This window comes from Coregonus lavaretus (assembly GCF_964263955.1).
Source record: "Coregonus lavaretus genome assembly, chromosome: 9".
NCBI classification, from domain to species: domain Eukaryota; kingdom Metazoa; phylum Chordata; class Actinopteri; order Salmoniformes; family Salmonidae; genus Coregonus; species Coregonus lavaretus.
In genome coordinates, this window is record NC_139996.1 from 5,715,913 (window position 1) to 5,860,091 (window position 144,179).

At 44.8% G+C, this 144,179-nt stretch overlaps 1 protein-coding gene across 2 annotated transcripts; it reads right to left on the reverse strand.

Moving 5' to 3' along the window:
* Nucleotides 1-2,579: 2,579 nt before the first annotated feature.
* Nucleotides 2,580-90,720, reverse strand: LOC311134656 (tumor protein p53-inducible protein 11-like). 2 transcript variants are annotated; one of them, XM_084168401.1, is made up of 8 exons: nucleotides 90,614-90,720; nucleotides 71,016-71,135; nucleotides 27,172-27,311; nucleotides 10,061-10,119; nucleotides 9,858-9,906; nucleotides 7,848-7,944; nucleotides 6,505-6,606; nucleotides 2,582-2,794 (listed from the first exon to the last, which is right to left on the reverse strand). In XM_084168401.1, the coding sequence occupies exons 3-8, from the start codon at nucleotides 27,298-27,300 to the stop codon at nucleotides 2,658-2,660; spliced, it is 573 nt and encodes a 190-aa protein (XP_084024527.1). In that variant the 5' UTR covers nucleotides 27,301-27,311; nucleotides 71,016-71,135; nucleotides 90,614-90,720; the 3' UTR covers nucleotides 2,582-2,657. The 2 variants fall into 2 exon arrangements, with proteins under 2 accessions (XP_084024528.1, XP_084024527.1); XM_084168402.1 differs by lacking the exon at nucleotides 71,016-71,135 and having other exon boundaries at nucleotides 2,580-2,794; nucleotides 90,614-90,708.
* Nucleotides 90,721-144,179: the final 53,459 nt, after the last annotated feature.

Below are 144,179 nucleotides of genomic sequence, written 5' to 3' on the forward strand. Positions count from 1 at the left end.
GGCATTAAACGTGCACAGTAAAGATGAAGCAAATGTAATTTCTCTACATAACGATGTTGACATTATGCCTAACCATGAACACACAAAAACAGAGATCTGTAACCAGATGGCTGTAAGGTCAAATTAAATGTTGTGTGTCACATGCTTTGTAAACAACAGGTGTAGACTAACAGTGAAATGCTTACTTAATCTACCCGTTATTTACGAAGCATGTGACAAATAACATTTGATTAGCCTACACACTGTCCAAGTTAAATGTTTCCATAAATACTAAATATTTCAGTGTAATTATACAGCAGGCTGACAGTATAAATATATTGGTGTGGCAAGTGACAATTAGGGTTTTGAATGTTCTATATCTTGAAAACTTGTATCAACAGTGGACTAATGAAACAAATGCCAAAATATCATTTCTGAGTGGAATTGACCTTCAAGTCAAACCTCTTGACAGAAACTTGATGAATTAAAAGGTCATCATCCCTGTAAAATGTCTATTCCCGATGCGCTTCATATTGTAAGCTCACTCTCAATATCATGTTAGGGGATGAGGCATCTCTATCATGTATGTGTCCTCTATACCCATTGGACAGAATGAAAAGATGACCTATGACCTCCCTCAGTGTTCTGACCCAGCATTAAGAACAGGCAGAATAATAAAGATGCTGATCCAGTGGATCCTCACTTAATACCAATCTGTCTGCTCGACAATGGTTTCACCATGAGCCAGCATTTCAGATCAACTTTCAGTTTTAGATACAAAGGCAGCAGGTCTGATCATAGAAACAGAGTAACGTCGAACTTGAAAGGGAATGTCTGTTCTAGTAATTCCTTTTGAATGAGTCTGATGATATTTTACTGTACCGCTCAGCCTTAAAAAAAAAAACAGAGCGTCTTATACCTATAGCTGACATTCTGCTGGTTAAATGAACAGCTGACAGAAACAGATATACAGGTTTCACCTTAGTGCACAGGAGGAGTAAACACATACCCAACCAACCAACACCATAAAAATTCAGCAAAATCTTTAAAACCCTAAGTAGCAAACTCTTGGTCCTTGAGAATACAGTGTATTAAAAATGAAAACTACCGAAAAAGATCAGAGCACACTCAACACTGGATTTTGAACAACAAAAAACAAACAAATTCAAATGACTGTACATACTAATACACCATAGTGTTTCAAGTTACTCTGTACATCTTTGACCCATCCCCCAAAAAAAGCAACCCATTTCCTATACAGTGCACTACTTTTGATCAGGGCCCATACGGCTCTGGTCAGAGGTCGTGCACTGTATAGGGAACAGGGTGTTACTTGGGACGTACCCACTAAAGTCACGTGACTGGGAGGTAACGTACAAGAAAAACATTACTTCAAATGACTACACACTTGTTACACAAAACCACCCTACACACAATTAGCGTACAGTATTTGGAGGAGGACAACAATCTCTCAGTTCACTTTCACAATCAGACCTTTTCTCGTGTCCACACAGAGAACAGATGAGACCACCAGACCACCATGTGTTAACTGTTGGGGTTATTACAAACATCTGGAGTCTAATATACAGTAGTATGTGGCTGGATGCACCAAGCCCCTCCCACATCACAGCCCACATCCCTGGTAGGTCCCTCCCACATCACAACCACATCCCTGATAAACCCCTCCCACATCACAACCCTGATCAGAAAGGTGCAACATTACAGAACGTTCAGATATAAATGTAATGTATAGATCTGGCATGTAGAACTGTGAATGTCAGCTCTACACATTACATTTCTAACTGCAACATTGTGAACATTTCGCTTCACTCAATAAACCCCATCTCCATCAGGAAGTCCATATCTGGAAGCACCCACCTCTCCCCCAGACACGTTAACTCAGGCCGACCCTGTGGGCCGCCCTCCACTCAGATCTTCTTGGGAGTCCTCTCCCTTCCCCTCTCCCATTCCCTCAGACACCCTAACTCAGCCCAGCCCCACCCTGTGGACCTCCATCCCCTCCCCTCCCTCCTCTCAGATCTTCTTGGGTCGTCTTCTCCCCTCCCTCCCCTCAGATCTTCTTGGGTCGTCCCCTCCCCTCCCTCCTCTCAGATCTTCTTGGGTCGTCCCCTCCCCTCCCTCCTCTCAGATCTTCTTGGGTCATCCCCTCCCCCCCTCCTCTCAGATCTTCTTGGGTCGTCTTCTCCCCTCCATCCCCTCAGATCTTCTTGGGTCGTCCTCTCCTCTCCCCTCCTCTCCTCTCAGATCTTCTTGGGTCGTCCCCTCTCCCCTCCTCTCAGATCTTCTTGGGTTGTCCCCTCCCCTCCCTCCTCTCAAATCTTCTTGGGTCGTCCCCTCCCCTCCCTCCTCTCAAATCTTCTTGGGTCGTCCCCTCCCCTCTCAGATCTTCTTGGGTCGTCCCCTCCCCTCCCTCCCCTCAGATTTTCTTGGGTCGTCCCCTCCCCTCCCTCCCTCCCCTCTCAGATCTTCTTGGGTCGTCCCCTCCCCTCCCTCCCCTCAGATCTTCTTGGGTCGTCCCCTCCCCTCCCCTCCTCTCAGATCTTCTTGGGTCGTCCCCTCCCCTCCCTCCTCTCAGATCTTCTTGGGTCGTCCCCTCCCCTCCTCTCCTCTCCCCTCAGATCTTCTTGGGTCGTCCCCTCCCCTCCTCTCCCCTCCCCTCAGATCTTCTTGGGTCGTCCCCTCCCCAGGTGATAGTAGTAGAACAGAGTGACCAGGAGGAAGAGCACCCGGCTGAGGAGGAGGAGGATGGCAGCGTTGGGCAACGAGCCCATCTCCACCAGGGTGACCGACGTCACTGGAACAAGACAGGGTTGAGACAACAGTAAAACATATGTCTTTGGTCGTCCCACCCTGTCTCTCTGCCTCCCTCGCTCTCTCTCAATCTCTCCCTCGCTCTCTCTCTCTCATCCCTCTCTCAATCCCTCTCCCTCCCTCCCTCTCCCTCTCCCCCTCCCCCATAAAGAGACTGACTGACTGACTGATTGATTGATTGATTGATTGATAGATAATGGACGACACTCAGTCATGGAGATGTAATCCCTCATCTTTAATAACAATGAAGAGTGATGAGACTTTTCAACACTGGCAGCTGATCCAGACTCCAAACTGTGCTACTGCATCTCCAACACTAGAGGGAGCTGGTAGCGCATCCACAATCAAGATGGTGGGCAGATTGGATAGCATGAAATACATTTACATTTTAGTCATTTAGCAGACGCTCTTATCCAGAGCGACTTACAATTAGTGCATACATTTATTTATTTTTTCCCCGTGCGAATCGAACCCACAACCCTGGTGTTGCAAGCGCCATGCTCTACCAACTGAGCTACACGGGGCCCTAAAATACAGCAGTAAGGTTCATTGAATAATAATATATACAGTCGTGGCCAAAAATATTGCCACCCTTGCAGTTTTTTCAAGTAACTCACAATGTTCCCTAAAAACAAGTTGAAATTGACCAAAGTATTTGGTCTCCACAATTCTTTATTTCACTTTTAATATCACAGAACCTTCTGTTTTTAATTCAGAACTTAATATATCCATTTAAATCAGAAAATAAACAGAAATGGCATTGATAAAAGTATTGACACCCCAGACTTAATATTTGGTAGCACATCCTTTGGTCAAAATAACTGCAATCAAGCGCTTCCTATAGCCATCGATGAGCTTCCTGCACCTCTGTATTGGCAGTTTGGCCCACTCCTCTTGTGCAAACTGCTCAAGTTCTCCCAGATTTTAAGGGTTCCTTCTCCCAACTGCTGTTTTCAGATCTCTCCACGTTTTTAATGGGATTTAGATCTGGACTCATTGCTGGCCACTTCAGAACAGTCCAGGATTTTGTCTTGAACCATTTCTGGGTGCTTTTTGAAGTGTGTTTGGGGTCATTGTCCTGCTGGAAGACCCATGACCTTCAACGGAGACCCAGCTTTCCGACACTCGGTCTGACACTGCACACCAAAATGCCTTGGTATTCTCCTGATTTCATGATGCCATGCAGACATCACTGAACCGCTGCCATGTTTGAATGTGGGGAAGGTGTTGTTTTCTTTGAAGGCTTCATTTTGTTTTCCGTAAACAGAGATAAGTGTGCTTAACCAAAAAGCACCAATTTGGTCTCATCTGTCCACAGGACATTCTCCCAGAAGGATGTTGGCATGTTCAGGTGTGTTTTGGCAAATTGCAGTCGGGCTCTCTCATGTCTCTCTCTCTCAGCAGTGGGGTCCTCCTGGGTCTCCTACCATTTATCCCCCTTTCATTGAGTTGGCGACGGATGGTGTGAGTTGAAACTGTCGTACCTTGTGTCTGAAGGTTAGCTTGAATCTGTGAGGCAGTTGATCGAGGTGCTTTCTCCACCATTTCGAACAATCCTCCGCTCCATCAAGTTCTCTTGCGGCCACGTCCAGGGAGGTTGGCTACAGTGGCATGGGCCTTAAACGTCTTTATAACATTACGTACGGCGGAAACAGGAAGATCAAGGTCTCTGAAGATGGACTTGTAGCCTTGAGATTGTCCATACTTGGCTACAATCTTGTGTCTGACCTCTTCAGATAATTCTCTGGTTTTCTTTCTTTTCCCCATGCTCATTGTGGGACACACAGTGACACAAAACAGGAGAATGACTCCTTTTCTCTATTCGAACTGGTTGAATGAGGGATTTTTATATTGCAGGCACCTGCAACTCAGCACAGGTGAGTTCAATTCCAAAGTAAAAGGAGAATCACCTGCTTGAAATCAAATTATTTCTAACTACTTCTAGAAGGTGCCAATAATATTGTCCTGGCCATTTTACGATTATTCAGAGAGACAGAATAACAACAAAAACATTATTCAGAGAGACAGAATAACAACAAAAAAATCCAGAAGAACGCATGGCAAAATTTTTATAAATTGATTTGCATTTTAATGAGGGAAATAAGTATTTGACCCCCTCTCAATCAGAAAGATTTCTGGATCCCAGGTGTCTTTTATACAGGTAACGAGCTGAGATTAGGAGCACACTCTTAAAGGGAGTGCTCCTAATCTCAGCTTGTTACCAGTATAAAAGACACCTGTCCACAGAAGCAATCAATCAATCAGATTCCAAACTCTCCACCATGGCCAAGACCAAAGAGCTCTCCAAGGATGTCAGGGACAAGATTGTAGACCTACACAAGGCTGGAATGGGCTACAAGACCATCGCCAAGCAGTTTGGTGAGAAGGTGACAACAGTTGGTGTGATTATTCGCAAATGGAAGAAACACAAAAGAACTGTCAATCTCCCTCAGCCTGGGGCTCCATGCAAGATCTCACCTCGTGGAGTTGCAATGATCATGAGAACGGTGAGGAATCAGCCCAGAACTACACGGGAGGATCTTGTCAATGATCTCAAGGCAGCTGGGACCATAGTCACCAAGAAAACAATTGGTGACACACTACGCCGTGAAGGACTGAAATCCTGCAGCGCCCGCAAGGTCCCCCTGCTCAAGAAAGCACATATACATGCCCGTCTGAAGTTTGCCTATGAACATCTGAATGATTCAGAGGAGAACTTGGTGAAAGTGTGGTCAGATGAGACCAAAATCGAGCTCTTTGGCATCAACTCAACTCACCGTGTTTGGAGGAGGAGGAATGCTGCCTATGACCCCAAGAACACCATCCCCACCGTCAAACATAGAGGTGGAAACATTATGCTTTGGGGGTGTTTTTCTGCTAAGGGGACAGGACAACTTCACCGCATCAAAGGGACGATGGACGGGCCATGTACCGTCAAATCTTGGGTGAGAACCTCCTTCCCTCAGCCAGGGCATTGAAAATGGGTCGTGGATGGGTATTCCAGCATGACAATGACCCAAAACACACGGCCAAGGCAACAAAGGAGTGGCTCAAGAAGAAGCACATTAAGGTCCTGGAGTGGCCTAGCCAGTCTCCAGACCTTAATCCCATAGAAAATCTGTGGAGGGAGCTGAAGGTTCAAGTTGCCAAACGTCAGCCTCGAAACCTTAATGACTTGGAGATGATCTGCAAAGAGGAGTGGGACAAAATCCCTCCTGAGATGTGTGCAAACCTGGTGGCCAACTACAAGATCGTCTGACCTCGGTGATTGCCAACAAGGGTTTTGCCACCAAGTACTAAGTCATGTTTTGCAGAGGGGTCAAATACTTATTTCCCTCATTAAAATGCAAATCAATTTATAACATGTTTTACATGCATTTTTCTGGATTTTTGTTGTTGTTATTCTGTGTCTCACTGTTCAAATAAACCTACCATTAAAATTATAGACTGATCATGTCTTTGTCAGTGGGCAAACGTACAAAATCAGCAGGGGATCAAATACTTTTTTCCCTCACTGTACATATGTGGATACCAAAATATTTTTTGAATTTCAACAGTTTTCTGGAAGATATTGTGCATTATTTGAAAAAAAGTGCAAGGGTGGCAATATTTTTGGCCACGTCTGTAATAGGTGTGCAGCATAACCATGAACTGATATATTAAATACCAATATGAAGGAAGATGTGATCTCACCTAAAAACTGGACAGAAAAGTAGCATGCTTCACTGAGCAGAGTCCATTGAATGATGACCTTCTCTTGCGTATACACTCCATTCCACAAGATGAGGGACAGACCTGGAGGGGTCAGAGGTCATAGGTTATAGTTTAGTCCATTGAATGATGACCTTCTCTTGTGTGTACAGCCCATTCCACAAGATGAGGGACAGAACAGTGGGAGGAAACACCATGGGTCAGAGGTTAGGGGTCAAAGAGGTCACGGGAGAGGGGCCAAAGGTATGAAGACATTCCTATTCCAAATGTAAATAAAGCTGTAGGAACTCCACAAAAATGTACCCCATCTTCCTTCACTGGGCATTCTTCCTAATTCTTGTGTGTCTACATAAGCTATTTACAAAAACCTAATTTCTGGGCTCAAATCATAATGTTATCACCCATAATCTAGATAGTCAGGTCCAGGGACGGACTACCGCATTTGGGGTCCCGACCTCCAGGGTGTCTAATTTACTGCAATTCTACACTTTTTGCCATGGGAGATTGGGTTGTGGGCCTCCTAGAGAGAGCTCTCCATAACGATCTTAGTATTCCCAGGTTAACTTCAATATTTGTCCATAATGACCTTAGTATTCCCAGGTTCCAACAGTGAGATTTATGTTCATCTCACAGTAGACTTGTTATGTAAATCTTAGCGATCTCTCTCTCCCTCCTTCTGTCTATGGAGTCACAGTCACCTCAACCTTTTAAGAGAAACAGACCTAGATTCACTTTTGAGACAATTCCATTAGTTATACGGTGCCAGGCAAGCTCAATTATTCACAACTAAAGTATTTGAAAGAAAACAAATACTATTTGAACCCAGGACTGAACAGGACCACCGCCAACCCAACATTAAATGACTGACTGACTCACCAAACCTGACTGGCATGTTTCAAATTAATGCCATTATAATAATCAATTATCATCTCCAATCCAATTTCTGTGGCATGGAGGACAGAGGTCAGAGGACAACGGGGAGATGTCAGAGGGCAACGGGGAGATGTCAGAGGGGAGAATTTGTTGACAGATGCACCTGAAGGCCTCGATAGATGATGCATGAAGCATCCAAATACAGGGACATGTGGGAGGGACAGAGATGACACTAATATAGTGGCATGAATAGAGAACATCACAAGGAAGGGGAGGGAGGGAGGGAGGGAGGGAGGGAGGGAGGGAGGGTGTGACTTTGTGTTACAGTGTATATGTACCATATGCAGATGACATCCCAAGGAAGGAGCAGTGTGTGCGTACAGTATGTATGTATGTATGTATGTATGTATGTATGTGTGTATGTGTGTATGTATGTGTATGTGTATGCTCACTGAGCAGCGCTCCTCCATAGAGCCTGATGGAGATGCTGGGGTTGTTGATCTCTTCTTCAAACACCACCTCATAGAGCTGGTTGGGAAACACCAGGGCCTGCAGAGGAAGGAGACAACAACACTTATATACTACACAGCATGCACTATAGTGGGGGGGGGGGGGGGGGGGGGGCAGGTCCTCTCTAAATACAGTCAGGTCCTCTCTAAATACAGTCAGGTCCTCTCTAAATACAGTCAGGTCCTCTCTAAATACAGTCAGGTCCTCTCTAAATACAGTCAGTGCTTCTGAATGAAATATTACTACTACCTTTTTAAAGAGATAGTGCAGTGATGTCCCACTGAGATAGTGCAGTGATGTCCCACTGAGATAGTGCAGTGATGTCCCACTGAGATAGTGCAGTGATGTCCCACTGAGATAGTGCAGTGATGTCCCACTGAGATAGTGCAGTGATGTCCCACTGAGATAGTGCAGTGATGTCCCACTGAGATAGTGCAGTGATGTCCCACTGAGATAGTGCAGTGATGTCCCACTGAGATAGTGCAGTGATGTCCCACTGAGATAGTGCAGTGATGTCCCACTGAGATAGTGCAGTGATGTCCCACTGAGATAGTGCAGTGATGTCCCACTGAGATAGTGCAGTGATGTCCCACTGAGATAGTGCAGTGATGTCCCACTGAGATAGTGCAGTGATGTCCCACTGAGATAGTGCAGTGATGTCCCACTGAGATAGTGCAGTGATGTCCCATAGAGATAGTGTAGTGATGTCCCATAGAGATAATGCAGTGATGTCCCATAGAGATAATGCAGTGATGTCCCATAGAGATAATGCAGTGATGTCCCATAGAGATAGTGTAGTGATGTCCCATAGAGATAGTGTAGTGATGTCCCATAGAGATAGTGTAGTGACGTCCCATAGAGATAGTGTAGTGATGTCCCACTGAGATAGTGCAGTGATGTCCTATAGAGATAATGCAGTGATGTCCCATAGAGATAATGCAGTGATGTCCCATAGAGATAATGCAGTGATGTCCCATAGAGATAGTGTAGTGATGTCCCATAGAGATAATGTAGTGAGGACAGACTCTACTGTATTGGACTCTGTTCACTATAGAGAGAAAGAGTTCTCACTAACCCTAGTGAAAGTGTTTGTGTCTTTGTGGTGGTACAGTAGGGGAGAGTGGGGTAAGTTGAGCCAAAGGGGTAAGTTGAACCACCCTTGTTTCTAGGGAAACCATACACAAAATTAATCATTTGACCAAATAGTCTGTATAGGAAGAAACCACATAGAAAAAGTGGTAAGCAAGTTGGGTCCATAAAAAAAAACATTTTAAATAAGTATAATTTATTGTGGTAGCGGTTTCATGATGGTTGTATCTAAGCCAAAGTAGATCATTTAAAGATTGTGCTATACATCAGTTGGGGTTTCTATAAGATTCAATATGAGGTCATAAACCTTAGCATGAAAGTACATCCTTGTAGCTGTGTGGGCTAATATAGTCAAAATGTTTGCCTTGGGGGTAAGTCGAGCCAATGGTTGAGCCAACGTCAAGTTGAGCAAACGTAAGTGTTTTCTTCCCAGGCGTAACTCAAGTCATTATCTCTGGGATATGAAGTATCAACAGGGCCTGACCTATGTTAAAAGTGTTTTAAAAAGTACAAAAGTGTTTGTTAGGTGTTAAGCCTGTGTTAAAATATGCTTAAAATGATTAAAAGTCAAAAATTGCGATTGTGATGAACTGTGTTTGGGAAATAAAGATAGACATGGTTTTTAAAAAAGGTACTGGTAATATTTCATTCAGTACAGGACATTTGTAGGCGGCATAACTTACCCTTACATTTTTTTGGACCTGCTATGTTTTCAAAACTGTAATGTAACCATGAATTCTGAGTCTCACCTATAGTTCTAAACCGCTCCTAAAAGTTCTAAATGGCCAATATGACTCTATACATCAGAATCATCATTGCAGAAGTCTGAGCGTGGCTCGAACACAGGTCGTCAAGAGACTCACCATCAAGGCCATGACTGTGAAGGCTACCGCAGAGATGAGGATCCAGACCCTGTAAAGAGAGAGAGAGAGAGAGAGAGAGAGAGAGAGAGAGAGAGAGACAGAGAGAAAATTAGATAAGAGACTGATTTACCCAACTGCAATTAAAATAGATTGATCATCTAACAGTAAAATTAGATCACCAATTCTCTGGTGTGTTCTCTCACCTTAGACCAACAGGCTCTCGCACCTGATACTTGATGTCATTCCCCAGCATCTGACTGAGCTGTGAGGAAGGAGAGAGAATTAGAGACGAACGAGAGGATCATTATGACGTTTTCTAATTAGAGCTAGTAAAGGAGGAACCTGACAGAGATTAAGAGGAAGCAGACAACTTATTAAAAACACACACACACACAAACGGAAGCAGATACCCCATTAACAAGGTCTTGGATTAATCACAAACTATATTTAACAGAAAATCTCATTTAGCACAAATGAGCAATTAGCTCTTCATCATGGCACCCATACACACTACTCATATACACACACACACACACACACACACACCACTCATATACACACACACACACCTCATATACACACACACACACACACACACACACACACCACTCATATACACACACACACACACACACACACCACTCATATACACGCACACCACTCATATACACACACACACACACACACACACACCACTCATATACACACACACACACACCACTCATACTGTACACTGCCCTGTATGTCAGACAGGATGGAGCTTTACATTGTTAGTGCACAGGATAACCCCCGCGTCGCTACGGGATAACCCCCGCGTCGCTACGGGATAACCCCCGCGTCGCTACGGGATAACCCCTGCGTCGCTACGGGATAACCCCCGCGTCGCTACGGGATAACCCCCGCGTCGCTACGGGATAACCCCCGCGTCGCTACGGGATAACCCCCGCGTCGCTACGGGATAACCCCCGCGTCGCTACGGGATAACACCATAGGGTGCGACCTAGAAGTTTAACTCCCCACACTATATTGTTTCCCATGCTGGCTGAATAGAAGTCATTGTAGGCAGCCGTCAGTGAATTTCCTCCAGCTCGCCTCAAGGCCATTTCAATCTCCTGCAGCCAGGAGAGAGACACACACACACACACACACACACACACACACACACACACACACACACACACACCGCGCACACACACACCTTAAAAGACTGAGTCCTGCCTTCTTTACGCTGCCTTCATGTACATACAGTAACTACCTGAAATCCTCTGCACATTGATCTATCTGATACTAGTACTCCCATGACGGACCTGGTGAAAGCTATGATCCCGTATTGATGTGAATCAGTGTAGATGAAGAGGAGACAGGTTAAAAGAAGGGATGTTTAAGCCTTGAGACATGGATTGTGTATGTGTGCCATTCAGAGGGTGAATGGGCAAGACAAAATATTTAAAGTGCCTTTGAACGGGGTATGGTAGTAGGTGCCAGGCGCAAGGTTTGTGTGAAGAACTGCAACGCTGCTGGGTTTTTCACGCTCAACAGTTTCCCTGTGTGTATCAATAAATGGCCCAACACCCAAAGGACATCCAGCCAACTTGACACAGATGTGGGAAGGATTGGAGTTAACATGGGCCAGCGTTGCTGTGGAACGCTTTCGACACCTTGTAGTCCATGCCCAGACTAATTGAGGCTGTTCTGAAAGCAAAAGCGTTATGGTTTGGGGGGTGTTTCTAATGTTTTGTACACTCAGTGTATATCGCTCCATTCTTGTGTATCTTATTTTATTCCTCGTGTTACCATTTTATTTTTAAACTGCATCGTAAGCAAGCATTTCACCAGTTGTAGTCGGCTTTATTTGATTTTATTTGAGTCCTTGGAGTCCCGCACGGCCGTTTAATAGTTTAGCGCCAAGCCAAAAGACAAAACTAATTTAAATGTTGTGACCAAGTTATCAAGGCAAGTAGTGTTTCAGTAGAATGAAGGCCCCTGATCTTGGGTCTGTCCCTAATAGAACCCTATTCTCTTTATAGTGCACTACTTTAGACCACTACCTATAGGGATCTGGTCAAAAGTAGTGCACTATGTAGTGAATAGGGTGCCATTTGGAACAGAGACTTGGTATGGCCTCATTGGGCTGTATTGTTTGAAGGTGAGAAGGTGTGTTCAGAAGGTGTGTTCAGAAGGTGTGTTCAGACCTCAGTTCCATCTGGGTTTGTTTGTGTTGGTCTATTTGAGAAACTCCTGCAGCTTATGACTGAAGGAGAGAAAGTGAGAGAGAGAGAGAGAGAGAGAAAGAGTGAGAAAACAAAACCAAACGGGCCTACAGAAAGCACCAGAGAGCAACACAACACCAATAGAAAACAAAGCCAAATAATTAGGTGTGTGTGTATGTGTACAGTGTGTGTGTGTGTGTGTGTGTGTGTGTGTGTGTGTGTGTGTGTGTGTGTGTGTACAGAATTAGTTGAAGTCCTCCGCAGTCCATTCCATTCACCTAGATCTTATCAGTCCTTCACACTCCAGATCTAGAAGGAATTACTAGGTGAAAAGGAGTTGGGATGATCGCACAAACAGACCGGGTACTCAGGCTAAACCTGGAGAAATATGATCTACGCCGGTGGATAATAATCCTGGGATGAATCATTGTGGATGTTTAGGTTGCAGAATGCAGAGAGCAATCGGACGTTGACTTTTTTAACCAGACAGACCCACGGAACAGTAAAAAAAGGTCAAAAGAGCCTTTTTAGATTAGAAACATAAGTCATATCTTCTTTGACCTCAGATCTGCAAATTCTCTGTTTTTATTATCCTTACATTAGCCGTGGATGTGTCGTGGCCCAGTCACCCCGTCATAACCTAAACCATAAGAAAATGTCAACTCTCTCTCTCCCTCTCTCACCTCATCGAAGGCTAATGTATGGATAGTGTATACCAAAAAAATTTGCTTATTTGATGTTAAAAGTAGATCTTACTTCACATTGTGTTAGTGTAAAAAAAAAAAAAACATTCTTCATAGTCAGAAACAGATGATGAACTGGAGAGAGAGAGAGCGAGAGAGCGAGACCATCAAATGGATCATAAAATTCGACATACCAATTAGGATCTGGCTAAAAAAATACTTGAATCAATTATAGAACCTATTGCCCTTTATGGTCGAGAGCTTCTCTGCAGCCCACTGCTGCTTATCCAGTGAGAGAGAGAGAGCCTCAGTGAGCATAGCCTTGCTGTTGAGAGAGGCAGACCTGCCTTCATTTCGTAGGCAGACCTGCCAAATGTATGACCATATTAGAGACACACATTTCCTTCAGATTCCAAAACAAATCCAATTTCGATAAACTACCATATCTATTGGGTGAAATACCAGTGTGCTATCTAAGGCCTAAAAAGGCTCTTTGACCCTTTACTGTTCCATGGGTCTGTCTGGTTAAAAAGTCAACGTCCGATTGCTCTCTGCGTTCTGCAACCTAAAACATCCACATTGATTCATCCCAGGTTTATTATCCACCGGCGTAGATCATATTTCACCAGGGTTTAGCCTGAGTGTACGGTCTGTTTGTGCGATCAACCCATTATGTTCCTTTATTTTCCCTTCTGTACTTTAACTATTTGCACATCGTTATAACACTGTACATAGCCATAATATGACATTTGAAATGTTGTTATTCTTTTGGAACTAATATTTACTGTTCACTTTTAGTTTATTTCACTTTTGTTTATCCATTTAACTTGCTTTGGCAACGTAAACTTATGTTTCCCATGACAATAAAGCCCTTTGAATTGAGAGCATTCTAGACAGAGACAGGCAGAGACAGACAGAGACAGACAGACAGAGAAAGACAGAGACAGACAGAGACAGAGAGAGAATTAGAGACTCAGACAGATGTACAGTATGTATGTTTATTTATGTTTATTTAACTGTTGGGGTTGCACTGTACATTTCTGATTGCCGAGTGAGAGTATTAGAGACTCAGACAGAGACCATCACCAGTGAACCCTGTTCTGTTCTGGGCAGTTCGCAGCTTCAGTTTATTTTTCATTGTCCTGACAACCTCAAACCCTTCAAGTTCAAATGGGTAACATCACCTCACAGCTTCTGTCCTGTTCCCCTTTGGGCATATTGATTTTTGTCTGAAATAACAGACCTAATTTATCAACAGCCTTTTGCTCCATCCACTTACCTACCACTCTATGGGTGAACCTTGCATCCACTCCTCGCCTTCTCAAAACACATAGGAGGAGATGGTACAAGGTTCTTCCCATCACACATTCTCCTACAACTCATTTTCTAGAAGGCGGCAATGAGAGAGGCGTGTGCAACGCCAAGGAATCAAGGAAGTACAACTGAGATGCATCCGCCTAGGCACTTAATGTATGTAATACCTGGATCTAGACAGGGGGCATCATGGGAGAAGGTCACAGCACACATGGCGACCTTTAACTGTCTGCATAAAATAATGACATTAACATTTAATATGGTTGCCCAAGGCCTGTATAGAGCCTGGAGATGGCTCCAAGCAGAGAAACCCGTCAGAGCACTTGGTACCCAGACTCCCCACCATCAGAACCCCAGTGGAGGCAGAACCTAAGGGATCCTTCTCATTGACAAGCAGAAGAGGCAGAGCGACGAGATTTCATTTACAAAATATGTATATAAACTTTTCAATTTACATTACATCCTTGCCTTAGCTTTTGTTGTGGCTGGCAACATTCTTGCTCTTTAGCTCCAAATGTACCGTAAATATCAGTATCACAGTAACCACTGACTAGTAAGCTTGCAAACTATTCAAACAACGCGAGCAACTTTTCCTCCAAAACATATTAGCTACACTCTTGAATAATGCAACAATTAAAGGGTTTATTTTCTCATTCGTACACTCATTGAATGTAGCTTGCAAAACACAGCATATCAAACATGAGCTTCCCTTTCTTAAAGCTACGATGACAATTTCAGAATGTAACAGGCTGTTACTGCAATTTCCAAGTGTTTGTGTTTGCGCCCCGCAATTCGGGGTGTTCCTACATGTGCATCCATTGGTTCGAGATTGGGTCCTGCATGTGGCTTGTGTTTAAGTAGAACTTAATATTCTGTATTTCCCCTGATTGTCTATGCCATTAAAATGTGGGTCAAAAGGGAAATAAAAGTATAAAATCTGAGTTTTTCGTTTAGACTATGTCATTATTGCAGCATAATTAATGTGCAATGTTTTAGCTTAAAATGTATGTTTAATCTGTTGATGCGTTGGATAGCAGATAACAGATATACAGTGGGGAAAAAAAGTATTTAGTCAGCCACCAATTGTGCAAGTTCTCCCACTTAAAAAGATGAGAGAGGCCTGTAATTTTCATCATAGGTACACGTCAACTATGACAGACAAATTGAGAAAATAAAATCCAGAAAATCACATTGTAGGATTGTTAATGAATTTATTTGCAAATTATGGTGGAAAATAAGTATTTGGTCACCTACAAAACAAGCAAGATTTCTGGCTCTCACAGACCTGTAACTTCTTCTTTAAGAGGCTCCTCTGTCCTCCACTCGTTACCTGTATTAATGGCACCTGTTTGAACTTGTTATGAGTATAAAAGACACCTGTCCACAACCTCAAAATGTCACACTCCAAACTCCACTATGGCAAAGACCAAAGAGCTGTCAAAGGACACCAGAAACAACATTGTAGACCTGCACCAGGCTGGGAAGACTGAATCTGCAATAGGTAAGCAGCTTGGTTTGAAGAAATCAACTGTGGGAGCAATTATTAGGAAATGGAAGACATACAAGACCACTGATAATCTCCCTCGATCTGGGGCTCCACGCAAGATCTCACCCTGTGGGGTCAAAATGATCACAAGAACGGTGAGCAAAAATCCCAGAACCACACGGGGGGACCTAGTGAATGACCTGCAGAGAGCTGGGACCAAAGTAACAAAGCCTACCATCAGTAACACACTACGCCGCCAGGGACTCAAATCCTGCAGTGCAAGACGTGTCCCCCTGCTTAAGCCAGTACATGTCCAGGCCCGTCTGAAGTTTGCTAGAGTGCATTTGGATGATCCAGAAGAGGATTGGGAGAATGTCATATGGTCAGATGAAACCAAAATAGAACTTTTTGGTAAAAACTCAACTCGTCGTGTTTGGAGGACAAAGAATGCTGAGTTGCATCCAAAGAACACCATACCTACTGTGAAGCATGGGGGTGGAAACATCATGCTTTGGGGCTGTTTTTCTGCAAAGGGACCAGGACGACTGATCCGTGTAAAGGAAAAAGAATGAATGGGGCCATGTATCGTGAGATTTTGAGTGAAAACCTCCTTCCATCAGCAAGGGCATTGAAGATGAAACGTGGCTGGGTCTTTCAGCATGACAATGATCCCAAACACACCGCCCGGGCAATGAAGGAGTGGCTTCGTAAGAAGCATTTCAAGGTCCTGGAGTGGCCTAGCCAGTCTCCAGATCTCAACCCCATAGAAAATCTTTGGAGGGAGTTGAAAGTCTGTGTTGCCCAGCGACAGCCCCAAAACATCAATGCTCTAGAGGAGATCTGCATGGAGGAATGGGCCAAAATACCAGCAACAGTGTGTGAAAATCTTGTAAAGACTTACAGAAAACGTTTGACCTGTGTCATTGCCAACAAAGGGTATATAACAAAGTATTGAGAAACTTTTGTTATTGACCAAATACTTATTTTCCACCATAATTTGCAAATAAATTCATTAAAAATCCTACAATCTGATTTTCTGGAAAATGTTCTCATTTTGTCTGTCATGGTTGACGTGTACCTATGATGAAAATTACAGGCCTCTCTCATCTTTTTAAGTGGGAGAACTTGCACAATTGGTGGCTGACTAAATACTTTTTTCCCCCCACTGTACCAACCACCCCACCTCTCTCTCACATCTCTTTATCAAAGCTGGGAGGATGTAATAAATAAAGCCGCCCTCGCCGTAACGTTAACATAACTGCAGGAAAGCAGTGCTCGGCAGGCAGGGGCAAAGGACACGGTCTACCGATGTCCTAGCTAGCTAGCGGTGTTGCCCCCGCCCCTTCTTCTTCTGTGGGGTTAATCGGCGGTTGGCATCCATTACCTACTGGTCGCCCCCACCTCCCGCCTGTTTACCAGAGTCCTAACTTAAATATGGACCAATAGAAGTATGAAAAGGAGTTCCTGCAGATGCAGAAATGCCCATTATTTGTTAAAATATATATTTTTGCCTTTATTTAACCATGCAAGGCAGTTAAGAACAAACTCTTATTTACAATGACGGCCTGGCAAGAAGCAAAAGGCCTCCTGTGGGGAGGGGGGCTGGGATTAAAGGAATGCCCTGAATTGCGGTCCGCAATCACACCGGTCCGCAATCACACCCTTCTCGCAATTTCAGGTGAAAATTCAAGAAAACATGTCGTCTCAAATATAATTAAATTATCAATACATTTCAGCTGTTTAAAAAACAAAATCGCTCTGCTATTAGTATTTTTATGGTATGAATGTTGGGCTCAAAGAGACGATTCTGTTTACACTGCCCTTCTTAGAGGGGGGGGCAACTGTCGGGCACGTGTCGCGCACTACCTCGGGAGGTAGCGTTGTTCGAGACGTGAGAATTACGCAAGTTTACATTACAGTAATGTCTTTCGAGAATCGATACCTCTCCAGAATCTCTCGAAATTCTCAATGAGAATAGACCTCAAGATACAAACACACAACACACACACACAATCTAAATGGAGAAGAGAAGGCCTAAGTAGCTTCATGGCCGTCTATTTTGGGATGTTGATGATGTCCAAATCACTAAATAATAGAGGGAGGAAATGGGAAAAATAAGGAGTCCAAATTGCAGCGGAAAGGGAAAGATAAAAGAGCCTGTGTGTACAGACAGCCCTAGTCTCCACGCTCCAGCCAACCCAGACCACTGTATTTCACTGTCTAGTGAAACTGAAGCCTTTCCCCTGCCTGGCTGGCTCTGTCTGTGACAACTTTTGGAAAATCACTGGTCTTAACCTGACTGAGCTGGTAAAACTTTTAAAAGACATGCTCTGGAACTTTGGCGACTATTTTTTTTTTTAAACCTCCCACTCCCTGGATGCGTCACTGTGTAGTTCATACATGCATAATCTATGAGCAGAATTACGGTCTTACCGCAATGAGCCACGAAATCCATAGTTTGAAAACGACTGCTTTTCTGGAAGCTGTGCTGCGCCATTTTCCCCCAAATGGGTCAGCCCCCTAGCAATTCAAGTTTTAGCCAATGAGCGTCAGCCCCTCGCCATTTGAGTGATAGCTAGCAAGATGCACACACAGCAGAGCGAGAGCAATGACGTGGTGCACATATCTGCACACGCGTGACGTAGTACGCAATTTTCGGGGACCACTTTTGGCTCGTGAGCACTACTTTCAGAACTACCGGCTAAAAAGAATAGAAAAGTACCGGAGAATATCTTTAAGACAGGAGGTAGGCCTGGCTGCACACCAGAATCCTCACCTTGACAGGAGCCTCAGTGTTACCTGTGTTGTTATCTAACAGGATGACTTGATAACTTGCTTGAGAAATATATAACAAGAGTATAAACTCAAATCGCTGGCATAGGACTTAGCTGAGGAGGGGAGGAGAAGAAAGAGGAGGGGGAGAAAGAAGAGGAGGGGGGGGGAGAAAGAAGAGGAGGGGGGAGAAAGAAGAGGAGGGGAGGGGAGGAGTGGGGGGAGGGGAGGGGAGGAGGGAGGAGAAAGAGGAGGAGGAGGGAGAAAGAAGATGATGGGGAGGGGAGGAGGGGGAGAAAGAAGAGGAGGGGGGAGAAAGAAGAGGAGGGGGAGGAGAAAGAAGAGGGGGGGGGGGGGGGAGGAGAGGAGAGCTAGGACAGACAGGAAAAGGAAGAAATACACAGTAATGTGGGGAGAGAGGAGCATACGGTAATCCAAACTGTTATTGTCTAGCTTTGGCATCAATCACTCAGAGACAAAGCCAGGCTGCTTTCAGACAGATTGAGTTTAAATAATAATAAATATGACATCCACAGCCCTTGAGCTCTCTCTGTGCCATTACTACTCTCATTCACGGCTCCTCATCTCCCAGCCTTGGCAAACATACAGATGAACTTGATAACGACCATCCTAATACAACCCCAGTTGTAATGACATATCATTGTTCAGTTCATTCTGATCAAGTCAGTAGCCTACACTTACATCCTCCTGTATCGGTCTTCATGCTAGAACCATTGCACAGTATTCCCTCCAAGCACCAAAGGCTTCAGTGAGAGTGCTACAGCAGGCTAGATGTGGCTAAAGGCCTGAGGACAATCCCTGACACAAGTAATTGTTTGTTAAAAGAACACGGAAGGGCAGGAAAACAGAAAGGCAGCGGGTAACAGCCGGACGATTTCCTTCCTTTGTTTACAGGGACGAAGTGTGTGTGTGTGTGTTCGTTTGGATGTGTTGGTGTGTGTCGGTGTGCGTATGTCCTGAGACGAAACTTCCCTCCACACCAACCTCCCGCTCTCTTTTTCTAATATGATTGTGATCTCCCAGCGGTATTGTTGTCTGAGCTGAGTCTGATGAGGTACTTATGGCAACTCAACTGAAACAAAAACAACACCATTTCATATTTTTGTGTTTGCCATTCAATAGATAAAGCAATTACTTGTAATTCCAATAACATTTAATTTTCTCCTCAGGGGAGTTGGAAAATTAACGCTGCAGATGAGCAGAAAATTGCCTTCAGGAACTAATTATTTCTTATAAGTGACATTATTATACTGTATTAGCTGATAATCAGCCCGCTCCTCCGCACACTACACTGGCTTCTAGTCGAAGCTCGCATTCATTACAAGACCATGGTACTTGCCTACGGAGCAGTAAGAGGAACTGCCCCTCCTTACCTTGAGGCTATGCTGGCACCATCCCTACGGTGAAGCATGGTGGTGGCAGCATCATGCTGTGGGATGTTTTTCAGCGGCAGGGACTGGGAGACTAGTCAGGATCGAGGGAAAGATGAATAGAGCAAAGTACAGAGAGATCCTTGATGAAAACCTGCTCCAGAGCGCTCAGGACATCAGACTGGGGCGAAGGTTCACCTTCCAACAGGACAACGACCCTAAGCACACAGCCAAGACAACACAGGAGTGGCTTCGGGACAAGTCTCTGAATGTCCTTGATTTGAACCCGATCGAACATCTCTGGATAGACCTGAAAATAGCTGTGCAGCAACGCTCTCCATCCAACCTGACAGAGCTTGAGAGGATCTGCAGAGAAGAATGGGAGAAACTCCCCAAATACAGGTGTGCCAAGCTTGCAGCGTCATACCCAAGAAGACTTGAGGCTGTAATCCAATGGCACGTTGTGTTTGCTAATCCAAGTTTATCATTTTAAAAGGCTAATTGACAAACACATTAGAGTGTCTAGTTTGAGAAACAGATGCCTCACAGGTCCTCAACTGGCAGCTTCATTAAATAGTACCCGCAAAACACCAGTCTCAACGTCAACAGTGAAGAGGCGACTCCGGGATGCTGACACAGGCAGAGTTGCAAAGGAAAAATCCAGTGTCTGTGTTCTTTTGCCCATCTTACATTTACATTTTACATTTTAGTCATTTAGCAGACGCTCTTATCCAGAGCGACTTACAGGAGCAATTAGGGTTAAGTGCCTTGCTCAAGGGCACATTAACGTCATTTAGCAGACGCTCTTAGCCAGAGCGACTCACAAATTGGTGCGTTCACCCTATAGCCAGTGGGATAACCACTTTACAATTTGGGGGGGGGGGGGGGGGGGGGGGTTAGAAGGAATACTTTATCCTATCCCAGGTATTCCTTAAAGAGGTGGGGTTTCAAATGTCTCCGGAAGGTGGTGAGTGACTCCGCTGTCCTGGCGTCGTGAGGGAGCTTGTTCCACCATTGGGGTGCCAGAGCAGCGAACAGTTTTGACTGGACTGAGCGGGAGCTATGCTTCCGCAGAGGAAGGGGAGCCAGCAGGCCAGAGGTGGATGAACGCAATGCCCTCGTTTGGGTGTAGGGACTGATCAGAGCCCAAAGGTACAGAGGTGCCGTTCCCCTCACTGCTCCATAGGCAAGCACGATGGTCTTGTAGCGGATGCGAGCTTCAACTGGAAGCCAGTGGAGTGTGCGGAGGAGGGGGGTGACGTGAGAGAACTTGGGAAGGTTGAACACCAGACGGGCTGCGGCATTCTGGATGAGTTGTAGGGGTTTAATGGCACAGGCAGGGAGGCCAGCCAACAGCGAGTTGCAGTAGTCCAGGCGGGAGATGACAAGTGCCTGGATTAGGACCTGTGCCGCTTCCTGTGTAAGGCAGGGTCGTACTCTCCGAATGTTGTAGAGCATGAACCTGCAGGAGCGGGTCACCGCCTTGATGTTGGCGGAGAACGACAGGGTGTTGTCCAGGGTCACGCCTAGGCTCTTCGCACTCTGGGAGGAGGACACAGCGGAGTTGTCAACCGTGATGGCGAGATCATGGAACGGGCAGTACTTCCCCGGGAGGAAGAGCAGCTCCGTCTTGCCAGGGTTCAGCTTGAGGTGGTGATCCGTCATCCATACGGCAATTGTGGGTCTTAATCTTTTATTTTTTTATCTTTTATTTTTATTGGCCAGTCTGAGATATGGCTTTTTCTTTGCATCTCTGCCTAGAAGGTCAACATCCCGGAGTCGCCTCTTCACTGTTGACGTTGAGACGGGTGTTTTGCGGGTACTATTTAATGAAGCTGCCAGTTGAGGACCTGTGAGGCGCCTGTTTCTCAAACTAGACACTAATGTATTTGTCCTCTTGCTCAGTTGTGCACCGGGGCCTCCCACTCCTCTTACTATGCTGGTTAGAGCCAGTTTGCGCTGTTCTGTTAAGGGAGTAGTACACAGATCTTCAGTTTCTTGCCAATTTCTCGCATGGAATAGCCTTCATTTCTCAGAACCAGAATAGACTGACGAGTTTCAGAAGAAAGTTATTTGTTTCTTGCCATTTTCAGCCTGTAATCGAACCCACAATTGCTGATGCTCCAGATACACAACTAGTCTCAAGAAGACCAGTTTTATTGCTTCTTTAAAATCAGCACAACAGTTTTCAGCTGTGCTAACATAGTTGCAAAAAGGGTTTTCTAATGATCAATTAGCCTTTTAAAATTAAAAACTTGGATTAGCAAACACAACGTGGCATTGGAACACAGGACTGATTGTTGCTGATAATGGGCCTCTGTACGCCTATGTAGATATTCCATTTTTTTTATTATCAGCCGTTTCCAGCTACAATAGCCATTTACAACATTAACAATGTCTACACTGTATTTCTGATCAATTTGATGTTATTTTAATGGACAAAAAAATTGCTTTTCTTTTGGAAACAAGGACATTTCTAAGTGACCCCAAGCTTTTGAACGGTAGTGTATGTAAAGGTGATTTCCGTTTTTTATGTTTAATAAATTTGCAAAAAATGTCTAAAAACCTGTTTTTGCTTTGTCATGATGAGGTATTGTGTGTAGATTAATGAGGGGGCGGGGGGGGGGGACAATGTAATTTATTTTAGAATAAGGCTGTAACATAACAAAAATTTGGAAAAAATCAAGGGGTCTGAATACTTTCCAGATGCAGTGTACACAGTCATTGAACACTGGTCACTTTAATAATGTTTACATACTGTTTCACCCACTGTATGTGTAAGTACCTTCAGAAAGTATTCACGCCCTTTGACCTTTTCCACATTTTGTTGTATTACAGCCCGAATTAAAAATTGATTAAATTGAGATTTTTTTTTGTCACTGGGCTACCCCATAACGTCAAAGTGGATTTTTTTCTTTATTTTTTTATTAATAATTACAAATGAAAATACATTTCTTTAGTCAACCCCTTTGTTAGGGCAAGCCAAAATAAGTTCAGGAGTAAAAATGTGCTTAACACGTCACATAAGTTGCATGGGACTCACTCTGTGTTCAATAATAGTGTTTAACATGATTTTTACTACCTCATCTCTGTACCCCACACATACAGATAATTGTAAGGTCCCTCAGTTGAGCAGTGAGTTTCAAACACAGATTCAACCACAAAAGACCAAGGAGGTTTTCCAATGCCTCCCAAAAGAAGGGCAGCTATTGGTAGCAGACATTGAATATCCCTTTGAGCATGGTGAAGTTATTAATTACACTTTGGATGGCGTATCAATACACCCAGTCACTACAAAAGATACAGGCACCGTTCCTAACTCAGTTGCCAGAGAGGAAGGAAACCGCTCAGGGATTTCCCCACGGGGCCAATGGGGACTTTGAAACAGTTACGGAGTTTAATGGCTGTGATAGGAGAAAACTGAGGATGTGGGTGTGAATAAAGTGATGGAATAGTTCTTTGTCAAATCTGTGACTATTTAAAAATAGGGAGAAGTAAACAGTTACCTGTGTGAAACATGCAGAGACTCAACCAGGGACACTACATAAAGGCCAGAAGATATACATGACATGTATCTGCAGTAGGCCTACATGTCTCCCTTGTGTTTATGTAGAGGATAGCTGAGTGCTTCGCTTCCTGAGACCTACAAGTACTGTCGTCATGGATACAGAAATGGCCTTGGCTTTTCTGGGTCGGGTGATATTGACGGTGCTCCTCAAGTACTTTGTGTTACGTGCTGAGGGTTGTGAGTTTATATGTCGTGTTCACGGGCATGATTTCCACTCGGTCACAGTCAGACAGTCAATACCACCGACCCAGAAAAGCCAAGGCCATTTCTGTATCCATGACGACAGACAAGACGACAGTCAGACAGAAGACTTAGCCAGGACCACTACTCTATAGTATGGGTGAGTGACTGTGGCTGTAGGTGCAACTCCCATATGTGCCTCCATCACTAAGCCCCCTGGGTTAGAGACTAAACAACTAGTTAAGAACAGAGACTAAACAACTCGTTTTAGGCTGGGTTTCTGTACAAGCAGTTAGGCTGGGTTTCTGTATAGCACTTTGTGACATCTGCTGATGTAAAAAAAAGAGGGCTTTATAAATACATTTCATTGATTGTTAAGAACAGAGACTAAACAGCTAGTTAAGAACATCTGCATTATTCTACAGTATGTCATAGTGGAGAGAGAGAGAGTGACTATGAATGTATATGTTTCCCCTCTATCTCCAGGAGAACTGAGTGACCGTGTTGTGCATCTCCAGGAGAACTGAGTGACTGTGTTGTGCATCTCCAGGAGAACTGAGTGACTGTGTTGTGCATCTCCAGGAGAACTGAGTGACCGTGTTGTGCATCTCCAGGAGAACTGAGTGACTGTGTTGTGCATCTCCAGGAGAACTGAGTGACTGTGTTGTGCATCTCCAGGAGAACTGAGTGACTGTGTTGTGCATCTCCAGGAGAACTGAGTGACTGTGTTGTGCATCTCCAGGAGAACTGAGTGACTGTGTTGTGCATCTCCAGGAGAACTGAGTGACTGTGTTGTGCATCTCCAGGAGAACTGAGTGACTGTGTTGTGCATCTCCAGGAGAACTGAATGACTGTGTTGTGCATCTCCAGGAGAACTGAGTGACTGTGTTGTGCATCTCCAGGAGAACTGAGTGACTGTGTTGTGCATCTCCAGGAGAACTGAGTGACTGTGTTGTGCATCTCCAGGAGAACTGAGTGACTGTGTTGTGCATCTCCAGGAGAACTGAGTGACTGTGTTGTGCATCTCCAGGAGAACTGAGTGACTCAATCAATCAATCAATTTTATTTTATATAGCCCTTCGTACATCAGCTAATATCTCGAAGTGCTGTACAGAAACCCAGCCTAAAACCCCAAACAGCTAGTAATGCAGGTGTAGAAGCACGGTGGCTAGGAAAAACTCCCTAGAAAGGCCAAAACCTAGGAAGAAACCTAGAGAGGAACCAGGCTATGAGGGGTGGCCAGTCCTCTTCTGGCTGTGCCGGGTGGAGATTATAACAGAGCCATGCCAAGATGTTCAAAAATGTTCATAAGTGACAAGCATGGTCAAATAATAATCAGGAATAAATCTCAGTTGGCTTTTCATAGCCGATCATTAAGAGTTGAAAACAGCAGGTCTGGGACAGGTAGGGGACTGTGTTGTGCATCTCCAGGAGAACTGAGTGACTGTGTTGTGCATCTCCAGGAGAACTGAGTGACTGTGTTGTGCATCTCCAGGAGAACTGAGTGACTGTGTTGTGCATCTCCAGGAGAACTGAGTGACTGTGTTGTGCATCTCCAGGAGAACTGAGTGACTGTGTTGTGCATCTCCAGGAGAACTGAGTGACTGTGTTGTGCATCTCCAGGAGAACTGAGTGACTGTGTTGTGCATCTCCAGGAGAACTGAGTGACTGTGTTGTGCATCTCCAGGAGAACTGAGTGACTGTGTTGTGCATCTCCAGGAGAACTGAGTGACTGTGTTGTGCATCTCCAGGAGAACTGAGTGACTGTGTTGTGCATCTCCAGGAGAACTGAGTGACTGTGTTGTGCATCTCCAGGAGAACTGAGTGACTGTGTTGTGCATCTCCAGGAGAACTGAGTGACTGTGTTGTGCATCTCCAGGAGAACTGAGTGACTGTGTTGTGCATCTCCAGGAGAACTGAGTGACTGTGTTGTGCATCTCCAGGAGAACTGAGTGACTGTGTTGTGCATCTCCAGGAGAACTGAGTGACTGTGTTGTGCATCTACAGGAGAACTGAGTGACTGTTTTGTGCATCTCCAGGAGAACTGAGTGACCGTTTTGTGCATCTCTAATATCTGTCTCTCTCACTAAGCCTCTGTGTCAAAGACTTAAGACAGACGGATCACAGTGGCAGATGTCCTCAGCTCCATCCCTGCTAAAACCTTAACACTGGGGAGTTGCCTACTTACCAAAGCATTTACACTCAGGAGGCAGGGAGGGATGAGAGCGGGAGAGAGAAAGATGTGGATGGGGCTAACCTTTACCCCCCCCCCCCCACACACACACACACACACACAAAGCCTGCTCTGCTCGGTCTCCTTGTGTGTGATTAGTATTTCAGCTCTGAGATCAGACTGTGGTGTGTGTCTAATGCTATTTGATGAAATAAAAAAAAAGCATCATCCTGTTCTTATGAGTCCAACAAATGTGTGCTTAAACGTATCCATAAGGGCATCTCTGTCGGTGTTTACACAGGCAGCTCAATCTGGTGACCAATCACATCAGATCTTTTCAAATCAGATCTTTTTCAGAGATTGTGCAAAATACAAATTTTCAGAATTGGGCTGCCTGTGTAAACAGCCTCTGTTTCTTTTTATATGTTACATCAGTGGGTGTGTTCATGTGTTCAAGTGTGTAGGCTGGCATGTGAGAATGCATGTGTGCATGCATCATGTGTGAGGGATGGGAAGAGTGAGGAGAGAGAGGGAATGTGAGGGATGGGAAGAGTGAGGAGAGGGAGGGAACGTGAGGGATGGGAAGAGTGAGGAGAGAGAGGGAACGTGAGGGATGGGAAGAGTGAGGAGAGAGAGGGAACGTGAGGGATGGGAAGAGTGAGGAGAGAGGGAATGTGAGGGATGGGAAGAGTGAGGAGAGAGAGGGAACGTGAGAGGAGGAGAGAGACGGAACGTGAGGGATGGGAAGAGTGAGGAGAGAGAGAGAATGTGAGGGGAGGAGAGAGTGAGGAGAGAGATGGAACGTGAGGTGAGGAGAGAGATGGAACGTGAGGGGAAGGGAAGAGTGAGGAGAGAAAGAGGATCTCAGAGGACTGAGCTGAAGCATCTCAGCAGGCAGGAAAATATATATTACTGTACTTTTCTAAGTGATCCACATTCATTGGATTGTATAGAGGATTACAGTAAACACAATAGAACAAAGACAGATGGGCCAATGGATTGTGATAGGGGATGACAGTAAACAGAATAGAACAAATACAGAGATGGGTCAATGGATTGATTGCCAAGGCAATATGAAAGACAGAGTGAGAGCATGCAATCATTCAGTGCATTGTGCTGCAATAAGCAAGTAATCAAGAAACCAATATTACCTAAAACGTGAAAGCGCTATAGATTATCTTAATGAACAAATAGTTAATTAGGAATGATTACCTTCACAATAGCGTGCCAGTTTGATTGAGCTGTCATGTTGCATGGGTAATCATCAATGAATGCAGTTAAAAGAAATACAGTATCTCCATTCAGTCCACATGCACGCTACTTATTATGGATTCAACAAAGGTAGAATCTTTATCCAGTCAATGCTTGCACAAAGCCAATGATTCATTCACCATGATGAAGAATGAGCAAATGCACACCTTTTCTGTATATTTGGGAAATAAATGATACTGACCTTTGACCTATGCACCTCTCCATCCTAGTCCTCTCCTACGACCCACAGTACCTTCCTGTTCTAGTGTGTGCGCGTACTACTGACCTTTGACCTATGCACCTCTCCATCGTCGTCCTCTCCTCCGACCCCCAGTATCTTCCTGGTCTTCAGCCTGCTCACCAGATCTGACTGACTGTGTTTCTTCATCAGAGGAGGATGTGGCTTAGAGGCCATGGCCCAATAACCTGGAGCGAGAGAGCGAGACAGACTTTAGAGGCCATGGCCCAATAACCTGGAGCGAGAGAGCAAGACACACTTTAGAGGCCATCGCCCAATAACCTGGAGCGAGAGAGACACACTTTTAGCAATTATGGAGTTAATATAAAGCTCTTGGCTTGCATGGTCCTTCGACGCGGAACAATCCTGTGAAAAATCAACAAGAAAGAAGGGAGATAGAAAGAGAATGAGGGGAAAAATAGAAAGAGAATGAGGGGAGAGATAGAGAGAGAATGCGCAGAGCGAGGGAGGAGATATACAGTATGTTACATCCATACTGTATTAATAACACTACCGTAGTAACCCATTACATCCATACTGTATTAATAACACTACTGTAGTAACCCATTACATCCATACTGTATTAATAACACTACCGTAGTAACCCATTACATCCATACTGTATTAATAACACTACTGTAGTAACCCATTACATCCATACTGTATTAATACTGTAGTAACCATTACATTTATACTGTTCCAATAACACTATCATAGGGGGAGAGTACAGTATCTTATGCAACACCACTATTATGTAACATTACGTAGGACTGAGATGAGGACATGCAAACACAGGGTAACCTACAGTAGAGCTCATACACTGCAGATCCAGGCAGTCCCAACCCAGCACACTGCAGATCCAGGCAGTCCCAACCCAGCACACTGCAGATCCAGGCAGTCCCAACCCAGCACACTACAGATCCAGGCAGTCCCAACCCAGCACACTACAGATCCAGGCAGTCCCAACCCAGCACACTGCAGATCCAGGCAGTCAAATCACATTTTATTTGTCACATGCGCCGAATACAACAGGTGTAGACCTTACAGTGAAATGCTTACTTACAAGCCCTCAACACTTATTTTTCTTAACTGCATTGTTGGTTAAGTAAAAAAAAAAATATATATAAAAAAAAATAATTAAAGAGCAGCAGTAAAATAAACAGTAGCGAGGCAATATACAGGGGGTACCGGTACAGAGTCAATGTGAGGGGGCACAGGTTAGTCGAGGTAATTGATGTAATATGTACATGTTGGTAGAGGTAAAGTGACTATGCATAGATAATAAACAGAGAGTAGCAGCAGTGTAAAAAGAGGGGGTGGGGGGGACAATGCAAATAGTCCGGGTAGCCATTTGATTAGCTGTTCAGGAGTCTTATGGGTTGGGGGTAGAATCTGTTAAGAAGCCTTTTGGACCTAGACTTGACGCTCCAGTACCGCTTGCCGTGCCGTAGCAGAGAGAACAGTCTATGACTAGGGTGGCTGGAGTCTGACAATTTTTAGGGCCTTCCTCTGACACCGCCTGGTATAGAGGTCCTGGATGGCAGGAAGCTTGGCCCCAGTGATGTACTGGGCCGTACGCACTACCCTCTGTAGTGCCTTGCGGTCGGAGGCCGGGCAGTTGCCATACCAGGCGGTGATGCAACCAGTCAGGATGCGCTCGATGGTGCAGCTGTATAACTTTTGAGGATCTGAAGTCCCATGCCAAATCTTTTCAGTCTCCTGAGGGGGAATAGGCTTTGTCGTGCCCTCTTCACGACTGTCTTGGTGTGTTTGGACCATGATAGTTTGTTGGTGATGTGGACACGAAGGAACTTGAAGCTCTCAACCTGCTCCACTACAGCCCCGTCAATGAGAATGGGGGCGTGCTTGGTCCTCCTTTTCATGTAGTCCACAATCATCTCCTTTGGCTTGATCACGTTGAGGGAGAGGTTGTTATCCTGGCACCACATGGCCAGGTCTCTGACCTCCTCCCTATAGGCTGTCTCATCGTTGTCGGTGATCAGGCCTACCACTGTAGTGTCGTCGGCAAACTTAATGATGGTGTTGGAGTCGTGCTTGGCCATGCAGTCATGGGTGAATAGGGAGTACAGGATGGGACTGAGCACTCACCCCTGAGGGGCCCCCGTGTTGAGGATCATCGTGGCAGATGATCCTCAACCCATGGGGCGGTGCGCACAATTGGCCCAGCGTCGTCCAGGGTAGGGGAGGGAATGGCCGGCAGGGGATGTAGCTCAGTTGGTAGAGCATGGCGTTTGCAACGCCAGGGTTGTGGGTTCGATAAAAAAATAATGTATGCACTAACTGTAAGTCGCTCTGGATAAGAGCGTCTGCTAAATGACTAAAATGTAAATGTAAATGTAAATGTGTTGTTACCTACCCTTACCACCTGGCGGCGGCCCGTCAGGAAGTCCAGGATCCAGTTGCAGAGGGAGGTGTTTAGTCCCAGGGTCCTTAGCTTAGTGATGAGCTTTGAGAGCCCTATGGTGTTGAACGCTGAGCTGTAGTCAATGAATCGCATTCTCACGTAGGTGTTCCTTTTGTCCAGGTGGGAAAGGGCAGTGTGGACTGCAATAGAGATTGCATCATCTGTGGATCTGTTGGGGCAGTATGCAAATTGGAGTGGGTCTAGGGTTTCTGGGATAATGGTGTTGATGTGAGCCATGACCAGCCTTTCAAAGCACTTCATGGCTACAGACGTATGTGCTACGGGTCGGTAGTCATTTAGGCAGGTTACCTTAGTGTTCTTGGGCACAGGGACTGTTGTGGCTATGGAGAGTGTGATCACGCAGTTGTCCGGAACAGCTGATCCTCTCATGCATGCTTCAGTGTTGCTTGCCTCGAAGCGAGCATAGAAGTAATTTAGGTCGTCTGGTAGGCTCGTGTGACTGGGCAACTCGCTGCTGTGCTTCCCTTTGTAGTCTGTAATAGTTTGCAAGCCATGCCACATCCGACGAGCGTCGGAGCCGATGTAGTACGATTCAATCTTAGTCCTGTATTGACGCTTTGCCTGTTTGATGGTTCGTCGAAGGGCATAGCAGGATTTCTTATAAGCATGTTGCCTGTAATCCATGGCTTCTGGTTGGGGTATGTACGCACGGTCACTGTGGGGACGACGTCATCGATGCACTTATTGATGAAGCCAGTGACTGATATGGTGTACTCCTCGATGCCATCGGAAGAATCCCGGAACATATTCCAGTCTGTGCTAGCAAAACAGCATCTGCATCATCTGACCACTTCTGTATTGAGCGAGTCACTGGTGCTTCCTGCTTTAGTTTTTTTGCTTGTAAGCAGGAATCAGGAGGTTTAGAATTATGTTCAGATTTGCCAAAAATGGAGGGTGAGGGAGAGCTTTGTACGCGTCTCTGTGTGTGGAGTAAAGGTGGTCTCGAGTCCCGACCCTGTACATACAGGCAGTACCGACCCTGTACATACAGGCAGTACCGACCCTGTACATACAGGCAGTACCGACCCTGTACATACAGGCAGTACAGATCCTGTACATACAGGCAGTCCCGACCCTGTACATACAGGCAGTCCCGACCCTGTACATACAGGCAGTCCCGACCCTGTACATACAGGCAGTCCCGACCCTGTACATACAGGCAGTACCGACCCTGTACATACAGGCAGTACCGACCCTGTACATACAGGCAGTACCGATCCTGTACATACAGGCAGTCCCGACCCTGTACATACAGGCAGTACCGACCCTGTACATACAGGCAGTACCGACCCTGTACATACAGGCAGTACCGACCCTGTACACTGCAGATACAAGCAGTCCCCTGTATCGATGAGTTTTCAGTCTGTGGCTACAGTGCAGACCTGGGTTCAAGTAGTATTTTTAATATTTCAAATAGTTTGAGGGTTCGCTTTAGCCTGCTTGGAGTGCCAGATGGGCGGGGGTTGGGACTTTTGTGACTATTTCTTTGCAACAGGCAAGCTCAAATCAATCCCAGCTAAAGTATTTTAATTGATTAAAAATAGTAGTTGAAGTTGAACCCAGGTCTACAGCTTGACCTGAAGCCTGACTTGTCCTGTGGGGCTGCTGAGGAACCAATACTCAGTATATACACAGTGCATTCGGGAAAAGTAGTAGATACTGTACATCTACAGAAATAAGACGGATCGTGCTTCTGTTGTCTTTTTGAGTGTTTGTTTAATGGCGTACTGATTCCGTGAGCGTCAAGCCTCACGCAACGGCAAAAAATTTCGGATAAAGCAATTTTCACAGGATCGGCTGTTTTGAATATTTGCTAGGCTGTAATAAAGGCTTTAAATGTTTTCTTCTTTGTTAGAACAGAATGGTATTACATATAATTTATTTAGTGTTGTTTACAGCACCTCACAGCACCTGTGTCACACATAATATGCACACCGCTCTCGCTCCTATACCCTCCTTTATCTAGATCTCCTTCTTATTGTTATTACAATTATTATGATCATAACAATAAGTAAATGTCATTATCGTTAGTAGGCTTTGAATAGTAGCCTTGTATCACCACCATCAAGCTGTAGGCATAGGAGCGCATCCTGTTTAGTCTTAATACCGTAACTTACTTAGGCCTATATTTCAATATATAGGCTACAGTATCAATCATTCATTCGTTCATGCAATCACACAGCATACGAGACATTACATGTTATGAAATGTAATCAAGCATTTTAGGTTTAAAATTAAACAACAAAAGGGAGCTTTGAATAATTAGCCTAAACAATAAATAAACTGCAATTCACGAATGCATGAAACTGCTTTTAGTCTGCTGTAATAAAGGCTTTATATATAGATAATATTTTTCTTTAGAACAGACTTTGGTACACTTATTTATTTAGTGTTGTTTACACTGTTCCAAATGGTCAGAAAAATATATAATATTGTAATCTAACAGCAACTGTTTGGCAAACATAATACTCACGCAACGCTTGCGCCTATACCCTCCTTTTTCTTGATCTCCAGTAGTTTCCACAACTAAGTCAAATGTCTTCCACAGAACTGACTTCCCCTTTCCCTCCTGAGCAACCAGTAAACGTTCGCCCGTTTCGAGTTTCTTTTTCACATCCTCTGCACCCATTTTGCGGTGACGTGTTACTGTGTTCGGAGTTTGTTATAACCAATTTATTGATTATGATAGGCTATAGATCAGGCCCTATTGGTCACATGCATGCGATGTTGATATGTTTTACGTAAAGAGAGCAATGGTTGAGGGAATATACGGGATGTTTTACGTAAACAAATTTGGGATTTCGGTAACAGAACGTTTCAGTCAGAAACAAGTAAGAAACTAAATGGCTGAAAGGATGTTGCAGATTCACCACGGACAGCGCAATAATCTCTTGCTGTGCTGTGGTGCCTTTTGGCTGCAGTAGGGAGGAGAGAGAGACAACGTGCACCAGTCACACAGGCACTCACTGACGTTTATTTTTTTTTAAACAGTGTGACCATCGTGCTCTTCCTTGAGTCATTTGTGTGTCTTAATTATTTAATCAAACAGTGTACTTAAAGCATCAGACAAGCTCAGTGCATGTGTAGTCAATTTTATTCAAACACATAGGGTGTTTCTGTCTATATATGGAAAAATAAGTTTAAAACATTTCAACCAACCGATTGGTCGAAAGTACAGGACGCCTCTCGGTCGACCAAGATTTTATTCTAGTAGGACACACACACACACACACACACACACACACACACACAGGTGTGGTGGCAGGCTCAGTGGAGCCTCTCTCTGGAGGCAGAATGGTCTCTCTGTCTAGCTCGATCAGGTTCCACTGACAACACGAGAGGTGCTGGGGACAGAGAGACTGACTGGGCCCAGGGGTGGTCCTCAGGGGTGTGTCCGTGTGCGCGCATGTGCTTGTGTCAGACCGCTCCACTTATGCCAGCCTGCAGACAACGACATGGATGGTGTGACTGTGTGTGTGTGTGTGTGTGTAAGTATCCTGAAGCATAGTCCTCACTCCACACACCTGACAGGTTAACCTGCATCACTTGAAAGTAATCAGCCTCAACTCCTTCCGACTGAGGGTCTGACAGTATATTGCCCACAGCAACTCACTTCTCTTCCCCCCCCCCAATATCCGTAGCCTGGGTAATAGTCTGTATGTGCTAACATTCCACTCCTTGCCACTCCTTGATATGCAACAATTGTTTTGGCATATGACACAAATTACGGAGTGGAATGTTAAGCACAAAACAGGTCTGGAACAACCTCCACTCATTCATCACAGTGTCGTCATATGCAGTAGCTCTAACTACGAAGCCTCCACACAACAATATTCTATACACAATAATTAGTAGTCTGTCAGACTAAATGGTGGATTTATACCTCAGACTGAATTAATTTCACAGTCACGTATTCTGATTCTGAGCAGTCTGGCCTTAAGTGGTATCCTGCCGAATCTGGATTTCTTGACCTGCTACCACACTAGTATTTTCACCATCTACTGCTCTGAATGTCTAGTTGGGTCAAGTGGGGAACATTCCGAGGGGTCGGATCCTGGGTGCTGTCTTCACACGTCTATCCCCAATTTGGCCAAATTATATCAATCCAGACTTAGAATTAGAGAACAGTTTGCCCAACATGCTAATATAACCCCTATGGATCAAACATGACTCAATAAAATAAATTGATCAATCCTTAAAGATCGCCTTCCATAATCTATATCACATCTGGATTATATCACTCACACCATTTCCATGTAAAAGGACCCATGAGCACCAACATGTGAAAGCTAAGAGTCTATATTTTTGGGGAAATGAAGGCAAAGATACGTGTTTCAACCATTTTCCATCCTAAAAATTAAGAATAAGCAAAGGCTTTGATATCTGGTTACACAGATGAAAAAAAAAAGAAGGTATAAGAGATAGATCAACACACATAAATGTTGAAGTAAAGGCACTGTCAACTAATATCAACATTTATATTTCGTTTTGCAGAAATTATTTGCCTTCTGTAAGTTTAAGAAAAATTGCCTAGTATCTGGCCATTCTGTTACCAAAAACCCACATATCTTTAAGATATTTGTCTAATTTCTCTCCCTCATGGGGGAGGATTATGAAAGTTCACAGAAGTAACAAGTAAAAAGGTAGGGATAACAAATTTTGTTTTTGACTTAAGTGATTAAAACGTGTCACTCTGTTACCAAAAAAAATCGGTAACACTGACCGGAAAATCTGTAACAGAATGACTGCAATTCAATTGTCACAAACCACAGTTGCATTAGAGCACAGTACAGTACCACGCAGTAAAAGAAAAGTAAAAGTAGAGTTCAGTACAGTACACTACAGTATAGCACACGAGCAGAGTACAGTATAATATACTTTACCCGACTTTACTGTACTCTACTGTGATGTTTGGTCCCAAACCCAACCGCAGTAACGCAAATGTTATTTATTTTAGGCATATGTGACGCAGCTCGCATGCCAGCCATGGTCCCAGCAATTTTGCCAAAATACGCAAAAATTACCGTAGAAATAGGTTAAATTACCAGAGATTCTTACATGGACCATTACAATAGGCTATCTGTATTTTCTGGGCTATATCAGCGAATAGGATAGGCATAGTTTGAAGAGAGCAGATTAGGAGAGAGAGCGGACTGTCTGCGCCTTCTCTTGGGCTACGTTTTTACATTTAGCCAAACTTTTAGGAGCGGGACGACTTTCAGACGGAGACATATGGCTGATCAAATATTAATTCCCGGGCAATGTAGTAAACTATAGCCTAACCATACTTAGTAAGTTAATTTCCTTGGAAAGATAACTGCCCCGAGCTTCTCCACCCATACGTAGGCTATAAGATGACTCTATTGAAGGTGATTTTAATACTATAGGTAGGCTAACTCATACAAGGCAGGAAGACTACCGTTTCCAAATAATCAGCCTAACAATATGTTCTGTCATTCTGTTACCAACCTTTGCATCTGCACTGTTGCTCAAGTAAATGTGTTTTATTAAAAATGTTCAGTGGCAATTGTTAATAGTAGTTAATAGACTTCTGCGTATAGGTAAATGGGTTTGTTAAACTATGCAACCAATGTTTCTTTTGCTTGGCATGCATTTTAAAGTGAAAACGTGAGTCTCAGCGTCACTCTGTTACCATGGAATTGCCCAGCTACAAAGGCTCTCCACTTCTGTCTGTCTGTCTGACTGCCTGTTGACGATGAATACTCGATGCAGAGAACAGGGTTATGGATGGCTGGCTGGCTGGCTGGCTGGCTGGCTGGCTGTTGACGATGAAGACACGATGCAGAGAACAGGGTTATGGATGGCTGGCTGGCTGGCTGTTGACGATGAAGACAATGCAGTGAACAGGGTTATGGATGGCTGGCTGACTGGCTGTTGACGATGAAGACACGATGCAGAGAACAGGGTTATGGATGGCTGGCTGGCTGGCTGTTGACGATGAAGACACGATGCAGAGAATAGGGTTATGGATGGATGGCTGGCGACGATGAAGACAATGCAGAGAACAGGGTTATGGATGGATGGCTGGCTGGCTGTTGACGATGAAGACACGATGCAGAGAACAGGGTTATGGATGGATGGCTGGCTGGCTGTTGACGATGAATACTCGATGCAGAGAACAGGGTTATGGATGGATGGATGGCTGGCTGGCTGGCTGGCGACGATGAATACTCGATGCAGAGAACAGGGTTATGGATGGATGGCTGGCTGGCTGTTGACGATGTATACTCGATGCAGAGAACAGGGTTATGGATGGATGGCTGGCTGGCTGTTGACGATGAAGACACGATGCAGAGAACAGGGTTATGGATGGCTGGCTGGCTGGCTGTTGACGATGAAGACACGATGCAGAGAACAGGGTTATGGATGGATGGCTGGCTGTTATCTGCCTGTTTATCTGTCTATTGTTTGGGGGCGGACCTCATTAGAATAATAACCAAACATTCAAAAGGAAGATATTACATACTACTTTTGACCAGGGCCCATAGTCCACTATTTAGGGAATAGGGTACCATTTGAGGTGGAGACAAAGTGGCTCAATGTTCTATTGAGGAGGTTAAACCCAAAGCATTGTGGGAGACATTGCGTATCAACCCAGTTCGATGGACACAGGGTACCCATCAGTGAAAGCAACGGAGCCAGGACAGAAAAGAGACAAGGAGAAAAAGGCTGCTGTGGAATGAGGAATGAATAGATGACTGAAAGAGAGTTAATCGACCACAGAGGAGTAAAGCACAGAGACAAACGTACTGAGCCAGAAGCTAGTAATCTAGCAGCCTGGCGGTGACAGAAATGATAATAGGCACATGCACAGAGGCTGGAGGCTGAGCAGAGCTGAAACAGGTGGGAACCCTACAGAGCAGAACAGGGTGCATTCCATGATATGACGTACAACAACAGCGTAAGGACATACACTGTGACTTACACCACAGGCATTCCTTGCTAAATACTGTAACACACACACACACACACACACACACACACACCAGTGGAGGCTGCTGAGGGGAGGACAGCTCATCATAATGTCTGGAACGGAGCAAATGGAATGGCATCAAACACCTGGAAACCATTTCTTTGATGTACTTGATACCATTCCACTCATTACCACGAGCCCGTCCTCCCCACTTAAGGTGCCACCAACCTCCAGTGACACACACCTCAGTAAATATGGCATGCATACATTTCCTCTTCAATAGCATGTGTTGAGGCTTCCTGGTGTGAAATATTTTAGTGAACATAAACAGATACTGAGAGGGGAGCATTTCACTAGCTCTACCACCAAGAACAGCACCCTCGTGATAAAGGAGAGAAGGAGACAGTGGGGGAAAGGAGAGGAGGGGGAGAGAGAGAGAGAAGAGAGAGGGGAGAGAGAGAGGGAAGAGAGGAGAGAGAGAAGGAAGAGAGGGAAGAGAGAGAGGGAAGAGAGAGGAGAGATAGTTGCAGATTTGGGCACTGATAAGCGCCTAAATTGGAACGCTGTGCTCTGGCTCTGCGTGTTACAGCTCTGTCTGGGTTTTGACTGACAGACGTTCTGAACTAGAGCACCGCATGCGACAAGAGGTCCTCTGTAGCTCAGCTGGTAGAGCACGGCGCTTGTAACGCCAAGGTAGTGGGTTCGATCCCCGGGACCACCCATACATCAAAAAAAAAATATTATAATGTATGCACGCATGACTGTAAGTCGCTTTGGATAAAAGCGTATTCCATATTATTATTATTATTATTATTATTATTATTATTATTATTAAGAAGTTGCCCCCATCCCTCCTGGTAAAGGGGCAACTTTTGCACATGTGTTGTTGTCAGTGAGGGAAATGCTGTAAATTAAGAGGACTCCATGTATTTTGAAAGATGAGACATTGAGGAATATAATAAATAAATATCGCTTTGATGTCATACAAGCAGCCAAACACCCGTGAGCCCAAATGTGCACTTCACATTTCCATATCATAAAACTCATGTCATACACAGTGTCAACATTTATATCTCAGTATGTTTGATGTCCAGTTACAAGATGACATGGCGTCATACCCTGGGTTGTTCTGAACACAATGGGCCTGTGTACATTAAAAACTATTTGTGACCAACTTTTTATTTAGTTTTGTCATTTTTCTTTTTTAGGAGGGGGGTTATAGTTACAAAACTAAATCAAATAAATGCATATAAAAAGATAACCCCAACCCATTCCCCCCCCCCCCCCTTGACTAGCACCATTCATTTCTCACTGTCGATAATTCTAATGTTATAACTTCTAATAGTAACTGCGTCCATTGGTTTAAAATGGGAGCCATCTTAGAGCCAACAAACATTCCACAGCAGTGCTGCCTGCCAGCAGTAATCTTCTCTGATTGAGAAATTAAAAAGATGGAACATTGAAGAAAATTCGCCGGGGAACACGCACCTGAATGCACTCATGACTCCTTTCTACACGCACCAAAATAACACTCGGTTTCTCTGAATTGCCTCGTGAAAGGCTAACATTGTAAGATCGTATTTTATAATTTAGCTAGTCATGTTGGCAATGGAACAAGCTTTCAAAGGATGCCCACCTGACCCAGATTGCGATTTAGAATGGACTGTTTTTGGATTGCGTACACAACAGTAAATTGTGTGATGGCGGGGATGCAGGGTTTTGCTCCAAACTAAACTATAAAGTGCGCTAGTTCCTCAATAGCAAAGCTACTGTAGGAGAGCACGAAAAAACACCTTATAGTTGAGGACTCTTCTTTGAGTCATAAAAAGGGCATTGAAACGACTTAGGAAGAGTGCACACTTTGGAGAGGTGGGTGGCCACTTGGAGACACCAGTTAGTCCTCTCACTCAAACCCTTGTTATGTTTTTGTCTTATGTTGCACCTACCCCACATTTTCCAGGAATATTCTTATCATGTTACTGAATGTACGCAGATTATGTTCAGATTTCATTATCAACTAATGCTGCGAAAAGTACCGTAAATGTAGAATGTACATAAAATCAACAGTGTTATGTTTGATCCAGTCTTGTGTCAGGTGAACTGTTGTGTCCTCACCTTTGGTTTAATAATGTCCCCGTCATCTCCAAACTGTTCCCTTTCAAGTACTACAATGCTTATGAATATGCTTTTTTCATATTTCTTCTGGAAAAAAAAACATTTCAATTTAGCCCTATCCATATAGGCCAATTTCCACGAGTGTAAAGGGTTAAGCCTGCAGGGAATCCAAATCAGTTGGACTTGAACAATGACTTCCACCCCCCAATCGTCACACATCCAACCCCCTCCAATCTCAGCTCTCACCCCCCCCCCCCCCACATCCACCTCCAAATCAGCCCAGCAAAACCCTGTTGAATAACGCCCTCACCTCTTCCACTGGGAGAAAACTGTACAGGTGACAAATGACCTTCGATCTTGAAGCTACTGAAGGAGAGGACAAAGTGAAGACTCATCTCTCACCGACGACGCTGCAACCTCTTCCCTGTCTGTTAGAAACCCTAACCCAAAACTGTACAGGTGGCAAATGGTCTGTGACGGTGGACATTTCCAATCCCTGAACTATTCCGATTCTCTCGCTGACACAGGTTGCTTCCAAAAATGGAACCCCATCTCTCTATATATAGTGCACTACTGTTGACCAGAGAGACTAGAGCAGTGGCGGCTCCTGAAAAAATTCTCAGGAGGGGCAATTTTTCTGATGATTTAGGTGACCTACACACATTTTAAAAAAGATATGTCCAGCAACAACATGAAGACAGGGGCAGCATATAAGTCAATACCAGAAGCATTTATTGACTGATCTGGGGAGATGGATTCCAGTTTCTGTGACAGATTATAAATAATCTCTGATGCCTTTGTTATATTAGCTTTTGGTTGAATGTACTGTCGTAGTAAATATATAATGTTATAGCTTGGTCTGACTAAAATCTTGTGCATGACCCATTTTGTGTTGGGCGTTTGTTTTCAATCAATGCTGTTCCTATCCTATAACAATGGACAAAAGAGTCCTATCTTGTCAGCCTTGTCAGCAGGTGGCCAAGGACAACACCCACGCCATAGGTCTCTCAGTTCTTCCAACTCACGAGTTCTTGCTCTGAGGACACACACACACACACATCACTGATAACACACACACACATCATCACTGTTAAACACACACACACACACACACACACAAAAATCCCCTCTCTTTAGGCTGAACATTTGAAGACAGAGAACCCGACTCAGAGCCAATGCAACAGTGGAGGGGACCTCGCCCAACTCATCAGGACCAATCAGAAGATCAGAACTACTAGATTCAACCTACATCATTTATTGTATAAAATGTCTGCACACAATGTTTTCGGGGCTCTCTTCTCCCTAAGAGTTTGACGAACGAGTCCGTGCACGCGATTCCAGATATCTTTACCTCTGAATAAACTGCCTTTATTATACCATATCCACCCTGTCCAAAGTCTCTACTTGGTCTCAGTTCTCCAGTAAACTTGTGATTATCAACAGTACACAACGGTAACAAACAATTGGGGGAACTCACGGGGCAGATAGTAAGGTTCAATGACACAGAAAGCAGTTCAATGTCGGGGTACAGAGTCGCTCTCTTACCAGGATCGCGGTCCGCTCTGACCAGGGTGAAGCCGGCCGGCTCCACTTCTCTGTCCGGGACTCTGTCATCCAGCCAAGTCTCCCAGCTGTATTGGGATTCCGCTGCCAGCAGCGTTTTCATTATTTAGTCTGTTCGTAGCGGGTATGTACACGATCAACAAGATCAGTCCAAAACCAACCACTGGAAATCCATGGTTGGCAGAATGTTTGTAAACTAAGTCTACAAATTAAAAACATAAAATAACGCCACACTGCAGGTCACAACAGAGACGCTGCTAGCCGCCATTGTCTTAGTTACGTTCATGGTGACGTCACGTATGACGAAAGCGCGTAAGTGCAAGCCCACAGACACCCATAGAGAATGTATTGAAAGCTTTGAAATGTGAAAAAAATAGATTTTACATGACAGGCTATGAGAGACTTCTGGGCGATTTTCAACCTGACTGAAATCGCCCAAAAAACGGGCGGGGACATTTGAAGCACGACTTTAGCCTGATTTGACATTTAGTGGCTGGCAGATCAGACGTGAACACTGATAACTGCTGTTGCCGTGATATAATTGATTAGAAAAAAAATCCCTTCCTTTTCCCGTTTGGCAGTGCGTCGCCCATATCGCCCTATTGAACAAGCCGTCCCTGGACTAGAGACCCGGTCAAAAGTAGTGCACTACGTAGGAAATAGGGGTGCCCTTTCAGACCGACCCAAAAGTGAAGCTTGGATGAGCCAGAGCTTCATTAATAACATATTTCGGAGTCATTACCTCATGTGTATCTCAGCTTGTATCCCAAATAGCACCCTGTTCGCTATGTAGTGCGCTGTTTGACCAGGGCCCACAGGGAATAGGGTGCTATATGGGACGCAGCCTAAGTTCCCTGACCCAATCAGGGAGAGCAGCAAATGGGACGTGCCTCAGGTTCACTTCCCACTAATCTATACATCTAACCCCATGACCACACACACGAACACACACGCCACGCGAACGCCACACAAACACTCTTGCATATCATTCTGATTCAGAGGGGTTGGGTAGAATGAAATGCATCCCTTCAATCTCAAGACAGTTCTCCTTGACTATACCAGAGATGCGGAGGCAGTTACCTAGCAACCACCAATGGAATGCCATGGCTGCTTCTTCACTATTGAAACTCCTTTTGATAACAGAGGTATTTTCTCAGGCTGACTCGCCTGGCTGCTTTTTGTGTGTGTGTGTGTGTGTGTGTGTGTGTGTGTTCTCCTGCCTTGCTGTCAGAAGTGCTACTTTATCTTAAATTAAAACGACTTTGCGCTCTATCGAGTGGATGAGTTCCATCTACCTAGAGCTCCCCTGAATAAAGGTCTTTGAGCGGGACTACCAGCCCATCTGCCTGGTATGGCCAGAGGAGTATCCTATAAAACAATGAGTAAGACAGATAACCTTGATAATCAACCAGATTAAGAAAGCTACACTTCTGTGTTTTTGGTTATAGTGTCAATTAGACCAATCCCATTTTAAGCTTATCTGTCGAAAAATATATAGTTATTTCAAGATATTTAGGCAAGTTAGCAGTGTAATTCCTTGATGCTGCTTTGTAGTACACCCTCTTTGCTCTGTCTGAAGCGGATAAGTAGTCAGGTAGGATGTGTAAACTCATCAACTTAAAAGGGATAGTTTAACTGTTAAGAAAATGTCACTTTCTGCGTGTCTTTTAGAACAGAAACAGCATGTGTGATATTGAGTGATATTTGTTCTAGTGGTGTAGCAAACATCACCCCCCTGCTGGCCACCACCGGACTGAGGTACCAGGGGTGTATTCATTGGATTCCGTTTACTCCAAATGGAAAATGTTTTGCAATGAAAACAACGTTTTTATTGGACAAATTCAGGTAGTTCCTTCCACGTTTCATTCCTTTTGCTTCCGTCTGGTTTCGTTAGGTTCCTAGCGAATGCAACCCTGTCCTCTTGAGATATGACAAAACATTTCATTTTTCAAGTGAGCCCTGAAAAGCAAAGATATGGAATGGAACGTTAACTTTAGGGCTGACCTAGTTTTGATTAAATAAATAAATAATTGAGCTGTTTAGATAGCTAGCTAGGAGAGTGGAGAAGGCAAGGAGATCGTGAGAGAAAGCAGCATCTCATTTCAGAACTGCTGGTGACCATAGTGACCAGACATAATGCTCTGAAGGTTGGGTTGCCATATCATCAAGGCTGATTAATTTGGAAGCCATTTGAAAACAGTCACCTGACAGATTGAAAGGAGCTCAAGCTGGGATGAATAAGTCACCAATAAATGGTGACTGGATTGCAGGAATTAAAATATCACCTTTCTTGAAATGGCAGAAATAGCATATTATCAGGTAATAAAAGTGATTCATGGATATACCAAATTACCACCCTTACCCTCATCTTTCTCTTTATTGAAACACTGTGAACCTCCCATTTCATTCCTGCCTCAAATGAAATTAGGATTGAATGATAGAATAGAAATATGCTTTTAATAAAAGCTATTTAATGAAGCTGATAAAATATTATTTAATGCAAATTTCAAAAAGATAGCATTTACTTAATAGCTAAATCAATGATTTCTCTCTATGCTTTATAGCCCCCCATTCAGACTCCATATAGTATATCTACAGTAGTCATCTGGTCTCAGGTATCCCAGAAACCAGTCCTGGTAGGAATACATGAGAAACCACTATTCTAGACACCCGTCCTGGTAGGCCTCCTCTGAAAGCGGCTCTGAGATACTCAGATATGAAGATCAGGAAAGCATAATGAGCTACCAGCACTCATACAGTTGAGATGGGGCTCTTTCAATTATCAATGATTTATCTTTATGATTTATACCCCCCCCCAAATGATCAGAATTGAGATCCAATAAGAATCTGTAAAAAAAAAAAAAAAAAGAATATCCAAAAGCCTTCCCAGAAAGGGCTCCGAGATGCTCCCAGCTATAGGAATCCATAATGTCTGAGTGCTGGTGTCTTCTGAGGTCTTCCTATAGCTGGAAGCCGCTCAGAGCCCTCTGCATGGATCAGTGTTGGATGGCTATGCTATGACAGCAGTGCTCTCTTGATTGCATTGGCTTCAGTTGAGCCCAAGTACAGTCTTACTCTAATTTAACTGAAGCGGAATGCAATGGAGAGGAGAGCCCACATACAATAGAGAGAGGCAATTGCTCACATAGCATGGAGACAGTGATCCATGTAGAGTGGGGTGGGGGAGAGAGAGAGAGAGAGAGAGGGAGACATTTGAAATGTCTTTATTCTTTCGGAACTGAGTGTAATGTTTAAATGTTAATATTTGTTTATTTCACTTTTGTTTACTATCTACTTCACTTGCTTTGGCAATGTTAACATACGTTTCCCATGCCAATAAAGCCCTTAAATTGAAATTAAGAGACAGACACAGACAGACTCACTCTCTAACTACAGTACCCCCTCTCTCTTTCTACTCTCACTCTAGCTACAGTACCCCCTCTCTCTTTCTACTCTCACTCTAGCCACAGTACCCCCTCTCTCTTTCTACTCTCACTCTAGCCACAGTACCCCCTCTCTCTTTCTACTCTCACTCTAGCCACAGTACCCCCTCTCTCTTTCTACTCTCACTCTAGCCACAGTACCCCCTCTCTCTTTCTACTCTCACTCTAGCCACAGTACCCCCTCTCTCTTTCTACTCTCACTCTAGCCACAGTACCCTCTCTCTCTTTCTACTCTCACTCTAGCCACAGTACCCCCTCTCTCTTTCTACTCTCACTCTAGCCACAGTACCCCCTCTCTCTTTCTACTCTCACTCTAGGCACAGTACCCTCTCTCTCTTTCTACTCTCACTCTAACTCCAGTACCCTCTCTCTCTTTATTCCCCTCCCTACTCATTGTCTCTCTCTCTCTAATCAAGGAAGGCACTGAATATTTTCAATTAACCGAGTGTCAATCATTCCCTTGAGCATGTGTGTGTGTGTGTGTGTGTGTGTGCACGCATGTGTGTGTGTGTGACTACATGTGTTCATGGCCTGTACATGCGTGTTCAAGCTCCTACCTACACATGGGAGGTGAGCTCAGTCCACTAACTCCTACACTGAAGGGTGCGGCCCAAATGGTACCTTATTCCCTTCATAGTGCACTACTTTAGACCAGAGCCCTCGTTCGAGAGTGAGGGAGCCAGCTACTTGTATCAGAAGGTATCACTTCGCCAATCATCCCCACCACAGCTAGAGGGACTTCTGGCAGTGCTGCTCGACTGCCAAAACCAGATTAAAAGTCCCTGAATTACGACTGACTGGGCGTTTCGTCACACTAAACAGACAAACGCTCAGACACACACACACACCACACTCTCTGTAAGCCTTGCCGTCTGGTTGATGCCCACTATTGGGGGGGTGTAGCTTAGCATATTTAGCCCAGTAACAGATTTGTAAGCCGCTGGGTGTGGGTGTATTTAGCCTAGCAAAACACATTAACTTTCCAGGTTACAGAGTTAGCCGCACGGCTAATGTTTAAGCCAAAACGATTACAGGAGCAACGTGGGTTCCTGGTACATTTTTCCCAGCAGCGGCTCCTGTACTGACTGGTAGGATGGGGCCAGGCTGAGTGTCGACAAGAAACTACAGTCTCTGATGGAATTACAGAAGGCCATCCTAGGAGCCTAATTTAATTCTGGCTGGCTTTACCAGGTTCGGAGGAGCTGACTGTGTTTGGATAGCAAACTGTGTTTTTAGTAACGCCAGCCCCTGAGCCAGTGGTCTAACTTAGGTGGACTTGGGTGAAATGGCTGGTATTATTTTTTTTTTTAACTGCAGAGAGAGCACACACACAGTAAGCGCTGCAGTCACAGTCCTAGGGATTTCAATCAGAGGTGAAAACGTCCATTATCAACAGGAAGCACAGCCAGATCATGTTAAAGCTGCACAGTTCTCTGGAGAAAAAACACATCTACGTTAGCAAGATGCGAGGCAGAGGTACAGAACACTTGGGGACAGTTTCCCGGAAGTATGCCATCGAAAGTACGTTTTCAGTCCATGACTAGGCTTAATTTGTGTCTGGGAAACCGGGGCCCCTAGAAAGAAAAGAAGGTAGCTACACTATCGCTCCAGTGCAATACATGTTTTAAATAAGCAAGCTGCCTTCATCAGGATGAAGGTTCACAGTTCCACTCACCACCATCGACAGCCCTCGTACGTCCGACAGCCAGTCTTTACTAGCCTGGTCCCAGATCTGATTGTGCGGTCTTGTCATGACAACAGCCATAGGAGTTGGCTTACAGCACAAACAGATCTGGGACCAGGCTAACTCTTAACAGCCAGCTAATGTTAAAATGTTCCACAGCTCCACTCATTACCACCCCCATCAACAGGCCTTTTGTCTGACAGCTAGACTCCACTGATGATGGCGGGGTTGAGGAGGGCAGTGAAAACAGACACCGCTCTGTGTTGTGACAACTCCTTATAAACAAATGGGAAGGCAGAGGATTCCCTGTTAGAGTCTGAGCAGGTTACATACAGCACACGGTAGATCACAGAGACCAGCGCCTGGCCACTACAGCCCTACACAACACCAGAGACCGGAACAATGTGCACATGGTGTGGTGGGAAGCCAGCCGTAATCAACAGGACACAACGTTTTGAAATGCCCAGATAGAAAATCGTATATAATGCCTTTAGAAAGTATTCATACTTATCACATTTTGTTGAGTTACGGCCCGATTTCAAAATGGATTTAAATATATTTCTCACCAATCTACACACAATACCCCATAATGAGAAAGTCAAAACATGTTTATTTTATTTTTTTATGTTTGCAAATGTATTGAAAATGAAATACAGAAATAGTATTCACACCCCTTTGCTATGACACTCCAAATTGAACTCAGGTGCATCCAATTTAACTTCGATCATCCTTGAGATGTCACTACAACTTAATTAGAGTCCACCTGTGGACATGATTTAGCTAGAAACACCTGTTGACAGTGCACGTCAGAGTAGAAACTATACCACGAAGTCCAAGGAACTGTCTGTAGATATCCGAGATAGAATTGTGGAATACATCTGGGGAAGGGTATAAAACCATTTCTAGAGAGTTGAAAGTTTCCAAGAGCACACTGGTCTCCATCATTGGGACCTGTAAAAAATATGGAACTACCCAGACTGCCTAGAGCTGGCCATCCGACCAAACTGAGCAACCGGGCAAGAAGGACCTTTGGTCAGGGAGGATGACCAAGAACCCAATGACAACTCTGACAGAACTACAGAGTTCATTGGCTGAGATGGGAGAACCTGCCAGAAGGACAACAGTCTCTACAGCACTTCACCAATCTGGGCTTTATGGGAGAGCGGCCAGACGGAAGCCACTCCTGAGATAAAGGCACATGACCGCACGCTTTGAGTTTGCAAAAAAGGCACGTGAAAGACTGTGTACCACCATAGCAACGCGCACACACTGTGTTGCTCTTCCCAAAAATATCAGTCACAAGTCAGCAGGCGTTAAATGAGTAGCACCAGAGAGGAAGAGGCGACGCGAGAGGGTTTACTCCGCCCAAACTCGGTCCACGAATGAGAGGAATTTGGTCAACAACAAATGTAATTCCTAATATGCTACGAGAGGCTTATTTTGATCTAATAGAAGTTTCATAATGGTTAGGTTGTTACGAATGCACTGATATAGGTTGACACACGTGGCATTATGGCAACTTTGAAAAAAATAACTTTATATCAGAGCTCTGCCTGTTGTTTACACGCGTATCTGCCCTCTCATTGGCTAGAATGGTCCCACCTGATCTTGCCTCCTCCCGCCTGCCTTCCATCTTTAAAAGGACACGTATTTCCATTGTCAGAGCGGTCACTCGACTATCTTGTCAATATATAATAGAAAATCTTTGGTAGCACACTGAATCACTACTGCGTATTACTTCCTGTTACATGGCTGTGTTATGGCTGATGATTGGCAGAGGGAGGATTAAAAGAGAGTGTGTGTGATGTGTTTAACCGTGTGTGTTGGCAGAGGAAGAACACTGGTTTCCTTCTGCCTGTCCTCTGAACACGATTTCAGGGTCGTCACTTGGGCTTAGGGAGAGCGACAGGACTGGCGAGGGAGAGCAGGGAGCTCAGCCTGAGCCCAACAATCCCAGCTGGGTCTCTTTGCCTCCCACCTTCAAATAAAAATAATAATTTGTCACATGCACCGAATACAACAGGTGTAGACTTTACCGTGAAATGTTTACTTACGAGCCCTTTCCCAACAATGTAAAAAAAGTACGAAAATGTATAAATAAAAATATAAAATATAAACACAATAAATAACAATAATGAGGCTGTATACAAGGAGTACCGGTACCGAGTCAATGTGCGGGAGTACGAGGTAGTTGAGGTAATATGTACATGTAGGTAGGGGTAAAAGTGACTAGGCAATCAGGATATACACTGCTCAAAAAAATAAAGGGAACACTTAAACAACACAATGTAACTCCAAGTCAATCACACTTCTGTGAAATCAAAACTGTCCACTTAGGAAGCAACACTGATTGACAATACATTTCACATGCTGTTGTGCAAATGGAATAGACAACAGGTGGAAATTATAGGCAATTAGCAAGACACCCCCAATAAAGGACTGGTTTTGCAGGTGGTGACCACAGACCACTTCTCAGTTCCTATGCTTCCCGGCTAATGTTTTGGTCACTTTTGAATGCTGGCGGTGCTTTCACTCTAGTGGTAGCATGAGACGGAGTCTACAACCCACACAAGTGGCTCAGGTAGTGCAGCTCATCCAGGATGGCACATCAATGCGAGCTGTGGCAAGAAGGTTTGCTGTGTCTGTCAGCGTAGTGTCCAGAGCATGGAGGCGCTACCAGGAGACAGGCCAGTACATCAGGAGACGTGGAGGAGGCCATAGGAGGTTAACAACCCAGCAGCAGGACTGCTACCTCCGCCTTTGTGCAAGGAGGAGCAGGAGGAGCACTGCCAGAGCCCTGCAAAATGACCTCCAGCAGGCCACAAATGTGCATGTGTCTGCTCAAACGGTCAGAAACAGACTCCATGAGGGTGGTATGAGGGCCCGACGTCCACAGGTGGGGGTTGTGCTTACAGCCCAACACCGTGCAGGACGTTTGGCATTTGCCAGAGAACACGAAGATTGGCAAATTCGCCACTGGCGCCCTGTCCTCTTCACAGATGAAAGCAGGTTCACACTGAGCACATGGTGGGAAATACACATGCGGAGATAATCTGTTCACACACACCACGTCTCACAAAGACACTGCGTCTCACAAAAACACAGCGGTTGGAACCAAAAATCTCCAATTTGGACTCCAGACCAAAGGACAAATTTCCACCAGTCTAATGTCCTTTGCTCGTGTTTCTTGGCCCAAGCAGGTCTCTTCTTATTGGTGTCCTTTAGTATTGGTTTCTTAGCAGTAATTCGCCGTGAAGGCCTGATTCACACAGTCCGCTCTGAACAGTTGATGTTGAGATGTGTCTGTGACTTGAACTCTGTGAAGCATTTATTTGGGCTGCAATTTCTGAGGCTGGTAACTCTAATGAACTTATCCTCTGCAGCAGAGGTAACTCTGGGTCTTCCATTCCTGTGGCGGTCCTCATGAGACCAGTTTCAGCATAGCGCTTGATGGTTTTTGCGACTGCACTTGAAGACAAGTTCTTGAAATGTTCCAGATTGACTGAACTTCATGTGTTAAAGTAATGATGGATTGTCGTTTCTTTTTGCTTATTTGAGCTGTTCTTGCAATAATATGGACTCAAACACATTAAGAAGGAAAGAAATTCCACAAATTTACTTTTAAGAAGGCACACCTGTTAATTGAATTCCAGGTGACTACCTCATGAAGCTGGTTGAGAGAATGCCAAGAGTGTGCAAAGCTGTCATCAAGGCAAAGGGTGGCTATTTGAAGAATCTCAAATATAACATATATTTTGATTTGTTTAACACTTTTTTGGTTACTACACGATTCCATGTGTTATTTCATAGTTTTGATGTCTTCACTATTATTCTACAACGTAGAAAATAGTAAAAAAAATAAAGAAAAACCCTTGAATGAGTAGGTGTGTCCAAACTTTTGACTGGTACTGTACACATATAGTCCTTCAGCACAACGATCACATCTTACACAATCTCATCTCCAACACACACAAACACACACACACACACGTGTATTTGAGTACCTGGTATTTAAAATACTTTTTTCTGTGTAGGAGTATGTTGAAATACACAGCCCAAAACAATAACTGAGTATTTGAAGGGTTATTTGTAAAAACCAAATAGTCAACCAGATTGTATTTGAGAGTATTTTTCAGGTCTGACACACACGCGCAGGTCTCTAAGGGCTCGTTCTGTCCCGCTCTGCTGCACGTATGATTCAATTCCCAATCGAATTCCCATCAGCTTTTCCCAGTGCAAATTGGATCAGACAAGGGAAAACCCAATGGCCTACGACAACATCCGATAACAGAGTACGCCAAAACACACATACGTGCCTTTGCACAGCAACCATCTGAAGAGAAAAAGCCTTTCCAATACACTGTCCCTGACGGTCTCCCTGATATAGAAGTCCTAGGTTGCTGTGGAAATGTCAGATGTCAACCCGTTGCCTGGGTAACCATTGGTTTTGATGACATAAGAGAAGGCAGAAAGAGGATACACGTCGGAGGTGCTCAACTCCTATCAACTTCTGTAAATACACTGCTGGGTGCTATAACACAGGAGTAATGAGCAAGGCTGAAACGCATCCATCTGCACAGCAACCATCTGTAAAAGAAAAATAGCCTTCCCAATACACTCTGTCCCTGATGTAGTAGAAAAACCTGGTTGCTGTGGAAATGTCAGATGTCAACTGTTGCCCGAGGTAACCGTTGAATAACAGACACTAATGAATGGACCTAATGAAACTTTTTCATAATGAGGAATTCATATTTTTTATTCCTCCTTTTTGTTTTTATTTTTATCTTCTTTGAACGGATAAAAAAAAAGAGAAGGACAGACTGGAAAGAAAAGGTAGGGGGAGAGTGAACCAGAAAGGGTAGGGGGGGGGGGGGGGGGGGGGGGGGGGAGTGAACCAGAAAGGGTAGGGGGGGGGGGGGGGGGAGAGTGAACTAGAAAGGGTAGGGGGGGGAGAGTGAACTAGAAAGGGTATGGGGGGAGAGTGAACCAGAAAGGGCAGGGGGGGGGAGAGTGAACCAGAAAGGGCAGGGGGGGAGAGTGAACCAGAAAGGGTAGGGGGGGGGTGGAGAGTGAACCAGAAAGGGTAGGGGGGGGGTGGAGAGTGAACCAGAAAGGGTAGGGGGGGGGTGGAGAGTGAACCAGAAAAGGTAGGGGGGAGAGTGAACCAGAAAAGGTAGGGGGGGGGTGGAGAGTGAACCAGAAAGGGTAGGGGGGGGGTGGAGAGTGAACCAGAAAAGGTAGGGGGGGGGGGGGGGGGAGTGAACCAGAAAAGGTAGGGGGGGGGTGGAGAGTGAACCAGAAAAGGTAGGGGGGGGGGGGGGGGAGTGAACCAGAAAAGGTAGGGTAGGGGGGGGGGGGAGTGAACCAGAAAAGGTAGGGTAGGGGGGGGGGGAGTGAACCAGAAAAGGTAGGGGGGGGGGGGGGGGGGGGAGTGAACCAGAAAAGGTAGGGGGGAGAGTGAACCAGAAAGGGTAGGGGGGGGGTGGAGAGTGAACCAGAAAAGGTAGGGGGGGGGGGGGGGGGGGGGGGGAGTGAACCAGAAAAGGTAGGGGGGAGAGTGAACCAGAAAAGGTAGGGGGGAGAGTGAACCAGAAAAGGTAGGGGGGAGAGTGAACCAGAAAAGGTAGGGGGGAGAGAGTGAACCAGAAAAGGTAGGGGGGGGTGGGGGGGGGAGAGTGAACCAGAAAGGGCAGGGGGGAGAGAGTGAACCAGAAAGGGCAGGGGGGAGAGTGAACCAGAAAGGGTAGGGGGGGGGGGGAGAGTGAACCAGAAAAGGTAGGGGGGAGAGTGAACCAGAAAAGGTAGGGGGGAGAGAGTGAACCAGAAAAGGTAGGGGGGGGGGGGGGGGGGGGGGAGAGTGAACCAGAAAGGGCAGGGGGGAGAGAGTGAACCAGAAAGGGCAGGGGGGAGAGTGAACCAGAAAGGGTAGGGGGGGGGGGGGAGAGTGAACCAGAAAGGGTAGGGGGGGGAGAGTGAACCAGAAAGCCAGTTGATCGGATTCCAACCCACCACCTCTGGTATAATGTGTACTGAGGGTTGTGGTGTTAACCGTTAGACCACCACCTCTGGTATAATGCGTACTGAGGGTTGTGGTGTTAACCGTTAGACCACCACCTCTGGTATAATGCGTACTGAGGGTTGTGGTGTTAACCGTTAGACCACCACCTCTGGTATAATGCGTACTGAGGATTGTGGTGTTAACCGTTAGACCACCACCTCTGGTATAATGCGTACTGAGGGTTGTGGTGTTAACCGTTAGACCACCACCTCTGGTATAACGCGTACTGAGGGTTGTGGTGTTAACCGTTAGGCCACCACCTCTGGTATAATGTGTACTGAGGGTTGTGGTGTTAACCGTTAGACCACCACCTCTGGTATAATGCGTACTGAGGGTTGTGGTGTTAACCGTTAGACCACCACCTCTGGTATAATGCGTACTGAGGGTTGTGGTGTTAACCGTTAGACCACCACCTCTGGTATAATGCGTACTGAGGGTTGTGGTGTTAACCGTTAGACCACATGAGAGATGGTTTAATAATGACATAAGAGGAGGCAGATGAACTCCAGTACAGGGCAAAACACACTAAATGCACAACCCCTTTATAAAATGTAGTCGCACTCTATACAATCCCCTATACACAATGTATACTGTACAAACAGACACTAGGGCAGTACAGTACCATAGCTGGATAAGAGTAACCCTACACTAGATAAAGGACCAGTACTGTACCACTTCAGGTAACCCTACACCAGTAGACTAAGTGGGTAGAGACGCTCCCAGATAAAGACAAAGACAGATCACCTGATCGACACAAACTTTCCACACATCATGTAAAATCAAGGGCACCTGATTCACACAGCATCCGGTCTGCAACGTGTGTGAATATATACACACCCCATCCCCAATCACACCCAGCTAGCTACGTTGACATGCAACACACATACAGTATGTCAACAGCAAGTCTGAAGAGAGAGTGACTTGCTTCATGTCCATTTTGACAGGACTAAGGACCACGGGGGGGGAGGATCCTCCTCCTTCCTGTGTTTCAGCCCAAACAGGACTGAGGGCCACGGGCGGAGGAGCCCCCTCCTTCCTGTGTTTCAGCCCAAACAGGACTGAGGGCCACGGGCGGAGGAGCCCCCTCCTTCCTGTGTTTCAGCCCAAACAGGACTGAGGGCCACGGGCGGAGGAGCCCCCTCCTTCCTGTGTTTCAGCCCAAACAGGACTGAGGGCCACGGGCGGAGGAGCCCCCTCCTTCCTGTGTTTCAGCCCAAACAGGACTGAGGGCCACGGGCGGAGGAGCCCCCTCCTTCCTGTGTTTCAGCCCAAACAGGACTAAGGGCCACGGGCGGAGGAGCCCCCCTCCTTCCTGTGTTTCAGCCCAAACAGAAGTCCTAGTCTTCCATGAAGAATGAGTAATTGCAGCAGCCACAGTCTCAGACAGGATGCTGGCAGCCGGCGCCTGAGGGGGAAGAGTGTCCCACTGCCAGTCCACCACGGCAGCTTGTTGACAGCTCACGGAGCTTCTGTTCCTACTAATGCGCCTGAACAGCCAAGGCATCAAAAGCATCTTGTCCCCATGACTGCCTTGGACGGATGATCTTTTAAGTCGTGTGACGCTTGCCGCTGTGGAAAACTAAAATGTGACACTAACCCTGACCTGAAGTGTTTTTCAATGCTTTTGAGCCTGGAGTTTTCATTTGAATAAGCAGGGTACACAAAGCGAGCCTTAGGGCTATGTAGAATAGCCTTTCAAATGGTTATAACCTGAAACCTATTACTGTTCATCACATTCTTCATACAGTCCAGGTTCATAATCAACATCTTTAGGTCAAGTTATTTTAAGAAAATCAAAGAAACTAAGGGGGGAGTGAAGATTGAGCCCTGAGGTGCCCCCCCTCTCCTCCCCTCCCCTAATCACCTACCCCCACACTTCCTCGCAGTCTCATCCAATCCCTGCTTGCTGTGCGGAGGCTCTACCTGGTTGCTAGGCAGCCCGGCTGGATGACGGACAGGGTTCGATTGAGCACGCTCAGTCTGCATCACCGAGCCGGTCTTCATCAACGGGATTAATTGGCTGATAAAAGGTCAGACACACAGAATCAAGACGGCTGACTGTCGTCGCGTTTCGATCCCCAGAGGATCTGGGTCTATCATGTCTGTCACGTATCGAGTCCTGGGTTGGTCCATCGCCGCTACCAGTATTTTAGTTTGTTCTAACCACTTGTTGAAAAGCTACTGCACATCCAGGGGAGCTTCTACACTGTAATACAATGCCTTAAAAAAAAGAAATCGACAAGTTCTGTTATATGTTATCCACTGAACAGGTGTTGATTGAATAAGTATTTTTATTCTTAAAATCAATCCTCTCTTTTAATGGATTTTCCACAAGGGACCAATAAAGTGATTAAATCAACGAATCTATAAAACTTGTCTGCAGAACACAAGCCATAAATTGGCTTAGGCTCATATTTTTTGAACCTGTAATTGCCATTCCTGCCGATGTAAAAGCTTCATCATCCGAGATCTATTGAATGTATTATGCAGTCAGTATATAAACAAAAAAAAACACACACACAAGTCCCCCCAACCCACACAAAAATACCCACATCCACACATTTCCTAATGCTCTGTTCCTCTACCCATAAACCTAGTAAGGCGAGAACTGAGATGGTCTCAAACTGTATTAATGACCAATAAAATCAGTGTTTAGTGTTTGCTGTTGGTTAAGTCAGCTATTCAGCGTTAAATACTCTGGGAGATAGGGATTTCGACTGTTGACAGCACCGTGGTCATGTTCATTGAAGTTGTCCAATTAGAAACTATCGTTTCCAAATACACACTACTTTGAAACGTTTTGCTTTGCTGTTTCCTAATGAACAAGACCCAGGTTTACCATTTCACTCAGTTAACTTTCCTTACCGCAACACTATTGCTTTCTCCTAACAAAATCTGTCATTGCTGTTGTTTTCATGTTGCCCATGGCGCTCATCGGTTGTTAAAGTCATTGATTGAACTAGGGCTGGTGATGTGGCCAAAATATTTTTCACGGTATGGCAGTATTTAACAGTATTTTATGTTTATGAGTGTTACATTTTGGAAAATGTTAGTCTAGTTTTAGTCAGTCACCTTAGTCAGTGATTTTAGTCACAGTCACATGTTTTTCCATGAAATAATAAATATTTACGTTTAACTAGTCTCCCGAGTGGCGCAGTGGTCTAAGGCGCCGCATCGCAGTGCTAACTGTGCCACTAGAGATCCTGGTTCGAATCCAGGCTCTGTCGCAGCCGGCCGCGACCGGGAGACTCATGGGCGGCGCACAATTGGCCCAGTGTCGTCCAGGGTAGGGGAGGGAATGGCCGGCAGGGATGTCGCTCAGTTGATAGAGCATGGCGTTTGCAACGCCAGGGTTGTGGGTTCGTTTCCCACGGGGGGCCAGTATAAAAAATATATATATATGTATTCACTAACTGTAAGTCGCTCTGGATAAGAGCGTCTGCTAAATGACTAAAATGTAAATGTAACTTCCATCATGTGCACATTAAGATTGTAGGCTTAGTTGGACAAGGCTTTATAGCTGGCAGATATATATTGTGGCAGATTGTCACCCATGATTTACCATACTGTGTAGGCTGCAAAGTTGTGATTGGCTTTTCGGTGAGCCGGATCATTTGGCTCCGTTCATGTAGAAGAGCCCAAACGGATCTTCGTTCAAAATGCTTAAAAATAACCGAGAACCATGAAATAAATAATGCTAATATCTAATGTAAAGCCTAAAAAAGGTACCCTACCACTATGTCAGATTGTGAAATGTGCGATTCAAAACAAATTACGTGGCCAAATAATTTGATTTGCTTGGACCAGAATGACGTGCTCCCCCCCACTATTTGTTGTTTCTTCAGTGAGGATTCACCATCTTCAGAGAATGATTTTGTAACTTTCCTGCAGATAATCGTTGTTTGGAGCTCAAAAAGCAGTAGTATGCAAATCAGGGAGACAAATTAATGGCTTCTTCACAAAAGCGATTCAGTTCCCAGAGTTGTTCGTTCGTGAACAAAAACAAACGTTTATTAGTCACGTACAGTGTCTATCTATAGTGTAGGGTTACTCTTATCCAGCTATGGTACTGTACTGTTCTATAGCCGTTGTAGCAAAATGATTGTGTTAAGCCTGTCGCATGCTTCCCAGTCGAAACAGTTTGTGCATAATTTCTAACTAAAATGTTGTGACGTTTTGGTGTTCGGCAGGTTTATTTTTTTTCTGCTGTGTTTGTGCACACACAGTGTTTCCTTGAGGTCGTAGTTCGGCCCTTTGGTCGGTGATTGGTCAACACTAGGGGCGGGAACTGTCATTCAACGAGACAGAGGGCAGCAGCAGCGAGCCCCTACTGTCTGACGTACACTACTAGTTTTCATGCAAATTCTTTCACTTAAGATGTACTGCACCACCCATCTTAGCTAGATGTAAAATTGCACTAAGACCTCAGCAAAAACATCCAAATGAATTATGAATGATTCATCTTAGATTAATTTGAAAGATTGAGGAAAGGCATCTCTTGTTTCTACGGTGGGGACAAACGGTAATATTTTTAAAATAGTTTTTCAAGTGAATGTCTTTAGGGAGTATGCAAGCACAGACGTTCGCTTCACATAGCCGAGTTCTGCTAGGAGGAAATCGAACCCATATACAGTCCCAGTCAAAAGTTTGGACACACTTACTCATTCCAGGGTTTTGCTTTATTTTTACATTGTAGAATAATAGTGAAGACATCAAAACTATGAAATAACACATGGTTACTACATGGAATCATGTAGTAACCAAAAACAAACAAACCAAAATATATTTTATATTTCAGACTCTTCAAAGTAGCCACCCTTGATGACAGCTTTGCACACTCTTGGCATTCTCTAAAACCAGCTTCATGAGGTAGACACCTGAAATGCATTTCAACTAACAGGTGTGCCTTTGAGCCAATCAGTTGTGTTGTGGCAAGGTAGGGGGAGTATACAGAAGATAGCCCTATTTGGTAAAAGACCAAGTCCATATTATGGCAAGAACAGCTCAAATAAGCAAACAGAAACGACAGTCCATCATTACTTTAACACATGAAGGTCAGTCAATCTGGAACATTTGAAGAACTTTAAAAGTTTCTTCAAGTGCAGTCGCAAAAACCATCAAGCACTATGATGAAACTGGCTCTCATGAGGACTGCCACAGGAAAGGAAGACCCAGAGTTACCTCTGCTGCAGAGGATAAGTTCATTAGAGTTACCAGCCTCAGAAATTGCAGCCCAAATAAATGCTTCACAGAGTTCAAGTAACAGACACATCTCAACATAAACTGTTCAGAGGAGACTGCGTGAAATCAGGCCTTCATGGTCGAATTGCTGCAAAGAAACCACTACTAAAGGAAACCAATAATAAGAAGAGACTTGCTTGGCCCAAGAAACACGAGCAATGGACATTAGACCGGTGGAAATCTGTACTTTGGTCTGATGAGTCCAAATTTGAGATTTTTGGTTCCAACCACACATGATTCCATAGGTGTTATTTCATAGTTTTATTCTACAATGTGGAAAATAGTAAAAATAAAGAAAAACCCTGGAATTAATGAGTGAGTGTTCTAAAACTTCTGACCGGTAGTGAGTGAAAATACAGTTGAAGTCGGAAGATTACATACACTTAGGTTGGAGTCATTAAAACTTGTTTTTCAACCACTCCACAAATTTCTTGTTAACAAACTATAGTTTTGGCAAGTCGGTTAGGACATCTACTTGTGCATGACACAAGTAATTTTTCCAACAATTGTTTACATACAGATTATTTCACTGTATCACAATTCCAGTGGGTCAGAAGTTTACATACACTAAGTTGATGGTGCCTTTAAACAACTTGGAAAATTCCAGAAAATGATGTCATGGCTTTAGAAGCTTCTGATAGGCTAATTGACATCATTTGAGTCAATTGGAGGTGTACCTGTGGATGTATTTCAAGGCCTACCTTCAAACTCAGTGCCTCTTTGCTTGACATCATGAGAAAATCAAAAGAAATCAGCCAAGACCTCAAAAAAAAATGGTAGACCTCCACAAGTCTGGTTCATCCTTGGGAGCAATTTTCAAATGCCTGAAGGTACCACATTAATCTGTAAAAACAATAGTACACAAGTAAACACCATGGGACCACGCAGCCATCATACCACTCAGGAAGGAGACGCGTTCTGTGTCCTACATATGAACGTACTTTGGTGCAAAAAGTGCAAATCAATCCCAGCAAAGGACCTTGTGAAGATGCTGGAGGAAACAGGTACAAAAGTATCTATATCTACAGTAAAACGAGTCCTATATCGACATTACCTGAAAGGCCGCTCAGCAAGGAAGAAGCCACTGCTCCAAAACCGCAATAAAAGCCAGACTACGGTTTGCAACTGCATATGGGACACAAAGATAGTACTTTTTGGAGAAGTTTCCTCTGGTCTGATGAAACAAAAATATAACTGTTTGGCCATAATGACCATTGTTATGTTTGGAGGTAAAAGGGGGATGCTTGCAAGCCGAAGAACACCATCCCAACCGTGAAGCACGGGAGTGCCAGCATCATGGTGTGGGGGTGCTTTGCTGTAGGAGGGGCTGGTGCATTTCACAAAATAGATGGCATCATGAGGAAGGAAAATTATGTGGATATATTGAAGCTACATCTCAAGACATCAGTCAGGAAGTTAAAGCTTGGTCGCAAATGGGTCTTCCAAATGGACAATGACCCCAAGCATACTTCCAAAGTGGCTTAAGGACAACAAAGACAAGGTATTGGAGTGGCCATCACAAAACCCTGACCTCAATCCTATAGAAAATGTGTGGGCAGAACTGAAAAAGCGTGTGCGAGCAAAGAGGCCTACAAACCGGACTCAGTTACACCAGCTCTGTCAGGAGGAATGGGCCAAAATTCACCCAACTTAATGTGGGAAGCTTGTGGAAGGCTACCCGAAACGTTTGACCCAAGTTAAACAATTTAAAGGCAATGCTACCAAATACCAATTGAGTGTATGTAAACTTCTGACCCACTGGGAATGTGATGAAATAAATAAAAGCTGAAATAAATAATTCTCTCTACTATTATTCTGACATTTCACATTCTTAAAATAAAGTGGTGATCCTAACTGACCTAAGACAGGGAATTTTTACTAGGATTAAATGTCAGGAATTGTGAAAAACTGAGTTTAAACGTATTTGGCTAAGGTGTGTGTAAACTTCCGACTTCAACTTTATATCTAGCGCTCTCTCTCGCTCCTGCTTCTTCTTCATTTTGGAAGAAATTAATTTGTTCAAAACAGTTATTCTATTGTCTTTCCTCGCATTGACTCAACTACTCACCACAATTTATGCACTGCAGTGCTAGCTGAGGAAGCATTTTCACGCTTCATATCCAAATCATCTCAAGTAACATAATTGAGTTACACAATCCATTTTAAGATACTTTAGGATGATTTGAACATAAAGCGTGAAAATGCTAATATTAGGTACCATTGACTTGCATTGGATTTGTGCCACAAATGCTAAAAACGTGTCCATAGACTGCTTACAGAGTAAGGAAACCAATGTCATTTTGTAATTTGGGTGAACTAACCCATTGAGAAGGGGGGGCGTGGGGAGATTCTTAAAAACTAAGAAAATTCTCTAATAGCATGAACATCACCGCATTCAGAACCTGGTAATATTATATATACAGTGGGGAGAACGAGAATTTGATCCACTGCCGATTTTGCAGGTTTTCCTACTTACAAAGCATGTAGAGGTCTGTAATTTTTATCATAGGTACACGTCAACTGTGAGGGACGGAATCTAAAACAAAAATCCAGAAAATAACATTGTATGATTTTTAAGTAATTAATTTGCATTTTATTGCATGACATAAGTATTTGATACATCAGAAAAGCAGAACTTAATATTTGGTACAGAAACCTTTGTTTGCAATTACAGAGATCATACATTTCCTGTAGGTCTTGACCAGGTTTGCACACACTGCAGCAGGGATTTTGGCCCACTCCTCCATACAGACCTTCTCCAGATCCTTCAGGTTTCGGGGCTGTCGCTGGGCAATACGGACTTTCAGCTCCCTCCAAAGTTTTTCTATTGGGTTCAGGTCTGGAGACTGGCTAGGCCACTCCAGGACCTTGAGATGCTTCTTACGGAGCCACGCCTTAGTTGCCCTGGCTGTGTGTTTCGGGTCGTTGTCATGCTGGAAGACCCAGCCACGACCCATCTTCAATGCTCTTACTGAGGGAAGGAGGTTGTTGTTGGCCAAGATCTCGCGATACATGGCCCCATCCATCCTCCCCTCAATATGGTACAGTCGTCCTGTCCTCTTTGCAGAAAAGCATCCCCAAAGAATGATGTTTCAACCTCCATGCTTCACGGTTGGGATGGTGTTCTTGGGGTTGTACTCATCCTTCTTCTTCCTCCAAACACGGCGAGTGGAGTTTAGACCAAAAAGCTATATTTTTGTCTCATCAGACCACATGACCTTCTCCCATTCCTCCCCTGCATCATCCAGATGGTCATTGGCAAACTTCAGACAGGCCTGGACATGCGCTGGCTTGAGCAGAGGGACCTTGCGCGCGCTGCAGGATTTTAATCCATGACGGCGTAGTGTGTTACTAATGGTTTTCTTTGAGACTGTGGTCCCAGCGCTCTTCAGGTCATTGACCAGGTCCAGGTCCTTATCCCTGATGTCCTTACACAACTCTCTGGTCTTGGCCATTGTGGAGAGGTTGGAGTCTGTTTGATTGAGTGTGTGGACAGGTGTCTTATATACAGGTAATGAGTTCAAACAGGTGCAGTTAATACAGGTAATGAGTGGAGAACAGGAGGGCTTCTTAAAGAAAAACTAACAGGTCTGTGAGAGCCGGAATTCTTACTGGTTGGTAGGTGATCAAATACTTATGTCATGCAATAAAATGCAAATTAATTACTTAAAAATCATACAATGTGATTTTCTGGATTTGTTTTAGCTTCCGTCTCTCACAGTTGAAGTGTACCTATGATAAAAATTACAGACCTCTACATGCTTTGTAAGTAGGAAAACCTGCAAAATCGGCAGTGTATCAAATACTTGTTCTCTCCACTGTAATATATATATGAATGTTATATGAATCCTATAATAAAAAAATTGCCAATTCGACAGCAATCAATTAGCTTAATTTCTCAGAGATCAAATTATATTTAAACAAAATAATGTTGCAGGAATGCTAATCTCAGCTGTTTCTAACTACAGATGGTGGGCGTCGATATCCTCAAATCATCACATTTCGGATCCGAATCAGAGCATTGTCCGGCTTATGGTTGTGTTCTCCAGACAACTTGGAGATAACCCCATTAGTGAGGGTTATGAGACCTCGGCATTCAAATCCATCATATTCGGTGCACTTCCAGAAGGACTTATTTGCAGTCGGTCGTTCCAGTCTATAGGTGTAGCTTTAGGATATTTCTTCCCACGCACAGAGAGGATAAATTCGGGTTCCATTGCTTGTTCTGCTCCTCTGAGATGAATGAATGCTGAGGGTAGAAGTGCAAGATCTTTTTAAAAGTAGAATATTTGGATTATTAGCATATGAACGACTTGAAATTCGATTGCTAGACATTCGAAGCCATCAGTCTTTTACACTATATATACACAAAAGTATGTCGACACCCCTTCAAATTAGTGAATTCGGCTATTTGCTGACAGGTGTATAAATTCGAGCACACAGCCATGCAATCTCCATAGCCAAACATTGGCAGTAGAATGGCCTTACTGAAGAGCTCAGAGACTTTCAACGCGGCATCGTCATAGGATGCCACCTTTCCAACAAGTCAATTCATCAAATTTAGCGCGTAAAAATCATCTGTCCTCGGTTGTAACACTCACTAAGGAGTTCCAAACTACCTCTGGAAGCAACGTCAGCACAAGAACGGTTTGTTGGGAGCTTCATGAAATGGGTTTCCATGGCCGAGCAGCTGCACACAAGCCTTAGATAACGCTTGGCATTGCGCATGGTGGTCTGGAGTGATGAATCACGCTTCACCATCTGGCAGTCCGATGGACAAATCTGGGTTTGGCGGATGCCAGAAGAATGCTACCTGCCCGAATGCATAGTGCCAACTATAAAGTTTGGTGGAGGAGGAATTTGTCTAGGGTTGTTTTTCATGGTTCGGGCTAGGCCCCTTAGTTCCAGTGAAGGGAAATCTTAACGCTACAGCATACAACAACATTCTAGACCATTCTGTGCTTCCAACTTTGTGGCAACAGTTTGGACAAGGCCCTTTCCTGTTTCAACATGACAATGCCCTCGTGCACAAAGCGAGGTCCATACAGAAATGCTTTGTCGAGATCGTTGTGGAAGAACTTGACTGGCCTGCACAGAACCCTGACCTCAACCCCGTCGAACACCTTTGGGATGAATTGGAACGCCGACTGCGAGCCAGGCCTAAATCCCCCAACATCAGTGCCCGACCTCACTAATGCTCTTGTGGCTGAATGGAAGCAAGTTCCCGAAGCAAGTTCCCGAAGCAATGTCCCAACATCTAGTGGAAAGCCTTCCCAGAAGAGTGGAGGCTGTTATAGCAGCAAAGCGGGGACCAGCCCTATATTAATGCCCATGATTTTGGAATGAGATGGTCGACGAGTGTCCACATACTTTTGGTCATGTAGTGTATTTTCTGATAAACTTACACAAATTCAGTACGCTATAACCTATAGATAATTAACATGTATTTATTTTAGGCCATATAAAGAACAGCTATGCATGACATAATGAAAAGGAGCAAACAGAAACATTGTTTTCTTTAATAAAAGACTCAGAAACAAAAAACAGGCAATAGACTGTACAACTGGCTTCACATTTGTGAACCTGTACCTTCCACAAAAAATTTTGCTCTACAAAAAAAGACACGTCAGCCTGTAAGAGCTCGCTAATCAGGTTTCAGTGAGCAACACAAACGCCATCAGGGCACAGGTGAGTTTACACAGCAACAAAAGCGCTAAACACACTCTCCCGTTGAGTGTGTGTTTGTGTGTGTGTCTGCATGGTTGACCTCTGTGAATGATAAACTCGTCTCAAAATCAGGGAAAGGTTAGCCTGACAACTGACACCAAAATCTTTCCGCTGCTCTATCACTCGCTACATACATAAGTCTGAGACTGCCATCGTTGAAGTAGTTTGTGGTGACGAGGGGCGTTGTACAAATCAAAGTCATCAGCAATTCGATTTTTTCCAACCAAATCAGAGTACCAAAGCCAATAACGAATTTTCACCCTGGCTCTTGCTCAACCCTTCGGTTTCTGGACCAATCAGACGCCCCCGAATGTGTTCGGTGAAGGGAAAGGTTACAGGTGGGGAACACACACACACACACACACACGCTAAATAATAATTGCTGCACCACAGGCGAGAAATGCCATGTGTCCTTATCCAGTCAGACAGAGGTATGCTGGGAGATTTGATTGGTTTGGAATCAGCAGCAGACAGAAGGTGTCCCCTACAGACAGTAGCACCCTCAAAAGGGATCCAGAATTGCCATTTTCTTAGAGGAGACCGAACCTGTACTGAGAGGTGCTTTAGCTCAATATTAGCTGCTTTAGCTCAATATTAGCTGCTTTAGCTCAATATTAGCTGCTTTAGCTCAATATTATATTATATTAAAAGTATTTAAGAGGAATTCCAGCATTAAAAGCTGCCATATGTAACTTTTTGGGCAACCTGACCAAATTCACATGGAAATGTGTGATATAGATCTGTCATTCTCATTGAACGCAAGTCTAAGAAGCGGTAGATCTGTTCTATGTGCGCTATTTCTATGCTTCCCGTTCTTACGTCTTTCACTTTCGGTTTTGTACACCAGCTTCATACAGCTGAAAGTACAATATTTGTGGTTAAGGAAAATACTGTATATATATTTCACAGCGGTTTAGATAGTACATTGATTCTCTAAACTATACTTGCTTGTTTTATCACAAACTGAAATTAGGTGATCTATTAGAATTTAAGCAACCAGGAAATGGCGGAGCGATTTCTACATAGTGCATCTTTAAAATGTTATGGGTGAAAGAAGTGGTATTTGGTATTTTATTAGGATCCCAATTAGCGGTTGCAAAAGCAGCAGCTACTCTTCCTGGGGTCCACACAAAACATGACATAATACAGAACATTAATAGACAAGAACAGCTCAAGGACAGAACTAGATTTTAAAAATGTTTAAAGGCACACGTAGCCTACATATCAATACACACACAAACTATCTAGGTTAAATAGGGGAGAGGCGTTGTGCCGTGAGGTGTTGCTTTATCTGTTTTTTGAAACCAGGTTTGCTGTTTATTTGAGCAATATGAGATGGAACAGAGTTCCATGCAATAATGGCTCTATCTAATACTGTACGCTTTCTTGATTTTGTTCTGGATTTGGGGACTGTGAAAAGACCCCTGGTGTTATGTCTGGTGGGGTAAGAGTGTGTGTCAGAGCTGTGTGTAAGTTGACTATGCAAACAATTTGGGATTTTCAACACATTAATGTATTTAATAAAAAGATGAAGTGATGCAGTCAGAATCTCCTCAACTCTTAGCCAAGAGAGACTGGCATGCATAATATTTATATCAGCCCTCTGATTACAATGAAGAGCAACACGTGCCGCTCTGTTCTGGGCCAGCTGCAGCTTAACTAGGTCTTTCCTTGCAGCACTGGACCACACGACTGGACAATAATCAAGATTAGACTAAACTAGAGTCTGCAGGACTTGCTTTGTGGAGTGTGGTGTCAAAAAAGCAGAGCATCTCTTTATTACAGACAGACCTCTACCCATCTTTACAACCATTGAATCTATACGTTTTGACCATGACAGTTTACAATCTAAGGTAACACCAAGTAATTTAGTCTCAACTTGTTCAACAGCCACACCGTTCACGTGTGTGTGTGCGCGCTGCGGGGTTGAAGCTACGAACCCATAGGTGGGGTTGACATTCATGCATTCATGATTTATTTGAATGAAAGATAGACACAAGCACATTGAATGAACAATCTAATGTGTTGCATCACAGTGTGTGGAAAGCTTAAAGATTTGTGTTGATAACCAACCCGTCTCCTAGATCTCAGGATCTAACCATAATGCTTCCATAGTCACAAACCGCTTGATCTCCACACAGTACATACACACACACTGCATTACAACCAGGGCTCCTGGTATGTTGGAGAACAATAACAAATATTTGAGGTAATAATTATTTTCCAAGGCGCACTGGTGCTCTTAAATTAAAATTCCAGGTTGTACAGCAACATATTTAAAGGCGCAAATGCGAGTAAAATGGTGGCACTGTAGAGCCTCGATTTGAACTACTTAGTGCCAATGTGATGGCGGCTCTGGTTTGCAGGGTTGTCTCTGCTGCGTTTTAAAGCCGCAGCATTATGTAACCACAAGGGGTTTGAATGATTTGTCTCAGCAGGTGATCAGGTTGTTCGTGTCTGCATTCATCCATTCAGTCCATGGCTTCAGAATAATAGTGTTTATCTGGAACACAACAGTGATGTTAGTCCATGGCTTCAGAATAATAGTGTGTATCTGGAACACAACAGTGGTGTTAGTCCTTCAGAATAATAGTGTGTATCTGGAACACAACAGTGGTGTTAGTCCTTCAGAATAATAGTGTTTATCTGGAACACAACAGTGGTGTTAGTCCTTCAGAATAATAGTGTTTATCAGGAACACAACAGTGGTGTTAGTCCTTCAGAATAATAGTGTGTATCTGGAACACAACAGTGGTGTTAGTCCTTCAGAATAATAGTGTTTATCAGGAACACAGTCACTCAAGCCGAAGCCCTTCAAAAGTTATTCTGAATTTGTTACTTGGAAATGAATAAATAAATAAATAAATAAATAACATGTTAGATAATAGATCACAGCTCACTGCCCGTCTCAAAACACACACCTTAAGGCAGAATGAGCAATGTGTCGACGACGTCCATGAATAAAGCTTCTAGCTAACATATTTTCCCTGAAGTTGCCTACAATAAATAAGATTGGCTGTCCTTCGGTTAAAAACAACTGATCAACACGTCACACTGTTTTTACACCCAGAAATCAAACCAAGAAATTCTAGCCCTGCTGTTATTATTGAGCTGGTCAGTCAGGTCTTTTTTTTTTTTTTTGGCAGCAGACATTAGCGACGACTTGTTCGTACTTTTCCGTCCGTCTGTACGTGGCAGTTGGCTTTCACATCAGGATTGGGTCATCGGGCATCAGTTCAACGTCATTCCCCGTGCATACCAGGGGAGAGTGTGTGTCTGTGTGTCACAGGGGAGTGCGACAGGATGCCAAGTGTGTGCCAACGGTGCCTCTTGTCCTGACCATGGCTGTGAGTCAAGCCTGTGTGTGAGATTCCACCACCACTCTAGTGGTCAGCGTGTGCACACAGGGAAGGGTCATGATCAAACAGGAGAACAACAGACTGAAGGAGCTACCTGGACTTACAGGGCCTTGCAAACGTATTCATCCCCTTTGGCGTTTTTCCTAATTTTGCACATACACAAAATAGTAAAAAATGGTTTAGTGAAATAAAAAAAATCACTTGTTTCAAATAATAATTAAAAAATAAATAACGGAAAAGTGGTGTGTGCATACGTACAGTTGAAGTCGGAAGTTCACATACACCATAGCCAAATACATTTAAACTGAGTTTTTCACAATTCCTGACATTTAATACTAGCAAAAATTCCCTGTCTTAGGTCAGTTAGGATCACAACTTTATTTTAAAGAATTTGAAATGTCAGAATAATAGTAGAGAGAATGATTTATTTCAGCTTTTATTTCTTTCATCACATTCCCAGTGGGTCAGAAGTTTACATACACTCAATTAGTATTTGGTAGCATTGCCTTTAAATTGTTTAACTTGGGTCAAACGTTTTTGGGTAGCCTTCCACAAGCTTCCCACAATAAGTTGGGTGAATTTTGGCCCATTCCTCCTGACAGAGCTGGTGTAACTGAGTCAGGTTTGTAGGCCTCCTTGCTCGCACACGCTTTTTCAATTCTGCCCACAAATGTTCTATAGGATTGAGGTCAGGGCTTTGTGATGGCCACTCCAACACCTTGACTTTGTTGTCCTTAAGCCATTTTGCAACAACTTTGGATGTATGCTTGGGGTCATTGTCCATTTGGAAGACACATTTGCTAACAAGCTTTAACTTCCTGACTGATGTCTTGAGATGTTGCTTCAATATATCCACATAATTTTCATGATGCCATCTATTTTGTGAAGTGCACCAGCCCCTCCTGCAGCAAAGCACCCCCACACCATGATGCTGCCACCCCCGTGCTTCACGGTTGGGATGGTGGTCTTAGGTTTGCAAGTATCCCCCTTTTTCCTCCAAACATAACAATGGTCATTATGGCCAAACAGTTCTATTTTTGTTTCATCAGACCAGAGGACATTTCTCCAAAAAGTACGATCTTTGTCCCCATGTGCAGTTGCAAACCGTAGTCTGGCTTTTTTATGGCAGTTTTGGAGCAGTGGCATCTTCCTTGCTGAGCGGCCTTTCAAGTTATGTCGATATAGGACTTGTTTTACTGTGGATATAGATACTTTTGTACCCGTTTCCTCCAGCATCTTCACAAGGTCCTTTGCTGTTGTTCTGGGATTGATTTGCACGTTTCGCACCAAAGTACGTTCATCTCTAGGAGACAGAACACGTCTCCTTCCTGACTTGTGGAGGTCTACAATTCTTTTTCTGAGGTCTTGGCTGATTTATTTAGATTTTCTCATGATGTCAAGCAAAGAGGCACTGAGTTTGAAGGTAGGCCTTGAAATACATCCACAGGTACACCTCCAATTGACTCAAATGATGTCAATTAATTAAGAAGCTTCTAAACCATGACATCATTTTCTGGAATTTTCCAAGCTGTTTAAAGGCACAGTCAACTTAGTGTATGTAAACTTCTGACCCACTGGAATTATTATTTACTGTATCACAATTGAAATAATCTGTCAGTAAACAATTGTTGGAAAAACTACTTGTGTCATGCACAAGTAGATGTCCTAACCGACTTGCCAAAACTATAGTTTGTTAACAAGAAATGTGTGGAGTGGTTGAAAAACAAGTTTTAATGACTCCAACCTAAGTGTATGTAAACTTCCGACTTCAACTGTATTCACTGCCTTTGCTATGAAGCCCCTAAATAAGATCTGGTGCAACCAATTACCTTCAGAAGTCAAATAATTAGTTAAATAAAGTCCACTTGTGTGCAATCTAAGTGTCACATGACCTCATACACACACACACACACACACACACACACACACACACACACACACACACACACACACACACACACACACACACACACACACACACACACACACACACACACACACACACACACATACACACACCTGTTCTGAAAGGCCCCAGAGTCTGCAACACCACTAAGCAAGGGGCACCACCAAGCAAGCGGCACAATGAAGACCAAGGTGCTCTCCAAACAGGTCAGGGACAAAGTTGTGGAGTAGTACAGATCAGGGTTGGGTTATAAAAAAAATATCCTACGGAGCACCATTAAATCCATTATTTAAAAAAATGGAAAGAATATGGCACCACAGCAAACCTGCCAAGAGAGGGCCGCCCACCAAAACTCACAGACCAGGCAAGGAAGGCATTAATCAGAGAGGCAACAAAAATATCAAAGATGACCCTGAAGGAGCTGCAAAGCTCCACAGCGGAGATTGGAGTATCTGTCTGTAGGACCACTTTAAGCCGTACACTCCACAGAGCTGGGCTTTATGGAAGACTGGCCAGAAAAAAGCCATTGCTTAAAGAAAAAAGTAAGCAAACACATTTGGTGTTCGCCAAAAGGCATGTGGGAGACTCCCCAAACATATGGAAGAAGGTACTCTGGTCAGATGAGACTAAGATTGAGCTTTTTGGCCATCAAGAAAAACGCTATGTCTGGCGCAAACCCAACACCTCTCATCACCCCGAGAACACCATCCCCACAGTGAAGCATGGTGGTGGCAGCATCATGCTGTGGGCATGTTTTTCACCAGCAGTGACTGGGAAACTGGTCAGAATTGAAGGAATGATGGATGGCGCTAAATACAGGGAAATTCTTGAGGGAAACCTGTTTCAGTCTTCCAGGCTCTGTCGTAGCCGGCCGCGACCGGGAGACCCATGGGGCGGCGCACAACTGGCCCAGTGTCGTCCAGGGTAGGGGAGGGAATGGCCGGCAGGGATGTAGCTCAGTTGGTATAGCATGGCGTTTGCAATGCCAGGGTTGTGGGTTCGATTCCCACGGCGGGCCAGTATGATAAAATCAAATAATGTATGCACTCACTAAGTCGCTCTGGATAAGAGCGTCTGCTAAAATGACTAAAATGAAAAAAAAATAATGCTAGCTTAGCCAGCTAGTCCTAAGGAGGACTCTGGTACACATCAGGCAGGAGGGAGTGGGCGACACCATGTGCTAGTAGCTAGCAAGCTGGCTAGCACACAGCGTCGCTAACCAGCACCCGGTGTCGCTAACTATCAAGCTAGCTAGTTAGCTAGCACACAGCGTCGCTAACCAGCACCCGGTGTCGCTAACTATCAAGCTAGCTAGTTAGCTAGCACACAGCGTCGCTAACCAGCACCCGGTGTCGCTAACTATCAAGCTAGCTAGTTAGCTAGCACACGGTGTCGCTAACTATCAAGCGAATTGACGACCATTAGAAGAAAAAAAAATACCATGACAATGAACACACCCCGAAAGTACTGAAAGCTCTGTGTTACCACCTTAGTAATAGGTCTACTGCTTGCAGGATGTGTTGATCAGTTGATTGACAGGCTTAGGCTACTGTAGAACTATAAACGATACACTTTGCTCTAGTGTGGATGCTCGCTAACATTTTCTATAGTTCTGTATAATTTATCATCATAGTTATCGTTATAGTTCTCGTCCTTGAGGGGGGTGGGGGGGGTTGGACTGGACATTAGCACTGTTTGACACTAGTCTCCAACCTCTTATCTGTCGGTGAAAAATGATTAATTCCTGAAAGAACCAGGGGATGAAAGAGAAGAGATTGAACCTGGCACAATGGAGGTGGACCATGATGATATGTTGGTGTTGTTCAGCCTCTCCCCTGAGCTTGCTATCTCCAGCATTAACATTAAAACAGGAGGTGGGGCACGCAAAACACACAGGAGGAATCTAGTCATTATTATTGTGTGTGCGTTCCTGCCTGCGTGTGGTGTGTGTGTGTGCGTTGACGCACAGGAGGAATGTAGCTCATTATCCTCAATTGCTCCAGAAACCCTCCAGGAGACAAAAACACTTTCAGGCAGAAAACATTACAAAATGTTAAACGTGAAACTTAATTCGCATCACAAAACACCAGCAACCAAGATTAAATGTGACACGGTGTGCTTCCAACATGACACGACAACAAGGGAAAACACATTAACCTGTAGAAGGGGAGTAGAGTTTACCACCAGGTCTAGGGGTCCTATTGGTTTCTACCACCACCACCAGGTCTAGGGGTCCTATAGGTTTTTACTACCACTAGGTCTAGGGGTCTTAGTCCTGTGGGTGTGTATTCCGGGAATATTGAAACATACTGTTACAATAGTGGCCATCTTCTCACTGATTTACATTACAATATCATGAAACCAATCTATTTTTATTTTATTTTTTTTATCACTAGTTCTATGATAAAACATAACAACTGAATTGAATTGACCGACAACATTTTTTGGGGAACCCCTGACGTAAATGGTCCGTTCACCAGTCTGTGGTCAGACCCATCAACATCGTGATGAAATAGGGATAAAGGAACGGAACAGGGGCTGTGGCAGCTCTCCGCTGGAGAGAGACGCGTATTGACGAAAAGGGAAATTACAACAGCTGATTAGAGTAGAAAACAGTTGCGTTGTGAGACGTTCGCAAAACTTTCCCCTTGTCAATGTCTTAATGTATAAAAAGAGAGAGGGACCGACAAGCCATCCTTCCAGGCTGTCCTCTGTCATCCTCCTGCCTGTGTGTAATAACACACACACACACACACACACACAAACACACACACACACACACACACGCACGCTAACAGGTCACTGGGAGGTCGATCAACAACATGCCATTATGGGTCAACAATGAGCCCTCAGACGTAAGACCCAAATCAATCTAGTGTCTGACGTACAGTAAAGCCCTGGTGACAGAGACCTGAAAGAGAGCTTTTGTCCAAGTGGTGACGGGAAATGTGACACCAACTAAGTCACAAAATAGTGTTACATGTGCAGCGCGCACACACACACACACACACACACACACACTACTACTGTGAACATCAGCTCCCGCTCCCTTCACACACTCCCGCTCCCTTAGCAGCGAATCAGCCTCAAGGCCCACCAGAACTGGCCAATGCTCATTTCAATGAGCTTGTCAATAAAATCATTATTGAGTAACTCCACATGCTGCTGCTGAACTGTACTGTAGAATCCTGGCTAATATAGTGAAGAACAAAAGAGAACTAAAAAAAAGAGAGAGAGCAGTGACTTAGTGACAGATTGTACTGGCTAGATTAGAATCGGGAAAAAAAATAGTGACTTACTGATAGAAATGTTCCAGCCACTGAATCTCAACTATTGATACCGCACAGTACATGATACCGAGGCTAGAGTAGAACTAAAAGAAAACTAACCCTAAGAAAGAGAGAGCTGAGACTTACTCAAAAATGTATAGGAATCTGGAGGGTCTGGGAGTTGGGTCCACGGCCTAGCTCCTAACCCAGCCTGCAATGCTCTTCTCTGGCCAGATATCCTGCCGTGGTGGCCCCTGCAGAACTCACCTGTAGTGGAGTTAGGCAGTGTTAGACAGTGATTGTCCACACACTGTGAAAAACAACAAATACTGACAGGTTGACCTAAAGTAACTAAGATGCTCCATTTAAACACACACACACACACACACACACACACACACACGTGTCTGACAGCTTCTGGAATGTCACAAATTCCAGCTCTGCACATTTTTGTGAGGCAACATTGTTTTGGTGGTCATGTGAATGACAAGCATTCATGAAGCGCCAAGTAAAAATGCTGTTTTTGACTGACTAGATTGACTTCTGAATCCTGTTGGAGATACAAGAGTTAAAATCTTCAAGTTTAAAAAAGGTTTCATTCCTCAAGTCAAATAAAGCCAACAGCTGGGAATGTAATATATAATAATAATATAATATGCCATTTAGCAGACGCTTTTATCCAAAGCGACTTACAGTCACGTGTGCATACATTTTTACGTATGGGTGGTCCCGGGGATCGAACCCACTACCCTGGCGTTACAAGCGCCATGCTCTACCAATTGAGCTACAGAGGTCCACAATGTGTCAGGGAAGAGAAACTAAGGCTATCACAAGACTACAAAAACAACACTACCACACACACACAACATGACAGAAATAACCTGAGAGATTACTGACAACAAAGCCTGACATTTCAGCCAGTCACACGGTGTGTGTGTATGCGACACTGACATTTCTGTCTGCTTTCAGCCTACACCTGGAACATTGTGACGGAATTGCCCTGCCCACTCAATGTGGCTATTGAGGCTACTAGCCAACCCTTTTCATTATTCTGTCTACAACATGTTTTGATGATGTAATAATTAAATTTTAACAACACATTCCAAATGCAAGCGTTAAGTAAATTATCAATTTCAAGCAATTATGACGTACCAAAATACCATTAGACCTATGCTAGTAATTGTTGCTTGATGCCCCATTGCTGGTGAGGTTGCAAAGTAAAACAGTTAATATTCTTGATCACTAAATAATTTTTGAAGCCGCATATTTACAGTATTATGGCAATCCTCCCTCCCTACAATTTGATGTTTGCGCTGCACCCGATCCTATACAATGCCTTGCAAAAGTATTCAGACCCCTTGGATTTCTTCAAAATTGTATTGTTACAAAGTGGGATTAATGTCAAATAGTGGAATGTCAAAGTGGAAGAAAAACGCTAAATTTTTCTAAAGATAAATACAAAATTAAATAACTAAAATATAGTCGTTGATTAAGTATTCACCTCCCTGAGTCAATACATGTTAGAAACACATTTGGCATCGATTACAGCTGTGAGTCTTCTTGGGTAGGTCTCTAAGAGCTTTGAATACCTGAATTGTGCAATATTTGCCCATTATTCTTATCAATATATCAAACCTTGCATAGATTGTCATGCAGATTTAAGTCAAAACTAACTTGGCCACTCCGGAAAATTCATTGTCTTCTTGGTAAGAACCTCCAGTGTAGATGTGGCCTGGTGTTGTAGGTTATTGTCTGAAAGGTGAATTCCTCTCCCAGTGTCTGGTGTAAAGCAGACTGAAGCAGGTTTTCCCTCTAGGATTTTGCCTGTGCTTAGCTCCATCCCATTTATTTTTATCTGATGCAGCCACCACCAGGCAGTTACTCAGTGATGTGTTGTGTTGGATTTGCCCCAAACGTAGGGCCTTGCATTTAGGCAAAAAGTGTTGGTGTTTTTTTTTTGTTGCAGTATTACTTTAGTGCCTTGTTGCGTACAAGATGGAGTTTTTTTCCCCAAACTTCAGTATAAAATGTAGTGCCTTGGTTGCCACATTTTGTTACAGCCTTATTCTAAATTGGATTAAATAGTAGTGCCTTGGTTTCCACATTTTGTTACAGCCTTATTCTAAATTGGATTAAATAGTTTTTTCCCCCCCTCAATCTACACACAATACCCCATAATGACAAAGCAAAAAACAGGTTTAGAAATGTTGGCAAATGTATTAAAAATAAAAAACGGATATAACATTTACATAAGTATTCAGACCCTTTACTCAGTACTTTGTTTTTTTAGGGGGTAGATCAGCTTTAATATTGCAGATAGATTGTAACTTCCATCAATGTAATTGTCTGCATCACTTCTAATCCCCCATGTATGTATGTTTATACATACATAGTGTGTGTGTGTATGTATGCATGTATGTTTGTGTATATACACACACACACACACACACACACACACACACACACACACACACACACACACAGTACTTTGTTGAAGCACCTGGCTAGATGTGCCAAGCTTATAGAGACATAACCCTAGAGACTTGCAGCTGTAATTGCTGCAAAAGGTGGCTCTACAAAGTATATAGACTTTGGGGGGGTGTGAATAGTTATGCACACTCAAGTTGTTTTTTTTGTCTTATTTGTTTGTTTCACAAGAAAATATATTTTGCATCTTCAAAGTGGTAGGCATGTTGTGTAAATCAAATGATACAAAGCCCCAAAAAATCCATTTTAATTCCAGTTTGTAAGGCAACAAAATAGGAAAAATGCCAAGGGGGATGAATACTTTTGCAAGCCACTATATTTGGGAATTTTCTCCCATTCTTCCCTGCAGATCCTCTCAAGCTCTGAGGTTGGATGGGGAGTGTCGCTGCACAGCTATTTTTCATGTCTCTACAGAGATGTTCGATCGGGTTCAAATCCGGGATCTGGCTGGGCCACTCAAGGACATTCAGAGACTTGTCCCGAAGCCACTCCTGCGTTGTCTTGGCTGTGTGCTTAGGGTCGTTGTCCTATTGGAAGGTGAACCTTCTCCCCAGTCTGAGGTCCTGAGCAGGTTGTCATCAAGGATCTCGTTGTACTTTGCTCCGTTCATCTTTCCCTCTATCCTGACTGGTCTCCCAGTCCCTGCCGCTGAAAAACATCCCCACAGCATGATGCTGCCACCACCATGCTTCACCGTAGGGATGGTGCCTGGTTTCCTCCAGACGTGACACTTGGCATTCAGGCCAAAGAGTTCAATCTTGGTTTTATCAGACGAGAGAATCTTGTTTCACATGGTCTGAGAGTCCTTCGGTGCCTTTTGGCAAACTTCAAGCGGGCTGTCATGTGCCTTTTACTGAAGAGTGGCTTCTGCCTGGCCACTCTACCATAAAGGCCTGATTGGTGGAGTGCTGCAGAGATGGTTGTCCTTCTGGAAGGTTCTCCCATCTCCACAGAGGAACTCTGGAGCTCTGTCAGAGTGACCATCGGGTTATTGGTCACCTCCCTGATCAAGGCCCTTCTCCCCCGATTACTCAGTTTGGCCGGGCAGCCAGCTCTAGGAACGGTCTTGGTGGTTCCAAACTTCTTCCATTTAAGAATGATGGAGGCCACTGTGTTCTTGGGGACCTTCAATGCTGCTTAAATGTTTTTGGTACCCTTCCCCAGATCTGTGCCTCGACACAATCCTGTCTCGGAGCTCTACGGACAATTCCTTCGACCTCATGGCTTGGTTTTTGCTCTGACATGCACTGTCAACTGTGGGACCTTAGACAAGTGTGTGCCTTTCCAAATCATGTCCAATCAATTGAAATTTACCACAGGTGGACACCAATCAAGTTGTAGAAACATCTCAAGAATGATCAATGGAGACAGGATGCACCTGAGCTCAATTTTGAGTCTCATAGCAAAGGGTCTGAATCCTTAATGTAAATACTTTTTATATATAAAATTTGCAAACATTTATAAAACCTGTTTTCATTTTGTTATTATGGGGTATTGTGTGTAGAGTGATGAGGAGTTTTTATTTATTTAATCCACTGTTAATAAGGCTGTAATGTAACAAAATGGAAAAAGGAAAGGTGTCTGAATACATTTGAATGCAGTATACACATGCGCATCCATCTGTGTGCCTCTGGGATGGCTGAGGTCACAGGGCTGAGTCGCTCCCTGCACTGTATCAGTAGCCCATCATAGCCAACCCTAGACAGAGGCCGATCATCTGAATCTCAAAATCATCTGCCACAGCTGCAGTACTATACTTCCTCTCCACTGTGCATTTTAAAATAGTGAGAGATGCCAACCACTAAATCTCAACCAGTCGTCCTGTGTGGCTTGGTTTATAAGAGCGTGGTGCTAGAACACAAAGATTACGGGTTCAATTTCCACAGGGGTTACAAACGAAAAATAGATGCATTGACTGTGCATTTAAGTCACTTTGAAATGAAGCCAACACTATGGAGAGACCAAATGAATGGCAACCATAGGCTACTACTGCATGCTGCACTTCCAGATGCTTCCATCTACTCTACACCCAGCCATTCACATGAACATAAAAACATCTCTGCAACTCTATACCATCAACAGACCCCACTAAGCTAAATGCTGCACTTCCAGATGCTTCCATCTACTCTACACCCAGCCATTTACATGAACATAAAAACATCTCTGCAACTCTATACCATCAACAGACCCCACTAAGCTAAATGCTGCACTTCCAGATGCTTCCATCTACTCTACACCCAGCCATTTACATGAACATAAAAACATCTCTATACCATCAACGGACCCCACTAAGCTAAATGCTGCACTTTCAGATGCTTCCATCTACTCTACACCCAGCCATTCACATGAATATAAAAACATCTCTATACCATCAACGGACCCCACTAAGCTAAACTAAGGGCAAACACCGCAAACACAACCACCTACCACTGAGATAGGCTTATCTTCTATATCCAACCATTAATCAAACTCACTAGTGCAGAAAATGTCTCAGTCCCCTGAGCAATATATTATTCATGTGGTTCTCGCTGACAGACCCTATTTGAATCTACAACATTATGATGATAATCATGTTGACAAGCGTCTCATTGGCTGGTTCCCATTCCAAGAACATTCCACCTTCAGGCTGCCCTTGACAATGACTGGTCCTCACAGGTCGCTAAGGCTTGAAAGCGGCAATCAGTAGTTGAAACAATAAAGCATCCTCCCTGTATCGGTAAAAAGCAGAGGGATGGGGCTGGAGAAATGTAACCACAATCAAATTCATAGACCGAGCTATGGATGCGAGGACTGACCATCCATGATATAAAAATGATCGTTTTAACCAGGTTATGAGGCTATACAGTGTTTGTAAACAAAGTAAATGTAAACAAACATTGGAGTAAAACAGGCTTACATTTTGGGTTCTGATGGGGAACGACAGTTGAACTCAGCTCATGAGGCATTTATAAGTCATATTCTTCAAGAATCAAAAAGGGCTACATATCATTCATTTAGAAGTCCGAAAATGCCCCTTTAAATATTTGCACCAGCAATGTGAGATGGAGGACATTTGTCAAATGGCCTATGCACCATATAGAAGACACGGGCTTATGTAAGGTCATATCTCTTCTGTAGCTAGACAACCAGAAGGCTACTGTATCATATTGTCTAAAGCTCCCCTATGTGACACATTCTACAGTTGAATATACACCATTACCACCAGATTACAACCAGTATTGATGTCATTGCAACTAGGGCTGTGGCTCATGAAAATTGTGTCAGCCGGTAACTGTTATGCAAATATTAACTGCCGGTCTCATGGTAACGGACCGTCAATTAACATAAAACATGTTTAGCGTCTTCCTAGCATAGCCTACAAGCCCCTGGTGCGGACCTTTGGAACATCTACATTTAAAAAAGTCTAATAAATCAATTAAAAATTGCCTACACCAGCACAATAAATATATGACTTATTTTAGTCAGGTCTAAAGAAACATTATGATATTTAGAAAAGGCAGCCTATTTCAGAAGAACATTCTGAGTCGTCCTTATGTTAGCCATATGGCATAACCAGATCAAGGCCTGTGGGCTAACACTAGTTCATTTAACAGACAAGATTTGCTTATAATTCCCGTGGCATTATTTTATAAAGAAGAATACAACTGAACATAGCTGAATAAAATAAAGGATATTTTTCCTAAACGATTCCCGAGGGAGTGCGCACATGCGGCTATTCTGTGTTGAGCGGTTAACAAAGTGATCATTTGAAACAGGTCCTCCTATATGCTTAATTTAGAGATTTATGCAATTTATGTTTTGATTTCTGTTATGGAGGTTTTCATAGTGTTGTGGGAACCAGGTTAGAGTTAGTAGATAAGTGGCTTGTAACAGAGGGTATATAAGTGAGATGGTCCTCTGTAGCTCAGCTGGTAGAGCACGGCGCTTGTAACGCCATGGTAGTGGGTTCGAACCCCGGGACCACCCATACACAAAAATGTATGCACGCATGACTGTAAGTCGCTTTGGATAAAAGCGTCTGCTAAATGGCATATTATTATTATTATTATTGTTCAGTAGTTCGGTAATGGCAAGAGGCAGAGCCCTGTCCTTCTGTTATAGCGAACCATGGTACCTATTATTATTATTACTATTATTAACTATTAAATATTAAAATGAACTCCCCAGCTAAGTGTTAAATATCTTCTTGCATCATGAATTACTTGATACCCGAGAAACTCATAACAATTTCTAATACATTTTAAGGCTGCATGATACGACTAATGATTTGAAAAAGGTCACATGAAGGGCATTCGCTCTGCTCAGTTTCTTGCGCAGGCTGCACACACTTCATCAGTCTCTCATTCACAATTTGACAAATCACTTGATAATATTCTCACCCCATCAGACTATTCTCAATTAAATTTTCAATATAATTTGGTCTTTACATATAGCCTAGTAATATATGTGGAATTATTTTAGATTTAAGATTATTATTATTTTTTAATCATCCGTAGCCGGTTACACCGGTTGTAAAGCGGATTAATGAGATTAATTTTAAGAATTTAGCAATAAATATAGCAGCATGAGAAAACTGGGATCCTCTTTTAAATAGTGGCCAGTCAAAACTCTGTTTTCACATGCAATTGCACAATGACGGGGCTTTATAAGAACACGTTTCACTAAGCGCTGGAGGCTATGGGGACTCCAACCCTATTCCAAGGGTACTAGGTCTATACTGTAGGCTACAAGTTATTAGTTAGTTGTGATACAAACCTTAAATCAACATACAGGCCTATGGACTACGCTACATGATGCATGCGACATTAACCTTTTACTGCAGTGGGCTAAAATCAGGGTCACCCAGAGTTTCTTGGTAGTCTTAAAACAAATCTACTTTGAAAACAAAAGTATACACACGGTTATGGGCTTAAAGATGTATTCCATTTTTGGAGTTTGCATCCCAGTATTATACTTTATATACACACACACACCTCACAGAAGACTGAAATATAACAAAATCGTTTGACATTAAAAAAAAAAAAACTGAAAATACTGTGTTTCTATCGTGTTTATTAGTTATGAAATTATGACAAATATTAATAACATTCCACCCCATGGCGCCACTAAGTCATTTTACTGCAGGAAAAACCTACAAAACTAGTTTCCATCCAACCTTTTTATGCGAGTACATGTCGGATAAAAAAAAAAAAAAAAAAAAAAAAAAGTCACGACAGGCATGATGGAAACAGCTAAATTTGTCGTAAACTTTCCAAATTTCGAAAAAAAAAAAAACACTTCAGACAAGGTGGGATCTTTGTGTGTCGGAAAATGAATTATGCGAGAAATGGCGGTGGAAACGCTTTTATGCGCAAAAATGTATATACAGTGCCCTCCATAATAATTGGGACAGTGAAATTTTGGATTTGAAAATATACAATGAATATGGAGGTTAGAGTGCAGACTGTCTCCATAATCGGGTGAACCGTTTAGAAATTACATACAATTTTGTATATAGTCCCCCATTGTAGAGGACCAAAAGTATTGGGACAAATTCACTTGTGTATTAAAGTAGTCAAAAGTTTAGCATTTGGTCCCAAATTCCTAGCACGCAATGATTACACCAAGCTTGTGACTCTACAAACTTGTTGGATGCATTTGTGGTTTGTTTTGGTTGTCTTTCAGATTATTTTGTGCCCAACAGAAATGAATGGTAAATAATGTGTCATTTTGGAGTCACTTTTATTGTAAATAAGAATAGAATGTTTAATACTTCTACATTAATGTGGATAATACCATGATTACGGATAGTCCTGAATGAAATCGTGAATAATGATGAGTGAGAAAGTTAGACAGAAATATCATACCCCCAAGACATGCTAACCTCTCACGGTTTTGGAGATGCCTAGTAACCGTGACTCAACGGGCACGTGGAATTTGACTGCCGCCATGACTCGGGACTGCTAGTGTTGGGGTAATACAACCACCTTAACAGCCCTAATTGCAACCATCTTTGCCTCCTGGGCTTTTCGCACACGACAGTGTCTAGGGTTTACCGAGAATGGTGTGACAAACAAAAAACATCCAGTCAGTGGCAGCTCGTTGATGAGCGAGGTCAAAGGAGAACGGCAAGAACCATGCTAACAAGCGAGCCACACACAGGCAAATAACAGTGCAGTACAACAGTGGTGTGCAGAACGGCATCTCAGAATGCACAACTCGTCAGTCCATGTCACGGATGGGCTATTGCAGCAGACGACCATACCGGGTTTCACACACCAGCTAAAAACAAGAAATGGCTCCAGTGGGCACGCGATCACCAACACCGGACAATTGAGGAGTGGAGAAACATTGCCTGGTCCGACGAATCCCGGTTCGTCGCACTTGTTGGCTGCTTTTCCTTCACTCTGTGGTCCGACTCATCCCAAACCATCTCAAATTTGGTTGAGGTCAGGAGATTGTGGAGGCCAGGTCATCTGATGCAGCACTCCATCACTCCTTGGTCACTAAGTCCCACTAAGCCCAAACCAGATGGGATGGCGTATCGCTGCAGTATGCTGTGGTAGCCATGCTGGTTAAGTGTGCCTTGAATTCTAAATAAATCACAGACGGTGTCACCAGCAACGCACCCCCACACCACCTCCTCCATTCTTCACGGTGGAAACCACACATGCGGATATCATCCGTTCACCTATTCTGCGTCTCACAAAGACATGGCGGTTGGAACCAAAAATCTCAAATTTGGACTCAACAGACCAAAAAGGACAGATTTCCACTAGTCTAATGTCCATTGCTCATGTTTCTTGGCCCAAGCAAGTCTCTTCTTCCGATTGGCCAGCGGTAGGCATACAGTGCACTTGATTTGCTCTCCGGGCCCTCCAGGAAGGCAGAGTTTGTACCTTCAGACACATGAAATGGTTCAAAATGAGAACCGGTTTTAGAACTCAGATTCGGCTGAAAAGATGTTAACATTGTCAGAAATGCTACAATAAAAAAGGCAGGACATCGTTGGTTCTTAATGGACGGAAATGTGCATGTGAGAGCGATAAATTATCAAATGTAATAAAAACAGTTGCACCTACAAATGTATTCAACCCAAATGGATCCAAGTCTAACTGTCCCCTTGTGGACTCTGTAGCCTTGTTTTAATCTGACGTCTAGAATTTGAGCCAGGTTTGGGCAAAAATAATTGTCTAAAAGAACCCTAATGCCAACGACCCTGTCAAAAAATCCGCTATAGTGGTTCTCGGTAACGGACGGACAAATCATGACGAGAGTGTGTTGTGTACCTCTAATCAAGTTGATTTCCAAATGCTCATCGACATTGGTGTCATGTTGGCTAAGATATGATGGGAGAATTATATTTAACATTGAGCTTCAAATCAATGCATATAATTTACATATCTACCTCAATTACCTCGTACCCCTGCACATCGACTCGGTACTGGTACCCCGTATATATAGCCAAGTTATCATTACTTATTGTCAAATCAAATCAAATTTTATTGGCCACATGCGCCGAATACAACAGGTGCAGACATTACAGTGAAATGCTTACTTACAGCCCTTAACCAACAGTGCATTTATTTTTAATCAAAAAGTAGAATAAAACAACAACAAAAAAGTGTTGAGAAAAAAAGAGCAGAAGTAAAATAAAATAACAGTAGGGAGGCTATATATACAGGGGGGTACCGGTGCAGAGTCAATGTGCAGGGGCACCGGCTAGTTGAGGTAGTTGAAGTAATATGTACATGTGGGTAGAGTTAAAGTGACTATGAATAAATAATTAACAGAGTAGCAGCAGCGTAAAAAGATGGGGTGGGGGGGCAGTGCAAACAGTCCGGGTAGCCATGATTAGCTATTCAGGAGTCTTATGGCTTGGGGGTAGAAGCTGTTGAGAAGTCTTTTGGACCTAGACTTGGCACTCCGGTACTGCTTACCGTGCGGTAGCAGAGAGAACAGTCTATGACTAGGGTGGCTGGAGTCTTTTACAATTTTGAGGGCCTTCCTCTGACACCGCCTGGTATAGAGGTCCTGGATGGCAGGAAGCTTGGCCCCAGTGATGTACGCACTACCCTCTGTAGTGCCTTGCGGTCAGAGGCCAAGCAGTTGCCATACCAGGCGGTGATGCAACCAGTCAGGATGCTCTCGATGGTGCAGCTGTATAATTTTTTGAGGATCTGAGGACCCATGCCAAATCTTTTCAGTCTCCTGAGGGGGAATAGGCTTTGTCGTGCCCTCTTCGCGACTGTCTTGGTGTGTTTGGACCATGATAGTTCGTTGGTGATGTGGACACCAAGGAACTTGAAGCTCTCAACCTGTTCCACTACAGCCCCGTCGATGAGAATGGGGACGTGCTCAGTCCTCTTTTTTTTCCTGTAGTCCACAATCATCTCCTTTGTCTTGGTCACGTTGAGGGAGAGGTTGTTATCCTGGCACCACACGGCCAGGTCTCTGACCTCCTCCCTATAGGCTGTCTCATCGTTGTCGTTGATCAGGCCTACCACTGTTGTGTCGTCGGCAAACTTAATGATGGTGTTGGAGTCGTGCCTGGCCATGCAGTCATGGGTGAACAGGGAGTACAGGAGGGGACTGAGCACGCACTCCTGAGGGGCCCCCGTGTTGAGGATCAGGGTGGCAGATGTGTTGTTACCTACCCTTACCACCTGGGGGCGGCCCGTCAGGAAGTCCAGGATCCAGTTGCAGAGGGAGGTGTTTAGTCCCAGGATCCTTAGCTTAGTGATGAGCTTTGAGGGCACTATGGTGTTGAACGCTGAGCTGTAGTCAATGAATAGCATTCTCACGTAGCGTAGTAGCATTCTTGTGCATTTATTTTCTTTCCTCTATTTTCTTAAAACTGCATTGTTGGTTAAGGGCTTGTAAGTAAGCATTTCACGTATGCTACCGTACCCGTAGACTTCCAGTCATTGCGCTAACGCTAGTTAGCATTGGCTCGTGAACCTACCCAACTTCCTTCATACTGCACGCAGAGACATTAAAATGGTATCCACGAGTTCATCGGACTCTGTAAGTAGAAAGAATCTCGCAGTATCCCTTTTAAAACAGCTAACGGACAGCTAATGAAAAGACCATCTTCAAAAAGATGCTTATAAGAACCATCAGAGCCCATCTCCCGCCCACCGAGCCGTCCTGGTCTGCACTTAGGGGGACGAAGGCCGCACGGAGGCTGCCTGCGACTGCCCCCAGCCACGGAAAACCGGGGATTCCGATTGATGGCAAAGCGACCCTCAGACAGGCGTAGCCCCAGGAAGAACCTGGGTCCGCAAGGTGCGTTCGAAGTGTCGATGATCAACGTGACCTGCAATTCACATTAGTTCTCGCAGCTAGCTGCTGTCTTTTCATCGACGCACGAGCGATCCACTGCTAAGAGTACTTTTTTTCCACGCAGAGGCTAGTGGGTAGGCGGCGTTAGGAAGGTTGCCCACAGGGTTGTCCTCATTCTGGCGAAGGCCCCCAAAGACAACCTGTTATTTTATAGCCCACCAACTCCTCACCTACATCATCATATCAACGATCTCAATGATGAATCAATAAAGCTCCATGGGAGCCGAGAAAGGGAAAAAAAATTACGTTCGCGGGGTCTACACAAAATAGTCTCACCGCATATTTCTTTAACAAGATGTATGATAATCCATATTGACAATCCTTATGATTCATTCCTGACCCGGAAGGCCGATTTACACTCTTGGTGGTAGGTTAATTAGAAATGAAAAATAGTACAGTTACGTAGCTAGGGCTGTAAATTGCCAGGGACCTCACGTTAGGATATGATCACGATATTTAGGTGCCGATACGATATGTATATGAGATTCTCAATGTATTGTGATTAGATACTGCAATTTGAAATGGCACACATACACAATCCATGTCTCAATTGTCTCAAAGCTAAAAAAAAAAATCCTTCTTTAACCTGTCTCCTCCCCGTCATCTACGCTGATTGAAGTGGATTTAACAGGTGACATCAATAAGGGATCATAGCTTTCACCTGGATTCACCTGGTCAGTCTATGTCATGGAAAGAGCATGTAGAACACGTGTCAAACTCATTCTACGGAGGGTCGAGTGTCTACGGGTTTTCGCTCTACCCTTGTACTTGATTGAGGAATTAAGGTCACTAATTAGTAAGGAACTCCCCTCACCTGGTTGTCTAGATCTTAATTGAAAGGAAAAACCAAAAACCTGCAGACACTTGGTCCTCCGTGGAATGAGTTTGACACCCCTGATGTAGAAGCTGGGATGTGATTGGCTCCAACATCCACCAATCATGAAAAACATCAGGCCTGTTTTCCAGACGCAGATTCAGCCTAGTCCTGGACTACAAGTAAATTCTGAGATTCTCAGTTGAAAGTGCTTTACTAGTCCAAGAATTGGCTTATATTAAAATGATTTGTGTCCCTTTCGGGAAATGTCTTAATATGTCTCTGGAACCACGAACCAGCCCCCTTGACTTAGCCTTTGTTTACATGTCGAGTGTTTACAGTGATCGAACGGTTGTCATGGGTGAAGAAAGGTCAAGGAGGGTGTCATTTTTCCTGTTACTGTTTGACTCACAACACAATCCCTGCGTTCAGTCAGCTGACATTTATGTAGCCCTTCAGCTTTTATACAAACCACACACACACACACACACCGGCTCTGTAGGTAGGGACAGAGAAAGACTCCACTTTCAAGAACTTCTCGTCAGGCATTGCATCTACTGTATCCAGACGGCCTTATCTTTATATTAAATGCTGCAGCGATAGTTCCAATAACATCTCTACGTACAATAAGCCTGCCCTACACGAATTGCCAACATATATCTCTACAGAGCCAAGTCATAAGGCAGGTCTCTCTCTACATATCAGTTCAATGTGTACTCAAAACACCAGTAGCTATGTGTCCACAGGCCTGTAGGGACTAGGGAGTGATCTAATGCTCACATAAAAAGGAGAGAGAGAGGAGGAGGTCCATCTAAACACACCCTACTGCTCCTACTGGCATGGTCCCAAGCCTGGCCTCTACAAGGCAGTTCAAAACTAGAAGGTTGCTTCAAGAAGTAGGAGGGTAATCTTTGCATGCTCACACACATTTTAGGGAGGAACAGGAAAGAGGCCCCCGTTCCCAGGCATAGTATCTATCCAGATTTCCTTAAAATAATCCTCACTTCAAGCTCAGAAAACATCCAAGTGCATACAGGGACACACACACACACACAGTCCCTTTGTCTATTCTCTTCCTCCTCCTGCAGGAGTGTTGATAACATTATGGCAGGAACATTTTATACCATTCTGCCATGAAAGACCCTGAAACACTACTGTTATTGGCCAAACCTCTATCCCAAACCTCCTATCCCGCAGTCCCTCTACCCCTCAGTCCCATCCCGCTATCCCGCTATCCCTCTGGCCCTCTGGCCCTCTGGCCCTCTGGCCCTCTGGCCCTCTGGCCCTCTGGCCCTCTGGCCCTCTGGCCCTCTGGCCCTCTGGCCCTCTGGCCCTCTGGCCCTCTGGCCCTCTGGCCCTCTGGCCCTCTGGCCCTCTGGCCCTCTGGCCCTCTAGCCCTCTAGCCCTCTAGCCCTCTAGCCCTCTAGCCCTCTAGCCCTCTGTCCCTCTATCCTGCAGTCCTATCCCCCTAGCCCCCAGTCCCTCTATCCTGCAGTCCTATCCCCCTAGCCCCCAGTCCCTCTATCCTGCAGTCCTATCCCCCTAGCCCCCAGTCCCTCTATCCTGCAGTCCTATCCCCCTAGCCCCCAGTCCCTCTATCCTGCAGTCCTATCCCCCTAGCCCCCAGTCCCTCTATCCTGCAGTCCTATCCCCCTAGCCCCCAGTCCCTCTATCCTGCAGTCCTATCCCCCTAGCCCCCAGTCCCTCTATCCTGCAGTCCTATCCCCCTAGCCCCCAGTCCCTCTATCCTGCAGTCCTATCCCCCTAGCCCCCAGTCCCTCTATCCTGCAGTCCTATCCCCCTAGCCCCCAGTCCCTCTATCCTGCAGTCCTATCCCCCTAGCCCCCAGTCCCTCTATCCTGCAGTCCTATCCCCCTAGCCCCCAGTCCCTCAATCCTGCAGTCCTATCCCTCTATCCTTCAAAAACGGTTTCCTTCAGTCTTTCAATCATTCCATCATTTTATATCCTTCAGTTCGTTAAAAGGGAAAGGTTATTTTCTTTTAAGTGGTTCCAGCTCTTTTTAAAGCACTTTAAAATAGCTTCTTCCTATAATGGTTTAGAAGCAATCCATGTTTATTTTTGTACTGAAAAAGGCATTACATTTCCCTTATCTGTGAAAAAGGTGGTTTTTTCCTTTTAAGTATAGTTGGTCATCTGCAGTTCACACATTGACGGATCGTGTTGAAGCATGAAGAGGAATGACAGAAAACAACAAGCAGAGAAATGTGCTGTAGGCTAGGCTACTGTAACACAGCAACACATTAACCCTATCAGTACCAAGACCCCAGCAAAAAATAAATAATAATGGCGTTTCATTTATCTGCATGTCCAGCCCTTATATTTAGCATCACAACGAAGGGTTTTACCTTTTTTTTTTTCAGGACAACCAGAACTACAAGTAGAACAAAACAATATGACAAACGGTTGTATTCATGAGTTTTATTGAGGTCAGCGCCCCCCGACAGTATATGAACACGTCATAAGCCTTGAATTATTGTATTTTTAGAATTACAGGAAACTAGCTTTAAAAAAAACGGAAACTTTCTCTCAGCCTCACGGTTCTGAATGGAGAATAGCCGTTTGCGTCACCGAGCAAAGAACAAAAATCTATTAAATCCAGTTTAGATGCTAACCCCCTCCCCAAATTTACATTTACATTTACATTTTAGTCATTTAGCAGACGCTCTTATCCAGAGCGACTTACAGTTAGTGAATACATATATACATTTTTTTTATACTGGCCCCCAGTGGGAATCGAACCCACAACCCTGGCGTTGCAAACGCCATGCTCTATCAACTGAGCTACATCCCTGCCGGCCATTCCCTCCCCTACCCTGGACGACGCTGGGCCAATTGTGCGCCGCCCATGAGTCTCCTGGTCGCGGCCGGCGGCGACAGAGCCTGGATACGAACCAGGATCTCTAGTGGCACAGTTAGCACTGCGATGCAGTGCCTTAGACCACTGCGCCACTCAGGAGTACATAACCTAATATGGATGCCAATGTTTTGTTATATCTTTGCATGCGTTCATTTGACTTCCCATCTGGGGCAGCACCTGCTTGTTTTACGGGACTCATTAGCTAACAGACAGGTGTGAACCATATAGGGATGTATTCATTATGCCGATTGTTGCAAAAATATTTCATCTGTTGTAAAACGTTTTGCAACAGAAACTGTTTACTCCAAAACACTCTTCAAGGTGACGTAAAAGCTGTTGAGTTCTTAAAACAGAAGTTGTAGTTCACTTTAATTGTATGCTTCAGGTCTCCACGCAGTGTTCGGCACAAGCCACCAAACTTGTGCTACAGCGGAGTGACGTCCGTGGGGTTCCTTAAAAACTTATTCCAGACGCTTATTTATTTTTTAAAAAAGAGAGACATGACTGAACTATAACTAATGTTAAAGATCAAAACGGAACGGAACTCAACAGCGTTCGGAGTAAACGGTTTTGCAAAAGAAAAAAACGTTTTGCAACAGGATCGGTGTAATGAATACACCCCAGGTGTGCGTGCAAAGCAAAAACAAAACATTGGCATTCATATTAGATTTTGATTTGGGGAGGTGGGTAGCATCTCAAAATTGGATTGAATAGCTTTTTGTTCATTGCTCGGTGATGCAAACAGCGATTCTCTAAATCAGACATGTCTACCGATTATGGATGTAGCTTCGGATGCGGGACACATGCTTCTAGCAGGTAGCAGTTCAGTCATTTAGCTGAAAATTCTCAACGCCACGATATGTACTTCACATCTCAATGGAGTTGAGTGGCGATGAGTTTTGGCAGAGTATACCTCCTACTATATTGAGTTGGTATCAGTCGATCAGTCTATACTTTAATGCGTACCTTGTACGTACAGTTGAAGTCGGAAGTTTACATACACTTACGTTGGAGTCATTAAAACTGGTTTTTCTAAAGTATCTATATCCACAGTAAAATGAGTCCTATATCGACATAACCTGAAAGGCTGCTCAGCAAGGAAGAAGCCACTGCTCCAAAACCACCATAAAAAAGCCAGACTACGGTTTGCAACTGCACATTGGGATGAAGATCGTACTTTTTGGAGAAATATCCTCTGGTCTGATGAAACAAAAATAGAACTGTTTGGCCATTATGACCATCGTTATGTTTGGAGGAAAAAGGTGGTGCCTCAATTGGTAGAGCATGGCGCTTGTAACGCCAGGGTAGTGGGTTCGATCCCCGGGACCACCCATACGTAAAAATGTATGCACACATGACTGTAAGTCGCTTTGGATAAAAGCGTCTGCTAAATGGCTTATTATAAGCCGAAGAACACCTCCCAACCGTGAAGCACGGAGGTGGCAGCATCATGCTGTGGGGGTGCTTTGCTGCAGGAGGGACTGGTGCGCTTCACAAAATAGATGGCATCATGAGGAAGGAAACTGATGTGGATATATTGAAGCAACATCTCAAAACATCAGTCAGGAAGTTAAAGCTTGTTCGCAAATGGGTCTTCCAAATGGACAATGACCCCAAGCATACTTTCAAAGTTGTGGCAAAATGGCTTAAGGACAACAAAGTCAAGGTATTGGAGTGGCCATCACAAAGCCCTGACCTCAATCCTATAGAACATTTGTGGGCAGAACTGAAAAGGCGTGTGAGAGCAAGGAGGCCTACAAACCTGACTCAGTTACACCAGCTCTGTCAGGAGGAATGGGCCAAAATTCACCCAACTTATTGTGGGACGCTTGTGGAAGGCTACCCGAAACGTTTGACCCAAGTTAAACAATTTAAAGGCAATGCTACCAAATACTAATTGAGTGCATGTAAACTTCTGACCCACTGGGAATGTGATGAAATAAATAAAAGCTTAAATAAATAATTCTCTCTACTATTATTCTGACATTTCACATTCTTAAAATAAAGTGGTGATCCTAACTGACCTAAAACAGGGAATTTTTACTAGGATTAAATGTCAGGAATTGTGAAAAACTGAGTTTAAATGTATTTGGCTAAGGTGTATGTAAACTTCCGACTTCAACTGTATGTTTGTCCTGTGTAAAGGGGTTATTTTCTTTGGGTGCTGCAATACGTAGTTTCTGATAATTGCGCCGCGTAATCCACTGTCTTCCAATGGATTATGACAACAGGTAGAGTAAATTCAAAGGTAATTCTATTCAAAATTCTGTCTCATAAGGAAACTTTCCAAGTTTTTGCAGTGCTACACAGAGGCGTATTACTAACCTGCAGAGTTTACTCATACCGTGGCGCCAACAGCTGTTACAATGACCACGTTTACATGCATGCCAATATCCCGTTATTATTCGGGATACTCAAGTATTCTGTTTGAGGTGACACATATAATCATCATATCCAGTTTACAATAACCCAAATAAGCTTGTATCCCGGTTATGAGAATCCAGAATAAGATGCCTGGGATATATGCCGATTTTAGAAGGGATACTGTGGCATGTAAACATCTTATCCCGTTTACTGTTGTTTTTACATTTTCGTCCTTTAGCAGACGCTTTTATCCAGACGATTTACAGTTAGTGCATTCATCTTAAGATAGCTAGGTGGGACAACCATATATCTCAGTCATAGTAAGTCGATTTTTCCTCAATAAAGAATTCACCAGCAAAGTATGCCATGCTCAGTTTCGCATAGAGTCACCTTTGCAGTTCAGTTGGAAAGAGTAATAGTTTGAATACTAACTGAAGTCAGGACACTGACTGTAGGCCTGACATGTAGCCTATTATAATATTTATTCCTGCAGAAGTAAGTGTTTCTTGCAGTAAAATTACAGACCAAATGTTTATTTTGTCTCGAGGAACAGGAGTGGAGAAATGTGATGTATTTATTTAATCTTCAGAAAATGTAAAAGTGCGCTAGTGGACATTGTTGTGTAAACATGCTATTTTTTCAACAACATAAAAGTTTGACAGTATTTCACTTTCAACCACATAACATAAAACATGCATCCAAGACGAATTGAAAGACTAGCAGAAACATATGGAATCGTTTTCACAGCTTTTTCATTTCCTTACAACCAGTTATTAAACTGACGTCATTTCGAAGATTTGCAAGGAAAATCTCCCCTGTCCCCTAACAGAGGATCTATGCAAGCGGAACATACCTCCGCCATGCTTGCCTCGGGCTAGCAAGGTAGCTATCAACAGCCATTGTCAGCCAATCCAGTAGGGTCTGGAAGCTATAGCGAGCTTCGATTGGTCAATATAAACGCGATGTGGCGGAGTATGAGTCAAAACTTCAGTTTTCCCCAACTTTAGTCCTGCCCTGTTCAACTCCCTCGCCCATGCTCGCATTGCTCAACTGTCCCTCGCCTACATCGCGTCATTGAAAATGAATGGGGCTCTGTTGTTTCATCGCACCCAACGTGCTAGATGGATTTCCAGTGTAATCGTCTTCCGCTCCGCAAGAGAGGCAGAAATTAAAAGAGAACTTTACCGATGTCAAAGTTGATGATACATTCATTCTATCGATTTATGACATTCGGGTAAGCAAGGGCTTTATTTAGTATGTTATTCTAAAGCGTCAAGTAATGACAGAAGATAAGCTGCATGCATCTAATTGTATACAAGTTGATTAACAGCCTACCTAATGTCGGAAATTATAAGCAGAAAAGTAGCTTTTTTTTCCCGCAACCCCCTGTCAAAAAATCGTTCCGCTCTCCCTGGACAAATTAGGAATATTCTGTTTATTCCTAGCTACAGGGATACTTGTGAGCGAAATATCAAAAGTGTTTATCAGTTTATCCTGAATAAGACCTTAACCGGGATATGAGCTATTATCCGGAATACTGGTGGAGACTGTCACAACAAGGAATAATCATAATCAGAAGCGTCAAATGGGCACTTTGCGCTTTGCGCGGTTGAACTTAACAATGCGTGATTCTTGAAATTCTATCATCAAAACACAAATTCCACCAGACGACAGACGCTACATAATTAACTCATTTTCCATCAATCTACCAACTTAATAAATTGGTTATTTGTCCAAAGAAGTTTAACATATAATTCAAATAAAAATCACATTCAACTATGCAAACCGACTGTTCTTCAACTAAAAAGAGTTATTGATAAATTAAAATAACATAAAGAAATGTTGAGCGGAATAAACTGAAGTTTGTGTCTACTTACAGTGTAGAAAGCGAAGACAATCCAGAGTTCTCCTTTCAATAGTATTTGAACAGCAGCAAGGCGGCTTTTGAGCTGTGCTGTCTTGGTTTGCAAACAGTGGGGAGGAGAATCCGACGGATGTATGCAGGTACCGTAATGTGAGGTACGCACAAGTGAGCGCAGTATCATTACAGTATCATTACCGTAATATGTAGGTTTTTCATAAGCCCCGTCTTATTTTGAGAAAATCAAATCACATTGCAAACATATAGCTATGCTATTTATTAGGGAAGCAACTAATCAATCAATCAATCACATGTATTTATAAAGCCCTTTTTACACCAGCAGTTGTCACAAAGTGCTTATACAGAAACCCAGCCTAAAACCCCAAAGAGCAAGCAATGCAGATGTAGAAGCACAGTGGCTAGGAAAAACTCCCTAAAAATTCAGGAACCCAGGAAGAAACCTAGAGAGGAACCTAGAGAGGAACCAAGCCAGAAAATGTGGAATACATTGGCCATGCTGTCAATCCAGCATGACTTCTGCCACGTTCAAAACAACTGGAAACTCGGAACTGGGAAATCTCAGACTTCAGTGAGTTCAAGACAACTAGGAACTCGGAATAAAACGAGCTCCGACTGGGAAAATACGTTTTGAACGGTCATCCAACTTGGAATTCCAAGTCGGGAACTCCGGCCTCTTTCTAGAGCTCCGACCTGAAGAAAACTGACGTCATGATTCAACCTTGTTTTTTTCAGAGTTCCCAGTTGTCTTGAAAGCACCATAAATCCAGAGAATGACAGACTTTAACGGCAAAGTCTCATGACAAAATTTGCCCATAAGAAGGACCGCTGCGCCACCTTCCTGTGGGCAAGGTGTTCAAGTGAGCACAGCACAATGGTGAGTCCAAAAATATATTGTATGCTGCTGCATAAATGATGTAATATGCCAGGGAGATACAGTAGCTAAGAAAGTAATACTAAGTGTATGTTGTGTAGTAAGCTGTTAGTAGCCCATGTCCCTCACCCTAATAATTTGGTCCCTTCCCCCCTCATAACTTAGCCTACTGTTCTGACTTGGTGGTGCACATGGAGCCTATAGCCTGTTTTAGAGAAATGTAATCATCGAATATTGTAAGAGCTTTCATTGTCTGCTTATATCCCCCCTTTATTTATTCTATGGTTCTGACTTGGTGTACAGGGAGAACACTGTAAGAACGGCCCAGGTTCTGAATTCTGTGGCTGTAAATTTCAAAAGTGCTGAACAAATAGTTATATCGACTACGTCCGTCTTAGCTCACTCATTAATATCTTAATCGAAATTACGGATTGCCTCTTATCCGCTCGTCGTCCCCTTATGCCATAGTTTGTACATATCAATTGTCAGTAGAAACCACATTTGTTTAAGCAAGTCAGCCATATCAGCTATGTTTTTAAAAAAAGGCAGTAAATGAGGCTGAATGAACTGTTTCGCTGCCAGATAAGGTTCCGCTGATAGCCAGGTGTAGCAGTGGTAAGGATTCACCCCATGATGCTGAAAAGAAAGCTCTGCTGTTGGGAATGCTTTATGTAGGCCCAAACAGTTTGTGGGCACCGCTTGTCACCGTTATAGTGCAATTAATGTATTGTTTAGTGTTGGGTTGTGTAGTGTAGTGGCTTTGCTGGCATGTATAAAAAAAATTGGGGGAGCTTGCCCCACCAAGATTTACATGCTAAAATCACCACTGATAAGAGTACATGACCATTAAGTCCAGATCCTTCTTCAAGATGTTCAAACGTTCATAGATTACCAGCAGGTTTAAATAATAATCACATTGGTTTTAGAGGGTGCAACAGGTCAGCACCTCAGAAGTACATTTCGGTTGGATTTTCATAGGCAAGCATTCAGAGGTCGAGACTCGAGACAGCAGATGCAGTAGAGAGAGAGAGAGAGAGAGAGAGAGAGAGAGGGAGAGGGTCGAAACAGCACGACCGGTAAACAGGGCAGGGTTCCATAGCCGCAGGCAGAACATCAGAAACTGGACCAGCAGCACGACAAGGTAGCACGTCCGGTGAACAGGTCAGGGTGGGGGAGATGGGAGAATTAGATGGAGCATAGCTAAGATCACAAAGGACACCAGATAAGACAGGAGAATTACACTAGATACGACAGACTGACCCTAGCCCTGGAGACTGAGATGGACGGACAGACGGGGGGGGGGGATTCAGGGGACACTGTGGCCCTGTCCAAAGTTACCCCTGGACAGGGTCAACCAGGCAGGATACAACCCCACACACTTTGACAAAGCACAGCCCCCACACCACCAAATCAACAGACCACAAAACGTACTACCCTGAGACAAGGCCAAGTATAGGCCACAAAGATCTCCTCCACCGCACAAGCCTGAGGTGGCGTAAAACCGGACAGGAAGATCAAGTCCGTGACTCAACCCACTCAGGTCAAGTATAGCGGGAAAAAAATCCTGCCACGACGTGAATCACCCCTCTTAGGAACGGCAAGGGAAAGCTTGAGCAAGCTAGTGACTCATCCCCCGTAATAGGGTCAGATACAGAGAATCATAGTGGAGAGAGGGGAGCCGGCCAGGTAGAGACAGCAAGGGTGGTTCGTCACTCCAGTGCCTTGCCGTTCGCCTTCACACCCCTGGGTCAGACTACACTCAATCATAGGACCAACTGAAGAGATTAGTCTTCAGTAAAGACTTAAAGGTTGAGACTTAGACTGCGTCTTTCACATGGATCGGCAGACCATTCCATAAAAATTGAGCTCTATAGGAGAAAGCCCTGCCTCCAGCTGTTTGCTTAGAAATTCTAGGATCAAAAATACCTAACAAGATGGCGCCGATAGACATGGTCGCCCTGTTCCTGGCTCCTAAGCAACTTAGCATTATTTTTGTTGTTGTTGTTATTTCTCACATTATTAGCTCAGACATTTTTTTAGCATTATTACATACAGCCAGAAATAACTTTTGGATATTTGAGCGGCAGTAACTCACCAGCATTTCGACCAGAAATATTACTTTCCTGAATTGGCTCCTTTGTTCGTACCCCCAAGGCGATTCCATTTATCCCAGAGACTACTCCAAAACACCACCGGCTTCCAGAGAGACATCAGGGACTGTAACATACTCTGTTTCACGGAATCATGGCTCTCTCCGGATATATTGTCCCTGTCAATATAGCCAGCTGGGTTCTCAGAACATCACTCATGATGCTAATGTGGCAATATACAGGACCTAGAATACCTCACAATCAAATGCTGACCGCATTACCTCCCGAGAGAGTTCTCTTCAGTCATCGTCACAGCCATGTATATTCCCCCTCAAGCCGATACCACGATGGCTCTCAAGGAACTACACTGGACTTTGTGCAAACTGGAATCTGCATATCCTGAGGTCACATTTATTGTAGCTGGGGACTTTAATAAAGCAAATCTGAAGAAAACACTACCAAAGTTTTATCAACACATTGCCTGCGCTACTCGCACATCAAAAACTCTCAACCATTGCTACTCTCCCTTCCGGGACGGCTAGAAGTCCTCCCCCGCCCTCCCTTCGGCAAATCAGATCACGCCTCCATTCTGCTCCTCCCTTCCTATAGGCAGCAACTCAAACAGGAAGTACCAGTGGTAAGGACTGTTCAACACTGGTCTGTCCAATCGGAATCCATGCTTCAAGAATGTTTTGATCATGTGGACTGGGATATGTTCCAGGTTGCCTCTGAGAATAACATTGACGTATACACTGACACAGTGACTGAGTTCATCAGGAAGTGTATAGGGGATGTTGTTCCCACTGTGACAATTAAAATTGTGGATAAATGGCAGCATTCGCGCAAAACGCGAACCACCGCATTTAACCACGGCAAGGTGATTGGGAATATGGTTGAGTACAAACAGTCCAGTTATGCCCTCCATAAGACAATCAAACAGGCAAAACGTCAGTACAGAGACAAAGTGGAGTCGCAATTCAACAGTTCTGACACGAGACGTTTGTGGTAGGGACTCCAGACAATCACAGATTATAAAGGGAAAACCTGCCATGTTGGACACCGACGTCCTGCTCCCGGACAAGCTAAACACCTTCTTTGCCCAGTTCGAGGAAACACAGTGCCGCCGACATGGGCCACCGCCGCTCCTGAGGACTGTGAGCGCTCGTTCTCCGTGGCCGACGTGAGAAAGATATTTAAGCGTGTTAACTCTCGCAAGGCTGCCGGCCCAGACGGCATCCCTAGCCGCGTCCTCAGAGCATACGCAGACCAGCTGGCTGGAGTGTTTACGGACATATGCAATCTCTCCCTATCCCAGTCTGCTGTGCCCACTTGCTTAAAGATGTCCACCATTGTTCCTGTACCCAAGAAAGCGAAGGCAATAGAACTATCGCCCCGTAGCACTGACTTCTGTCATCATGAAATGCTTTGAGAGGCTAGTTAAGGTTCATATCACCTCCACCTTACCCGACACCCTAGACCCACTTAAATGTTGCATACTGCACCAATAGATCCACAGATTATGCAATCGCCATCACACTGCCCTATCCCATCTGGACAAGAGGAATACCTATGTAAGAATGCTGTTCATTGACTACAGCTCAGACTTCAACACCATAGTACCCTCCAAGCTCATCATTAAGATCGGGCCCTGGGTCTGAACCCCCGCCCTGTGCAACACTGGGTCCTGGACTTCCTGATGGGCCGCCCCCCTCCTTTACTCCTTGTTCACCCATGACTGCGTGGCCACGCACGCCTCCAACTCAATCATCAAGTTTGCAGATGACACAACAGTGGTAGGCCTGATAACCAACAATGACGAGACAGCCTACAGGGAGGAGGTGAGGGCCCTGGCAGAGTGGTGCCAGGAAAATAACCTCTCCTTACAACCTTAACAAAATGAAGGAGCTGATCGTTGGACTTCAGGAGACAGCAGAGGGAGCACGCGCCCATCCACATCGACGGGGCCACAGTGGAGAAGGTGAAAAAGCTTCAAGTTCCTTTGGTGTACACATCACTGACCATCTGGAATGGTCCACCCACACAGACAGGGTGGTGAAGAAGGCGCAACAGCGTCTCTTCAACCTCAAGAGGCTGACGAAATGTGTCTTGGTTCCTAATACCCTCACAAACTTCTACAGATGCACTATTGAGAGAATCTTGTCAGGCTGTATCACCACCTGGTATGGCAACTGCACTGTCCACAACCGCAGGGATCTCCAGAGGGTGGTGTGGTCTGCCCAATGCATCACCGGGGGCACACTGCCTGCCCTCCAGGACATCTACAGCACCCGGTGTCACAGGAAGGCCAAGAAGATCATCAAGGACCTCAGCCACCCGAGCCACGGCCTGTTCACCCCGCTACCATCCAGAAAGAGAGGTCAGTACAGGTACATCAAAGTTGGGGCCGAGAGGCTGAGAAACAGCTTCTATCTCAAGGCCATCAGACTGTTAAATAGTCACCTCTAGCTGGCCAATACCCTGCCCTGAACTTTAGTCACTGTCACCTGCCGGCTACCACCCGGTTACTCAACTCTGCACCTTAGAGGCTGCTGCCCTATGTACATAGACATGGAATCACTGGTCACTTTATTAATGTTAACATACTGTTTTACCCACTTCATATGTATACATTTTATTCTAGTCAAGGCCCATCCTATTTAAACTATTGCTGTACATATACTATTATTCAGATACGGTATACTACATATTATAAACTGGGTGGTTCGAGCCCTGAATGCTGATTGGCTGACAGCTGTGGTATATCAGACCGTATACCACCGGTATTACAAAACATGTATTTATACTGCTCTAATTATGTTGGTAACCAGTTTATAATAGCAATAAGGCACCTCTGGGGTTTGTGGTATATGGCCAATATACCACAGCTAAGGGCTGTATCCAGGCACTCCGCATTGCGTTGTTAGATATTACTGCACTGTTGGAGCTAGGAGCACAAGCATTTCGCTACACCCTTAATAACATCTGCTAAATATGTGTATGCAACCAATAAAATTGGATTTGTATTTATTATGGATCCCCATTTGATTTTGAACAATAAGGAGGCTTGCGTCTTGTGACCGTAGCGTACGTGTAGGTATGTACGGCAGGGCCGAATCGGAGAGATAGGTAGGAGCAAGCCCATGTAATGCTTTGTAGGTTAAGCAGTAAAACCTTAAAAATCAACCCTAATACCATTTTATTGTAGTGATGTACCAGAAATATGGGTTAGGGATGGCGTGGGTGTTAGTTATGTGGGATGTGACTGTACTTTATCTTCAGAGGAACCCTGATAACGGCAGCTTGCTGTCCAAACTGTATTGCACCGGAGCGATAGTGTGCAGCTACAACTGCATCCCAAACAGCACTTTATTCCCTATGTAGTGCACTACTTTTGACCAGAGTCCTGTTGGGAATATGGTACCGTTTGGGACACATCTGAACTATTTTTCTTCTGTTTTTTCTTTTTTATGTGTTTTATCTCCACCCACACAGAGCTGTCATCCAGCCCCATTCATCCTCCCACAGCCCACAGCAACCAATCAGGCTTCAGGAGCCAAACATTTCATTTCAGCATCATAATGAACATGGGGCTCAGTGACAGATTCATTATTGACTGTGTCAAGCAATTTGTTGCATTCAGAGTTCCTGTGTGTGTGTGTGTGTGTGAGTGTGATGTGTGAGTGAATGAGTGAGTGAGTGAGTGTGTGTGCTCTTGTTTGTTAGCCCTTCAACATCCCATTGTCGAGACCTTGCAAAACGTGTTGACACACAGCATAGCACAGTGGCACGGTTGGGTAGGTTACCTTCTAAATGTAATCTGTTACAGTTACTAGGGTTACTTTCTACGTGTAATCAGATACTCCCCAACCCTTCATAGTGGTATCTCAGATGTATAGGGGGATGTAGGGGAGGTATAGGCTACATAAGCTGCATCCCCAAATGGTACCATATTCCCTATATAGTGCACTACTTCCGACCAGAGTGCACTACTTCCGACCATTTGGGACGCAGCCATAGAATAACCCTTAGATTATGGCGTGGCTTCTTATCAACCCACAGTCAGCTTCCAACCTGGTTTAACTAATCCTATGAGACAGCTAGCTTCCAAACACACTCTCATCACAAACGCACACACATACACACGCACGCACGCGCACAAACACGCACACACTACTGCTGTGCCACAATGCCACAGTTTTATTGGTGAGCAGCAGGCGAGAATAATACCCAGGAAGAGATGGGGAGAGAGAGAGAGAGATAGAGGGAAAGAGGGAGGTGAGAGAGAGAGAGAGAGAGAGAGAGAGAGAGAGAGAGAGAGAGAGAGAGAGAGAGAGAGAGAGAGAGAGAGAGAGAGAAAGAGGGAGGTGAGAGAGAGAGAGAGAGAGAGAGCGAGAGAGAGGGAAAGAAGGAGGTGAGGGAGAGAGAGAGAGAGAGAGGGGGAGAGAGGGAAAGAGGGAGGTGAGGGAGAGAGAGAGGGGGGAAGAGGGAGGTAAGGGAGAGAGAGAGAGGGGGGAAAGAGGGAGGTGAGGGAGAGAGAGAGAGAGAGAGAGAAAGGGAGAAAGAGAGAGGTCCTCAGAGTTGGAGAGAGATCGATAGGAGATGGTGATGGCTCCTCCGTTCTCTTATAGTAATCCTTACATCCATTGTCAGTAAGTGGATTCGCTGTGTGCTGTGCTTTCTTGGACGTGCAATACAGAAAGACTAAATGGGAATTCATCAGGGACAGAGAGAGAGAGGATGGAGAGAGGGGAGGAGAAAGAGAGAGAGGATGAGAGAGGGGCAGAGAGAGAGGGGAGAGAGAAAGAGGATGAGAGAGAGAGGAGAGAGGGCGAGAGAGAGAGAGGGGGAGAGAGAGGATGGAGAGGAGGGGGGGGAGAATTCATAGAGGGGGAGAGAGAAATACTATACATACATACATACAAAGAAGAAGAAGAGAGAAAGAAAGAGAGAGAGAGAGAGAGAGAAAGAAAGAAAGAAAGAAAGAAAGAGAGAGAGAGAGAGAGAGAGAGAGAGAGAGAGAGAGAAAGAAAGAAAGAAAGAAAGAAAGAAAGAAAGAAAGAAAGAGAGAGAGAGAGAGAGAGAGAGAGAGAGGTCATGAGCTCATGGGCTCTTGAGTTCTTCTGCAAAAAAAATAGAATTAGAGTTGGATAAATGTAGATAAACTTGGATTTTTTGCGCAATGACTTATACAGGATACTACCCTCTACATCAAAACCTTCAATCCAAATCTAATTCCATACCTAGAACCTTGTTTTGGACAAAATTACCTAAATTGATTATTACTACTGTCAAGGGCTGATGTAAGTGTGGTGTGGAAGTCAGGCGCAGGACACCGAAGCTTAGTCCAACAAAGTTTACTAGTTAACCACTAGGCAAAAAATACAATAAACGGCCTCAAAAACACACAGAGGCGAGCGATTACGCAAACTGTGCGTAAACTCCAAAACAACAAACAGAGCTAACACGCAGCACAAACTGACACGCGAAAAACAACACACAACCTAACCAATACAAAACAGGCAACTTATAGAACACATAATCAGACACAAACGGACACAGGTGCAATAGACAGACAAAAGCAATCAAACATAGAAACATTCAACGGTGGCAGCTAGTACTCCGGGGACGACGAACGCCGAAGCCTGCCCGAACAAGGAGGAGGAGCAGCCTCGGCAGAATCCGTGACAGTACCCCCCCCTTGACGCGCGGCCCCAGCCGTGCGCCGACCCCGGCCTCGGGGACGGCCAGGAGGACGCGGACCCGGGCGCGTGGGATGCCCACGGTGGAACTCAGTCAGGAGGGATGGATCGAGTATGTCCCTCCTGGGCACCCAGCACCGTTCCTCCGGACTGTACCCCTCCCACTCCACGAGATACTGGAGACCACTCATCCGGCGCCTCGAGTCCAAGATGGTCCGGACCCTGTACGCCGGGGCCCCCTCGATGTCCAAAGGGGGCGGAGGGGTCTCTCCTATCTCATCTTCTTGGAGTGGGCCAGCTACCACCGGCCTGAGAAGAGACACATGGAACGAGGGGTTAATATTCTTGTAATCAATAGGCAGTTGTAACCTGTAACACACCTCGTTCAATCTTCTCAGGACTTTAAAGGGCCCCACAAACCACCGACCCAGCTTCCGGCAGGGCAGGCGGAGGGGCAGGTTTCGAGTCGAGAGCCAGACTCGATCTCCTGGTGCGTATACCGGTCCCTCACTGCGGTGGCGATCGGCGCTCGCCTTTTGTCGACTGATGGCCCGCTGCAGATGGACATGTGCAACGTCCCACGTCTCCTCCGAGCGCCGAATCCACTCATCCACCGCAGGGGCCTCGATCTGGCTCTCGTGCCATGGTGCCAGGACCGGCTGATACCCTAAAACACACTGGAAAGGTGTTAAATTGGTGGAGGAGTGGCGGAGAGAGTTCTGGGCCATCTCTGCCCAGGGGATATACCTAGACCACTCCTCCGGCCGGCCCTGGCAATAGGACCTCAGAAACCTACCCACATCCTGGTTGACTCGTTCAACCTGCCCATTGCTCTCTGGGTGGTACCCCGAGGTAAGGCTCACCGAGACCCCCAAGCGTTCCATGAACGCCCCCCAGACTCTGGAGGTGAACTGGGGACCTCGGTCAGACACAATATCCTCGGGGACCCCATAGTGCCGGAACACGTGGGTAAATAGGGCCTCAGCGGTCTGTAGGGCAGTAGGGAGACCCGGCATTGGGAGGAGACGACAGGCCTTGGAAAACCGATCCACATCGACCAAAATGGTGGTATTCCCCTGGGAGGGGGGAAGGTCGGTCACAAAATCCACCGAGAAGTGGGACCATGGTCGTTGTGGAACGGGCAGGGGATGTAACTTTCCCCTGTGCAAATGTCTAGGCGCCTTACACAGGGCGCACACCGAGCAGGAGGAGACATAAACCCTCACATCCCTAGCTAACGTTGGCCACCAGTATTTCACGCTAAGGCAGTGCACTGTCCGGCCAATACCTGGATGTCCAGAGGAGGGTGATGTATGAGCCCAATAAATAAGGCGGTCACGAACCTCGAGCGGAACGTACGTCCGCCCCACAGGACACTCGGGGGGAGTAGGATCGGTACGCAGTGCCCGCTCGATCTCCGCATCGACCTCCCACACAACCGGAGCCACCAGACAAGACTCCGGCAGTATGGGCGTAGGCTCGATGGACCTCTCCTCTGTGTCATACCGCCGGGACAGGGCGTCTGCCTTACCGTTCTGGGACCCTGGGATGTATGTGATCTTAAAAACAAACCGGGTCAGGAACATGTTCCACCTAGCCTGACGAGGGTTCAATCTCCTAGCTGCCCGGATGTACTCCAGGTTACGGTGGTCAGTCAGAATGAGGAAAGGGTGTTGAGCCCCCTCAAGCCAATGCCTCCACACCTTTAGGGCCTGGACTACAGCCAACAGCTCCCTGTCCCCTACGTCATAATTACGCTCCGCCGAGCTGAGCTTCTTAGAGTAGAACGCACAGGGGCGGAGCTTGGGTGGCGTGCCGGACCGTTGCGACAGGATTGCCCCAATACCAGCCTCGGACGCGTCTACCTCAACTTGAAATGGTAAAGCGGGGTCCGGATGCGCCAGCACCGGAGCCGAAGTGAACAGGTTCTTCAGTCTAACAAATGCCCTGTCCGCTTCAGCTGACCACTGCAAACGCACCGGACCCCCCTTTAGCAGGGACGTAATGGGAGCTGCCACCTGTCCAAAGCCCCGGATAAACCTCCGGTAGTAATTAGCAAAACCCAAAAACTGCTGCACCTCTTTTACAGTGGTTGGAGTTTGCCAATTACGCACGGCCGACACACGGTCAACCTCTATCTTCACACCAGACGCGGACAATCGATAACCCAAAAAGGAGATGGACTCCTGGAAAAACAGGCATTTCTCTGCCTTAACATACAAGTCATGCTCCAACAGCCTCCTCAATACTCGGCGCACCAGGGCTACATGCTCGGCTCGGGTAGAAGAGTACACTAGGATGTCGTCAATGTATACTACCACACCCTGCCCATGCATGTCCCAGAAAATCTCGTCAACAAAGGATTGGAAGACTGAAGGAGCATTCATTAACCCGTATGGCATGACGAGATACTCGTAATGACCCGAGGTGGTGCTAAATGCTGTTTTCCATTCATCCCCCTCCCTAATGCGCACCAGATTGTACGCGCTCCTGAGATCCAACTTTGTGAAGAACCGCGCTCCGCGTAATGACTCCGTCATAGTCGCAATCAGAGGAAGAGGGTAACTGTACTTAACCGTGATCTGATTGAGACTACGGTAATCAATACACGGGCGCAAACCCCCGTCCTTCTTCTTCACAAAGAAGAAACTCGAGGAAACCGGGGAAGTGGAGGACCGGATGTATCCCTGTGCCAAGGACTCGGCTATGTAAGTCTCCATAGCCGCTGTCTCTTCTTGAGACAGGGGATACACACGGCTCCACGGAAGTGCCGCTCCTGTTTGGAGATCTATCGCACAATCGCCCTGTCTATGAGGTGGTAGCCGTGTTGCCCTAGTTGCGGGCACTTGGTTCGGACTCTCCACCGAGGTCGCCCCTAAGGAAACACCTAGACATTTCCCTACACACTGGGCAGACCACTCCATAAGAGCCCTCTGTTGCCACGCAATGGTAGGATCATGGGCGCTTAACCAGGGAAGCCCCAGCACCACGGGATACGCAGGAGAGTCGATCAGATAAAACTGAATGGTCTCCTCATGACCCCCCTGCGTCGTCATCTTAAGTGGTGCTGTGACTTCTCTGATCAACCCCGACCCCAGTGGCCGGCTGTCTAGGGCATGAACAGGAAAAGGGACTTCTACCGGCCGAAGGGGAATTCCTAGCCTATAACAAAATTCACGATCAACCAAATTCCCAGCTGCGCCTGAATCTACTAGCGCCTTATGCTGGGAATGAGGTGCCACCTGTGGAAATCTCACAGGTATACTCATGTGACCAACAGAGAGCTCTGGGTAAGTGGGGCGCCTACTCACCTGAAATGACTCCCCGGTGCGTGACCTGTTGTCCCCTCTCCCAGGAGACCCTCCCTAGCACCTAGCCGCAGTGTGTCCTCCACGGCCACAGTTGGTGCAGGGGACGGCCCCCCTCGGGTTCTCTCTCCTCCTCTCCCTAGCGCCAGCACCCCCGAGCTCCATGGGAATCGGCTCGGAGGTGCTGGAGGGTGGAATGGACGACCCCCACTCGGGACGTCCGCGGGTAGCCAGCAGGGTGTCGAGACGGATGGAAATGTCCACCAACTGGTCGAAGGATAGGTTGGTGTCCCTGCAGGCCAGCTCACGACGAACGTCCTCTCGTAGGCTACACCGGTAATGGTCGATGAGGGCCCTCTCATTCCACCCCGCATCCGCCGCTAGAGTCCGGAACTCCAGGGCGAACTCCTGTGCACTCCTCTTCCCCTGTCGGAGGTGGAACAGACGCTCCCCCGCCGCCTTCCCCTCAGGTGGATGATCGAACACAGCCCTGAAGCGGCGGGAGAACTCCGAGTAGGTGATGGTAGCGGCGTCTATTCCCCTCCATTCGGCGTTGGCCCACTCCAACGCCTTGCTGGATAGACAGGAGATGAGGGCGGAGACGCTCTCGTATCCCGAGGGCACCGGGTGTATGGTGGCCAGGTATAGTTCCACCTGCAGGAGGAACCCCTGACACCCGGCTGCAGAACCATCATATGCCCTCGGGAGCGAGAGCCGAATGCCACTGGGTTCCGGTGCTGGGAGAGGAGGACTGGCCGATGGTGATGGTAAGGTGTGCGAAGGCGTGGGCACCTCTCCCGTAACCAACCGGCGTAGAGTGTTGGACACCTCGTTCATGGCGGCCCCAAGTTGCCGGATCATGGTGTCTTGGTCGCTGATCCGATCCTCCAGCGACTTGGGTGCCGCCGCTGCTCCTGCTGACTCCATAATGGTGTGTTGTTCTGTCAAGGGCTGATGTAAGTGTGGTGTGGAAGTCAGGCGCAGGACACCGAAGCTTAGTCCAACAAAGTTTACTAGTTAACCACTAGGCAAAAAATACAATAAACGGCCTCAAAAACACACAGAGGCGAGCGATTACGCAAACTGTGCGTAAACTCCAAAACAACAAACAGAGCAAACACGCAGCACTAACTGACATGCGAAAAACAACACACAACCTAACCAATGCAAAACAGGCAACTTATAGAACACATAATCAGACACAAACGGACACAGGTGCAATAGACAGACAAAAGCAATCAAACATAGAAACATTCAACGGTGGCAGCTAGTACTCCGGGGACAACAAACGCCGAAGCCTGCCCGAACAAGGAGGAGGAGCAGCCTCGGCAGAATCCGTGACAACTACAAAGGACTATCAAGTAAAAACGTCTAACAAACCAAAATCTAAAGAAGAAACACAGCGGAAACCTAGAAATACCATCCAACACAAAACTGACTGAGTAATATTCAGTCTGAACCTACTTCTGAAACCAAAAAGCAAAAGACAATAATCTCTAGGTAATTTGGTTATATAAAGCTAAGTAAATAAGTCTACTAAGCTACCAAGCTGCTAGGACAGAACAGACCTGAATGCAACTTCAAGTTAGCACTGAAGTGTGAAGTCAGATGTGTGAAAACTCTTGAGCCTAACAAAGTTTCACAGCCTCCCCCACCCAAATGCAGAGGCATTTGAAGCCCCCATCCCTATGTGCAGAGGTCATTACAATACAGTACCCCATGGATATTTAAAAAAACACTGCACGGAATTAAGTACAGATAGAACCTCCTCAAGGACAATCCAGAGACACTATTTGCTGACTGCTACAAAGAGGGGAGCGTGAGCGACTTAATTTTCCACACAGACCATCCCCTGGCATGGCACAGTGCTATAAGAGCACACTACTCCTATGTCAAGAGCGAAGGTATTGGCCCAGGGTGGAAACTCAGAATACTAGATATTGAGGAAATTGAAACAACCTCTGTCAACGTGTACAAGTCTGGGACAGTAATGTGTCTCCCGAGTGGCGCAGTGGTCTAAGGCACTGCATTGCAGTGTTAGCTGTGCCACTAGAGATCCTGGTTCGAATCCAGGCTCTGTCGTAGCCGGCCGCGCCCGGGAGACCCATAGGGCGGCGCACAATTGGCCCAGTGTCGTCCAGGGTATGGGAGTGAATGGCCGGCAGGGATGTAGCTCAGTTGGTAGAGCATGGCGTTTGCAACGCCAGGGTTGTGGGTTCGATTCCCACGGGGGGTCAGTATGAGAAAAAAAAAGTGTATGCACTCACTAACTGTAAGTCGCTCTGGATAAGAACGTCTGCTAAATGACTGAAATGTAAATGTAATGGGGCAGGGCATCCTCAAGCAGTTCCAGCAGGACTGTCACGATCGTCTAAGGAGGGAGAGGACCAAGGCGCAGCGTTGAAAGCAAACATATTTATTTTATCAAGATCACACGATCAAAACAACGAAACGTGACGTCCTTGGTTACAAAAACAAACCAACACGGAACAAGAAACCACAACACAAAGTGAAAAGACCGATAGTTAAATATGGCTCCCAATCAGAGACAACCAGCTGTCACTCGTTGCCTCTGATTGGGAGTCACTCAGCCCAACATAGAAAATCAAACATAGAATACACACCCTGGCTCAACATAACATTGTCCCCAGAACCAGGGCGTGACAGTACCCCCCCCTAAAGGCACGGACTCCGACCGCGCCAACTAAATCCCACAGGGGAGGGACCGGGTGGGCACTCCGCCTTGGCGGCGGATCCGGCTCCGGGCCTGATCCCCACTCCCTCTCCAACCCCCCAAAGTACCCCTGGTCCGGTCTGGCCCCGCTGGCCGGAGCCGGACTGACGATACGCACCCCTGGCTTGGTGCGTGGAGCAGGAATGGACCGGCCTGGGCTGGCGACGCGCACCACAGACTTGGTGCGGAGAGCAGGAACGGGCCGGACAGGGCTGACGAAACGCACCACAGACTTGGTGCGGAGAGCAGGCACGGGCCGTGCCGGACTGATGACGCACACCACTGGCTTGGTGCGGGGAGCTTGGATGGGCCGGACTGGGCTGGCGACGCACCCCGTAGGCTTGGTGCGTGGAGCAGGGACTGGCCGGGCTGGGCTGGCGACGCACACCGTAGGCTTGGTGCGGAGAGCAGGAACGGGCCGGACAGGGCTGACGAAACGCACCACAGACTTGGTGCGGAGAGCAGGCACGGGCCGTGCCGGACTGATGACGCACACCACTGGCTTGGTGCGGGGAGCTTGGATGGGCCGGACTGGGCTGGCGACGCACCCCGTAGGCTTGGTGCGTGGAGCAGGGACTGGCCGGGCTGGGCTGGCGACGCACACCGTAGGCGTGGTGCGTGGAGCAGGGACAGGCCGGGCTGGGCTGGCAACGCGCACCGTACACTTGGTGCGAGGGGCTGGAACAGGCCGGACCGTACTGGGGACACACACCACTGGCTCTACCTCGGGATCTGGAACGGGCCGGACCGGACTGGTAACACACCCCAGTACCTCTCGCCGTGCCTCTACATCCTCCATCCCCTCTTCGACCAGTGGCCCCCGTAACCTGGCGGCCTCCTCTGGCAACCCGCTGGGCCGCTCTATCGCGGCCTCCTGCTGGTCCGACGTCGTGAGCCCCCCCTAAAAATTGTCTGGGGGTCTCTCCTCCCCGTGGGCCAGGCCTCCATCGTTCTCGCCAGACTCTCACCCCACTGCTCCAAAGTCCAACCTCTCTCCTCTTCTCTTGGCTTGGCCCAGTCGAGACTCCTACTCAACTGCTCCCAAGTCCATCCTCTCTCTTCTTCATGCTGCTTGGTCCTGTTATGGTGGTTTCTTCTGTCACGATCATCTAAGGAGGGAGAGGACCAAGGCGCAGCGTTGAAAGCAAACATATTTATTTTATCAAGATCACACGATCAAAACAACGAAACGTGACGTCCTTGGTTACAAAAACAAACCAACACGGAACAAGAAACCACAACACAAAGTGAAAAGACCGATAGTTAAATATGGCTCCCAATCAGAGACAACCAGCTGTCACTCGTTGCCTCTGATTGGGAGTCACTCAGCCCAACATAGAAAATCAAACATAGAATACACACCCTGGCTCAACATAACATTGTCCCCAGAACCAGGGCGTGACAAGGACTTTTCTCTGAGTCTGATCACACCTCTTCAAACTGTTCTGCAGACGAGGATAGTCACCCCCCCCCCAGCACTGAACAGGTCCCACAACTGCACTGCTCCTCCATCATTGAAAGGGATGGAGAGGCACACATGGCACAGATAACAACACTGAAGGAGGAGGTGAGAAAGCTGAGGTGTGACAGAGAGCAGGACACTCCCCCAGAGAAGCCAGCAGAACAGCCCATCTCAGACCCGGACCACAACCTCAACACCACAATGGGACAGACAACACAGGACCCACCAACCTAACAGCCCCCCTGTCAGATCCCCCGATAGCCCTCCTGACAACCCCCACAAATCCACTGAGGACACACAAAACCAGAAATTGTGCTCCTCATTGACTCAAATGGCAAATACATTCAAGAGAATAAACTTTTTCCCAAACACAAAGTGGCTAAACTCTGGGGCCCAAATACTAGGCATGCCCTGGAGCCCGTTGTCAGAGGACAGACTAGGGTCCCCCAGCCACATCATACTTCACACGGGCACAAACGACCGGAGGGCCCAGCAGGAAAGGGTGGTCCCAGCACTTAAGGGAGTGATTAAAAAAGCTTCTTCCACTTTCCCCAACGCACAAGTGGTTATCTCCACCCTGCTACCACGAAAATACATTCATCTTGCCACCATACAGCGGGTGAATGCAAGCATTTTCCGGGACTGTGCCTCAAAACCTAATGTCTACCTGGTCCACCACTCCACCCTGGACTTGAATAGCCTTTACGACCAGGTCCACCTCTACAAGGCAGCTATCCAAAACTTTTGCCAGGACCCTGAAGGATGTCACCCTCAACCGCAGCCCCAGCACCTCACACAGGAGCAACGGACACCCTGCCCCGACCAGCGAGACACCCTCCCAGACCTGCGAGACCCTCCCAAAGGACCTGCACCGAGAGGACCTACACCCAGACCACAGCTTCACCAGCCACACCCCAACCAGCTGAGACCACCCCAAACAAACCCTGGCTACACCCTATATAGGCCCCCCTCAGACCTCAACATGACAGCTGAACATAAGCCCGTCAGCAGAGCAACAGGCCCAACCCCCACTATTACACCTGCTCCATCCTGCGACCTAAGAGGTATGTATCAGATGCTCAACATGCTCTGCTCACACCTACTGTAATGGTCCGGGCCTAAACCACACCAAAACACTAGACACTATGGAACACAAAGCTTTTACTATCTCATCCTGGAATATCCAAGGTCTGAGGTCATCTGCCTTTGACCTAAAGAGCAGGAACCCAGACTTCGTCAAAGACATTGGAAATACAGACATTGTCATCCTACAAGAAACATGGTATAGAGGAGATGGACCCACTGGTTGCCCTCTAGGTTACAGAGAGCTGGTAGTCTCATCCACCAAACTACCAGGTGTGAAACAGGGAAGAGACTCAGGAGGTATGCTAAATTGGTATAGAGCAGACCTAACCCACTCTATTAAATTAGTAAAAACAGGAACATTATACATCTGGCTAGAAATTAATAAGAAAATGATCTCAACAGAGAAATTTCCTCCTGAGTGCTACCTATATCCCCCCAATAGAATCCCCAAACTTTAACGATGACAGCTTCTCCATACTAGAGGGGGAGATCAACCATTTCCATTTCCAGGCCCAGGGATATGTACTAGTCTGTGGCGAACTAAATGCTAGAACTGGACAAGAACCTGACACTCTCAGCACACAGGGGGACAAACACCTACCTGGAGGTGACAGTATTCCCTCCCAAATATGCCCCCTTAGACACAACTATGACAAAACAACCAACAAAAATGGGTCGCAACTCCTGCAGCTCTGTCACACGCTGGGTCTGTACATAGTCAATGGTAGGCTTCGAGGGGACTCCTATGGTTGGTACACCTATAGCTCATCCCTTGACAGTAGTACTGTAGATTACGTTATCACTGACCTCAACCCAGAGTCTCTAAGAGCGTTCACAGTCAGCCCACTAACACCCCTATCAGATCACAGCAAAATCACAGTCCTGAACAGAGCAATACTCAATCATGAGGCATCAAAGCCAAAGGAACTGGACAATATTAAGAACTGCTATAGATGGAAGGAAAGTAGTGTTGAAACCTACCAAAAAACAATTAGGCAACAACAAATTCAATCCCTTTTAGACAACTTCCTGGACAAAACATTTCAATGTAATAGTGAAGGTGTAAACTTGGCAGTAGAAAACCTAAACAGTATATTTGACCTGTCAGCTTCCCTATCAAATCAAAAAATATTTGGAACCAAGGACTGATCACCCCAATCCACAAAAGTGGAGACAAATTTGACCCCAATAACTACCGTGGGATTTGCGTCAACAGCAACCTTGGGAAAATCCTCTGCATTATCATTAACAGCAGACTCGTTCATTTCCTCAGTGAAAACAATGTACTGAGTAAATGTCAAATCAGCTTTTTACGAAATTACTGTACGACAGACCACGTATTCACCCTGCACATCCTAATTGACAAAAAAACAAAACAAAACAAAGGCTAAGTCTTCTCATGCTTTGTTGATTTAAAAAAAAACTTTTGACTCAATTTGGCATGAGGTCTGCTATACAAATGTTTGAAAAGTGGTGTTGGGGGAAAAACATACAACATTATAAAATCCAACAAGTGTACGGTTAAAATTGGCAAAAAACACACACATTTCTTTCCAAAGGGCTTTGGGGTGAGACAGGGATGCAGCTTAAGCCCCACCCTCAACATATATATCAACGAATTGGCGAGGGCACTAGAACAGTCTGCAGCACCCGGCCTCAGTCTACTAGAATCTGAAGTCAAATGTCTACTGTTTGCTGATGATCTGGTGCTTCTGTCCCCAACCAAGGAGGGCCTACAGCAGCACCTAGATCTTCTGCACAGATTCTGTCAGATCTGTGCCCTGACAGTATATCTCAGTAAGACAAAAATAATGGTGTTCCAAAAAAGGTCCAGTTGCCAGGACCAAAAATACAAATTCCATCTAGACACCGTTGCCATAGAGCACACAAAAAACTATACATACCTCGGCCTAAACATCAGCACCACAGGTAACTTCCACAAAGCTGCGAACGATCTGAGAGACAAGGCAAGAAGGGCCTTCTATGCCATCAAAAGGAACATAAAATTTGACATACCAATTAAGATCTGGCTAAAGATACTTGAGTCATTTATAGAACCCATTGCCCTTCATTATTGTAAAGTGGTTATCCCACTGGCTATAGGGTGAACGCACCAATTGGTGAGTCGCTCTGGATAAGAGCGTCTGCTAAATGACGTAAATGTGCCCTTGAGCAAGGCACTTAACCCTAATTGCTCCTGTAAGTCGCTCTGGATAAGAGCGTCTGCTAAATGACTAAAATGTAAATGTAATGATTGTGAGGTCTGGGGTCCGCTCACCAACCAAGACTTCGCTAAATGGGACGAACACCAAATTTAGACTCTGCATGCAGAATTCTGCAAAAATATCCTCTGTGTACAACGTAAAACACCAAATAATGCATGCAGAGCAGAATTAGGCTGATTCCCGCTAATGATCAACATCCAGAAAAGAGCCGTTAAATTCTACAACCACCTAAAAGGAAGCGATTCCCAAACCTTCCATAACAAAGCCATCACCTACAGCGAGATGAACCTGGAGAATAGTCCCCTAAGCAAGCTGGTCCTGGGGCTCTGTTCACAAACACAAACAGACCCCACAGAGCCCCAGGACAGCAACACAATTAGACCCAACCAAATCATGAGAAAACAAAAAGATAATTACTTGACACATTGGAAAGAATTAACAGAAAAACAGAGGAAATTAGAATGCTATTTGGCCCTAAACAGAGAGTACACAGTGGCAGAATACCTGATCACTGTGACTGAACCAAAATTAAGGAAAGCTTTGACTATGTACAGACTCAGAGAGCATAGCCTTGCTATTGAGAAAGGTTGCCGTAGGCAGACCTGGCTCTCAAGAGAAGACAGGCTATGTGCACACTGCCCACAAAATGAGGTGGAAACTGAGCTGTACTTCCTAACCTTCTGCCAAATGCATGACCATATTAGAAACACGTATTTCCCTCAGATTACACAGACCCACAAAGAATTCGAAAACAAATCCAATATTTGGATAATTTCCCATATCTATTGGGTGAAATACCACAGTGTGCAATCACAGCAGCAAGATTTGTGACCTGTTGCCACAAGAAAATGGCAACCAGTGAAGAACAAACACCATTGCAAATACAACCCATATTAATGTTGATTTATTTTCCCTTTTTTGCTTTAACTATTTGCACATCGTTACTACACTGTATATATACATAATATGCCATTTGAAATGTCTTTATTCTTTTGGAACTTGTGAGTGTAATGTTTACTGTATATTTGATATTGTTTATTTATTGTTTCTTTATTTATTTAACTTCTGTTTATTATCTAGTTCACTTGCTTTGGCAATGTAAACATATGTTTCCCATGCCAATAAAGCCCCTTGAATTGAATTGAGAGAGAGAGAGACTTGGGCTTCTGCATGCTTCGGTTCGTCTGGCGCCTGTTAGGCGAACGGAAATAATGTGCTTGCATACTCCCTTAAAATACCTTCAATTGAAAAGCTAGAAAAAGCGACAATAGTACTGTTTGCCCATCTTGAGCCAATAGCCAATAATCTAAGATAACTCAAGAAATATGTAGTTCATTTTGACGTTTTTGCAGAAGATGTCTTAGTCACGCAATTTTACATCTAACCAAGATGTTTCGTGCAGTATTTCTCAAGTTATAATTTTTAATCTGTCATTGAATGACAACAAACACTTCATTGAATAATCCCTACTGTTGATCAATCACCAACAAAGGGGCATAGACTTCTGCTTCTGAACTTTGGACCTTAGGAAAAACATTTGTGTGGACGAACAGCCTAAAAACACCTTGCCGAAGACCAAAACGTCACCAAATGTCATCATATTCTGAACAATTTCAGATGGGACGCATGCGGATGCCTTGATAATGCTCCAGTGAAAAGCAGCAGGGAGACAGAGATGTGAAAATTACTGAGGAGAATAGCGGACGATATTGGCACTACTAGTTGCCATATCTTCAATTTAAGCCTACTAGAAAGTGTGTGCCCTCAGGCCTGGAGGTAATCAAAAGTCATTCCGCTACCTTTTTACTGGCTCAAATAGCCGACCAATCAGCCTGTTACCAACCCTTAGTAAACTTTTGACCAGATACAATGATATTTTACAGGAAACAAATTGACAACAGACTTTCAGCATGCTTATAGGGAAGGACATTCAACAAGCACAGCACTTACACAAATGACTGATGATTGGCTGAGAGAAATTGATGATAAAAAGATTGTGGGGGCTGTTTTGTTAGAATTCAGTGCGGCTTTTGACATTATCGATCATAGTATGCTGCTGGAAAAACGTATGTGTCATGGCTTTACACCCCCTGCTATATTGTGGATAAAGAGTTACCTGTCTAACAGAACACAGAGGGTGTTCTTTAATGGAAGCCTATCCAAGATAATCCAGGTAGAATCAGGAATTCCCCATGGCAGCTGTCTAGGCCCCTTACCTTTTTCAATCTTTACTAACGACATGCCACTGGCTTTGAGTAAAGCCAGTGTGTCTCTGTATGCGGATGACTCAACACTATACACGTCAGCTACTACAGCGACTGAAATGACTGCAACACTTAACAAAGAGCTGCAGTCAGTTTCAGAATGGGTGGCAAGGAATAAGTTAGTCCTAAATATTTCAAAAACGAAAAGCATTGTATTTGGGACAAATCATTCACTAAAACCTAATCCTCAACTAAATATTGTAATGAATAAGTGGAAATTGAGCAGGTTGAGGTGACTAAGCTGCTTGGAGTAACCCTGGATTGTAAACTGCCATGGTCAAAACATATTGATACAACAGTAGCTAAAATGGGGAGAAGTCTGTCCATAATAAAGCACTACTCTGCCTTCTTAACAGCACTATCAACTAGGCAGGTCCTACAGGCCCTAGTTTTGTCGCACATGGACCGCTGTTCAGTCGTGTGGTCAGGTGCCACAAAGAGGGACTTAGGAAAATTGCAATTGGCTCAGAACAGGGCAGCACGGCTGGCCCTTGGATGTACACAGAGAGCTAACATTAATACTATGCATGTCAATCTCTCCTGGCTCAAAGTGGAGGAGAGATTGACTTCATCGCTACTTGTATTTGTGAGAGGTATTGACATGATGAATGCACCGAGCTGTCTGTTTGAACTACTGGCACACAGTGATGTGTCCTATAAGGAGCATTGGTGGCAAATCTGATGGCCGAATGGTAAAGGACATCTAGCTGCTCGAGAGCACCCTTACCTTAAATTACGTCTCCGTAATCTAGCATTGGGTAGGATGGTCATCTGAATCAGGGTTAGTTCGTTTTAGTGTTGTTAATATTTACAGTTCATCACATACAGTGGCAGTCCGTGTCTCCTATGAACAGCTGATGTCAGTAAAGCCAGGGCCAGGTAGCCAGACTGACTCAGATAAATAGTTTTGGTCATAAGAAGGGCTGCTGGCTGCTACTCTGCCTCTATCAAGTTACACGTTTTACTAGTCGGTATGTACAGGATACGCATGGTGTACATCGTCCAATGAAATGCTTACTTGCAGGTTCCTTCTCAACAATGCAACAACAATAAGAATTAATCAAAGATAAGAATACGAACATAAATTAAAATGGCTCAGTAGAATAGAATAAACATTTTAGCATAAATATAATACAGGAAGGCATCATTTATAGTCTAATATTTACACGTGTATTGGGGAAGGGGGGATGGGGGGCAGTGTATAAACTGAGCAGTATAATAAGAGTCTGGTAGCAGCAGTTGTGATGTGTGTGTAGCATGGGGAAAAAAAGTATTTAGTCAGCCACCAATTGTGCAAGTTCTCCCACTTAAAAAGATGAGAGAGGCCTGTTATTTTCATCATAGGTACACGTCAACTATGTCAGACAAATTGAGAAAAGAAAATCCAGAAAATCACATTGTAGGATTTTTAATGAATTTATGGTGAATTTATGGTGGAAAATAAGTATTTGGTCACCTAAAAACAAGCAAGATTTCTGGCTCTCACAGACCTGTAACTTCTTCTTTAAGAGGCTCCTCTGTCCTCCACTCGTTACCTGTATTAATGGCACCTGTTTGAACTTGTTATCAGTATAAAAGACACCTGTCCACAACCTCAAACAGTCACACTCCAAACTCCACTATGGCCAAGACCAAAGAGCTGTCAAAGGACACCAGAAACAAAATTGTAGACCTGCACCAGGCTGGGAAGACTGAATCTGCAATAGGTAAGCAGCTTGGTTTGAAGAAATCAACTGTGGGAGCAATTATTAGGAAATGGAAGACATACAAGACCACTGATAATCTCCCTCGATCTGGGGCTCCACGCAAGATCTCACCCCGTGGGGTCAAAATGATCACAAGAACGGTGAGCAAAAATCCCAGAACCACACGGGGGGACCTAGTGAATGACCTGCAGAGAGCTGGGACCAAAGTAACAAAGCCTATCATCAGTAACACGCTACGCCGCCAGGGACTCAAATCCTGCAGTGCCAGACGTGTCCCCCTGCTTAAGCCAGTACATGTCCAGGCCCGTCTGAAGTTTGCTAGAGTGCATTTGGATGATCCAGAAGAGGATTGGGAGAATGTCATATGGTCAGATGAAACCAAAATAGAACTTTTTGGTAAAAACTCAACTCGTCGTGTTTGGAGGACAAAGAATGCTGAGTTGCATCCAAATAACACCATACCTACTGTGAAGCATGGGGGTGGAAACATCATGCTTTGGGGCTGTTTTTTCTGCAAAGGGACCAGGACGACTGATCCGTGTAAAGGAAAGAATGAATGGGGCCATGTATCGTGAGATTGAGTGAAAACCTCCTTCCATCAGCAAGGGCATTGAAGATGAAACGTGGCTAGGTCTTTCAGCATGACAATGATCCCAAACACACCGCCCAGGCAACGAAGGAGTGGCTTCGTAAGAAGCATTTCAAGGTCCTGGAGTGGCCTAGCCAGTCTCCAGATCTCAACCCCATAGAAAATCTTTGGAGGGAGTTGAAAGTCTGTGTTGCCCAGCGACAGCCCCAAAACATCACTGCTCTAGAGGAGATCTGCATGGAGGAATGGGCCAAAAATACCAGCAACAGTGTGTGAAAACCTTGTGAAGACTTACAGAAAACGTTTGACCTGTGTCATTGCCAACAAAGGGTATATAACAAAGTATTGAGAAACTTTTGTTATTGACCAAATACTTATTTTCCACCATAATTTGCAAATAAATTCATTAAAAATCCTACAATGTGATTTTCTGGATTTCTTTTTCTCATTTTGTCTGTCATAGTTGACGTGTACCTATGATGAAAATTACAGGCCTCTCTCATCTTTTTAAGTGGGAGAACTTGCACAATTGGTGGCTGACTAAATACTTGTTTTCCCCACTGTATGTATGTGTGTGTCTGTGTGGGTGTGTGCATGAGTGAGTGCATGTGTGCTAAGCTGCAGAGAATCAGAGCAGGTTTGTCAGTCCCGTTCAAGTGTTCAGCAGTCTGATGGCTTGTAGATGCCAACAGGCTTAGAGACAGTTTCTATCAGACCTCATGCTTGATCCAGTCAGTAAGGGAGTGAACAGCTCGTGGCTGGGGCGTGTGGGGTCTTTGATGATGCTGCGTGCCTTCCTCAGGCACCGTTTCGAGTAGATGTCCTGGATCGGTGGGAGCCACGTCCCAGTGATGTACTGGGCCATCTTCACCACCCGTTGGAAGGCCTTGCGGTCGTGGGCGGAGCAATTCCCCGTACCAGGCTGTGATATAACCGGTCCGGACGCTCTCGATTGGGCAGCGGTAGTATTCGGAGAGGACCCGTGGCGGCATCCCGAATTTCTTCATCCGCCTCAGGAAGTAGATACGCTGTTGTGCCTTCTTGCCTCTCTATCCAGGCTCTTGTCTCTGTACAGTGAGATACACACGTTTGGCATATCGGTTTAAAGCTCTCCCTCTCTCTCTCCTGCTACAATAACAGTCCTTCTCTCCTTATGAACAACTGATGTCAGCAAAGCCTGGCCAAGGCAGCCAGACAGACTCAGAGAGACTTGGATACCAGAGGGCTGCTCCTCGTACCACAAGCCAGACCTTTTGCTCTAAAGTGAAGAAACACAAAAAGGTCAAGTATTGCTATAAAACTGATATTTGGCTGCCCTCTCTCTTCTCCATTGTATTCTGTTCTCCTCTCTGTGTATCTGGTCTGGTGTTGCTATAAAACTGATATTTGGCAGCCCTCTCGTCTCCATTCTCTCTGAAGCAAAGTGGGACCAGCTGTGAATGTTGTAGCCACTGTGCCCATGGTAACAACAGTAGTGTTAAAATCACATATTGTCACACACAATACTGTACAACGTTGTGAGTTCGTGTCTCCACCAGAAGCAGTTAAACTGGAAACAGGAGACAAAGGGCTGTGAGACAGTGGTTTAATCCTAGACACATGATATGTGGGATGTATATACGGAGGGTGTGGGGCAACAGAAGGCGAAAAGCAGAGTGGCTAAGGACCTTAGAGATGGGGAAAGGTCCTATAAAACGGGATGGATTCACTGTGGTTGCCTGACACTCGCAGGTGGATAGGAACCATCCAGCGCTCTGACGTCCATTGGAATGGAAAGGGGTTGAGTGGAGATGCCCAGCTCCGACACCAGGGTAGGCCCCAGAGTCAATGAGCACCCGGATAGATTTGGACTGGCCTCCCCACAACAGGGTAGCATAGAGGGGGTTACGAGTAGTAAGGGATTGGAAATTCCCTTCACTCATACCTACTGATGAGCCTGGTCTTTTTAATGGGCAGGTAGATATGAAATGTCCTGTAGCTCCACGATACAGACAGCTCTTGGTGTTTAGTCCGCGTAAGCGCTCAGCAGGAGACAATCCTCCGGAGGAGGCGAGTCGGCAGCCCTCAGTGATTCCCGAGAGAACTCGGATGACCCCGGATTCATTCGGAAATGTAGACTTCTGGGATTTCTCGGAGGCGAGGTATGGAATCGAGGACAAGCGAGGGCGACAGGGAACAGATTCCCTTTCCCCTCCTACGTTCCCGTAGCCGCCCATCGATCAGGATGGTCAAGGCTATGAGGGAGTCGAGGTCCATGGGCAGCTTCCAGGCTGCAAGCTTGTCTTTAATCTCCTCCGATAATCGGTGAAGGAACATGTCGAACAATGCTTCTGGGTTCCAGGCACTCTCAGCCGCCAACGTGCAAAAATCCACTGCGTAGTATGCCACACTATGAGAGTCTTGATATAGCTGGAGCAGCTTACGAGCAGCCTCTCTCCCGGACAACGGAGAATCGAACACCTTACGTACCTTTGCCACAAACTCCTCCAGACTGAGGTAAAACGGCGGACTGTTGCTTCCACACCGCCGTAGCCCAGGCGAGAGCCCTCCCGGACATCAGCGTTATGAGGTACGCTATCTTCGAGCAGTCCAAGGGGAACTAAGAAGTCTGCAGCTCAAAAGATGAGGGAGCACTGGGAGAGAAAGGCCCGGCAGGTTCCAGAATCTCTAGCGTAGCGCTCCGGAGGAGGTAAGCGAGGTTCTCGGGACACCGGGGTAGGCTGGGAAGAAGCGCCGCTGGTGGTGTGGTTGCTGAGAGTCGGGTGTGGCTTGCTGCCTATTAGGGAATCCGTGGAATTGCTCCAGCAATGTATCAAACGCATGGTTATGGCGTTCTGCCAGGGTATGGAGTCCCTCCATAAGGCATTGCAGTAACTCCTTGTGTCATCCAATGGTGGCTCCTTACTGGTAGACAGCGTTGTGGAGCTGGTCTGAGTCTGCTGGGTCAGTCATGGCCAGTTCGTACTATCACGGCTCAGGCTAAGACCCAGATGCAGACACAGAAGGCAGATAGTACGAGTCTCAGAGTATATTATAGTTCAAGGGGCAGGCAAAAAGGTAAGTCAAGGCAGGCAAAGGGTCGTAATCCAAATCAGAGTCAGGCAGGTACAGGACGGCGGGCAGGATCAGGGTCAGGACAGGCAGGATCAGGGTCAGGACAGGCAGGATCAGGGTCAGGACAGGCAGGATCAGGGTCAGGACAGGCAGAAAGGTCAGAACTGGGAAGACTAAGAAAAACAAACTCGAGCACAGAAAACACGGGAACAGGCTGGTAGGACTTGACAGGACAAGACGAACTGGCAACAGACAAACAGAAAACACAGGTATAAATACACAGGTGATAATGAGGGGAGATGGGAGACACCTGGTGGGGGGTGGAGACAAGCACAAAGACAGGTGAAACAGATCAGGGTGTGACAGAATTAGTGAGAAATTGGCAACCCTACTTATGTATACCCTGTTCATAAGGCATTATACAGTACATGTGCTTATAATGCTTTATGCATAGCTCATAAGGCCTGAACTTGGTTATAATGCTTTATGCATAGCTCATCAGGCCTGAACGTGATTATAATGCATTATGGAAAGGTTATTCATAGGAAGTTTTAGCATAGTAATTAGACAGCTGTTTGATCCTGTGGGGTTGCTACACACACCTGGCTGAGACCTATTGACATCCATTAGAAATAATCCCATTTCCCCCACTGTGTTCCCTTTGGTCTTCTCTGTATCAGATATTTTACATTTTAGTCATTTAGCAGATGCTCTCATCCAGAGCGACTTACAGTTAGTGCATTCATCTTGATCCTAACCAGTCAGGTTTCAAGACTGGTCATTCAATTTAGACTCAGTTCTAGGCCCTCTCCTATTCTCTCTATACACCAAGTCACTTGGCTCTGTCATATCCTCACATGGTCTCTCCTATCATTGCTACGCAGACGACACACAATTAATTTTCTCCTTTCCCCCTTCTGATAACCAGGTGGAGAATCACATCTCTGCATGTCTGGCAGACATATCAGTGTGGATGTCGAATCACCACCTCAAGCTGAATCTCGGCAAGACGAAGCTGCTCTTCCTCCCGGGGAAGGACTGCCCGCTCCATGATCTCGCCATCACGGTTGACAACTCCATTGTGTCCTCCTCCCAGAGTGCAAAGAACCTTGGCGTGACCCTGGACAACACCCTGTCGTTCTCTGCTAACATCAAAGCGGTGACGCGATCCTGCAGGTTCATGCTCTACAACATTCGCAGAGTACGACCCTACCTTACACAGAAAGCGGCACAGGTCCTAATCCAGGTACTTGTCATCTCCCGTCTGGATTACTGCAACTCGCTGTTGGCTGGGCTCCCTGCCTGTGCCATTAAACCCCTGCAACTTATCCAGAATGCCGCAGCCCGTCTGGTGTTCAACCTTCCCAAGTTCTCACGTCACCCCGCTCCTCCGCACACTCCACTGGCTTCCAGTTGAAACTCGCATCTACTACAAAACCATGGTGCTTGCCTACGGAGCTGTGAGGGGAACGGAACCTCCTTACCTTCAGGCTCTGATCAGACCCTAATCCCAAACGAGGGCACTACATTCATCCACCTCTGGCCTGCTAGACCCCCTACCTCTACAGAAGCACAGTTCCCGCTCAGCCCAGTCAAAGCTATTCGCTGCTCTGGCACCCCAATGGTGGAACAAGCTCCCCCACAATGCCAGGACAGCGGAGTCACTGACCACCAGAGCCACCAAGTACCAGGGTCTTGTAGTGGATGCAGGCTTCGACTGAAAGCCAGTGGAGTGTGCGGAGGAGCGGTGTGACATGGGAGAACTTGGACAGGTTGAACACCAGGCCGGCTGCGGCGTTCTGGATAAGTTGCAGGGGTTTGATGGCACAAGTGGGGAGCCCAGCCAACAGAGTTGCAGTAGTCCAGATGGGAGATGACAAGTGCCTGGATTAGGACCTGCGCTGCTTCCTGTGTGAGAAAAGGTCCTACTCTACGGATGTTGTGGAGCATGAACCTGCAGGAGCAAGTCATTGCTTTGATGTTTGCAGAGAACGACAGGGTGCTGTCCAAGGTCACGCCAATGTTATTTGCACTCTGTGAGGGGCATACCATGGAGTTGTCGACTGTGATGGAGAGGTCTTGGAGCGGGCAGCCTACCCCAGTAGGGAATGCAGCTCCGTCGAGGTTGAGCTTGAGGTGGTTGGCCGACATCCAAGCTGAGATGCATGCCAGGAACGTAGAGATGTGTGTCGCCACCTGGGTGTCAGAATGGAGGAATGAGAAAAGTAGTTGAGTGTCATCCGCATAGCAATGATAGGAGAGACCATGTGAGGATATGACGGAGCAGAGTGACTTGGTGTAGAGAGAAAAGAGGAGAGGTCCTAGAACTGAGCCCTGGGGACACCAGTAGTGAAAACATCAGATCCTCTCCACGCCACCTTGTAGGAACGACCTGCCAGGTAGGATGCAATCCAGGAGTGTGCAGAGAAGCCCAGCCCCGAGAGGATGGAGAGGAGGATCTGATGGTTCACGGTGTCGAAGGCAGCAGATAGATCTAGGAGGATGAGAGGAGAGAGTTAGCTTTGGCCTCCATGACACAGAGGAGAGCGGTCTCGGTTGAGGAGGGGGGGGGGGGGGGGGGGTGGAACAAAGTAGTGATCAGAGACCTGGAGGGGGGTTTGCAGTGAGATTAGTAGGTGAACAGCATATAGTAAAGATGAGGTCAAGCGCATTGCCTGCCTTTTGCATGGGAGGGGACATCAAACGAGGAAAGGAGTGGAAATAAATTAATCGAAGACAGACGTCGAGAGGTTGAAGTCACCCAGTACGATGAGTGTAGAGCCATTGTCAGAAAATGAGCTTATCAAGGTGTCAAGCTCATTGAGAAACTAAGGGCAACTGGTGGCCGATAGATGACAATGTTAAGCTTGAGTGGACAATTAACAGTGACAGCATGGAATTCAAGTGAGATGAACAGGTGAGCAATGGAAAAAAAGATAAAATCTCCACTTAGGAGAAATCAGTAGCCCTGTGCCACCACCGTGACGACCAGACACTCGAACTATGAGAAAACGTAGTCAGATGAAGAGAGCAGCTGGAGTAGCAGTGTTCTCTGGGGTAATTAATGTCTCCGTCAGAGCCAAAAAGTCTAGGGACTGAAAGGTAGCATAGGCTGAGATGAACTGGGCCTTTTCTGACCGCAGATTGACAGTTCCAGACACTGTCGGATACCAGGAATTCCACATGGGTTGTGCGCGCAGGGTACACTAAATTAGAAGGGTTGCAGCCAAGGGGTGGGGAGCGTCTGTGAAATTTACAGGGATAAAAATCACACACGCAGTTGACAAAGCTACAAAAGAGGACAATGAGATCATCTGAAAATAACTGGGTAAGATACTAAAGTGAGAGAGTGGTCTGAAGTCTTCATCTCATGTCTTCCTCGAATAACTCGACAGAACCGTCTTAGTTTTGGCGACGAGACCGCCACTGACACAGCCGCCGCTGGAAAACTAGGGGAGACTGAAGTATTAACACTAATTGATGATTGCCTAGCAGAGCTGAAGGACACGCCTCTCAGCACTAATTGATGATTGCCTAGCAGAGCTGAAGGAAACACCTCTCAGCACTAATTGATGATTGCCTAGCAGAGCTGAAGGACACACATCTCAGCACTAATTGATGATTGCCTAGCAGAGCTGAAGGACACACCTCTCAGCACTAATTGATGATTGCCTAGCAGAGCTGAAGGACACACCTCTAAGCACTAATTGATGATTGCCTAGCAGAGCTGAAGGACAGACCTCTCAGCACTAATTGATGATTGCCTAGCAGAGCTGAAGGACACACCTCTCAGCACTAATTGATGATTGCCTAGCAGAGCTGAAGAAAAATACCCCCTTCAACAGACACACCCACCAATTATCACAAAGCTAAATACACAAATTGACCTGCTGAAACCAGTACAAGTCAATGTTTCAACACTTCACAGCCACAAGCACTGAGCATTCAGCAGTTCAAACAGCACTGATTAACACACCCAGATGGCAGCGTTCAGCTCATGAAAAATGAATGATGTCTGCTTTTCATTACAGACAGAATCTCAAAGTGCTTGTGAGGCAAAATAAACAAAAATAAGTAATTTAAAAAGAGATATAGGCTACAACAGTAGCTAGATCAGGTTGATCAAGTTTGTTTGAGTGCTTCTTGAAGCCTCCAGATGGGCAGCCGCGATCATGAGAGGATCTGAAAGCGCATAGCTAGATGGTCAGCGGAGGTGGTGGTCGGAGGTGGTGGTCAGGTCAACATGTCCAAGGGCAGGTAGGCAGGCAGCTCGAAGTCATCAGGGTATCTCCGCCATCTGCAGCTTCTCTGTAATGGGACTCTGTGATTTAAGTTTGAGCTCCCCACAGAGTACAGCCCAATCCTTGCTTCAGAAGTATCCTCCTGAGTAATGAAAAAGCTGTCCCACTGCCACCTCTCTACCTCTCTTGGGTCACCGTTGGTGAAAAACAACCCCAAGTAAGTAGGTGTAATTCAAATGAAAACACACAGTGGCTAGCTAGCATTAGCTAGCTTGTTGACAACACTGACATTCATCGGTTTACGGGCAGGAATCCAATTAATGATGTCAAGACTTGATCTGCACTCATTTAGCTTTTGAAAAATAAAAAGTTTGTACAAATATTTACATAAAAACAATAAAATATGATAAAATATGTACAGAATTTACATGAGCTCTCTGTCTAGGCGCCACGGCCAGAAATGGTCTGGTAGCAATGGTCTGGTAGCAATGGTCTGGTAGCAATGGTTTGGTAGCAATGGTCTGGTTCAGTCTGGTAGCAATGGTCTGGTAGCAATGGTCTGGTTGAATCTGGTAGCAATGGTCTTGTAGCAATGGTCTGGTTCAGTCTGGTAGCAATGGTCTGGTTCAGTCTGGTAGCAATGGTCTGGTTCAATCTGGTAGCAATGGTCTGGTAGCAATGGTCTGGTTCAATCTGGTAGCAATGGTCTGGTAGCAATGGTCTGGTTCAATCTGGTAGCAATGGTCTGGTTCAGTCTGGTAGCAATGGTCTGGTAGCAATGGTCTGGTTCAATCTGGTAGCAATGGTCTGGTAGCAATGGTCTGGTTCAGTCTGGTAGCAATGGTCTGGTAGCAATGGTCTGGTTAAATCTGGTAGCAATGGTCTGGTAGCAATAGTCTGGTAGCAATGGTCTGGTTGAATCTGGTAGCAATGGTCTGGTTCAATCTGGTTTAACCTGGCTACAGTGAACTGCCTAGCCTGGTCCCAGATCGGTTTGTGCTATCATTCCAACTCCTTGTCACTCATTGGCATGCCAAACATCATCAAATAATTATGTTTGGAGTGACAATGAGAGATAAACAGACTGGCAGCCAGGCTATATGAACCGCCCCCAAACATCAACTGTGTTGATAATTCCCTCCCATTCAAAATGAATTCATAGTCAATTAATAAGAAAGAACCACAATCTTTAAATAGACCTCTTTAAATTCAGGCGGAGGCTGAGGAGAGAAGGAAGAAATGAAATTTTAATTATACCTGAACGAAAGAAGCTGTTGTCTCCACAAAAGGAACTCGGATTAAAGAATTAACTGTTTGCCTTGATCCCATGCAGAAGCTAAATGTGCTAGAAACAGACAACCTCCAAATTATTGTTTTCAAAGGTCAGTGTTTAATTAGCTACAGTGACTTCACTTTGCAGAAAGTGTGTTTTGATTTGCATATACAAGTATGTCTTGGGTGGAGGGAGTTGAGTGACACTCTATTTAGAACTGGCTAGATGTTCTGAGTGTAAATCTGGCTGACAAGTCATCCAGACTGAGACAGAATTTCTAAATCAAAGTGTCATCTCCCTCTGTCCAGGACATGCTGCTGTGCAGATAAAGTGTTATTCTGCATGTGCTATCCGGAAATCCCCTTTCTGCTATGGGGTTGAATCTCGGCCAGAGTCTCTTGTTGACTAAACATTCCACGTGGCCTAGCCATCCACATATTTGATAGTACACTGTATGTGGTGTGATGACTAAGGATTTTAATAACAACTGCTTTCAAAATTGCATTCGGTCTCTGTTGTTCAGTCAGTTATGCCTCTATCGGGTAATAATCAACCATGACCGTCCAGCCTGTACTCAAGTTTGACTATAATAGTGTGGTTACAGAGAACACAAATTACTTTAATTGCCTCTAATAAACCACATTCTTACAAATGTCTTACTCATTTATTGAACTAATCTCCAATTATTAATAATAATCAGACATGATTCAGGAGGATAGGATTCTCTATCAAAATAATTAATATTGTTAAAAACTCTGATTACTACCGAACCTGTGGGTGTTCTTTGCCTCTCGTGGTTTCAGGGAAAAGATAATGATTAATCTCCAATGCAGAGATGAGACAAATAATTAACTTTTGTCTGTACACTGTGTCTGGTCTGATGGGAACACAGTCCAACTACCTTGGGATTTGAGACACTAGAGCCTCTGGTATTCTGGTCCCAGATCTGTGGTAGCCTGATCCCAGATCTGTGGTAGCCTGGTCCCAGATCAGTGGTAGCCTGGTCTCAGATCTGTGGTGGCCTGGTCCCCAATAGCTGTGTAGGGTAAAGTTATATGAGATACTCTGTCCAACAGCTTCGTCTCTAAGACCCAGGCTGCATCCCAAGTGTCACCCTATTCCCAATATAGTGCACTACTTCCCACAGTGCTCTGGTCAAAAATAGTGCACTATATAGGGAATAGGGTGTCATTTCGGACGCAACCCTAGACTTTGCAGGGAATGGATGGGAAGCCTCCATCCAGTGTGTAATACATAGAACTATAATAATAAATACATAATAGTATAGAAAGATGAGAGAGAGTGGACCTCGGTCTGATGCTGCTGATAGAAGAGTAGGACTGTATCCCAAAAAGCACCCTATATGGTGTACTACCGATGCATGTCCTGGTCAAACGTAGTGCATTATATAGGGAATAGGGTGCCATTTGTGACTGAATCTAGGATTTAGAGTTCCAGAACTTATTCTCCATGGAGGCGAAAGAGTTGGTCTGCTGGACACACACACACACACACACACACACACACACACACACACACACACAGCAGAGAGAGCATGGTCTGTTGATCCCAGCAAGGCTCCTCTCAGTTAGAGGTCACACCCAATCAGAATATCGCCTCATGTCCACCAGAGACCCTGAAAAAAATTGTAAAAAGTTCAAAGGAAAAGGATGAAATCAATAATATATTGCAATTTTCATTATTTGTGCTGGTCTGGGGCTCTCTCACTTCATCCACCAATGGATACAGTACTGTAGCGCACAGTGGTGACAGATGCTGTGGCATCATGTTGGACTACAAACTCCTACAAAATATAACATACAAAGACTAATTGCGCAGAGATAATATGCAGTATATAATGGTATCAGCTTGCGTGTGTGTGTGTGTGTTTATGACCGTGTGTGCGTGCTTGTGTGAATGTGTATGTGCGTGCATGTGTGGGTGTTCCCTGGGAGGAAGTCTACTGTACGTCATCCTAAAATGGATGTCCTCCTCTTCAGTCTGGTAGTGTAAACATGACCTTTCTCCAAGGAATCGAACAGCAACGATGTCTTAAACACGTCATCCCCCATCTCCCTAAAGCCCTCTCTCTCCCTCTCTCCTCCCCTTATCTCCCCCATCTTGCTCTTCTCTCTCTCTCTCTTTCGCTCTCTCTCTCTCTGTCTCTATCTCTCTCTGTGTGTGTCTCTCTCTCTCTCTGTCTCTTTCTCTCTCTGTGTGTCTCTCTCTCTGTCTCTCTGTCTATCTCTCTCTGTGTGTCTCTCTCTCTCTCCCGGTCTCCCTTTCTCTCTGTATTAGGATCTGTGGTCATCTGGAACACACCAGAACTAAGGGGAAAGTAAAGGCAATAGTTCTCTCTGTAAGCAGTAAAGAGCAGCTTTACAACTGAATCAATCTAGATGACCCATCATTCCCTCCCTACCTTGTAGGCTTACCCAGTATCGAAGGCTTGGCTTGACAATCTCTGAATGTCATTACACTTTTTGTTGTTTTGTAACAGATGTCTCTATTCATTCATTAAATTGCCTCTGCACAGTTTGGATCGATAAGTATGAAAAAATTAAAAAATATAATGTATGCACTCACTAACTGTAAGTCGCTCTGGATAAGAGCGTCTGCTAAAATGATTTTTTTTTAAAGAAAAACATTACAAATGTACATTTGCTGCAGTAATATAAGGACTGAATGCATGTCTAATTTATAAGGACTGAATGCATGTCTAATTTATAAGGACTGAATGCATGTCTAATTTATAAGGACTGAATGCATGTCTAATTTATAAGGACTGAATGCATGTCTAATTTATAAGGACTGAATGCATGTCTAATTTATAAGGACTGAATGCATGTCTAATTTACACATCTCCATCTGGCTTTCAGGGGTCACCTTATATATTTTTTAAACATAGCTACATCTATGGTCTTTTAGGTTTTTCTGTCGTGTGTAATGTGCGGTAGCCTATATCATAGGCAATGTATTGGATAACGGCACACTCATTTGGGCTTTTTTGAGCTTGGGCTCATTAAATGTCTTTAATGTAGGCCTCATTAAAAATGTATGTAATATATGGCTCAACAGGCTCAGATAGCATCAGACTTGAATGTTCATGCCGATCAAAGCTCTAATCAAATCCAGACATATTAATATGCTTTATATGCTGAAGAATGATACTTCCAGTTTGGGCGGGAAATATACCGGGTTACCCGGGAGAAGAGTGATTATTCTCGGGTTGGAACATATGTCTGTAGCTTATTTTTTTAGATGTTTGGGGCTGCTGGTGAACCATGATGTGCAGGCATAATCGAAGTGACGCTGGACTAGCGCACTTGCCAGAAATAATTGGCGACAGATTTTTAATGTGAATATTCTAAAATGTACATAAAAACAATATGCACATTTCAGGGTTTCCTTTAGGAAAATGTTGCGCCAGTCAACATGTTTTTAGGCTACTTTCCTAAAACAATCATTGTGGTTCAGCTGTCGAAGATTTGAGCACTAAATGTCCGACTTCAGTGGGCAAATGTTCACCTTCGATGGCCACTGGCACGCTGGAGGAATGTGCTCTTCATGGATGAATCCAGGTTTCAACTGTACCGGGCAGATGGCGTTGTATGGGCGAACGATTTGCAGATGTCATCGCTGTGAACAGAATGCCCCATGGTGGCGTTGGGGTTATGGTATGGGCAGGCATAAACTACAGACAACGAACACAATTGCATTTTATTGATGGCAATTTGAATGCACAGAGATACCGTGACGAGATCCTGAGGCCCATTGTCGTACCATTCATCCGCCGCCATCACCTAATGTTTCAGCATGATAATGCATGGCCCCATGTCACAAGGATCTGTACACAATTCCTGGAAGCTGAAACTGTCCCAGTTCTTCCATGGCCTGCATACTCACCAGACATGTCACCCATTGAGCATGCTTGGCATGCTCTGGATCGACGTGTACGACAACGCGTTCCAGTTCCTGCCAATATCCAGCAACTTCGGCACAGCCATTGAAGAGGAGTGGGACAACATTCCACAGGCCACAATCAACTCTATGCAAAGGAGATGTGTCAAATGGTGGTCACACCAGATACTGACTGTTTTTCTATTAGACATGTAGGCTAATTTACTCATATTAAAAGGTTGAATGGAAACACGTGAAGCCATTTTGAGGGTGCTGGAATTAGATTTTGGATGGACGTGCAGCCAGCCAATAGGAGACGTTTGAAGTAGCCTAATCAGATTATAACATTGTGACTGGTTGCTTTTATGCCATATATAAAAGCTAATACATTCAAAAAAGTAACATTTATAAATATTTAGGCTATTTTGAAGCGTTAGGTTCTAGGTGCGCAAGGAATAGCCGCTCTGGTTGGACAGGAGGCAGTGCGTGTGTTAAGCTTTCCTGAATAACTGGGCCTGCCGGGGAGCATATGGCCACATTATTATAGGACGACTTGGGAGAATGATGATCTGAAACAGACAGCGCATTTAGTATCAGAAGTAAACTGCGCCTTCCTTTACCTTATAAACCGTCGAGAGTAGACCCACAACTGATCAAAATCTAATGAAACATTCAAATCACAGGGCATTTGCAGTAGGCTAGAATGTTGTACTCATTTGAAAACAATAATGTCATTATTCATTGCATTGTGGTGTTGTAGGCTAGTCTAGGTAGGATAATTGCATTGTGGTGTTGTAGGCTAGTCTAGGTAGGATAATTGTATTGCCCCTAAACAAGATCAATATGGGAGCTTTTTGAGCTGTGTGTCTCATATCTTCACTGTTCTTTCATTCGCAAAGAAGCCGGATGTGGAGGTCCTGGGCTGGCGTGGTTACACGTGGTCTGCGGTTGTGAGGCCGGTTGGATGTACTGACAAATTCTCTAAAACGATGTTGGAGGCAGTTTATGGTAGAGAAATGAACATTCAATTTGCTGGCAACAGCTCTGGTGGACATTCCTGCAGTCAGCATGCCAATTGCACGCTCCTTCAAAACTTGAGACATCTGTGGCATTGTGTTCTGTGACAAAATGGCACATTTTAAAGCGGCCTTGTATTGTCCCCAGCACAAGGTGCACCTGTGTAATGATCAGGGGCGCAACTTTGGTTTTAGAAGTGGGGGGGGGGGGGGGGGAATCCCTTTTATTTATTTTATTTTTATCCAGCCTACCTGACCGCTCGGAGGCGTCCGCATGGTCCTAAAGCACACCGTTGCCTCGTTTTCTATCACATTCCATTGATAAAACTGGGGGGGGGGGACAAAAATGCAATTTCAGAATGTGTGGGGGGGGGGGGGGACATGTCCATCTATCCATCTAGTTTTATCTTGAGTGATGTCCCCCATGTGGTGGTAGCCGATGAGGCTTTCGGCTTGAAGAAGAACATCATGAAGTTATACCCAAGGGGTCAACTGACCACAGAGACGACAATCTTCAACTACAGGTGATATTTCTTAAAACTCTTGGCCAATTATGCAAAAAAAAAAAGAAGGTGTGTGGAGAACACATTTTGGAGTGTTCGCAAATCACTGGCGTGTGTTCAGGACCACCATCAATTTTGGATCCAGAGAAGGTTAGGGATCTTGTCCTTGCCGCGACTGCGCTTCACAATTACCTCCGCTCCCAGAAAGTCTCCACCAGAGATGGTAGATCGTGAAGATGTGGAGACCCGGTGTCATCATACCTGGTCAGTGGCGCAGAGAAGGCCCCCCTTCTGCCGTCAGTGAGAGTCAACGCTGGAAACCACCATTCCCAAGAGCCCAAGGCAAATTCGGCAAGAGTTCTCAGAAGCTGGAGCTGTTAGCTGGCAGCATGGCCGTTACCACTGAGTGCATATGAAGAAGGCCATATGCCATGAAACAACATCATAGGCCATGGAATTATCACTCTGCTATTGGTCTAGATGGATAGATCATTAGAATGATGATTATTACAAAATATCAAAGAAAACTCAAATTGAATGTATAACTTTTAATTTAGGAATGAATAGATAAATAAATACATTTAGGACAATTTTGTTCATGTCTTTAGAAGAAACTTTGGTTAAAAGATAACACAAAGTTTGTTGTTTCATCTAGATGATGAATTACTCATCAGTCACATTCTCCAGTGAATGTTTAACCAGAATGGACTGGATTTCCATCTTTGCCCTTTCTCTCTCCCTAATTGGTTTTCCCCCACATACTGTCCAAATATGGTACTTGTGTCAGTTTCGGCTTCCTTCAATATGTTTAACACCTGGGAGTACACCTCCCCTTTTGCCCGATCTACTACGGCCCTCTTGGGTGCTGGTGGTAGGCGATGTCTCTTCTGGCTCCGTGACGTGTCTGTCCTCATTGACTTTCATGAAGAATAAAGACATTCTTACTTTACTCCCACCACTAAAACTGTGGTAATGTGGTATTTGAGAATGCAGTTACACATTGATGCCACCAGGTGCTGCAATAGTTCTGTATCATGGGGTTATCGCATAGGCTAGTCTAGAATATAAATGTCCAATAGTTGTATTGTTATGTCGCCTACCAGACTTCTTGGAGGAAAAGGGAGTCGGAGTCAGCTCGAAGATCTCGTCATCATCATCATGTGTGGTCAGGTTGTCCTGGCTTGGTCCTGCTTTCAAGACATCCCACGGGAAGTACAAGCGTACGAAATCCGCCCACTTCGGCACATACACCTCTTCTGTCCCTGCCCCTGAACTCTTGGACTGCTCTACTTTCTTGTTCTCCCTCCCAAATGTAGTTCTGAAGTTCCTTGGTATCTGAAACTTTTGGGAAAGTACATTGCTAATACATTGTCTAATAACGGATTAGCTAGTTTATACTAACAGGATTTATTTAGGTAACTTAACGCTATCTTGCCTAACGTTACATTGCTAGCTACCTGCAAAGGGAATCCCCCTCTCATCTTTCCCTAGTATATCGCGGAGGGCTGACAAAGCAGCGTCCCTGGCATCCCTCTGGTAGCACATGGGGTCTTTCAGATCCCACAGTGATACGAGCTCTAGACAGATACAAAAAGTCATAGCTATTAAAAACAAAAATACTCATCTGAGTTAGCTAGCTAGCTGACATGTGTTTGTATATGTTTAGAAATTAATTGTTAGCTAACTAGCTAGCTAGGAAGTTTCGTAACGTTAGCTAACGCTAGCTAACTTTACAATGTATCATTCACTTTACAATATATAATTAATTGAATGTAGCCTACTGTACTGTGAAAAGTCAATACCTTGGAAGTATCTATAACTTGGACCTCTTTGGTGTGTGTCCATGTAACGGCAGCTGATTTCTTCCCAATTATTAAACTAGCTAATACACAAATACTGATAAGTATATAGAGAGCAAGCTAGTTTACATTTACATTTTAGTCATTTAGCAGACGCTCTTATCCAGAGCGACTTACAGTTAGTGAATACATATTTTTTTATACTGGCCCCCCCGTGGGAATCGAACCCACAACCCTGGCGTTGCAAAACGCCATGCTCTATCAACTGAGCTACATCCCTGCCGGCCATTCCCTCCCCTACCCTGGACGACGCTGGGCCAATTGTGTGCGCCGCCCATGGGTCTCCCGGTCGCGGCCGGCTGCGACAGAGCCTGGATTCAAACCAGGATCTCTAGTGGCACAGTTAGCACTGCGATGCAGTGCCTTAGACCACTGCGCCACACAAAACGTAGATGATGATAGGTAGCTAGGTAGATATCTCAACGATCATATATGACGTCATGTTAGCAATTGTTTTTGCATACAATCAGTTGTGTGAAATATAATTTAATTCTATGTCGTGCAATGTAATGCAACGCAGTTACAGGCAATTTTTTGGGGGGTGACACACGAAGCAACCGAGATGCAACTTTGCTGCAAGCAACGGAAATCACATCCAGATAGCTTCGCGTGACATCGGCTTCAGAGCCAATTTATGCTTGATCCGAAAATGTGGTCGAAGGCCCCGTATGGATGGTGTGACACAATTGCGGAACCTCCGGAGGCTTGCAGAGGCCAAATTTTGCATACCTAGATTGTACAATATTTGACCATTATTCTTTTTAAAAATTCTTCAAGCTCTGTCAAGTTGGTTGTTGATCATTGCTAGACAGCTATTTTCAAGTCTTGCAATAGATTTTCAAGCAGATTTAAGTCAAAACTGTTACTAGGCCTCTCAGGAAGATTCAACGTTGTCTTGGGAAGGAGCTCCATTGTATATTTGTCCTTGTCTTTTGTGTTAATGTCCTGCTGAAAGGTGAATTTGTCTCCCAGTGTCTGTTGGAAAGCAGACTGAAACCATTTTCCCTCTAGGATCTTGCCTGTGCTTAGCTCTATTACATTTCTGCCGATGACAAGCATTAACATGATGCAGCCACCACCAATGCTTGAAAATATGAAGTGTGGTACTCAGTGATGTGATTTGCCACAAACATAACACTTTGTATTCAGGACAAAAAGTTAATTTCTTTGCCACATTTCTTGCAGTATTACTTTAGTGCCTTGTTGCAAACAGGATGCATGTTTTGGAATAGTTTTATTCTGTACAGTTGTGGTCAAATGTTTTGAGAATTACACAAATACTAATTTTCACAAAGTCTGCTGCCTCAGTTTTGATTATGGCAATTTGCATATACTCCAGAATGTCATGAAGAGTGATCAGATGAATTGCAATTAATTGCAAAGTCCCTATTTGCCATGAAAATGAACTTAATCCCCCAAAAACATTTCCAACGCATTTCAGCCCTGCCACAAAAGGACCAGCTGCCATCATGTCAGTGATTCTCTCTTTAACACAGGTGAGAGTGTTGATGAGGACAAGGCTGGAGATCACTCTGTCATGCTGATTGAGTTAGAATAACAGACTGGAAGCTTTAAAAGGAGGGTGGTGCTTGAAATTATTGTTCTTCCTCTGTTAACCATGGTTACCTGCAAGGAAACGTGCCGTCATCATTGCTTTGCACAAAAAGGGCTTCACAGGCAAGGATATTGCTGCTAGTAAGATTGCACCTAAATCAACCATTTATCGGATCATCAAGAACTTCAAGGAGAGAGGTTCAATTGTTGTGAAGAAGGCGTCAGGGCGCCCAAGAAAGTCCAGCAAGCGCCAGGACCGTCTCCTAAAGTTGATTCAGCTGCGGGATCGGGGCACCACCAGTGCACAGCTTGCTCAGGAATGGCAGCAGGCAGGTGTGAGTGCATCTGCACGCACAGTGAGGCGAAGACTTTTGGAGGATGGCCTGGTGTCAAGAAGCGCAGCAAGGAAGCCACTTCTCTCCAGGAAAAACATCAGGGACAGACTGATATTCTGCAAAAGGTACAGGGATTGGACTGCTGAGGACTGGGGTAAAGTCATTTTCTCTGATGAATCCCCTTTCCGATTGTTTGGGGCATCCGGAAAACACCTTGTCCGGAGAAGACAAGGTGAGCGCTACCATCAGTCCTGTGTCATGCCAACAGTAAAGCATCCTGAGACAATTCATGTGTGGGATTGCTTCTCAGCCAAGGGAGTGGGCTCACTCACAATTTTGCCTAAGAACACAGCCATGAATAAAGAATGGTACCAACACATCCTCCGAGAGCAACTTCTCCCAACCATCCAATAACTGTTTGGTGACGACCAATGCCTTTTCCAGCATGATGGAGCACCTTGCAGTCAGCATGCCAATTGCACGCTCCTTCAAAACTTGAGACATCTGTGGCATTGTGTTCTGTGACAAAATGGCACATTTTAAAGCAGCCTTTATTGTCCCCAGCACAAGGTGCACCTGTGTAATGATCAGGGGCGCAACTTTGGTTTTAGAAGTGGGGGGGACATCACTTTTATTTATTTTATTTTTATCCAGCCTACCTGACCGCTCGGAGGCGTCCGCATGGTCCTAAAGCACACCGTTGCCTCGTTTTCTATCACATTCCATTGATAAAACTGGGGGGGGGGGACAAAAATGCAATTTCAGAATGTGTGGGGGGGGGGGGGGACATGTCCATCTATCCATCTAGTTTTATCTTGAGTGATATCCCCCATGTGGTGGTAGCCGATGAGGCTTTCGGCTTGAAGAAGAACATCATGAAGTTATACCCAAGGGGTCAACTGACCACAGAGACGACAATCTTCAACTACAGGTGATATTTCTTAAAACTCTTGGCCAATTATGCAAAAAAAAAAGAACAGAGCTAAATCTAGTAAAAAGGTGTAGTTCACACTCACTATATGCTGTATACTCACTACCACTTTCATTTCAGATTGTCCAGGGCTAGAAGGTGTGTGGAGAACACATTTTGGAGTGTTCGCAAATCACTGGCGTGTGTTCAGGACCACCATCAATTTTGGATCCAGAGAAGGTTAGGGATCTTGTCCTTGCCGCGACTGCGCTTCACAATGACCTCCGCTCCCAGAAAGTCTCCAGGCTGGTCTACGCACCACCAGAGATGGTAGATCGTGAAGATGTGGAGACCCGGTGTCATCACACCTGGTCAGTGGCGCAGAGAAGGCCCCCCTTCTGCCGTCAGTGAGAGTCAACGCTGGAAACCACCATTCCCAAGAGCCCAAGGCAATTCGGCAAGAGTTCTCAGAAGCTGGAGCTGTTAGCTGGCAGCATGGCCGTTACCACTGACTGCATATGAAGAAGGCCATATGCCATGAAACAACATCATAGGCCATGGAATTATCACTCTGCTATTGGTCTAGATGGATAGATCATTAGAATGATGATTATTACAAAATATCAAAGAAAACCCAAATTGAATGTATAACTTTTAATTTAGGAATGAATAGATAAATAAATACATTTAGGACAATTTTGTTCATGTCTTTAGAAGAAACTTTGGTTAAAAGAGAACACAAAGTTTGTTGTTTCATCTAGATGATGAATTACTCATCAGTCACATTCTCCAGTGAATGTTTAACCAGAATGGACTGGATTTCCATCTTTGCCCTTTCTCTCTCCCTAATTGGTTTTCCCCCACATACTGTCCAAATATGGTACTTGTGTCAGTTTCGGCTTCCTTCAATATGTTTAACACCTGGGAGTACACCTCCCCTTTTGCCCGATTTACTACGGCCCTCTTGGGTGCTGGTGGTAGGCGATGTCTCTTCTGGCTCCGTGACGTGTCTGTCCTCATTGACTTTCATGAAGAATAAAGACATTCTTACTTTACTCCCACCACTAAAACTGTGGTAATGTGGTATTTGAGAATGCAGTTACACATTGATGCCACCAGGTGCTGCAATAGTTCTGTATCATGGGGTTATCGCATAGGCTAGTCTAGGAATATAATGTCCAATAGTTGTATTGTTATGTCGCCTACCAGACTTCTTGGAGGAAAAGGGAGTCGGAGTCAGCTCGAAGATCTCGTCATCATCATCATGTGTGGTCAGGTTGTCCTGGCTTGGTCCTGCTTTCAAGACATCCCGCGGGAAGTACAAGCGTACGAAATCCGCCCACTTCGGCACATACACCTCTTCTGCCCCTGCCCCTGAACTCTTGGACTGCTCTACTTTCTTGTTCTCCCTCCCAAATGTAGTTCTGAAGTTCCTTGGTATCTGAAACTTTTGGGAAAGTACATTGCTAATACATTGTCTAATAACGGATTAGCTAGTTTATACTAACAGGATTTATTTAGGTAACTTAACGCTATCTTGCCTAACGTTACATTGCTAGCTACCTGCAAAGGGAATCCCCCTCTCATATTTCCCTAGTATATCGCGGAGGGCTGACAAAGCAGCGTCCCTGGCATCCCTCTGGTAGCACATGGGGTCCTTCGGATCCCACAGTGATACGAGCTCTAGACAGATACAAAAAGTCATAGCTATTAAAAACAAATACTCATCTGAGTTAGCTAGCTAGCTGACGTGTTTGTATATGTTTAGAAATTAATTGTTAGCTAGCTAACTAGCTAGCTAGGAAGTTTTGTAACGTTAGCTAACGCTAGCTAACTTTACAATGGATCATTCACTTTACAATATATAATTAATTGAATGTAGCCTACTGTACTGTGAAAAGTCAATACCTTGGAAGTATCTATAACTTGGACCTCTTTGGTGTGTGTCCATGTAACGGCAGCTGATTTCTTCCCAATTATTAAACTAGCTAATACACAAATACTGATAAGTATATAGAGAGCAAGCTAGTTAAACGTAGATGATGATAGTTAGCTAGGTAGATATCTCAACGATCATATATGACGTCATGTTAGCAATTGTTTTTGCATACAATCAGTTGTGTGAAATATAATTTAATTCTATGTCGTGCAATGTAATGCAACGCAGTTACAGGCAATTTTTTGGGGGTGACACACGAAGCAAACGAGATGCAACTTTGCTGCAAGCAACGGAAATCACATCCAGATAGCTTCGTGTGACATCGGCTTCAGAGCCAATTTATGCTTGATCCGAAAATGTGGTCGAAGGCCCCGTATGGATGGTGTGACGCAATTGCGGAACCTCCGGAGGCTTGCAGAGGCCAAATTTTGCATACCTAGATTGTACAATATTTGACCATTATTCTTTTTTAAATTCTTCAAGCTCTGTCAAGTTGGTTGTTGATCATTGCTAAACAGCCATTTTCAAGTCTTGCAATAGATTTTCAAGGAGATTTAAGTTAGGTTATGGGGTATTGTGTCTAGTTCAGTGACACAAAAATTATATTTAATCCATTTTAAATTCAGGCTGTAATACAACAAAATGTTGAATAAGTCCATGATTGTGAATACTTTCTGATGGCACTGTATGCAATATCCAGTGCCTACATTATTTGTATGTGTATGTGATTGCTTCTGGCATTGAACAAAAACCTTGTAATTTCTAGTGCCACAATTTTACCAACTGAACCAAAACATGATATCTTTGTTATGTGTTGTCAGTACAATTACCAGTAGTAGCTGTAGCTAGTTTATCGGAGGTAATCCACCGAGAAATTAAGGGATCACATATGTAAATATAAGGAAAGATGGATCAGATATGTTAATGGTTGTGAATTGTGAGTTTAGTCAGGTGTGAAGAGTCTGCTTCCTGTTATCTTTTGATATGTGTTGTCTCTACTAATGGTGCCTGGAGATACAGTATATTGCTGTAGCTAGTTTGTCTGAGGTAATCCACAGAGATATAAACGGATATGTAAACAAAAAAAAAGGGGGTGATGAAATAGATCATATGTAAATGAGGACATCGAATGGATGGATATGGATCCTGAGTTTAGTCAGGTGTGAAGAGACTGATGCCTCAGGGACACAGACACTGTCACAGTCATATTTCACTGGGAAATATTATCATTCAATAACCAGTGACTCATTGTGAACAGCTCTGAGGACACACAGAGATAGAGAGAGAGAGAACAGGGAGCGAGGGAGAGATGGAGGGAGGGATTATGAGAGAGGGAGAGAGGTAAAGAGAGGTACAGCAATAGAGGGAGAGGGGTGAAGAGAAAGAGAGAGTGAGTGAGAGAGGGAGAAAAAGAGTGAGAATAAAACCAGAGAGAGAGAGAGAGAGAGAGAAAGGAGAGAGAGAGAGAGAGAGAGAAAGGAGAGAGCGAGAGAGAGAGAGAGAGAGAGAGAGCGTTCAGTCAGCCCACTGACACCCCTATCAGATCACAGCAAAATCACAGTCTACTTGAACAGAGCAATACTCAACAATGAGGCATCAAAGCCAAAGGAACTGAATAATATTAAGAAATACTATAGATGGAAGGAAAGTAGTGTGGAAACCTACCAAAAAACAATTAGCCAACAACAAATTCAATCCCTTTTAGACAACTTCCTGGACAAAACGTTCCACTGTAATAGTGAAGGTGTAAACTTGGCAGTAGAAAACCTAAACAGTATATTTCACCTCTCAGCTTCACTATCAAATAAAATTTTTTCAAGCAGACAACCTAAGAAAATTAACAACAATGACAAATGGTTTGATGAAGAATGCAAAAACCTAAGAAAGAAATTGAGAAACCTACCCAACCAAAAACATAGAGACCCAGAAAACCTGAGCCTACGCCTTCACTATGGTGAATCACTAAAACAATACAGAAATACACTATGGAAAAAGAAGGAACAGCACGTTAGAAATCAGCTCAATATAACTGAAGAATCTATAGAATCTAACCACTTCTGCAAAATTGGAAAACACTAAACAAACAACAACAAGAAAAGTTATCTATTGAAAACGGAGATGTATGGATAAACCACTTATCCAACAGCAATAACATATACATGATCAAATACAAATCTTAGAATCAACTATTAAAGACCACCAGAATGAACTGGATTCTCCAATTACATTGAATGAACTACAGGACAAAATACAAACCCTCCAACCCAAAATGGCCTGTGGTGTTGATGGTATACTAAATGAAATGATAAAATATACAGACCACAAATTCTAATTGGCTATACTTAAACTATTTAACATCATCCTTGGCTCTGGCATCTTCCCCAATATTTGGAATCAAGGACTGATCACCCCAATCCACAAAATGGAGTCAAATTTGACCCCAATAACTACCGTGGGATATGCGTCAACAGCAACCTTCGGAAACTCCTCTGCATTATCATTTACAGCAGACTTGTACATTTCCTCAGTGAAAACAATGTACTGAGCAAATGCCAAAATCGGCTTTTTACGAAATTACCGTACGACAGACCACGTATTCACCCTGCACATCCTAATTGACAAACAAACCAACCAATACAAAGGCAAAGTCTTCTCATGCTTTGTTGATTTCAAAAAAGCTTTTGACTCAATTTGTCATGAGGGTCTGCTATACAAATTGATGGAAAGTGGTGTTGGGGGAAAAACATACGACATTATAAAATCCATATACACAAACAACAAAGCAGATTATAAGCAATAAACAACAAGTGTGCGGTACAAATTGGCAAAAAACACACACATTTCATTCCACAGGGCCGTGGGGTGAGACAGGGATGCAGCTTAAGCCCCACCCTCTTCAACATATACAGTGGGGAGAACAAGTATTTGATACACTGCTGATTTTGCAGGTTTTCCTACTTACAAAGCATGTAGAGGTCTGTAATTTTTATCATAGGTACACTTCAACTGTGAGAGACGGAATCTAAAACAAAAATCCAGAAAATCACATTGTATGATTTTTAAGTAATTAATTTGCATTTTATTGCATGACATAAGTATTTGATACATCAGAAAAGCAGAACTTAATATTTGGTACAGAAACCTTTGTTTGCAATTACAGAGATCATAAGTTTTCTGTAGGTCTTGACCAGGTTTGCACACACTGCAGCAGGGATTTTGGCCCACTCCTCCATACAGACCTTCTCCAGATCCTTCAGGTTTCGGGGCTGTCGCTGGGCAATACGGACTTTCAGCTCCCTCCAAAGATTTTCTATTGGGTTCAGGTCTGGAGACTGGCTAGGCCACTCCAGGACCTTGAGATGCTTCTTACGGAGCCACTCCTTAGTTGCCCTGGCTGTGTGTTTCGGGTCGTTGTCATGCTGGAAGACCCAGCCACGACCCATCTTCAATGCTCTTACTGAGGGAAGGAGGTTGTTGGCCAAGATCTCGCGATACATGGCCCCATCCATCCTCCCCTCAATACGGTGCAGTTGTCCTGTCCCCTTTGCAGAAAAGCATCCCCAAAGAATGATGTTTCCACCTCCATGCTTCACGGTTGGGATGGTGTTCTTGGGGTTGTACTCATCCTTCTTCTTCCTCCAAACACCGCGAGTGAAGTTTAGACCAAAAAGCTCAATTTTTGTCTCATCAGACCACATGACCTTCTCCCATTCCTCCTCTGGATCATCTAGATGGTCATTGGCAAACTTCAGACGGGCCTGGACATGCGCTAGCTTGAGCAGGGGGACTTTGCGTGCGCTGCAGGATTTTAATCCATGACGGCGTAGTGTGTTACTAATGGTTTTCTTTGAGACTGTGGTCCCAGCTCTCTTCAGGTCATTGACCAGGTCCTGCCATGTAGTTCTGGGCTGATCCCTCACCTTCCTCATGATCATTGATGCCCCACGAGGTGAGATCTTGCATGGAGCCCCAGACCGAGGGTGATTGACCGTCATCTTGAACTTCTTCCATTTTCTAATAATTGCGCCAACAGTTGTTGCCTTCTCACCAAGCTGCTTGCCTATTGTCCTGTAGCCCATCCCAGCCTTGTGCAGGTCTACAATTTATCCTTGATGTCCTTACACAGCTCTCTGGTCTTGACAATTGTGGAGAGGTTGGAGTCTGTTTGATGGAGTGTGTGGACAGGTGTCTTTTATACAGGTAACGAGTTCACACAGATGCAGTTAATACAGGTAATGAGTGGAGAACAGGAGGGATTCTTAAATAAAAACGAACAGGTCTGTGAGTGCCATAATTCTTACTGGTTGGTAGGTGATCAAATACTTATGTCATACAATAAAATGCAAATTAATTACTTAAAAATCATACAATGTGATTTTCAGGATTTTTGTTTTAGATTCCGTCTCTCACAGTTGAAGTGTACATATGATAAAAATTACAGACTTCTACATGCTTTGTAAGTAGGAAAACCTGCAAAATCGGCAGTGTATCAAATACTTGTTCTCCCCACTGTATATATAAACGAATTGGTGAAGGCACTAGAACAGTCTGCAGCACCTGGCCTCACCCTACTAGAATCTTAAGTCAAATGTCTACTATTTGCTGATGATCTGATGATCTGGTGCTTCTGTCCCCAACCAAGGAGGGCTTACAGCAGCACCTAGATCTTCTGCACAGATTCTTCCAGACCTGGGCCCTCAAAGTAAATCTCAGTAAGACAAAAATAATGGTGTTCCAAAAAAGGTCCAGTTGCCAGGACCACAAACACAAATTCCATCTAGACATCGTTGCCGTAGAGCACACAAAAAACGATACATACCTCGGCCTAAACATCAGCACCACTGGTAACTTCCACAAAGCTGTGAACGATCTGAGAGAGGTCTGGGGTCCGCTAACCAACCAAGAATTCACAAAATGGGACAAACACCTAATTGAGACTGCATGCAGAATTCTGCAAAAATATCCTCTGTGTTCAACGAAAAACACCAAATAATGCATGCAGAGCAGAATTAGGCCAATACCTGCTAATTATCAAAACCACTACAACCACCTAAAAGGAAGCGATACCCAACCCTTCCATAACAAAGCCATCACCTACAGAGAGATGAACCTGGAGAAGAGTCCCCTAAGCAAGCTAGTCCTGGGGCTCTGTTCACAAACATAAACAGACCCCACAGAGCCCCATGACAGCAACAGAATTAGACCCAACCAAATCATGAGAAAACAAAAAGATAATTACTTGACACATTGGAAAGAATTAATAGAAAAACAGAGCAAACTAGAATTCTATTTGGCCCTAAACAGAGTGTACACAGTGGCAGAATACCTGACCACTGTGACTGAACCACACTTAAGGAAAGCTTTGACTATGTACAGACTCAGTGAGCATAGCCTTGCTATTGATAGAGGCTGCCGTAGGCAGACCTGGCGCTCAAGAGAGGACAGGCTATGTGCACACTGCCCACAAAATGAGGTGGAAACTGAGCTGCACTTCCTAACCTCCTGCCAAATGTATGACCATATTAGAGACACATATTTCCCTCAGATTACACAGACCCGCAAAGAATATGAAAACAAATCCAATTGTGATAAACTCCCATATTTATTGGGTGAAATACCACAGTGTGCAATCACAGCAGCAATATTTGTGACCTGTTGCCACAAGAAAAGGGCAACCAGTGAAGAACAAACACCATTGTAAATACAACCCATATTTATGTTTATTTATTTTCCCTTTTGTACTTTAACTATGTGCACATTGTTACAACACTGTATATACAGTGGGGGAAAAAAGTATTTAGTCAGCCACCAATTGTGCAAGTTCTCCCACTTAAAAAGATGAGAGAGGCCTGTAATTTTCATCATAGGTACACGTCAACTATGACAGACAAATTGAGATTTTTTCTCTCCAGAAAATCACATTGTAAGATTTTTAATGAATTTATTTGCAAATTATGGTGGAAAATAAGTATTTGGTCACCTACAAACAAGCAAGTTTTCTGGCTCTCACAGACCTGTAACTTCTTCTTTAAGAGGCTCCTCTGTCCTCCACTCGTTACCTGTATTAATGGCACCTGTTTGAACTTGTTATCAGTATAAAAGACACCTGTCCACAACCTCAAACAGTCACACTCCAAACTCCACTATGGCCAAGACCAAAGAGCTGTCAAAGGACACCAGGAACAAAATTGTAGACCTGCACCAGGCTGGGAAGACTGAATCTGCAATAGGTAAGCAGCTTGGTTTGAAGAAATCAACTGTGGGAGCAATTATAAGGAAATGGAAGACATACAAGACCACTGATAATCTCCCTCGATCTGGGGCTCCACGCAAGATCTCACCCCGTGGGGTCAAAATGATCACAAGGAGGGAGAGAGAGAGAGAGAGAGAGAGAGAGAGAGAGAGAGAGAGAGAGAGAGAGAGAGAGAGAGAGAGAGAGAGAGAGAGAGAGAGAGAGAGAGAGAGAGAGAGAGAGAGAGAGAGAGAGAGAGAGAGAGAGAGAGAGAGAGAGAGAGAGAGAGAGAGAGAGAGAGAGAAGAGAGAGAGAGAGAGAGAGAGAGAGAGAGAGAGAGAGAGAGGAGAGAGAGAGAGAGAGAGGAGAGAGAGAGAGAGAGAGAGAGAGAGAGAGATTCGGTGTAATCATGTGGTTCATTAAAAACTGTGGGGGTTTGGGGAGACTCATCAGAACAAAGTGTTGGGATGTGTTTTTCCTTAGCTGTAATGAGAGACTAAATCAAACTGTTGCTCATCCCCAATTAAAGGCAAAAGTGGTAATTTACTGAGGGACCCTAACAATTAAGCAATGTGCATGATTAGACTTCTCCGTCACGTGGTGTTCTAAAAGTGTTTTTCCCTTGTGGATTTCTTTTCCTTTGCTACTAATGGAATGGAATTTACATTTGGCTAATAGTTGCAGATGGAAATATTACATGTATAACCTTTAAAGGCCATACTGGGAATTAACTGGGGGACCAAAACAATTAAGCAGTGTGTTGGGTGAAATTACCTGGACTGATCAGGCTCAGAGACTACTGCAATGTTGTGAGAGGAAATTGTGCAGACAGGATTCATACATACTACTGCCTCTGCAGACAGGATTCATACATAATACTGCCTCTGCAGACAGAATTCATACATAATACTGCCTCTGCAGACAGGATTCATACATACTACTGCCTCTGTAGACAGGATTCATACATACTACTGCCTCTGCAGACAGGATTCATACATAATACTGCCTCTGCAGACAGGATTCATACATAATACTGCCTGTGCAGACAGGATTCATACATACTACTGCCTCTGCAGACAGGATTCATACATACTACTGCCTCTGTAGACAGGATTCATACATACTACTGCCTCTGCAGACAGGATTCATACATAATACTGCCTCTGCAGACAGGATTCATACATAATACTGCCTCTGCAGACAGGATTCATACATACTACTGCCTCTGTAGACAGGATTCATACATACTACTGCCACTGCAGACAGGATTCATACATACTACTGCCTCTGTAGACAGGATTCATACATACTACTGCCTATGTAGACAGGATTCATACATACTACTGCCTCTGCAGACAGGATTCATACATAATACTGCCTCTGCAGACAGGATTCATACATACTACTGCCTCTGCCTGGGCTTTTGTGGTGCTCTCTCCTCAACACCACAGGATCCGTGGATGAAACCCGTTACCTCTCTCTCTCTCTCTCGCTCTCTCTCTCTGCCTGTTACCCTCTACAGCCAGAACCATCTAGACCACACACACATTCCTATTGTGTGGCTGAACACGCCAATGGAGTTTCACCTGAACTCTGACTGTGTGTACGAGTGTCCCAACCCCAGGAGATATGAAGGAGAGTCTGAGGAGTGAGGTGGTGAAAGAGAATTCTACTTTTTAAAAATTCACATCCTTGCCTTACATTTTGCTGTGGCCGGCGACGCAATATTCTTGCTCCCCCGAGCTCAAATTCACCGCAAATTGCGACTGAAAACGTGAGTATAGGTGAATTCACCGTGACGAGCTGTTTCATATGGAAAGCTCATACCCGCCACCATTTAAAGATAAATAAAATTCCTCGTGATTTGTCAATGTGCACAATGAGTCTAGCCTGCTGTTAACAACCACAGCTGCAGGTAAGGAATACCTGGGATAGGATAAAGTAATCCTTCTACCCCCCCCCCCCCCTTTACTCCAACCCCCCCCCTCCAAAAAATAAATAAAATAAATAAATGCACAAAAAAAACATTGTAAAATGGTTATCCCACTGGCTATAAGGTGAATGCACCTATTTGTAAGTCGCTCTGGATAAGAGCGTCTGCTAAATGACGTAAATGTAATGTAATGTAATGCAGGTGGCTTGGAGCAGCCTATGCGCTGTGATCCCATCTGGGCCTGGGGAAATGTCATGTCATTGTTTTTATAGCCTAAGCTATGTATTTATATTCTTTGAAAATGTGAATTTGATCAAATTTGGTTTATATTTACGCTTCGGGTTGCTAGGCTACCACCTGCAGCTGTGTTGCTAGGCTACCTAGGCCTTTTTAATCCAAAATGATTCACTGGAATTAATCAATCAACCCAATAGTGATGACATGCTGTGTGAGTATCATATGTAAAGGCCTACCCCATGAAACCCTGCATACAGCCAGCCCTGTTCGTTTATTTTTTATCGTTATTGTCCAATTGCAGTTGTTATCTCTTTGTCTGTGTAAAGGGTTTTAATGTTTTCATCCTCCGTAGGGCCAGGATATTGTAAAAAAAAATAATTAACATATGACCTGATTTATAAAAATGATCCGGTCCCATCATAGCCCACATCATAGCCCATATAAAATATATTTTAAAAAATTACAGCCGATTTATTACTACGTCATAGCTACAGGTGGGGTCCGGAGTTGGTTAGGTTGGTCTACCCCCAGATCAGGAAAA

Excerpts from the sequence above, each read along its gene's own strand:
- LOC311134656 (XM_084168402.1), bottom strand. The coding sequence starts at position 27,300 with ATGGCCTCTAAGCCACATCCTCCTCTGATGAAGAAACACAGTCAGTCA. Across the intron at positions 7,945-9,857 it reads TCACAGTCATGGCCTTGATG|GCCCTGGTGTTTCCCAACCA; the intron begins GTGAGTCTCTTG and ends CTTCCTCTGCAG. Across the intron at positions 6,607-7,847 it reads CTATGGAGGAGCGCTGCTCA|GTCTGTCCCTCATCTTGTGG; the intron begins GTGAGCATACAC and ends TGACCCCTCCAG.